This window comes from Miscanthus floridulus, chromosome 5, assembly GCF_019320115.1.
Source record: "Miscanthus floridulus cultivar M001 chromosome 5, ASM1932011v1, whole genome shotgun sequence".
Lineage (NCBI taxonomy): Eukaryota > Viridiplantae > Streptophyta > Magnoliopsida > Poales > Poaceae > Miscanthus > Miscanthus floridulus.
In genome coordinates this window covers 117114071-117258249 of record NC_089584.1, presented here as the reverse complement: position 1 = coordinate 117258249, position 144179 = coordinate 117114071, and the positions used below count along the sequence as shown (strand labels likewise).

The following is a 144179-nucleotide window of genomic DNA, read 5'->3' as shown; positions in this document are numbered from 1 at the left end:
CCTAAATGCATATGCAATGAGTTAGAGCATCTATTGGCACTTTGATAACCACATTTTGATACGAGTTTCACCCCTCTTAATAGTATGGCTATCGATCCTAAAAGTGATCACACTCTCTAAGTGTCTCGATCACTAAACCAAAAAATCTACTATCAATTTCACCTTTGCCTTGAGATTTTTGTCTTTCTTTCTTCTTTTCCAAGTCCAAGCATATGATCATCACCATGCCATCACCATCATCATCATGTCATGATCTTCATTTGCTTCACCACTTGGAATGTGCCACCTATCTCATAATCACTTTGATAAACCAGGTTAGCACTTAGGGTTTCATCAATTCACCAAAACCAAACTGGAGCTTTCAGTCAGGCCAGGCTTGGCCGCCACTGCTCCGTGCCGAGTGTACGTAATGCCAAGTCACACACAAGATTGCACTCTACCTTCTCTCTCACATTGCCTTGCCTTGTAGCACACGTTCATAGTCGCTCACCTCACCTACCCCACTCTGGCTCATACCGCCCCCTGCCGCATCGTGATGCCACGCTGCCACATCCACATGACCACACAGGAACTCCTAAAGGCTCCACTCGAGCATTAAACATGCAACCCCTACCCTCACTCATGAGGTTGTGTCCTCATGCTGCCATGCCTAGTCGTGTCTTAGTCGGTCCATGTTAAGTCGAGGTCGCTGTCCATAACGTAGCAGCGGTAGCACACCATTCCTTCCTTTCAAATTCACCAGCTCAGGCATCGTAACGCAATTCCCCGCACCAGTGGGTGGCATGGGTAGTCAACTACGCACCCTGTTCTCCTCAAGCCTGGCCGATCAATACCAATAGGCAATTTGGCGTTTTGCTCGCCACTGGCCGTGGATGCCACCGAATCGATAGGTTGGGAGGTAAGGCATGTAGGAGTGGTAACAGTTCGATTGCTCGTAACCTTGCACTCGCCTTGACTCCCTCTATCCGGTGCTCACACTATTTTGGCAAGGGGACTCATCAGCGATGTGGTGATGCGTCGATGTCCATCGCAAAGCGCCGTCGCCCCACTCGATCGCACATGGCCAGACCTCCAATGTGCTTCCCAACTTCAACCGTCAGTAGTGCGTACACCACGGTGAGCTACGGATGCTTCTCTACCATCTCTGCCTTGCCGTGAGGGCATAAGCTCATCGAAATAGTCGCGCCACCGTCGTGGATAGCGCTCACCGCTGCAGCTTGCGCCAGCGTGTCTTCGAGTTCCTAATCGTCGCCCACCCTTGCGTGTTTAGCTGTAGATGGTGGTTGGTCCCTTACTTCCGTCGTAGCGAGCCTAGTTTGCTCGGCGTAACCGCCGTTGCTGCTGGTGTGCTGCACTGCCACGCACGGGTACATCGAGGACCGCCCTGTTGCAAAGGCAATACATTCCAAGGTCTTTAATGTAAAGCATGAGTCTATGGTAATAGTGTTCCGTTGCTCCGTGTGATTATCCAAAAACCCAAGCCCTCTTTTGCAAAACGTGAGCGCGCGTGGGTGCCCTAGCCTTGGGTCGTGCTAGGCCGCCGCGACGCGCGCGTAGCTACACTGCGCTGGGCTGCCGGGTTGAAATGGTCTCCACCGGCCGTTTTCCTTTTCTATGCATTTTCTAATTTAGTTTTTATGGTAAACTTGTAAATTCAATATAAAATTATATACTTAACCAAAAATTGTGAAACTAATTTTGTTGGGTTCCTAAAATTATGATCTATCTGCTAGTATATTTTGTTCACATAGTTTTATAACATTTTTAAAAGTGATATAATTAATTTGAGATGCTTAATATTGTTAAGATATAAACTTGAAGGAATTTTTGTGATAAATTGGTGATAGTGTTGGCTTTAAATTTTCATAGTAAATCCCTAACATTATTAGGTGCTCACTGTAATTTTTGTAGCTCCATAATAATTAGTTTGCTAAGGTAACTAAATGAGCTCTAGTTCAAAAATATATGTTTAATCAATAAAATGCCAAAACACCTTAAGAATTTAGGACTCAAACACTTGTTGGGAAACAAAGTCTTACTTGATGAAGTGGATATGTAGACTAGTATGTTAGTCATTAAAGCTAGCTCGTTAGCTTGTAGAGTGTAATCGTATATTTAAGAGTTATAGTTACCGTTGATTAATTGTGTCTCTACATGGCATCCACGTATATCATAATAGGAACAATAATGGATCTTGGAGTTGACCGAGGTGGTAGAAAAGATTATGCCTTGATGATCGTGTCACCATGATGAAATGCTAACTTTTGGTTATATCTTACCTAGGCAAGCCCCGGTGCATAACCTCTATTATTCTGCACTTTATCTTATGCTTGTGCATTAAGTTTTAAGGAGTTGAATGAAAACCACTTGCATAAATATATCCTTATTCTATGCGTACTACTAGTATGTTAGAATCGTGTAGATTGCTATGTTATAGGATCTGGTAGAAGTCGAGCGATTACCTGTCACTCGCGAGAGATAGGAAATATATTATTGTTGTTATTATATTACTATCACATGGAATTTATATGAATGGTAATTGGAGACCTGACAGAATGGTACTTTGGATCTAGACTTGGTTATGCATTCGAGCGAGACTCAGATTGCACTTGTTTCGCCTATGTCGATTGAGGACCGTCCATTGCTGTGGATGGTAGTCAGGTCATAGACTTCTTATCATGAGCACATACTTGCTTATGGGAGCGAGAAGGCTCGTTGCCCTCTTGTCGTAGGTTCTGGCTCTTTCTAGACCGACTAATTAGAGGCAGGGATGGTGGAGGTCTAAGCACCACACTAAGTCTAGGATTCAGGAGTGGGGGCTTGAAGTCCAAGTTTGGACGGAGACCTGGACCCCTTGATAGGAGAGTGGTGGGTTGGTCTTGCTTGTGCCTAAGGTATAAGCGGGGCATATGTTTCGAGGTACCCAGCTGGGATACATTGGTTCACGAACCACCATGTGATACGATATGACTTGGCTATGGTCTAGCACCGTAGTAAGAACTGGAATATGAAAGATGGTACTGATTGCTTACCACCTGCTTATAAGTGGCATAGGTGCTTACATATAATGGTTAGTTAATGAACTAATGACGACTACTAATGAAATTGAATATAAGGATGCACGTTTAGTAATGCTTCCACAGATGCAATAACCCACAAGCTAGATAGCCTTGCATATCCTTGGAGTCTTTTATTTTCCTCTTATCGGGTAAGTCTTGCTGAGTACAATCGACTACTTAGAGTTTTATTCCCCTGTTGCAGGGGATCGGAGGATACTTAGAGCTGACTTTTGTGTGTGGAAACCTCCTGGTGGACTCAGAAAGGATTCCTTTCACGCTACGACCATAGTGTTTATTTATAACCCTTATGAAAGGTTTTTATAAAAAAAGATGTAAAATCTATTAGCATCTCTTATATATAAATATCCACTATGTTAATGCTCCACCATGTCCTTAAATTAATCCTGCTTTCTCTGTAACTCTGATAACATTGTTATATTTCACTGTTATAATAAATTGAGGTAATATTCTGGTACTGCAATAAAGTGATGCAAGAAATGACTTAAGAATATTGTAAGCTTTATTCTCTCATTTAGGATCCTGATGGAAAAATGTGGATTTTTGAGTTCTCCCTTGGGGTGTGCTCGACGAAACTGCGTAGTTTAGTGTCCTCTCTTGTGTACTTAGTGTCTAATGAAGGTCAAGTACTCCTAGGAGGCATTAGATTAGGTGGTTCTACCACACCGTCGTACGTCAGGAGTTCCAACACTGACCTGCTCATAGTGACTTTGACCTAGCTATGAACAATGCTTTCTTTGTAGGTCGAAAGTCTCGAGATCTGCGTCAGAACTTCCGACGTAGATCTGAATGGTTGGGTTTACACCTTGAGTATAAATAGCTCTCTCCTCCCTTCTAAGTGTTACTCAATCATTTAATGTAACTTAATCATGGTCAAAACAGCTCTCAAGCATTCAAGGCTCCCCTCTCCTCTCCTCTGCTCATAACTTCAATTTCTTCAAGGATTTGAGTGATAGGAGAGTGGATTGAGTGAGAAAATCACTTTGGCAAGCTTGAGTACTTGATTTCTTCGTTAAGTCGGTTGGATTTGCGTCTATTACTCTTGGGTTCTTGTAACCCTAGCTGGCTAGATGTCGCCCAATAGCTTCCATCTTGTGGAAGAGCCTTGGAAAGTTTGTATTACCCTCGATTTCTTAGTGGAAACCTCGAGTGACCTTTGTGCTTGCTTTGAGAGGGGCAAGGAGATGAAAGAGACTTTGACCTTTGTGGTCACCTCAACAATGAGGACGTAGGAGCTCCTTTGTGGGGTTACAGAACCTCAAAATAAATCATTGTGTCCCACATGCTTGTTGTTGTTGAGACTTATGCTATCACTTTTGTTTTGTTTGTCTCTCTCTTCCAAACTTCATTTTAGAGTTTGGACTCGATCTACGATTTGGAGGTATTTCGGCGTCAAGGGAGTGACCCAACATCTTCACCAAACCACTATGAAGTGGGGTTGTAAGATTATTTATCTGCTAAGTTAAATTTGACATTGCTTTTGTAGGCGTTAGAACTTCTAACAGTTTATGCCGAAACTTCTAACGACATCGAGAGTTTCGACCCAAACTGTCGGGACTTCCGACATTGACTGATAAATTTGAACTTAGCATTTACAGTTAATTTTGAGATATGCCTATTCACCCCCTCTCAGCATTGTTAGATCCTTTCAAGTTGATCCATGGGAAAAGCAGTGAGATGGGAGGTCAAATCATATGAGATACCATTGAATTCACTGATACCCATTTTGTTTTTAAAACTGTCCCACAAAATTTATGCCTTTTGATCATGATCAGTAATGAAAAGGTCACCATAAGAGAGAGCAGTTATGAAGTTCTTCTTATGAGATTGTGGAAGAAAGAGGTGTTCTCATCACCCACATGGACCCATCTAATAGTATTTCTTTGCTTCAAAAAAAGTTCTCCTAGATTCTAAGAGAGATGAAAGACGACTCTTGACAAGGCTTTTGAGATTTAATTCCAAGAGAGATAAAGCTCTATGATCTTCTAGTCCATCTAAGAGGAGCAAGACCCAATTGCAGTTGTGTATGAGCTTACTAAGATTGGATAGACTTTTGGCCCAAGCTTTAAGTCCAGCCCTTACCTATTTAAATTTGGCAGAAATGTTCCTAGCTGCATTGCCTTAAACAGGGGAGTTTTTTCTAATGTAGCTCAATAGTTTCCTTGAAGCTAGGGTGTTGTATCCAAAAATTCTCAAACCTAAAAAATTGACTTTGGAATGCAGTTGTCAATATGTATTACAAAGGGAATGTGATCTAAAATTGGCCTAGACAGTGTTTGAATCAAAGTGCTAGGATAGGACAGATTCCAAGAGTTAGAAGAAAAAACCCAGTCTAACTTGACAAGGAGGGGGTCAGGCTGCATGTTACTCCAGGTAAAATTTCTGCCATTGAAAGGGTGCTCAACAAGGTCCAAACCCAAAATATAGTCATTGAACATTTGCATTTCACCTAAGTTCCCTCCTGGCTTGTTTCTGTTCTCAGCAGACCTAATAAGATTGAAATCATTAGCTAGGAGCTAGGCATCATCTTCAAGGTTGGGTTCAATCAAATTATCAAGAGATCCAACCATAACCTCTTCCATTGAATCTTCCTCTGGAATTGTTCACTCTCAGTATTTAGGGAATGAGTAATGGGTATAGAAAGTTTAAAGTTTTTTCCAAGTCTTATATTCAACTTCCCCGTGTGGCTTTCTTGGATAAGTCTTTCAATTGATTGTCCTATTGTAGGATCTACTAGAAGATAAAGAAGGCCAAGAGGGGGGTGAATAGGCCTATAAAAATTCAACTTGAAATTCTGTTAGAACAGAGGGCGGCACTGCCGCTCTACGAAAAATACTCTAACACAGTTGAGATTTAACAGAGATGAACCTGACTCCACTAGCTATTTAATCCTGTAATATAGAATCAAGATCCAGTTTGAAGACTGGATACCACAGAAACTTCACACAAAGGTGAATCGAGCAACTAAACCCTAACAACAGCTAGCAATAATGTAAACAGCAAGTATAGTGAAGAAGAAGCACGCAAGACATAAGATTTATCCCATGGTTCAGCTCACCACTAAGATTTGCCTAAGTCCACATTGTTGAGGAAGCCACAAAAGGCTTGAGCTTACCACAAAGGCTTGCTTTACCCTCGTTCTCAAATCAAGAGAGTGAACTCTTAAAGTGAGGGGTGATTTCTTAGCTTTTAAGTGAGGTTACCAACCTCCCAAGGCTGCCACACGAGTTGGCAAGCACAAAGGCGACGCCTAGCCGGCTAGGAGCAAGCTCCAAGAGTAACAAACCCTAGAACCGCCGGCCAAACATGAACCAAATGCTCTTAGACTTTGGGAATCAGTGGATCTCCTCCCCAATCGAGTTTTGGAGCCTTTTCTCTCAAGTTTGATGGTTGGAATCAAGGGTTAGCTTGAGGGATGGAGGAGCAACAATGGAGGAGAGGGATGAGCTTTGGTTCTATCTGTTTTTCGAGCAGAGTGACTCAGTGAAGAAGATGACCATTGTAGGCTGGGCCTGAAGGGTATAAATACCCCCCCGAGCCCAATGGTCAGTTAAGGCGCAGCACTACCGCTCTTAACAGGGCGGCACTGCCGCCCTAGCCAAAACAGGTAGTATGATATGAAATTTGGCTGGCTATTTTGACTAGGTGGGAGGATGTAAATCTGTGAATTTGAGCATTTGATTCAACAGTTGACCAACTGTCCTAAAGTCCCTCTTGATAGTACGGCTTTTCCAAAACTCAAATTCAGAACATAAAAGAATTTAAACCTCCTTTGAGCTCGGTCTAGCCACCTTTTGTAATTACGACACCTGCAACCTGTATTTGATTCCCTGCTTGTCATCTCGATAAATCTCATTAGTCCTCTAATTTGGTGGTCATCAATGCCAAAACCCACAATAGGGCTTGATTGCACTTACAATCTCCCCCTTTTTGATAATTGATGATAACCCAATTAGAGCTTACAAATGATATGAAATCTAAACTGAGATTTTTCGAATCATGGGTGTAGGAGCCTCCCCCTAAACATGTGAATGGAGATTTGAATTCTCAATCTAGCATAATAGGCCATGATTCACATTTTAGGTGTGATGGGGAACCTCCCCATACATCCATGCCTGCCATGGGAACAAAGTGTCACAGGAATAAACATGATGCTTATGATAGTTTATATCAGTTCAGGCACCTAAGATTTTGGCTGATATAGCACAGGGCGGCACTGCCGGCCCCATAGGGCGGCACTGCCGTCCTGACCTTGTTAGTCAGATAGCAATCAGATTTCTATAGCAGATAATATGAATATAAAATAGTTTAAACTGAGAGTATGACAAGCTAAAACAATAACCATGAATACATGTTCATATCCGAAGCAAATTAGGTCACAAAGTAGCATAATTTCATAAAATAGAGTTTTGAACGACTCTCAAACTCACAACCTAACTACTCTCAATGGATCTGAACATCAAACGCAGCAGCAAAGAACATATGGCATCGAAAAAAACTATTGACCCCTCTAATTTTCTCCTCCTTTGGCATCAAATACCAAAAAGAGAAGAAAAAGAAGAGAAGTCACTCATCACTGTCGGAGTCGACGCGGGCACGTCTGGCAACATGGGTGTGCAAAGTGAAGCATGCTGAACGTCGTGGTGGTGCAGCCCTAACTGAAGTAGAAGGCCCTATCTGATCTGTCGAAGGACGCGGTCTCCTAGAGTATGTATGAAGCAAAGCTGCCTGTACCTATGGATCGGCCTCTATAGGGTGAATCTCTGCACCAAGGTCCTGCTGCAATGGAGACTCCTCAAAATGCTACCCCTGTGGGTATCCATAGTACTGACTAAATGGCTCATATGAGTGCTCATGCTGCTGATCATCCTGCTGCTCATCATGGTGCTCATGTGACTGATCCTGCTCCTCATCAGAAGAAGAAAGGTGAGGCAAGATAGGAAACCGAGGTGGTGATTACACTGGTGGAAGTGGTGGCAGCCCTACCATCTCCCTAGCATGCCTTACAGCTTCCCTGTTCTCCATTCTATCCTCATAAACAGTCTGTGAAGTATATGCACAATGAGCAAAGATTGCCTTCATCCATGCACTCATCTTTCCCCACTTTGATTTCTTCTTTTGTTCCCTAGCCCTGGACGGCTCAGGAATATCTCTCTGTGCAGCCCTAGAAGGGTGAAGACCTACTGCCCCACTACCTCCAAGTCCTCCAGAACTAGTGTGCTGAGTAGCTAAACCAAGTCCCCCTAAGTCACCATGGGTCTTCTTGATCTTGTAAATAGTATGCTCACAATCCTTAGGGAACCACATGCCTGTCACTCTCTCAATCATAAATATGAGGTAAGGAGCATAGGGCAAAGATCTCCTCCCATTATCCATGGCATATGCTAGTTCAGCCCAAATGAATCTTGGAACATTAAACTTTTCACTGCTGGGAAACCTAGACAACACATTAGTAATATAGCCATTCAAATCTGTTGCATTATCTTTAGGGTTGAGAGTGATCCTAAAGAGATTGTTCATAATGTAATAAAAGCTCTTAAGCTTTGTGCTTGACCAATCAGGAACTGCAAGATTTTGATCCTCCCACATGAAGCTTACTTCCATTGGCTCAAAACAATGCTCATTATGTATCCTCTCATATCCCCTGTGGATGTGACCAAAGCCAAGAATACGACAGAAGGTGACAAAATCAATGCGATAATGTCGCCCATCAATCATCCAATGAAGCTCATCCATTTCCCTATTCCAAAAGTAAGTGGCATGAAACTGAGCAAGAATCTCCCTGTTCCAATCATACCTAAAACTCATGATGTCTGTCATCTCAAAACGATCACAGGTCTTGATTGTTGTAGCAAACTCATGATCATTCCTGCTCTCCAAGTCACCAAAGTCAATGTACTGCATCTTGCTAATCTTGCCCTTTGACTTAGATAGAATGGCTGTAGTATAAAAATCAGATTGGAAAGCATTCCAAAATCTATAATCAATGCCATCGGATCTGTCAGAGGAGTATGGATCAATCACTCTAGCTTCACCTGTCTTCTTCCAACTCATGGAATAATCAACAACTCTATGACCATCACTGTTTTGTGGAGGTATGAGGTCGAACCTATCAGTGTTATCTCTCATGTAGCTGCTATCAAACTCTGAAAGATGTAAAGGAGAATCAGGCCACACACGAATGGTTCTTCCCATCCTCTGAATATTTTCCTCTTCAGCAAGGTCTTCATAAAGATTTCTGTCTCTGTGAGTATAGCTTGCCTGTCCCCTACCTCTCTTGACCTTTTGCTTGGTTGTCAGTACTTTCCTCTTTCCTTGGTCCATCTATGCAATTAAATAAGACTTGATAAGAAATTGTATAAGATAATGAGTTGGACACAGCTGCAAGCAGGTTTTAACAAGAAAAAGAATTTTGAAGATGAATCAGGAAGCTTTGCTGGATTTGGAATCAGCATGGTAGGGTGGCACTGCCGCCCTCAGTTGTTTCACTATTTCATCTTCAATTTTCTCATTCTGGCTAAATCCTATTTCCAACATTGTCTATTCATCATCACAATTTCAGAATCACAGTCGAAGCAAAGAATACATGAAACCCTAACCATGAATTTGAAAGATTGAGTATGAAAATTTTAGTAACAATTTTTTATAAATGAATCCAATCCAATCTAAACTTCATTGGATTTGTGAGATTGAGTACAGTAGTTAGAATCTGCTAGGGATGCCATTAATGGTCCCATGGGTGGCATTGCCGCTCTCCCCAAAATCATCCAACCGGTGAAATCCAAAATCAACTTGATTCAACCATCAAAAACCTTTCTAAACCCTTCATACCCCCCTAGAAACTGAAATTCATGACTAAAAGCTTCACATAGCATAGATCGAAAAGGGGTTAGGGTTTCACCTTGCTTCCAAACCATTGGAGTGGAGGGAGAAGAGAAGAAATGGCTCGGCCAAGAGCCTCCTGCAGTGACCAGTGAAGAATGGACCAGGCCGGCTGCAGGAGCGGCACTGCTAGGGTGGCAGGTCACGAAGAACGGCGGCGCCACGTGCTTGAGAGAGAGGAAGAGAGAAGCACGAGCGTCGACGTCGGCTGGGAGAGAAGGAGAGAGTTGGGTCGGGGGCTAGAGAAGGAATAAGTAGAAGAAAACAGGTCCCGCAACCCAGCCAAAATTGGCTGAAAACGGATTAGTTTCCAGAGAGCGGCACTGCCGGCCAGGATGGGCGGCACTGCCGCCCTGCCAATTTTACAGGGATTACGCTTAAACTTTATGACCTCCTTCACCTCAGATATGGATATATATTCTCTAAATATCATGACCAGTAAGCAATCAATAATACAGACAATGGTCATGACACTTAGTTGGCCTTTTGAAATGATTTTGAAACACAATATAATATCTTTTCAAATCATTTTCCTACTTCACTAGGCAGTCAAACAGAGATGTGCTATATTTCAAACCAAGTTACGAGAATCAAGTATATTTAGTTCACTACGCAAAGTGCAAAACCTTGACTCATCGAGAGGCTTAGCGAAGATATCGGCTAGTTGTTTTTTGGTACTCACATGATGAATTTCGATATCTCCTTTGGTTTTGTGGTCTCTCAAGAAATGATGTCGGATGTCTATATGTTTGGTTCTTGAGTGGCTTACGGGATTGTTTGCAAGCTTTATGGCACTTTCATTGTCACACAAGAGTGGGATTTTGGTAAATTGACATCCGTAATCACAAAAGGTTTGCCTCATCCAAAGTAGTTGAGCATAACATGCACCGGTTGCAACATACTTAGCCTCAGCAATGGAAAGGGCTACACAATTTTGCTTCTTAGAACTCCAAGACACTAGAGACCGTCCAAGGAATTGACATGTCCCCGAAGTGCTTTTTCTATCTACCTTGCAACCGGCATAATCAGAATCCAAATAGCCAAGTAGATTGAACTTGGAGCCCTTCGGATACCACAAGCCAAGGTTAGGAGTGTGTACTAAATATCTCAAGATTCTTTTAACAGCCATTAAATAGCACTCTTTCGGGTTAGCTTGAAATCTAGCACACATGCACACGCTAAGCATTATGTCCGGCCTAGATGCACATAAGTAAAGTAAAGAGCCGATCATGGAACGATATACCTTGATATCGATGGCTTTCCCTTCTTCATTTAGATCAAGATGTCCATTAGTTGGCATGGGAGTTTTGATAGGCTTAACATTCACCATGTCGAACTTATTGAGCATATCATGGGTGTATTTGGTTTGGCTAATGAACGTCCCTTCCTTCATTTGCTTGATTTAAAATCCAAGGAAGAATTTCAGCTCACTCATCATGGACATCTCAAATCTCTTAGTCATAGTCCTACTAAACTTATCACAATACACATGATTAGTACTACCAAATATTATGTCATCGACATATATTTGGCACACAAATATATCATTTCTAACTTTGTGAGTAAAGAGTGTAGGGTCAGCTTTGCCTATTTTAAAGCCTTGTTTGAGCAAGAATTCCTTAAGGCATTCATACCATGCTCTTGGTGCTTGCTTGAGCCCATAGAGCGCCTTTTGGAGTTTATAGACATGGTGAGGAAATTTGGGATCTTCAAACCCCGGTGGCTGCTCCACATACACCAACTCTTGTATTGGGCCATTGAGGAATGCACTCTTGACATCCATTTGGTACAGCTTGAAGTCATGACGGGCAGCAAAGGCTAGAAGCATTCGGATTGCCTCAAGTCTTGCCACCGGTGCATACATTTCTTCAAAGTCCAAACCCTCTACTTGAGTGAAGCCTTGAGCCACCAATCTTGCCTTATTCCTTGTCACCACGCCATTTTCATCTTGCTTGTTGCGGAAGACCCATTTCGTACCAATGACGTTGGTATTGGGCCTTTCCACTAATTTCCACACTTAATTTCTTTCAAAGTTGTTGAGCTCTTCTTGCATGGCCATGACCCAATCTGGATCTCCAAGTGCTTGTTCTACCTTGAGAGGTTCCAAAGAGGAAACAAACGAGTAATAATGACAAAAATTTGCTAAATGTGAATGAGTTGTTACCCCCTTTCGAATACTTCTAAGGATGTTGTCAACGGGGTGATCCCGTTGTATAGTTTGATGTAGCCTTGGGTGCTCAACACTTCTCTGTTCCTCTTCTGACCTTCCAGCCTCTTCTTGTTCAAAGATAGACTCCAGGTTGAGTCCTTGAGGTGGTGGAGTAGGAGTTGAGGGAACTACTATTGAGGTAGATGGGGCGGTACTACCGCCCTGCTGATGTTCAGCAGGTGAGTGCTGCCCTTGTCGATGGAGTACGTCAGCAGAAATTTGTGCAGCAGCAGCCTGGGGATCCTCATCATCAGTGGCTTGATCTTCTTATGGCCTAATATCGCCTATAGCCATTTGTTTGATTGCCTCACATGGTGGATCCTCCTTTCCTACAACACTTGAATCAACTTGCTCCACTTGGAGAGCCATTAGATTCATCAAATGTCATGTCTACCATGACTTCAACTCTACCAATGGTTTTGTTGAAGACACGATAGGCATGCTCATTTGATCCATAACCAAGAAGAATGCCTTCATCAACTTTAGGTGCAAATTTAGAGGTTTTGGGTCTTTTATTAAGTATAAAACATTTACACCCAAACACTCTAAAGTATGACACCTTAGGCTTGTTACCGGTTAGAAGCTCATATGAAGTCTTCTTGAGTTTCTTGTGTAAGTAGAGACGGTTGATGGCATGGCAAGCGGTATTGACAGCATCACTCCAAAAGAGGTCCGACGTCTTATATTCATCTAGCATTGTCCTTGCCATATCAAGAAGTGTATGGTTCTTCCTCTCTACCACACTGTTTTGTTGAGGGGTGTAAGGAGTTGAAAACTCATGCTTGATGCCCTCATCATCAAGAAACTCTTCAACTAGAGTGTTCTTGAATTCGGTCCCATTGTCACTTCTTATCTTCTTGATAGGAAGATCGAACTCCCTTTGTGCCCTTCTCATAAATATCTTGACTTTCTCTTGCACCTAGGACTTATCATAAACAAAGAACACCCAAGTGAACCGGGAATAATCATCAACAATAACTAAACCATATTTGTTACCCCCGATGCTTATGTAGGCAACCGGTCCAAAGAGATCCATGTGAATCAACTCCAGTGGTTGTGTGGTGGTCATGATGCTCTTTGGTGGGTGAGGTACACCTACTTGCTTTTCGGCTTGGCAAGCACTACAAATCCTGTCTTTCTCAAATTGAATATTGGTTAGTCCAAGAATGTGGTTGTCTTTTAGGAGTTTGGCCAAGTTCCTCATTCCAACATGAGCTAGTCGGCGATGCCATAGCCAACCCATGCTAGATTTTGCCACTAAACAGGTCTCAAGCTTAGCTTTTCCTTTGTTGAAATCAACTAGGTAAAGCTTGTTCTTGAGGTGACCCATAAAGACAATAGAGAAATCCTCCCTCTTAGAGACTTCCACACCCTTATCCGTGAAAAGATAATTGTAGCCCATCTCACATAATTAAGAAACAGACAGCAGATTGTATTTTAAGGAATCAACATGTAACATTTGTAATTGAATGATCAAGTGTAATAGCTACTTTACCAAGTCCAATCACACCCCCTTTTGAATTATCACCAAATATAATATTCTCATCTGAATTTGTAGTTGGGGAATATGATGAGAACATACTCCTTTCTTCGGTCATATGATTTGTACAGCCGCTGTCAAGCACCCAACTTGACCCACCGGAGGAGTATGCCTGCAAAACAAGTTTAGTTCATAGTTTTAGGTCCCCAAATATTCTTGGGGCCTTGCATGTTAGTCACAAGAACTTTAGGAACCTAAATGGAAGCATTATGATAAACATTTCGACCATTGCCAACAAACTTGGCAAACACCTCCCCTTTGCTGTTGTGCTGCAAAACAAAGTTAGAATCCAAACATTGAGAAGGTGTTTTTGTCTTAGTTTGATAAGTATATCTATTTGGAGTGACCCAGATAGATTTCTTTGGTTTCTGGACAACCTACTCTAGATGAGACACCTTCTTCTTGGGCTTGACATGAGCAGAGGAGGAGGTGGTGGTCTTCCCTTTTCTATGGGGAGCGGCACTGCCGCCCATAGGCCACGGTGCTGCTCTAGGCTGGCCTTGTGCCACCATCTGTGTAGACCTATCTGTATCTTCCTACCCTTTGCTCACAAACTGAACACACTCATATCCATTGATTACCTTTCTCCCATTGGTTTTACCTCCATGAGTGTGCCCAAGCCCATCTTTGATGCGTGGATTTCTTCCATCTTTGTATTGTGGCCTCTTTGGTTTTTCACCTTTGCCACCAGCAGGTTTCTTTCCTTCCATGCACCTTTTTCCTAACATAGCATTGAGCCTAGCAATCTCCTTTTTCATAACCTCCAAGTTTGCAAGGTTAGTGGAATGAACATTGAAGTCAAGATTATAGCATTTTCCACATCCTTGGCTAGTGGAGGGAATAGAAGTGTCATTTGTGTTGGAGGGATGTGAGGTGCTCTCGCATAGAGGGGTATATTGCTTCTCAAGTTTGTTGTGCTTTTCAAATAAGACACAATACTTGTCATTGAGTGCAATATTTGCCTTCTTTGTGAGAGCATGTTCTCTTTGTTCTTCGGCCAAGGCCTTGCTCAAAGAGTCCAACTCACTTCTCTCTAACTCAAGAGCTTCCTTGCAGCCAATATACATCTTTTCGGTTTCCTCAAGATAATCATCTCTATCAGCTAGCTCAGCTTTGATACTTTCTAATTCTTCCATTAGATTCATAATAAAGAGCTTGGTTTTAGAATCCAACTTCTTAGTCAATTTAGCATATTTCTCAACATCACTAGTATCATCATCACTAGAATCACTAAGTTCACTACTAGAGATATCACTAGGAGGTGGAAGAGATTTGGCTCTTCGTTTAACCTTCTCACCCTTTGCCATAAGACAACGTGAGTGGAGCGGTGGTCATCATCATTGGACATGTTGTTGAAGAGCCTTGGTGTAGAGGATGACTTTTGAATAGCCACAGTTGCAATCTTCACATCCTCTTCACTTGACTCCTTAGTTGAGTCCCACTCATGCCCAATGTGTGCCTCTCCCACTTGCTTGTATCCTTTTTTGTGTTCATGCTTGCCCTCATTGTTGTCCCTCTTGTATTTGTTTTCTTTCTTGTCATAGGGACACTTAGCAACGAAGTGCTCCATGTTGCCACAATTGTAGCAAGTCCTCTTCTTCTTGTTAGGAAACCTTCTTTGCACTATCTTATACCCATTCTTTTTCAACCCCTTGTGATAGCTTTTCATGAACAAAGCCATGTCATCAATCTTCATATAATCAGCCCCATCATCTTCATCTTCATCTTCACTTGAGGATGAACTTAGATCATCATTTTGTGGAGTTGACTTGATTTCCTTGGGTTTACTTGTTGATGCTTGCTTGCTGCCCTTTGCCTTGTTGGAGGCGCCTTGATTGCTTGATTTATTTGCCTTGAGAGCCACTTCTTGATTTTTATGCCTTCTAACTTGGCTTGCAACTCACCAAGTCTTCTCCTCTCATTTGCTTCTTCTCTTTGCATGTCAAATGTCAACAATCTTCCAAGCACATCATTTGGTGTGAAGTGCTCAAACTTCTTCTTATCTCTAATCAAGGTGGCTACGGTCTCATTTCTTGGTGAGTAAGCTTCCAACATGACCTTCACCACTTTGTGATCATCAAGCTCATCACATCCATAGCCTCTAATCTTGCCCACCAAGGTCATTAATCTATCAACCATCTCATGTGGCCCCTCTCCATCAACAATCACAAACCTATTGAGCTTGGCCATCAACAAATCAATCTTTGCCTTCCTTACTTTATCAACACCTTCATATGCTAGATGTAAAGTGTCCCAAATCTATTTTGCAACATTAACATTCATCACTCGGTTGTACTCATTTCCATCCAAGGCACTAAGAAGAATACTTGTGGCTTGGCCATTTAGATGGACAGCAGCTAGCTCTTCATTTGTTGGTGCTTCGGGATCTTCTAGTGGCTGCAATCCATTCACCACAATCTTCCAAAGACCGGGGTAAAGACCTACAAGATAAGCACTCATCAAGTGCTTCCACTTGGCAAAGTTTGTCCCATCAAAATGAGGCAACTTGCCCACGGGCACATTGACAAAAGATCTCTTGTTATGGTTAGACAAATAAGAATAGTTAAAGGATACGGCGGCATATTTGTTCTTGTTGTTGTTGTTGCCCTTGTCCTTGCTATCCTTCTTTTTGTCCTTACTCTTCACCTCCTTGATATCTTTTGAAGCATGGTATGACACATCATCATCTCCATCATCCGAGCTACTAGAGAGCTCACTAGATGATGCATCATACTCATTCTTCTCTTGCTCTTTAGCTCTTGCTGCCCTTCTCTTAGCTGTTGCCTCTCTTGTGATTCTTCTAGCTTCTTTTCTCTTCTTCTTATCTTTGAGCCACTGCTCTTCCTTCTTCTTTTCTTTAGCTTCTCTTGTTGCGATCTTGGTGGCTTTTCTTTCTTTTCTTACCTTTCTTCTTACAGCATCGGTGGTCTTTGGTTCTTTGATGGTGGCATCGCTTGCTGTGGACATGGACAGCTCACTGCTGCTGCCAACATCCTCAACGTGCACATCACTTGCGGCTTTTCTTTGAACCCTCTCCTTCTTCCATACTTCACGTGATAAAGCGTATACGAAGCAACCTTGCTCTGATACCACTTTTAGGATCTACTGGAAGATAAAGAAGGCCTAGAGGGGGGGTGAATAGGCCTGTAAAAATTCAACTTGAAACTCTGTTAGAACAGAGGGCGACACTGCCGGCCTTACAGGGCGGCACTGCCGCTCTACGAAAAATACTCTAACACAGTTGAGATTTAACAGAGATGAACCTGACCCCACTAGCTGCTTAATCCTGCAATATAGAGTCAAGATCCAGTTCAAAGACTGGATACCATAGAAACTTCACACAAAGGTGAATCGAGCAACTAAACCCTAACAACAGCTAGCAATAATGTAAACAACAAGTATAGTGAAGAAGAAGCACGCAAGACACAAGATTTATCCTGTGGTTCAACTCACCACTAAGGTTTGCCTAAGTCCACGTTGTTGAGGAAGCCACAAAAGGCTTGAGCTTGCCACAAAGGCTTGCTTTACCCTCGTTCTCAAATCAAGAGAGTGAACTCTTGAAGTGAGGGGTGATTTCTTAGCTTTCAAGTGAGGTTACCAACCTCCCAAGGCTGCCACATGAGTTGGCAAGCACAAGGGTGATGCCTAGCTGGCTAGGAGCAAGCTCCAAGAGTAACAAACCCTAGAACCGCCGGCCAAACGTGAACCAAATGCTCTTAGACTTTGGGAATCAGTGGATCTCCTCTCCAATCGAGTTTTGGAGCCTTTTCTCTCAAGTTTGATGGTTGGAATCAAGGGTTAGCTTGAGGGATGGAGGAGCAACAATGGAGGAGAGGGATGAGCTTTGGTTCTGTCTATTTTTCGAGCAGAGTGACTCAGTAAAGAAGATGACCGTTGTGGGCCGGGCCTGAAGGGTATAAATACCCCCCGAGCCCAACGATTAGTTAAGGGCGGCACTATCGCTCTTAACAGGGCGGCACTGCCGCCCTAGCCAAAACAGGTAGTATGATATGAAATTTGGCTGGCTATTTTGACTAGGTGGGAGGATGTAAATCTGTGAATTTGAGCATTTGATTCAGCAGTTGGCCAACTGTCCTAAAGTCTCTCTTGATAGTACGGCTTTTTCTAAACTCAAATTCAGAACATAAAAGAATTTAAACCTCCTTTGAGCTCGGTTTGGCCACCTTTTGTAATTACGACACCTGCAACCTATATTTGATTCCCTGCTTGTCATCTCGATAAATCTCATTAGTCCTCTAATTTGGTGGTCATCAATGCCAAAACCCACAATAGGGCTTGATTGCACTTACACCTATCAACAAGTCAAACTCCATAATATCAAAGATATAGATGCTTAGATGAACCTTAATTCCTTTTACCTGGATAGGGAGGACATATAAAATTCCCAAACTTAGGAGAATGTGTCCGGAAAGACTTTTCAATAACTTTGTTGTTGGGGTCAATGACATGTGTTTTAATAAATCAAGAGCAAAAGATGCAGACATGATATTAACACCCACAACAGGATTGTAAAGAGCATTAAAAAGAGCTTTATTAATTTGGCAATGAATGGATATAGAAGATGAATCTAAATGAATCATATCAGAGGAAAGCTCTGATTCTTCTAACCATTCATTGCTTATAATAGACATTAGCTCTTTAGGAGTCTTTTTAAGGAAAGCTTCTTCAAAAGAGTCTAAAGGTTCTTCATTGGACGATGATTTCCTAGATTTCCAGGGTCTCCTCATGGTATGGTAATTCGAGGTATTTCCATATTCATCGAAAAGTTCATCCTCGAATTCAAGCATGAAGCCCGAAATCGGAGTTTTCTCCTTTTCCGGTGATTCAGGATTTGGGATAGCTGAAGTTGGTGATAGGTTTGGTAAAGATTCGGATTTAGCTATATGGGATTCTTTTTCTATTGGCTTCTCTTCTACTTCTTCAGGAATGTTCTCTAAGATTTTTATAAGAATGCTTCTCCCCACATTGGCAGAGACATGCAAGAACGAGCCTCCTAAGGCTGTATTAAGAAGCTTTGAGGTTTTCCTATCAAGACCCATATAGAAGTGTTGAAGAAGAATAGGGTCTTGAATGGCAAGGTCAGGGCCAGTATTAATAAGAGTATTAAAGCGTTCCCATGCCGTGCCTAGAGGTTTTTTTTCTTTTGTTTAAAAGATAGAACCTCTGAGCGAAGTCTGACTACCCTAGAGATGGAAAAGAATTGCAAGCAAAAGGTAGAATACAGGGCTTTCTAATCTCCTTGTCTACTCCTTATGGTGAGATTATACCAACATTTAGCTTTTCCCATCAAAGAGAAGGGAAAAGTTTCCATCGTAAGGTTTCGTTTGACATGTTCGCAATGCGCAAGCATGCATAGGTCTGCTCAAACTCATTTAGGTAGGAATAGGGTTTTTTATCATCTTTGCCCAAAAAAGGGTTGATCCTGAACCATGTTGATTAACACACAGGCGCAGCTCATAGCCAGGTGTTAGGATAGGCTTTGAAGACTCTTTTGGCTATAGGCTTGCGCTCGTAGGTGCACCATATTAGTAGATAAAGGGTAGATTCTAGATCCATGATAAAAAGAAAAAGAAAAGATAAAAGAATAATGATACAAGGATAAGCTAGGTTTGAAGTTAACTCAGCAACCGTTTCCCCGACAACGGCGTCAGAAATGTTTGTTGGTATAAATTAATGCACACAGAATAATCCACAAGCGCACGGATATTATACCGATGTAGCACTTCACCAGAAGTACCCAGCTTTATATCGAATTCGAGGAAACGTGTGTGAGAATAATCAAATCTAACATATCTCAACTTCACAATCAAGGCTAAATAATAGGAGTGTAGAGGAGATTGTTAAGGTCTTCTAGTTCTAACTTCAGTAAGCTTTGTCTTCTATTGTTTAATTATGGGGATATTACTAGAGAAAACACAGACATAGTGTGTTTCCTATAGCAACAAAATTCTGCTAGGCCTACTAACGGGAGGTGGACTACAAAGAATTTAACGAGGCTATAAGAGTCACCCTCATGAGCTACCACCAATCTAAAAAATAGGGTACATCTACGAGTAAACAAGTCTAAGCACCACGCTTACACTACGAATACTACTTTAACCCAGGAGTTACAAGGATTAAAGTACTCAAAAGAGAGTCACAAACCTGAAGAACAATATAAACAAGATGTTTACTTGAATTAGAAGTCGATTAACAGAGAAATCTCAAAAGCAAGCTCAAGAAGAACTTGATTCCGCTAGGGTACAAGCCGTATAGAGAGCACCGATAGACCGAGACTCCTCCAAACTCTTTCCTCTCACTCTATCTCACTATCTTTAATACAAGACTAGATTTTATTAAAGACTAATCTTCTCTTGATTGCTAGCTCTAATCCTGGTAGACATATGGATTAGAGTTTCTGGCTTCTCAGCTCTCAGGATCAAATGAGACATGCCCTGGAAGGGGGTGCAGCCTGGTATATATAGTTCAGAGCGTCCCTTTGGATCAAACTGACTTAAAGAACGTCGAAGATGCAATCCCTAAGGCAGTGAAGAACCGACATAACAACGAGGCTGACAGGTAGGACCCACAGGGGCCGGGCGACCTCCAGGTGGGGCCGGGCGGCCTCACGTGTTAGAGACACATGTCCCGCTTCGGTGATTCACCTTCTGAAGTCTTCTAGAGTCTTTCCATGTCGATTACGCGGCGGAATTCCATAATTTCTTTTGACGAATATGTCCTCCTTGGCAATTTTCTGGTTTAAACCCCTAAGTCTACATTGGTGATTCATTTTAGCCATTTATACAAGTTATATTGATGGTTTATGATGAATGTTAACTACCATCAACAGCCACCCTGGCGGTCACCGCCTCCCCTCCCCGCCCCGCTCCACACTGGCCCCAACAGCCATGGCGGCGGCGGCCTCCCCGTCCCGCCCTGCATAGGCCCCGACGGCCAACGCCTCCCCGCCCTGCTCTAGCCTACCCGGCCCAACGGCCATGGCGCCTTGCCCCTGCAGCCAACGTCGCCCCGACGGCCATGGCGCCTCGCCTCTGCGGCCAATGTTGCCTCGGCTCCGCAGCCAACTTCACCCCAGCGGCTCACCTTGACCCGCGCCAGCCCACCGCGCTGACCTGTGATGCTACGAGCCTACGACGCCCATGGCTGCGAGACGAAGAGCGACAACATCCAACTGGGTTGGCTCGGTCCCCTCGATTTGGAGGGATGAGGCCAACCTGCATGTATGAGCATATTCCCTACTGGGTTGGACCTAGCTTTATCCAACCCTCAATCCAAACAGCAGATCATCTAGGACGGACCCGGGATATCCCACTCGAAGCCGCAAGCCAAACACACAGTGAGAGATTGGGTCCAACCCAACTGGTCTTTCTATCAAACACACGCTACTCTGAGACATGAGGTGGGTAGGAATCTATTACTTGATAGATATTTATATATATATTTTGCTCTCTCTATATAATAATAGATAGAATCGAATATAGAATAGTTGTAGATGAGATTGATAGATATAGTATAGATTTTATTTCCTTTTTTTTGCAAAAACGATTTTCTAATAAAATTTCAACCTATAAAATAAAAAATTCAAGTCCGACACGAGTAAATCCATGGGCCGTCGGGCCGTCGCAGCAAGCCGTATCCCAACTGTCCACAGCCCACTCGGCGCCTACATCATCTCGAGTCGCCTCTAGCTCGATCTCTCCTGCGGCCTGCCGCTCTCGTCGCTCGGTCTCTCCTTCCGAGTCGACCCCAATCCCCCATTCACAAACCCTAGGGAAGCCGGTAGGCAGGCACCGGCGGCCGACAAGCACAACGTCGCGACGGTGCAGCAAGCGTACGGCGGCGACCGTGCGGCTACCGCCGAGCGTGCGAACTCTGCAGCGCGCCAGCGGAAGCAGAGGAGGCGGGCAACATCCGGCGTCCCGGCCTCCCGGGGCTGAGCTCGAGCGCCGCGCGCACACGTCCACCAGACGGTGTGTACTAGCAGTGGTTGGGAATACCCAATCACCCAAATCCTGGTCTGGCACTGTTCCACTGATAGAATCAGCATGTCCGACGCTGAGCCACCTCCTGCAATGGAGGAGGCCATGCGGACAACCCCGGATGTTGTGCTAGGCGAGGGCTACAAGGATATTGAGGCTATTGAGGGTCAGAAGGATGGCGGAACTTGTTATGTTGAAGGTGGCAATGTTATAGTTGCAGATGAGCTCGTGGGGATTTCTGAAGACCCCAACCAACCCGATGTTGCTAAGGCTGACGAGCCAGAGGAGGGTGCTGATGTAGAGGGGCAAACAAATGGCATTAGTGCTGCTGTGGATCTTCTCACAGAGGTGGGTGCTGCTGTGTCATCCTCCACACTGGTGGATGATCTCATGGAGGTTGGCATGCAAACCAAGGAGGTTAGTGTTGCTGCGGATGATCTCATAGAGGTGGGTGGTGCCCTGGTATCATCCGCAGAGGATCGCACAGCGGTGGCTGCTTGCCTGGTTAATGATGACTGCAATATAGTTTTCACTGGAGGTGTGCATAGGTCGGATGACCAAACTGATCAGGAGTTTGGTGGTGACTCCCTTGACGCTGATGTGGTCGCTCCCTTGGTAAATGATGCACAAGATGACAGCGCGAGGATGTATATGAATGTTGCAGCTAATGATCACGTGCATGCTCAGGATCAGGAAAGCCCACATTTAGATGTGGCTACAGCTCTGTTAAATGAGGTGGAAACAGAGCTTGTGGAAGCTGGAGACCATGTTGTACAGGACTGCGCAAATGTGGATATGCAGATCCAAACTGGAGATGACAGCGAGGCAGAACGTGTTGGCGCTATTGCTGACACTGCCACAGATGAGGAGGGCAAGCACATGGGTGAAGTTACCACGACCAGAGATGATAGTGAGAAACATGATGGGGCAGTCGGTGTTGATGTGCCTGATGAGAGAATACAAATGAGTAGGGGTGGACTGTCTGGAGATGATAATGAGCAAAAGGAAGTTGCAACAGCTGATGAGGATCGTGTGGAAGAGGAAGGCATGCAGGTGGATGCAGTAAACATTACTGGAGACATGGTTGAGGAAGGCAGAATTGCTGTTGAATACATTGCAGGTGAAGCTGTAAATGACGAGGGTGGTATTGATGTCCCTGAAGAAAAGGCTGCTCATATAGACAAGGCTGGTAATGATATCCCTGAAGAAGAGGGTCTCCAAATGGGGGGAGCTGGCTTGATTGGCAATGATAATGGGCTGAAAGAGGTTGTGATAGCTGATCACGACGGAGTGGAAGAAAATGCCATACTGACGAAGGCAGCTGCCACAACTAATGATGATGATGAAGACAACAAAATTGTTGGTGAAGATGTTGCAGAAGCTGTCAATGACATAACTGGTGATGATGTCCCTGAAGAAGAGGCTGCGCATATGGATGATGACGATGACGATGATGACGATGAGCCTCCTCCTTTAGTGGCAAAGAGAGGTGGAGGGCGTCGTAAGAGAGGCCGTCCATCTTCCAAGGTACAGGCTGTGGTGAAACCATCTGTAAAGAGGAAGGATGAGGAGGAGGTCTGCTTCATTTGCTTTGATGGTGGTGATCTTGTGATTTGTGATCGTAGGTTTGTGCATCACATGGAGTTTCTTTATTTCTTTATTATTCCAAAATATGGAAGATCAAACATGTTACAGCTTTGGGTTGATCATGTCTTCATTTATATGTCCTCATTTCAGGGGCTGCCCTAAAGCTTACCATCCTTCTTGTGTTAATCGCGATGATGACTTCTTCAAGTCAAAGGGTCGGTGGAACTGTGGTATGTGCAATAATTTTGTCTGACCAACCCTCGCTGTCCTTACATACATTCTTGCATTTGAATCATGTGGGCATGCATGATTTCTTTAAGGTACATTTACAATGATCCTGTAATGTTGGTCGTCTCACAGTTTTCTTCTTACTGCCATAGCTAACTTAGGAAAATGAAATTAGTGAAACCTGTCTATTATGCTCTTCTCAATTTGTTTAACCTGTATGAAATATGGAATTTATAATTTTATAATGATCCTACAACATTGGTCATGATGTGATTTCCCTGTTCTTACTATCATATAGCTTACTTGAAAATGTTTTATTTGTTCGTAAACAGTGAGATTCATTAAATCTTTCTATATGCTCTTTTTTATTTGTTTAACTTGTATAAATTTTACACTGATCCCGCAACATTGGTCATCACACGATGTCCCTGTTCGTAGTATCATAGCTTGTATTTGAGAATGTTTTATTTGTTCCTTTTTTCCCGAACCGAGCTCGACCCCATTTCCATTAATCACAACAGATAGGGACAACAAACAGCTGCCACCCTTGTCTGGACCGATAGTCCACTTCAGTTGTCAGGCAGGAGAGGAATAGGTGCCCTGCAAAACATGGACTAAAAGCTAATGATACAACTGACTACCAAACCAACCAAGTTTAACGCTCGGCCGGTGCAACACACTCCCTCATACATCACAGGGCACACATCCATATGCAAAGTTCACAACATTTGTGACTTGGCAACTCCAGCTGATTGGAGCCACACCATTTTCAGGAAGCTTTCAATTATTGCCTTCACCCCTTCAAGGTGCGTCCTCCAGCTGCAGCATCGCCTGGCCCGAAGAAAGCTGATTCTGCCAGCAATCTTGTGGCGACATGTAGCATGATATTCACCCTCTCAACCATCATCTCCTGAATCTCTGCCAGATACAGACCTGTCCAGTATCGCATAAACGCACAAGCATAGCAAACGATTTCAGTAGGGTGTTTCACCAATTTACCATCAAAGCAAGCCTTGTTCCTTGTTTTCCAGATTGCGCAGCAAATTGCAGCAATCCCAAAAGCATGGAACTTGTTACCATTAGGTAACCATTTCTTAGCCCACTTTCAACATTGAGCTAAGTTTTTGGGTCTGTCATCAGCCTCAAGGCTTCGAGCCACAATTATTCACACCACTTTGTCCACTGGGCAAACAAAGAAGAGGTGAGAGATGCTTTCCTCCTGATCACAGAACTGATGACTTCTGTCTAGCACTAAGTGAAAAACCCTCTATCAGATTTGAACCGATTATGGCTTAACATGGCATTGCTCTACTACTGGGTTAAAAGGGCTTTTCATTCAATAATTAGCCACTTTCATTTACCATTGTGGGCCTACTGCATAATGTACAATTGTACATATTACATGTATATATTAATGTACATAATATAGAAGGGCGGGCCTGGTGCAAGCGGTAGAGTCTTACCGCCTGTGACCGGAAGGTCCCGGGTTCGAGTCGCGGTCTCCTCACATTGCACAGGCGAGGGTAAGGCTTGCCAATGACACCCTTCCCCAGACCCCGCACAGAGCGGGAGCTCTCTGCACTGGGTACGCCATTTTTTTTATTAATGTACATAATATATGTATATATTAAGATAGCAGAGGGGATTCGCCTTCCACTTCCTCTTGATCATATTATCCTTAGTTAGCACAGCATTGTTTTCCATTAGCCATAAGAAGATTTTGATTTTTGCTGGAATTTTTCCTTTCCAAATATATTTAAATGAGGGACCAGCATCATTAACAGTAAAACCATTGTTTAATGACTTGTCTGAGAACCTGTAATTCTTTTCCAGTTTCCAGCTTTAACGCATCTTCCCCTGCCTGGAACTGAAAATTTTGAAATGTCACTACATATCTGCTCCCACTGGATGACTAGAGCCTTAATTCCTTAAACAACCATATTCTAAACGTTAACTGCATGTTAAAATTCAAGGATTGAGCAACTGTGAGATCTTGTTGTCCACAGAACTGTTGTACTTGGGAATGTTTTATTTGTTCCTGAACATTGAGACTTGTGAAATCAGTCTTGATTTGTTTAACTTATATGGATTAGAAAGTATGTTATCTCTTGCTGTATATGAATTAGGAAGTATGTTTAGTTTTTGCGCTGGACACTCTTAGATGCTAGCTTACTTCTAAAACCTGATATTTTTCTGTTATTCTAGCTTCTGAAACAAGGACTCAGGGTTTATTTGATCCTATTTACTTTGCTGCCAGGGTGGCACATTTGTAGCAACTGTCAGAAACCTGCCCGCCATATGTGCTACACATGCACCTTTTCATTATGCAAGGCATGCATGAAGGATGCAAAGTTTAGCTGTATCAGAGAAAATAAGGGCTTTTGTGATACGTGCATGAACACTGTGATGTTGATAGAGAATAGAGAGGAGGCTGCGGACCCAATGGTATCCTTCTTCACCATTCTAATTTCCTCAGTCTAGTTATTTTCTTTATCATTATGTTTTTGTATTTCTTATTTATGGCACTGAGGTCACCGCTTTATTGTTTTATATGATTTTTCCATGCAAATGATTTAGACCAGGCATGCAAGGTGCTTCTTGGTTTTTGCCATGTTCTCCCAGTATCTGTTCTATAGAAGTGACCCAGTACAATTAAGTTTTTTTTCTCTCGAAGCGCAGGAAAACTGTGCATCTTTTATATTAGAGAGAAAAGGGAGGTAAAGTGTCTCATACAAAGCAGCCACTTTAAAGTCCTCTAGGAGGCCGAAGAAGGTTGCAAAACAAAAATACAATTAGGTCTAATTGCCCATAACAAAACAACACTGACCTCAGCAGGGGGCTCACAACCGGCCTGCTACCTAAACCAACCTCTCTACCCGACCATGGCCAGCTCCTGGAGGCTGGAGCTTTGTAGCTCCAGCCAAGCCTCCTCTCTGAAGAATTGAAGTGCTGATGACAAGGAAGGAGAGGCCCCATCAAAGATTCCTTCTGTTCAAAGTTCCACAATGCCCATGCCCCCTGCTACAATTAAGTTGTTGATCCATGCTTGAACTTTTTATTTGATTTGGTCAAATCTAATGGATCAATCCAACTTGTAGGCAATTCGCTGTGTAGTCAGAATTGTGTTTCGGAACTGATGCTAATTAGTTTTATAGTTTGCTACTCTTTAGTCACAAATAAGTGGTATTTTGGTCATCCATAGTGCCCCTAAAATGCAATATTGACTACTATTGCCTCCTGTATATATTTGTCTATATAAAATTCCGGTAGGGCAAATGTCTCCTTTGGGTGTCCAACCTAAAATGCCAGAATAGATAGCAAAAGTATGGAAGGCTTGACTGCATGCTTACGAGAGCATCACTTAGTTTTTCCTGGAGTAGACCAAGACAATGTTGGATGGTGTTCCATGCATTTATATCCATTGGCACTAAGTTATTATTGTTTTTTTTCCTATTCTGCACAATTAAGAGTTCCCCTTTATTTAAGTTTCTTACAGAATTTCTACATTCAAATGGGACCTTAAATATGTTCGGTGTGTGTTTTGGAAAGAAGAGACATGTATGCTGCAACTTGGAAACACTGCAACATAAAAAATGTGACTACAGGGGTGCAAGTGTGATACTGTGACTAGATCTTAGTTGAACACTACTTCAAGTTTTAAACTCTACCTGCTATCATACTCAATCATGCATAAATTACATAAAGAGTCGCAATTGATTAATAAGCCACAGAGAATGGTACCATGCATCATATGGTTACAGCTGTGGGTAGATAATCCTGGCATTTACCACAATTACTACTCAATCATTTATAGTTGGAAATGTTATTTTGGCAAACCAATAAACATTAGAGGCATGCAGTTTCACTGAGTTACAAAGCATTTACATGATGCACAAAGTACTACCCTGTTTCAAATTCTTATTAAACAACATCAGCTATTGTAGTGATTACGACTATTTTGGAAAACTTTCAGGTTGGTTATTGTATGTTCGACTTTGTTCTTTTTTCCTGTTCCTCTATCAATCTAGCTTATCGTTGGTGTGTATTACTCTCAATCTGTTGTAGTTCATGTGAAGGGAACCCTATTGATTTTACAGTAGGTTTTTTATACTTGTGGAATTTTGTCTTATGAAAATTTGTTTTAACAGGAGGTGGATTTTGATGACAAAAGCAGCTGGTGGTATTTGTTCAAGGACTATTGGTTACATTTGAAGACAAACTTGTCATTGACAGTTGAGGAAATATCAGCAGCCAAGTCTCAAAAGAGTGGAGAATTACCTGATACTAATGACGAAGAAGTTAATTCAGAGAGTTCATCAGGGCGTCATCTAGAAAACAATACACCAAAAAAGAGGGGAAGGAAGCGATCTAAACAAGCTGCCATCGAGGAGAGTTCTGAAGGAAAAGAGGGCAGTAGGAAATCTGCCAAACGAGGCCTGTCAGGCATTCATGATGCTCAGACTTCCTCAGGGAAAAAGGTTAGAAAATTGTCCAGGCGTTCTTTGAGCAGCCAGCATTCATCAAAAGACTCTGAAAGTGTTGGGACATCTACATCCTCAGCTGAAGAGGCCAACTGGGCTTCTAAGGAGCTCATAAACTTTGTATATCATGCGAGAAATGGTGATAAATCTGTGATCAGTCAGTATGACGTTCAACCCCTTTTACTTAACTATATCAAACGCAACAATCTGCGTGATCCTCGTCGGAAAAGCCATATAATTTGTGATTCTTTGCTCCAAAGTCTCTTCGCAAAAGAACGTGTTGGGCATTTTGAGATGCTTAAGCTTCTTGAATCACATTTTCCCACGAGTGAGGTTTCACCAATTGATGCTGATGAAAATCATGGTGGTGTAGTAGACCCTGATCCTAGTCAGGATGCTGATGGTAACAGTGAAGCTTCAGTTGTTATGAGTTCAGAAAAAAGAAGAAAATCACGTAAGTATGACCTGAGACGTCAGCCTAATCTTGATGACTATGCGGCAATAGATAACCATAACATTGGCTTAATGTACTTACGTCGCAACCTAATGGAAGAATTGATTGGTGATGTCGACACATTTGATGAGAAAGTTGTTGGATCATTTGTGAGAATAAGAATACCTGGTACAGGGCAAAGGCAAGACATTTATAGACTTGTACAAATTGTTGGTAAGGGTTGTTTTACTTCCTAATTTGTATTGTTTGTCTTAACTGCATCATACTAAATTTCCTTCTATTGTTTCCAGGGACGGGAAAATCTGCAGAAAAATATAAATTTGGGAAAAGGACTACTGATATAACGCTAGAGATACTAAACTTAGATAAGCGGGAGGCAGTAACTATTGACATAATCTCAAACCAGGAGTTCACTGAGGTATTTTTCTTCTCAGTTTGAACTTAATAATAGTTTTAGTAGTATTATACAGTTTACTAAAATCTAGTATAAGGCCGTCTTTCACTTTGAGTACTGTTAACTTTAACTGCTGTTGGAAGATCCTTGACCTTGCTACTTGACTTCATGGATACAAACATGCACTTGATCATTAAATTTGCTACTCTATTTCATTCAAATTTCATGCTTTTTCTGATTTGCAATTGTTTTTTCTTTTCTAGGAGGAGTGCAAACGCTTGCGTCAAAGCATAAAGTATGGGTTCATTCCAAGACTGACAGTGGTAAAGTTATCATTAACTTATTATGAGTGTTTCTTGCACATTTTTGTGTTATTTCTGCACTGTTTTCTTTTGTCTAACTATCTTATCCTCCAGGGAGAGGTTCAGGAGAAGGCAAGGGTTCTCCAAACTCTAAAAGTCAATGATGTAAGCAGCTCCTCCTAACAAACTATAAAAGTTTTTTGTGGCTAAGTAATTCTATTTTACTGACTTTACTGCCAATTACAAACTTTTCAGTGGATTGAAAGCGAAAAGATGCGACTTGGGCATCTTCGTGACCGTGCAAGTGATATGGGCCATAGAAAAGAATATCCTTTTTCATGCATTATTGTTTTCATCTATAAAGCAGCATTATACATTGTCAGTATAGTTAATTTCTACTGGTGCTTATGGTCAGTTAATCTGCTTCTGCCACTTCCGTCAGTAGGCTTTACACTTTTTTTTTCTCTGGAAGAAGCTTCTGTGAGGATTGTTCTTTCTTTTTATGTGAATTGGCTTGTATACCTTAATCAGTATTCACGCTTAGGGAATGTGTAGAGAAGCTGAAATTGCTAAGCACTCCTGAGGAGCGTGCTCGTAGGCTGAATGAAGAACCTGAAATACATGCTGACCCTGCGATGGATCCATATTATGAATCTCCGGAGGAACAGGAGCAGGAAATTGAAAGAAGTATTTTACTCCCTCCCATAGTATCATCTTCTGATATTATTATTACAACTCTGACATGAACTTCCATAATTTTTATTGTACAGGTAGCTTCAATAAGTCCAGAGGTTCTTTCTCGAGGAAAGATGATAATCTTGTGTCTCCAGGTAAAGGAGATGGTAGAAATGCTGTACAGCGAGATCCAAAAACTAACTGGGAATCTAATCGAAACACATGGGCTGAATCGAGTTCTCATATGGAATCACCCCTTTCACGGAGGTCCACATTTTCTTCTCAAGGTGAAAGTGCTGGTTATACAAGTAAATCAGAGAGCCCGAACATTGGTGCACAAACAGTTAAACTGGAAGGCATCACGCGCAGTGCTCCACAAGAGTCACCTGGTTCATCTGGGGCAAAAACTGCACCTGAATCAGCCATTAACGACTCTGAGAAGATCTGGCTGTACATGGATCCTTCTAATAAAATCCAAGGTCCTTTCTCAATCATACAGCTGCGGAAATGGAACAGCAATGGGTACTTCCCTCCTTGTTTGAAGATATGGAAAGCTAGTGAGAAGCAGGATGATTCCATTCTATTGACTGATGCTTTGGCAGGGAAGTTTGAGAAAGACCTTCCTCCATGGGAACCACCACATGTTAGTTTGTCTCAAATTAACAAAACCCCTCTTGAGCAAAGCACAATAGCTGGCGAACAAACTCCAAAATCAGTAGTTGCAAAGTCTTTCTCAAGTAGTGATCAAAGACATGATTATAGTTCAACAAACCTTGGAACAACCATGATACATTCGGGCACACAAGGTTATTATGGGACGCAAAATTCTCATGCAGCATACACAAGCCAACAATCTCTTACTGGAAGTTGGAATGCTACGTCTAGTCAGTTTGGGGTTGCAGTAAATCCTGTGACACCTACCCAGCCTGCCATGGGAAGCTATTCGGGACAAAATATTGTTGCTGCAGAAAATATGGGTCATTTAACTCCTGGAATGGCTCCTGCAACTGCAAATGCAGATTTGACCTCCCAGAACCAAATATTATCTTCTTCACCGCAAACGGATGACAGATTAGCTGATGGCATTGAATCCAAATCAGGAGAAGATGTTTCACATGGAAGAGTGAGCTCTTCAGCTGAAGGTAGGCCCTTATAAAAGGTTTTCCTGTTTCAGTGAAATCTGTTAATCGCCATTTAGATCCCCCGAGTTGTGCCCAGAACTGTGAAACTGGAACCAAATTTGTGGGATCTAAATTGGCCTGACTTGTTTAGATCGTAACTCCACTATTTTATGTTAATAGGTGGCGATGCATTTGAGATCTGGAAATTGTAGTACAGAAATGTTTGTATTTGATGTAAACATTTTTTTGTCCCTTGCAGCTATCGGACAACTGGGTGCACAGCTTGGACCAGCACAACTGAACACTCAGCAACTTGAAGGTATTAGCTCAATGCTTGCCTGCTGTTTGTGTCATGTTTGCTTTCCATTTTGCTTTTAGAAATCACGGATTCTGTTGTTTCCTTAACTTTGAATCACATCCAGTGATTTCAGTCTTATTCCTCTGCTCTTACTAAGATTTTTAAGTGTAAGCCAACCTAATGACATTATTGTTGTATCACCTGCAGACACAAGAAACCAGATGTCATCAACTGATCTCTCCAACTCAATGATGCCATCGCAGATGATGTCAACACCATCTGCTGCATCAGTACAGCCTTCATTGACAACCATTGCTGGCAGTGATAATCAAAGCAGTGGGTGGGCTGTACCTGCACAAGTGGCGAACACACCTGGCCAATCTCAGATAACTGGAAACATGACCTGGGGAAATACACCTCAGGGTGATGCAAGCTTAGGTTGGGGAATGATGGGACAGAGCAACATGAATATGCCTTGGGTAGCATCAGCTCAAGGTGCTTCAGGCTACAACATGGGTGTAGCCATGCCAACGCAGCCAAATGCAGTTCCAAACATGGGTTGGTTACCAAATCCAGGAAACACCAGCATGAACATGATCTGGGCTGCAACTCAAGGCCAGGGGACTCCAAATGCGGCTGCTATGATGGGAGGTCAGATGCAAGGAGTCGCAATGGCCCCTTGGGGCAGTGTTGCAGCAGGAAATGCAAATTCTTATCCTGCCTGGGGAAACCAACAAGCTGGAAACATGAACCAAAACGTCGGCTGGAGTGCTCCTGTGCATGGAAATCCGGGTCAGGCAAATAACAACATGAACTGGAATGCACCAAATGGTAATCCTAATTGGAATAATCAGCAGAGAGAGAATGGGGGCAGACACTCTGGACACCGTGGTGCTTTTAGTGCTGGCGACTCAGGCGGAAGGTCATGGAAGCAACACTCTGGTGGTGATGGGGGGTCAAGAGGACATAGAGTACCTGCAGGTCTACGTGGAGTCTGCTGGACATATCTTGAAAAAGGGAACTGCTGGAAAGTTGACTGCAGATACGACCATCCAACAAACACAGAGGGATATCCATCCAGGCCTGATCGGCATTATGAGAGGCGATATGATAATCAAAATGAGAGAAATGGTCGACAGTTTGATAGGCAGCCTTCGGATAATGAAAGGCAGCATGATAGGCCTGATGACATGCATGGTGGCAGGGATGACGATAGGCATGATGACAGGCAGGCTCATAGGTCTCAGTCAAGAGAGCCGCGTTAGAACTGGTTTCTGTTTCTTACCTTCGTTTTGTTGTATGTGCAGTAGCGAACTAGCATAGTAGCTTCCGTGCATGTTTTGAACTTTATGCCCTGTAGCGAGCTGCATGCATATGCAAATCATCGTGTACAACATTGGTAGTTTAATGCTGTGTGCATCCTAGTTCCGAATTTAATAATTTACTTGAATAAATCGTGTTGTCTGATTTCTGATGTATAGCAGGGGCTACACACCCAGGTTCTCTATGGTGGAGACTATCGAGTGTTTTTTATAAGCTTCAAGATTGTGAGTGAAGGTGTTTTTAGAAATCCTAAGAAATCCTAATTACTAATGCTCGATCCATGTTCTTCGTTGGCAATGATGCCATTAAGGCATTGAGCTTCGGTGGTCAGATAAGAGTTCATTTTTTTTTGGCGATGTTGTGGGTTCTGTGTATCGACCCAGCTTGTTTACCTGCTAAGCATGAGCATCTCAAAATTTCCACGAATCCCTGCGGGGATCCTGGCCCAATGGCCCAATTCATGGGTGGAAACTGGAAACAGGCCTGTGGTTTATCCCAGCCCGCGTTCCTTTTTGTTTTAAAAGCATAGCTCTCTTCGCCAACTCGGAACACCAGAGTCCAGACTCGCGTTGTTTCTTTCTCATGGCTCGGCTCGCCACGCTGAGGAAACCTGCATCGAGCCAGGCAAACACAGCCAGACGTTGTAGCTTTGTGCCGCGGTGGGCCGCCGCCGGGCCGCGCTGCCTTGCGCTCGAGCGAACCGCACCGGGCTGCCCCCGGCCTCTCTTCTTACTTTTTTCCATCCACTTCATAGTCTTCATGTGAGCAAAATGCTGAGCCATATTCTTATGAGCTACTAGAGCTATAGTATGAGCTATCTGAGGTGTTCAAGTTACTTAACTACTCTTGGCTTAAATGGTGGCCAAAGCTGCCAACCTAGCCACTTGGAGCTGTTATGAGAAGAAGGTAAATACTGTATCCAGGTTTATCGTGGCCACATTATCCACGCGGTAAGTCGTGTCAGGTGCGGCGGAAACGGACAAGGGGGGTGTTTAGTTACCCCAAACTCCTGAATTTGGCACTATGCAAAAAGAAGATTCCCCGTCACATCAAACTTACGGTACATACATGGAGTACTAAATGTTGACGAAATCAAAAACTAATTGCACAGTTTGATTGTACTTTGCGAGACGAACGTTTTGAGCCTAATTAGTCAATGTTTGGACAACTATTACCAAATACAAACGAAACACTACAGTGCGCTACAGGAATCGGGCGTCGCCGAATCCGGCGAACTAAACGTGGCCCAAGATAAATAACTTACTTACGTGAGACCCCTCCGTACTTAATTACCTGGAACGCTAGAACGAACGGTGATCCCAATAATGGGACCTGAATTTTACCGGCCGGCTTCCACGTGACCGCGCCTCACAAAATCCACCTGCTTCGTCAGGCGCATGTGTTCTCACGCAGACGTAAGAGACAACAGCAATCTACCGTGTGTCTCGTGTCCATCGGTCCATGCATGCACCGGCGCGCGCGGTAGCTATTGCGTTTCAGGGCTCCTTTCTGCAACGTAAAGCTCCAGCTCGTGCTGTTGTTACGTGGAGTCACCAAAAGTGGTGTCACGTAATAATCAGATAAGTACTTAAGTGCCTGCGTGTAATGGCTGTTTAACTTTTTTTTTTACTCTACTAGATAGAAACGTATATTTAACGTTTTCCTTGTGAAATTGGCAGTATTCGATCGAGGTTGCTGTTCAGTTGACGCTTATTCATTCCTGCAGGATTTGTGATCATCAGGAAGATGTTTATTCCTGCAGGATTTGTGATCAGGAAGATGTTTATTCCTGCAGGTTTTGAAAAAAAAAAACATCAAACTGCCGGTGCTTGGATTCCAATTATCCCGGTTTTCAAGTTCAAATTCTAGTTCAGCCAGTTGGCGTGTTTTACTGGCGGAGGGCCGAGCGAGGAGGACGGCGTGGTGGCTCAGTGGCTCCCGCTTTATTTACTCCTTAAGAATCGTTCGCTTCAGCTGACACCCCCCCTCCCCTCCTCCCGTCTCGTCTCTCCGCGCTCCAGCTGCACGCCAATTAAACCCTACTCCCTCCCTGCCTCTCTCTCTCTCTCTCTGTGCGTCATTTCCGTTTCCGTCTCTCCCTCTCCTCGCCCACACGTCCAAAACCGAAGGGAGCAAACGAACAAAACCCGGCCGAGTAACGCAGGAGACGCGGACTTTGCGCGCTGTACGACGCGTAGTGTGCAGCGCTGCGGCGGCAGGCGGACAGAGAGCAAGCAGCCGGGACCGGGATAGGATGGAGGCGGCAGCGGCGGCAGCCGAGTACGGGTACTACGGCGGAGGCGCGGGCCCACGCGAGAGGAAGACCGCGGGGTGCGGGGACCACTTCGTCGTGGACGACCTCCTCGCGCTACCGTACGACGACGAGGAGGAAGGGGTCGGCGAGGCGGGGGCAGGCGACGGCGGCGAGGCCCCGCCGTGCCTGCAGCCTGTCGACGCCCACGGAGTCGTAGGCCTCGTCAAGGAGGAGCGCGGCCTCGCCGGCAATTTCTCGGCCGACTCGTCCACCGTCACGGCCCAGGACAGCTGCAGCAACTCCTTCTCTGGGCTAGCCGACGGCGACTTCCCGGGGGAATTCTGCGAGCCGGTAACTTGTGTCTTTCGTATATAGTTTTATTTATACTGTCAATTTGTTTGAATTCATTTGGGAAATTTAGCCTGTTAGTGTCATCTTCTAATTCTTCAACAGCTCAACGGAAAATTGAGAAGAAATAATGGGGACGCACTGGTGGCGGATTTTGTTGTAATTTTGTAGGAGTGCGGTTACAAGATTTCATTTTTAATCGTCCGGAAGGAAAAAAAGGAAACCAACATTTGGATTCCTGTTAAAATTGATGGTCCTTCAGAATTTTGGTCCTTCAGAATCCGTAACTCCATAAAATTGACATAAATAACAGTACCAAAAGTAGAAAACTTCAAGCACACCAGTCCAAACCAAACTGAGAATTATGCAAAGTTTAGCCTGCAATTTTTCCTGTATGTCCAGTGAAGGGAAGGAAACATACAGAACTCGCGGTCGCTAAAACTTTTTGCTGTGAATTCCGCAGTACGATCAACTGGCGGAGCTGGAATGGCTATCCAACTACATGGGCGAGGGCGAGGAAACTTTCGCCGCGGAGGACCTCGAGAAGCTGAAGCTCATTTCCGGCGGGTTCTCCCCGGCTCTGCCACCAGCTCCCGTGGCCCCTGCGGCCGCAGCTTCAGCCGCCGCCGCCGCCTCTGCGGCACAGCCCGGTATGTTCCTCCCGGAGGCGCCGGTTCCCGCAAAGGCCCGTAGCAAGCGCTCCCGCGCGGCTCCGGGCAACTGGTCGTCACGGTTGCTCGTGCTCCCGCCGACCCCGGCCTCACCACCGTCCCCGGCGTCCATGGCCGCCATCTCGCCGGCGGAGTCCGGCATCTCGGCGCCGCAGACGTTCCCCGCCAAGAAGCCGTCGAAGAAGAAAGACGCGGCGCCAGCAGCGCCGCCCTCGAGCGTGTCCGCGGCAGCACAGCCCGGGCCCGGCGGCGGCGGCTCGTCGGCCGCGTCGGCAGAAGGGCGGCGTTGCCTGCACTGCGAGACGGACAGGACGCCGCAGTGGAGGACCGGTCCCATGGGCCCCAAGACGCTGTGCAACGCGTGCGGGGTGCGGTACAAGTCGGGCCGGCTGGTGCCGGAGTACCGGCCCGCGGCGAGCCCCACCTTCGTGATGTCCAAGCACTCCAACTCGCACCGTAAGGTGCTGGAGTTGCGCCGCCAGAAGGAGGTGGTGCAGCAGCCGCACCCGCATGTGATCGGCGGCGGCGGTGGTCCTGTAGGCGGGCTGATGCGCATGCAGAGCGCGATGCTGTTCGACGGGCCGTCGGCGCCCCCAATCGTCGCCGCCGGCGACGACCTTTTGATCCACCACCACTTAGGGACAGCAGACTACCGGCAGCTCATCTAGATGAGTCTACTAGCTTGTGCTAGAGTTGATCAATTAGCCCAGTAATAATTAATGCATCAGCTAAAATCCAAGAACCCTCCTCCTTAAAAATATGAAAGAACTACTAATCTTGCCTTAGGAGTTCTTTTTCCTCTCCATTTTGCTTATTAGTTCGTGTGCTTCTGTTCGGCTCTTCGAAATTTTCGTGGCAATTTTCTTGATTTTGTCATCCTGTTTTCTTTTTTTCTTCTTTTTGCCAGCCTCTCCTAACCTGCTTAGAACTCTATGAGAGAGAGTTTCCCTAACCCTTTTCTTCCTTTGTTTCTTAGCATTCTGTAATTTTAGGGCTACTACATATATCTTCCACAGTAGCTCTCATTCTGCTTCCGGAACATGATCGAAAACAAGACTGGAAATTTTGCCCTTTTCATTTTCCTTTTCTTCTAAGACTACCATCATCGCATACGTTGATGCTGTGGTGCTCATCAGTATCTACTTCTCGTTCCTGCTATATACACTGTGTCGATTAACCCAAAGACGATGGTACATGTCATGTCACAGATGTTGTGTGCGCAACCAACCAAGGCCGTGCATGCCGGAGGCGAGCGAGCGTGCCAAACCCGCCACAGCCCGGGGGCGCACGTGATCATTAGAATCTTGCGTGAAAGAGATGTCCCCTCAATGTAACAAGAAAGCAAACAAATGCAATGGTGGGGCTGGTGGTCGTCGAGTATAGTGGATCCAATCGGCATGTGATAAACATATAAATCTCTGTTCGTTCCTCGCTGTAAATCTGCATGCCGCCCCCCCGGCCGGCTCGCTTTTAATTTGCGACTGCATCTGCATGCATGCTGCTGTAGTGCTGTGGCTGCGCTCACCGCCGCGCCGCCCCCCACCAAGCCACCACTGCAACGCTGAACCTGAAGCAGGGAGAGAGAGAAGGAAGAAACCTTTTTCGTTTCACCTTGCCGCCACCTTGGCATTACGCTGCGCTCTGGCTACGTAGACCAGCAGCAGAGAGTGGGCGCAGAACAAGGCGGCGGCAGGGACAGGCTACCACCGTAGGCGAGCCACGTCTGCATGCGACGAGTCTTGAAGTAACCGACGATCGGCTGTGGATGCAAATGCAATGCATGCTGCACTACCTCATCTACTCATGCATGAACATGCAGGCAACGACGGTACGGTTGTATTAGAAGTACTAGGAGGAGTAATTTGGTAACAGTAGCATAGCTTAGCCATTACAGCATCGAGTAGAGTAAGTTCATTTACGCAAGGTGGTGGTGGTGGTGGTGGCGGTGGTGGCGGCGGCAGCAGCTTGGATTGTCGCGGGCACTGTGATGCGCATGTGGGCTCTCACTACCAGGTGACAAGTGGAGGAGTATAAAAACCGGGATCGCCGATCGCGGGCAGGCAGCGCCGCGGCAGGGCGCCCGGTGATGGAGGGCGCTCACATGGGAAACCGTCGCTCCCCTGCTGCATGTACTCCTATGAATTATGATGGTGTGTGCATGACTGAATGGTAACAAGGCCGGCAGCCCAGCATACGCACGCAGCATGTTCCGTCCGTCCCGTCCGCATGGGTACAATACAACAAGGATACCGAGACGATCCATCGAGCACCGTCAAAGTAAGCTAGCTAGGACGACGACGACGCACACGCGCCACCACCAACCATTGATCATGCATGCATCGATCTGCTGGCTAGCTTAGTCCGGTCACTACCTGCACACGCACGTACTGGTTGTTGGTCAATGCCACGACCTCTCCATTATACTATGCCCGTGCGATCGATCAGCCAGATCGAGGTGATGAGCGAGATTGGCTAGAGTGAGCACTGAGGAGCTCGATCGATCGGCGGATTTGGAGCTAGCGTGCACGCAGATGCTACGCGCGCGCGCGCCTGGATTTGTTGCGAGTTACTCCGTAATTATTAAAGCCGGGGCGGGCAGGGCATGGCACGGCGCGGCCGAGTGGGGGGCGCTGGCATCGCTCACATTGTCACATGCGCGCTCACGTACGGTCGCGGCGGGCTTTTCTTCGGGGTAACGTGCGTGCGCGGAGGGCGGAGGCCAGGCCGCTCTGTCCCTGTGCGCGCCTTCAGTCGCCGGCGCGGCCGGTGGAGATTGAGGGAGGGGGTGCCGGAGAGGGCGCGCGCGCGGGTCACGTCTCCGGGGGCACGTGCAGGCACGTGCGCAGGCGTGAGCACGCCCACCACCCGCGGGGGGCGGCTTTCTTTTGGGCGTGGGGGCCGCGGACCGCGGGCCGGTGGGCAGGCAGGGAGGCGTGCAGGGCGCAGATGCCCCGGCCCGGCCGGCCGTGTGCCCCGCCACGCCAGGCAAAAGAGCCCCACGAGCTGTGCTGTGGCCTGTGGCGTCGATCGCCACCTGCCGGCTGCCTTATCCTTGAGCGAGTGGTACGTGCGTTGATGCCGTGCCGCCCAGCCCGGCCTACCTCTACCTGCCCTGCTCACTGAACGTGGCCTCTGGAATCTGGCTTGGCCTGGAGATATTTTCTCCGGTGTCTTGTTTTCGTGCCATGATTTCATCGAGGCCCTCGATCTACTAGTGGTACACTGGTCGTACTGCTACACCACCCACTACTACCGTGTTCATCTGTTTCCCGGCAGCAGGGTTCGAAAAATCCGAACCTGAAACGAGAACCCGAGCCCACGTCGATCGGTGACAACTGCCAATCGAACTCGAATCCTCCAGCACAGTGACCTGATTGCCCAAGGATTCAACTTTCACTGTACGTACAAGCATTGCGCTGTACAAAGTTGGACTTGTATGAACCACCTGATGACCGACAGAGTGACAGGTTTGTGATCAGCCTGCATGTAGTATTTGCTGTTACTAGTAGAATTTAAAATCCTGCTGAAACTCTCCACGTAAGCAAAGATGCGTCGGTGGTCAGTAAGTACATATACAAGCATTCTGCAGCGAGGAAGCTCTGCCGTGCGTTCCTTTTCGTCAACACGACATCTCGCGGTAGACGCTGAAACTCTGCCATAGCAGAGGGGAATCGAAAATTACAGTAAGAAACACACTTGCTTTCGCTTTGCTGGAGGAAAGTTTTGCCTCTCGAGTAGGAGTAGGAGTACTTGCACTGGTTGGGTGCGGGTTTGCCCAGCTCCAACTCCATCTCCCTCCAACCAAGCATTTGACAGACCCTTTCCGTCGCCATACGATTCAGGCGTCTAGTCTGAATGTATAGGCAAACGGAGCTCATTCTTGCTTTGCTTCGCCTGGCACAATACGCCATGAATGTTGTACCCTGAAACATCTGGGTAGAGTGATTATGCAGTTGCGCGTCGGTCCATTCAGTAGATTGCAAAGGAAGGCTTAAACATATGGGATGAAAGTTCAGAGGTTGTTTTAATTAAGGCAGAGTAGTACCAGTATTTCCTTCTCTGTGTTTTTCCCCCGGCAGACAACTTTGGCTTCTTCTTCCTGTTGGTTTTCTTTAAAAAAAATCAGACCACCTGCAGTTTCATTTCATCACACAAATATGTGTTGCATAAAAGAACAAGGTGGAGTTTGAGTAGAAAATTGATCTATTCCTAAGTTATAAGTCTAACTTTGATATTCCTAAAATTGATCACACTAACTAGTTTATTGAACGCTTAAACATCCCCGTCAAGAAGAACAAAGCGGCCCACTTAGTCCATGTAGTTGGGCCTAATACATTCGAAGCGCTCCCTGTTGCTTTTTCCCCATGTGACTACAGGAAGTGTTGAATACGCTAGGGACATGCCCCCGCTCCACCCCCCCCCCCCCCCCCCCCCCCCCCCCCCCTCTCTCTCTCTCTCTGCTCTCTCATGCGCATTACCATTAGATTGGAGATGCACATCAATATTTGTGCACAAGAGGAGGGATACATTAAACTATTATCTTCCCCTTGCAGATTACGTATCTCAATGAAGATTCAATGGTCATGTGCATAGAGCAGATATATATGTCCTAAAAGAGCAAAAAAATTTACTTTGCTGGATACATTAGACCACGTATGTACTATGCAGGCCTTGGGTCATTTCCTCAAAAAAAATGTAGGCCTTGGGTCTCATAACAAGCCGGCTGGACAATCTTGGTCAGGCCTTGGAGGCTTGGAAGTAGGTGTGGGCTGAAGCTGCTTCAATTCTTGGGCTTGAAACATGACAACGTTACCATCTGCCAAAAGTTGTTAAGGGGTTGTTTGGTTCAGCCACAATTTACTACAACTAACTTTAAGTAAGTGTGATACACCATAAAAAGTGTGCCTAAAAGATTTGGGGCCATACTATGCCATGACTAAGGAGTTTAGCTATCAACCAAACATTTGTCAACTTCGTCAAACTTGTCTCATAAGGTGAAATGTGGCAAAGTGTACCTATCAACCAAATAACCTCTTAAGTTTGCGAGTCAAGAAAACACATATTGTACTCTATAAACAAAAAGACGATGGTTATATGAGAATTATTATAAAGAAGAGTGCATAGTGAAATTTGGATATTTTTCCTTGCTTGATTCCAGCCAGTTTGTGTCGAATCACAATGTGCCATGTAAACAAGTCTTATTTTACCAGAACCGATTGAAAAGTAACAAACCTCTTAGAGCGCTATTCACAAGTTCCGAGTTATGAACCCTTAGAGCGCCATTCATCTTGGAACTAGAATGATGCTCTGCCCCGTACGTTGTTGTCAAGATCACGGGTGACATTGGATGGATAGATATGATTTAAAATGGAAATCTAATAGTCTATAACTATATATTTATGTGTCACATTAGTATAATTAGTTTAACTAGATAAATAGATGAATTATCATAAATGATGTTAGTGGATGATGTTGCAAGTTAAAAACATGTTAACAGGTGATGTGGCTTGAGGGCGTGGATAGAGTGCTTGAAGAGATAGTTTTTTTTTTGAAAAACTTGAAGAGATAGTTTATCATAATTGCATATTTGCATGCAGATTCATAATTACATGCTGGTGGATCTTTTATAAGAGTATATATTATAGATATAGATAGCGGATGAGACGTAACTCTATCATCGATTGAATTTATTTATATTATAGATTATAGATGGCTCTATCTTGAACGGTAGTAGGACACAATGGTTTCGATCAGAAGAAGCTAATGGATAAAAATACTGCAAGCTTAATAAACTAGGTGCGGGATACCAAGACAATATATTATATAGCAGTTGGTCACAAAAGCATTTGCCCTCGGTTCAAGAAAGTCACTTGTAAGTGAGAACAATTGGCATGGCTATGAGTAAAGATCAAAGGAAATATTCTATTTTGACATGCTAAGACTGAATATTCCCTGCACGTTTCGGGATTGTAAATAATGTAAGAAATGAGGAGTCTTCGTTACAATTTTTTATTTTTGTCACAATACAAAATATAACACAATTAGCATTAATCAGTTTTTATAAACAGTTGCTGCAACACAAAAGTACACGTGAGAGAAATAATGATCTATTTTCAGGAGTCTAGGCATGCATGCTAGAGTAGTAAGATAGGACAGACGTCAGGTCAAACACTCCCATGTTCTCCGAAGCGAAAGCAGCTGCACATAGAAAATGGTCTCCATGCATGACCTGACATGTTAACTAAAAGTTTGGCGATCTTTGATCAAGTGATAAATGAGCTAGGATCAAACCATCCTGCTCTATCAATCTAGAATCGGAGTCCTAACATAAATAGGTTGTAGAAAGACAGATTAATTAAGTAATTAAGTGTCCTGTAATCATGTATATAATTGATTGATCGTGACACTATCACAGAAAAAATAAAATGATTAACCTGCAACTGTACCTGATCCACTACAACAACGGAGCAATCTGTACACCATGCGTTCTCACCAGAAGATTGAACAGTAAAGTTGTCGCTCATGCTGGTGTATTCGTTGGTGGAACACAAGGAGGTTGAAATGTGTGAATCGATTGATTGGAGGAGAGCAACATGTTGGTTCTATGTGCAAAGCTCCAAGGGACGAAGCGCCGGCAGATGTGTGCATGGGTTGCGACTACTGAAATGTGGGGGAAACATGGTGACGATCGGAGCAGGGAATCGATCATCAACGCGCAACAAAACTGAAGGCTACCAACTGGGTTGGATGGACTGGGGCAGCGGTCATGACTAATGAGGAGTCGAGATTTGCTGCTGCCAGCCAGAGGAAGAGGATCGAAGAGTGTCTCATGAGGAGTCGAGATTTGCTGCTGCCAGCCAGAGGAAGAGGATCGAAGAGTGTAAGGAGAGCATCTCTCATCTACCGCCTCACTGTATTCTATCACGTCATCTACATATAGCTTAATTATTAGTAGTCAGTTTTCGAAGAGGAAGAGAGGAAGTCATCCGAAACAAATGCGAAGTGAATCATTGATGTTAGAAGAGGTTGAGAGAATGCTAGCAGTATGTACGTGCATGGTCATCCACTACTGAAACCATTTGTGAGTGGGCACTGTCGACTAAATATCGTCACCGAGGGGTATACCCACGATGGTAGATTGATTGATAGAGATGCACGTGATCAGGAACTAGATGGTAACAGAGACATAAGACACAAGATTTATACAAGTTTAGGCCGTCAAGATGACGTAAAACCCTACGTCTTGTGCTCTGTTGGTTTGTATCAATGAGATAACCGTAGACTAAACCCAGGATTTGTATCTGGGTCTGGATGACCATGGCGACCAAGGGACCGCTGTCCCTCCTTTTTACTCTGGAGGGGTAGAGTTCCAAGGAAAGTATCCTAGTCGGCTATATGGTAGGTATTATATTTGGATTACAACATCTATAAGAGTCCTAATAAATCATATATTCTAGATGTCTTGCGGTGCACGTCGACCAGCGCCGTACGCCGCACGTCTTGATCTTGTGGGCTGGACCACTCCTGATGGTGCGGCCCATGTCTTGCGCCCTGGGTACCTGGAGTTATATCTCCGGGCACTTGCATGGAGGAATAAATGGATGGACATGATTAAAATTGTGCTTAAGATCAAACGGTCTTAGTCTTAGAGGTGACGTGGCTGGAGGGAATGATGACGTGGAGCGTGGAGCGCTGTGGATTGAGAAAAATTGTTAGTGGGGTTTTGTTTTATAGACTATAGATGGCTCTATCTTGGACCGCAGTAGGACACAATGGTTTCGATCAGAAGAAGCTAATGGATAAAAATACTGCAAGCATAATAAATTTGATATATAATCTTGCTGACGTAACAAAAAATTGCAAGTACTAGCCAAGTCTAGAAAAAACTGAGGTGTCTCGTTTCCTAGACTAAATGATCTGGTGGTATTGGAGATGATCTTGAATGTTCTTACATATCTCTCGCCAATACAATTGAAATGCCATGTAAAATTTCTAATTTGTAGTCTAAATGAGAACGATCTGGTGGTATTGGAGATGATCTTGAATGTTCTTACATATCTCTCGCCAATACAATTGAAATGCCATGTAATAAAATGTCTAATTTGTAGTCTAAATGAGAGAATTACTAGGTAAATTCTCCGGGCGTTGCTGGGGGAATGTAAAAGTCATTTGAATTGAGTTAGGAGAAATAGGATGTAAGAAATCGCGATGGTGTATAAATAAATACAAGTATATATGTGATATAAGTAGAGAATAGATTTATAAATTTTTGCCAGGGGTGTAACTAAAGACAAAAAACTATATGAACATGAATTGAATGTTGGATCATGGGGGATATATTTGTACCATGACCACTAATTGATTTAATTATACTTACACGAAAATTATTATACATTAAAAGGGTTGCATCAGTAGTCCACCGTGAATGAACTAAATAAAAGGCACCACTCTAATCTTCAATCTTTAACTTCATCAAAGAAAACACGGTCACATGGAAGGAGAATAGGAGATTATAGAGAGAATTCTTTATTTGGCACTGAAACAAATCGCTCTTTCGTATTTGGTACTGAAAATTTTGAACTTCCTTATCTAGCATCAACTTAAAAATTCCTTCCGTATATGACACTTCCGTCCATTTCAGGCAGTAACGGTGTCAAGTGCCACCTAAAATGACATATATGCCCTTATATGTAACAGGAACATATAGTGCCAGATAGGAAAAGAATAAATGGACATAATGTCAAATAAGGAAAGCACAAATATGATAAATATACTTGATGCACAAGCTTCACAAATCTGACCACATTGTCAGCATATCTACATAGAGAATCACATTACAGTTCACATGTCCAGGTTATGCATACATTACTAGGTTCATAAACATAAACACATGAAGGTTCATACATAGAGGGTCTAAGTTCACATTACAGTTCATAGAGCATATGCCTTACACATTGCCAAGCACATCTACATAGAGAATCACAAGCTCAACCTTCTCTTGCTTCTTGTGCTATTTGTAGTACAGTAGTACATCTACATAGAGAATCACAAGCACATCTACATAGAGAATCACAAGCTCAACCCACAAATTCAGGCACGGTTACTTTCCCACCTTTCAATTTGACTAATATCCAGATGGAGTACAGTAGTTGTAGTTCAATGCAGCATATGTTAAATTAGGCAATAAGCTAGCAAGTTTGTTATAGGCCAATCACTGCAGTGTTAGATTCTGAGAGACTCTCACGGGCACGTGTGCAGCAAGGTGTGATGTGTATCTTGCTGCCAGAGGAGGACACTAGAGTTTTTTTCCCCTCGAACAGGCTCAAGAATTGCATATCATTTCATTAATAATAGGTGGAAAAAGAACCCGCTTACACGCAGGAAGACATTGGAATTTTACAGTACCTTTTCAAACATTATTTAACAAAACCTGAAACAGAGCTATGGTTCCGAATGGCACTACATGTTCTTCAACGAAAGGGCTGCAGCCCTGTACCAAGCAGCAGCAGCCATGGCCCCAGGATCAGGAGCCGATGCCAGCTTGTCAGCAGCAATGGAAAGTATCACTAGAGGTTTTACCAGTGACATATTTAATTTGGACTTGAAATATCAAATACTGGTAACTGGTTCATAGTAATGTTTGTAGCTATTCAGTTATTTCCTATAACTAAAAATGAAGGGCAACCAAATTTTTAGAAAGCAAAGCTGGTTCAGGGTACCCCATTTTTCCTAAGTTGCTCTGAGTTGTGAACAAGCTGGTTCAATAATATTATATATTCTGTTGCTCCTAAAAAGTAGTGCCAGTACAAGCCTTGAGGTTAATAGTGCATATGTTGCTATTGTGATCAAATTTCAGGTGCCCCAAGTAGTTTTTCTTCAGACTTGCACTCTCACGTCAGGCTTGCTGCTTGCTGGAGGGCTTCTGTTTAGCTAGGTAAACACTCCAGTATTCTCTGGAAATACTTCATTCTTGAGATGGTTTTGATATGTTTGATAAAAATCCATGAATAACTTGAGTTAGCTGTTGTAAATGTGACACTAACTGTAGAACTGGCTACAAGCAGTTATGTGTCCTCCTTTTTTTGAGAACAGAACTTGGACTTATTAGTGTTTGGATCAGTGTCATAGTATTATGTGACACTAACTGTAGAACTGAGCTTGCTGTTAGACTCGTAGTGTTTGGATCAGTGTCATAGTATTATGTGAAACACTCTTAAGGTTGCAACGTGTGAAAGACCGCAACCGCAGCACTACATAGTTTTAAACAGGCAGCTGCAGGAAGAACAAGCTTAAGGTATCGAGAACCATTCCCCCCAATAGTCCACAAAATGCCCACCGGGCCACATAACTGGTTAAGGAATCCAGATAAAGTGAACAATAGCTTAAATTGAAGCCTATCCATGATTTGAAATTGGGCAAAGAGCTAATCTATCCCTCTACCTACCGAGCTCCTCAATTTCCCCAACCTCTGTTTCCTCAAATCAGTCAAACAACCATCTAGTCTAGCAATCGATTAGCGCAAGAAAAACACCACGCCACAGAAATCCGAGCAGAGGTTCCATCCAGTGCTCACCTACGTACGAAATTGATGAAAGGAAGAGCCGCCGTACTCACTCTTCGGTGGCAGCGGAGCCTTCTCCACGACGGGCTCCGGCATCGCAAGCCGCGTGGTGGTGACAGCGGCCGCCTCCCGCGCCGTTGGACGAGTCCGCGCCACTGGGACTGCTGCTTGGGGAGGCCGCCACACCCAGTCCGCCGCGCGGTCTGGCCGGTGCTCCGGTGGGCGAGCTCGCCCCGCCGCGTCTGCCACGCCGCGGCCTGCACCCCGCGCCGTCGGGCGAGGCCGCCGCGCCGCGCCGCGAGCTGCCGCCAAAGCCACCGGGTGAGGCCGCCCCCCCGCGCACCACGCGCCGCGAGATGGGGCCAGCACCGGGCGGCGAGCCTGCCCCGCCGCCACGTTCCTCGCTGGACCCACGCCTCGATCTGCGACCATGGGGCGAGCTTGCCTGACTATGGGGCGCCTCGAGCTGGGGGACCCGCCCTGCGAGTTCCTAGACACCGGCGGCCGCCGCCTCCTTTTCCCCATCCTCATCTCCTCCGGCCTCCATTCTCTCTAGGGTTTCGGTTTGAGAGGTGTCTCTTGTTTCTCTTTCAGAACAGAGGAGCGACGGGAGAGACCGAGAGAGGAGCGACGGGGAGAAGGGGAGACGGACGGACACACGAGACCGAGGGCATTTTGGTACTTCTAATGAAAAGCTGACATGGTCTTGCTGGTCAACTGACGGAGGGACGCCTGAAATGGACGGAAGTGCCATATACGGAAGGAATTTTTAAGTTGATGTTAGATAAGGAAGTTCAAAATTTTCAATACCAAATACGGAAGAACGATTTGTTTCAGTGCCAAATAAAGAATTCTCTCGAGATTATATATTGTGAGCTAATACACAGCACAGAGATGAGCGGGCTGCATGGGGTGGGCGGCGCGGGGAGGATGCAGGCAAGAAGGGCAGCAGTGGCGGCCTGCAGGAGTGCTGCACGCATCAGCCGGCAGGCGCGGGAGGTTAGACACGAAGTGCAGTAGCAAGCACATCTCTGAGTTGGAGCACCTCGCCGTGCCTCCGTCGTGGCCATCTCTGAGCAGCAAGCACGGGCAAGGACGGGCCGCGGCACTGCGCGCGGGCGTCACCGCACGGAGGTGGATGGGCCGTGTCGGGCTGCTCCTCCATGGCCGCACGGTGGTGAATTCCCGGCGACCTCCGCCCTCCGCACCAGCACTGACCGCGGCATGTGCGCGGGGGCGAGGAGCTGGGCGCACATCCAGAGGACACCGGTGCAGGACGATTGCGGATGCCACAGGAGAGAACCAACTGAAGCTATCAAAATCTGAATCGAATTGGGAGAGGACTCGTCCTTACCTGGGGTTATGTATACACGGTCAGTTGACAGATGAGGAGTGATGGCAGGGAAGACGTAGGGGCGCGTGCAACATTAAGGTTTTGGATGCTTTGGAATGGAATGGAACGTGACTTAGTTTAATTTTACTTCAATTCACTCCAACACATGTAAATTGAGATGAATACATACGTATCTAAACAAGGCTTAAGTGGACATGACTTGATTGCTGCAATGCATGTTCGCTTCGTGTTCTCAAGGAACAGAGGAGGCTGATGGCTGTTGGCCTCGTGCAGGCCTGCTAGCCTTTGCGTGAGTGGGATGAGAATAAGATGGTGGTGGCGACGCCTGTGCTTGTGAATGCTTCAGATGTGCTTGGAGGATGGTTGAGGTGACATGGCTTAAGGAAATTAGTGGGGGCCTTCGTGATGATGTGGCTTCACAAAATCATAGAGAAATATGGTAGTGGGTTTTGCTTTATAAGAATATAGGATATAAGATGACCATCAAAACTATCTAGCTAAGGAATCTAGATGTTCGATTTTAGTAAAACAAATGATCTAGTTTTGATTGGATAGTTTGGTTCAATTTTACTACACCGTAGCCATCCTTGTGACTAACCAATGTACATTATCCACTGCAAAACACATGTTAGTCCACAAGCATTTTGCTTATCAATCACTAAAACCCAAATCACCAGATTGGAATCTAGATGCATTATCTTGTTGATATGAATTATGATAGCATCTAATTCGCTAATCTCCTTATTTTTAATTTAGTATTAGTATATAGTTATTCAACTGAGATGGAGTGGGAAAAAATGATTGTTTATTTTATGAAGTGGGCCACTTTCTTTGAATATGTATGTGCATATGATTCGTCCAAATCCTGACTCTGTCCTTTCCTAATGTAAATTAGATCCGATGCAATAATATGCAAGTTTTGCTAATACATGCAATAATTTTACTTCTAAGAAATCACTTGGACTATCCTTGTAGAAACATATATGTCATAGTGCCTTAAACTTGAGCATAGTAGCAACCACTTATATAGCTGCAACACTTTCAAACTATAGATGCAATATATAAGGTGTGATAATCTCAGTGAGTCTCTGATAGCAACTTTAAAAATATACTCCTTCTGTTCTAAAATATAAGACATTTGACTTTTTAGATACATTAGTTTAACTATATAGCTAGACATAGTGTATATCTAAGTGCATAGCAAAATCTATGTATCTAGAAAGCCCAAAGCATTTTATAATTTGGAATAATGGACGAAGTGTTTAACAAGTAATTTAGTTTGAAGATTCTTTACTAGGGTAATAATTCCTAATTTGGTAGCCCAGTAATTAGAACTTATCATTAGTATAAATAAAATGTCTTAAAGCATATTTAAAATGGATAGCCAGAAAGGACAGAGAGTTTTGAAACAGATGACCTTGCCAGAACTATATTCAAAGAAACGGAATGGACTATTAAGCATCTTCCCCACTGTACTAATGGACATGGTATTACTGTTTATCGATGCTGAACTGGATTTCATATGGGCATATGGCGTGGTAAAAACTTTTGAATGAAAGTACCAAACCAACGGAAAACAAAACAACATGAAAAATCAGCAGTCAAACTAAATTTAAAAGGACAAAAAAATTTGCCGCAAAATCACGCCCACCGTGGGGCTCGAACCCACGACCACAAGGTTAAGAGCCTTGCGCTCTACCGACTGAGCTAGACGGGCAATGCTGGTAGCCAGATTTGTTAGATCATATTTGATCTGATTCTAACGACTGGTTGGTCCGCAGTCTTCAGACCCGTCGCCCCCGCCACGCTACCAACCATTGCGAGTTGCGGCACCTCACTTGGAACCCCACTGCCGTGGCCGAGAGATCTCACACCAGCCAATTTATCAAGCTCGCTCGCCGTCACACTGCGCCACCAGCGGGGATCCCGCCATGGCCTCCTGGCTCAAGGTTGCCGAAGGTACGAACCCCCCGACGGCCCGACCTCCCTCGCCCTATCTCGCCGCGCCACACAGATCCACCCCTCTCCGCCGGCGAAGATCTGCCGTCCTCCTCTCCATCCCACAACTCTCATGCTTTCCCCGCGCTGATTGCTCCGTGAGACTAGTATTGCCTCTAGCTGTGGTAGTGTGCTCTGTTTGTTCATTCTGCGCGCCTAATTGCACCTAACTGAAACCCATCACTGTTTCCGCCCGCTTGATTGCGCCGTGAGGAATTTGCAATATGGAATCTGAGCGTGGTGTTCCTTTTTTGTAATAGACTTGCTCGAAGTCGTCGACCGGAGGGCCAAGATCGTGGCAACAGAACTGTCGGATGAGCAGCCTACCTCTCAGCCTTTAGGTATCGTGCCTCCTCGGTTTATATACGTGCCCATTTAGCCATTTGGCAGGTAGTTTAATCTCTGCTTGTTGAATGCTTGTTTGTGAAGGACCAAACAACCAAGAAGTGCAAGCAAAGAAGGGAAAGCCGAGGGAGAAGGTCACTACTTAACAGCCTTCTTGAGCATAACTTGTTTCTTTACATACCACGCATGAGAGCCATTGTTCAAGCTTTGACATTAATTTCTTTTGCAGGGTCCATTGAAGCTCACTAATGCCGATGGTGGTAACAAGACATCTGCTCAGAAGGAAAGGAGGAGTAGGCAACCGCCGCGAGAGCGGATGAAGATTGAGAAGATCAGGCCTTCGCCGCCGGCAGATTCATCAAGTGTTGATACCAGTGCTAGTGAACCAGAAGTCGCTCCGATCGATGTTAAGGAAGTGGGTAATGAGGGTACGTTGGAGAAAGGAGAGAAAGCTACTGATGATCTTAAGACTGATGAGTCTGGGGCTGTTGTTAATACCACGGTTGAAGTTCAATTGATGGAGAAAAACTCTGACAATGCAGCTCCCACTGTGGATGGTGTTACACATTCCAATTCAGACATTGCTGTTGAAAGCTATTCTTCAGTTCCAGATGAAAAAAGTGAGTTGAGCAGTAGTAACCAGACTGCTGAGATTGGTCCAGTGATTAATTTGGAGGAGAGAAACTCTGCTGTGGCTATTATCCAGGACAGAAATGTGTCTGAATTGCCAAATACAGAGGTTGCTGGCAAACTGCAAGAATCAAAGAAAGAGAATGTTTCAGATTCACCAGTAAGCATAGAAGATCGACATGAACAGAAATCAGATTCAGTTTCTGTGAGAGAACAAGACCAACTTGATGAGGTACGCTGCTTTTTTTTTTCTTTGGTCGAAGACACAGGAGAGCTGCACATCATTTCATCAAGATGCAGAAAATTAGAAACTCAGTGAGCAAATTGTTCCTGATTGATATTTGAATATGTTCTCTTGTTCGTTTCTCATTCTTTTGTTGATCTTTTATAGGCTCAGGGATTGTTAAAAAGTGCTGTCAAGACTGGCCAATCAAAAGAAGCTAGGTTAGCTCGGGTAAGGATAAGCATAAGCTCAGTTGCCTCACTACTCGTACTCCATCTATGTGGGCTAATCTGTTTGTTTTCTTGTTTGTTTGTTTTCAACTTACCAATATGTTCTTTTGTCCATTTGTTTTCAACTTATGAATAGGTTTGTGCTGGACTTTCGTCCCGCCTCCAAGAGTATAAGTCTGAAAACGCACAGCTGGAGGAACTTCTTGTTCAAGAGGTCTAATTAGTTCACACACTTTACTGTGACTACAATTTTCTGTTTATCTCCACCAAACTGTATGCAGTTTCCCCCCCTAATACATTAATGTTATTCAACATGCCAGAGAGAGAAATCTACCTCGTATGAGGCTCATATAAAGCAACTACAGCAAGAACTATCAATGTCCAGGGTAGAAGGTTCAAGAGCCGAATCAAATATGGTTGATGCTTTGACTGCAAAAAATGCAGAGATTGAATCTCTTGTTAAATCATTGGACTCTTGGAAGAAAAGAGCAGCAGCTTCAGAAGAAAAGCTTGCTTCTTTAGAGGTTTCATTCATCTTATATTACTCTCTTTCTTCTATAAGCATACTATAACTAGTACCTAAGGCCTAAGGGAACTACGGTTTGTAGCTTATCACCCTACCATTAGTAGTATGTGCTTCTGTATACACTTTTAACACTTCATTTACTCTTGTCCTTAGTGATTTTATTAGTTTACATGTGCTAGTAAACAGCTTACCCTTTCAGGGTTTGATATTCTAGTGCTAAATGCACATTGTTTAATAAACAGCTTACTCTCTGTGTTTCTCAAGCATCAATATTTAGAGACCCTTCATCACAATCTTAGCAACCTTTCTCGCATTGTTCTGTTTAATGGACTGCTTGCTGTTGGAATTATAAGCCCAGCCTGATATGGGCTTTATCAGATGTCATTAGAAATTTTGGACTAGTTACCATTTTGTTACTATATGTTGCTACTTGCTGTGTCTACACTTTTGGGTATAGACCTGAACTGTTTGTTTCATTTTAAGCATTAACTGAGATCGTTTGTTCTGCGCATCAGCACAACACATGTAATTAGTTTTAACTTTTTTTTGGGTGGGGGGGGGGGGGGAGGGGGGGGGGGGGGGGGGAGGGGGAGTGTTGTGGTCTAAATACGCTTCTTCTTAAAATAATGCAACAATACTCAGCTCTCTTGTGCATTCAAGAAAAAAAAACCTTTAATGACTTACAATTAATAGTGTTTTAGTAGGTAGATATTACAACAACAACAAAGCCTTTAAGTCCCAAACAAGTTGGGGTAGGCTAAAGTTGAAACCTAGCAGAAGCAATCAAGGTTCATGCACGTGAATAGCTGTTTTTCAAGCACTCCTATCTAAGGCTTAAGTCTTTGGGTATATTCCATCCTTTGAAGTCTCATTTTATTGCCTCTACCCAAGTCAACTTCAGTCTTCCTCTGCCTCTCTTCACGTTACTATCCTGGCTACGCACCGGTGCCTCTGGAGGTCTCCGTTGGACATGTCCAAACCATCTCAACCGATGTTGGACAAGCTTTTCTTCAATTGGTGCTACCCCTAATCTATCACGTATATCATCGTTCCGAACTCGATCCCTTCTTGTATGACCGCAAATCCAACGCAAGCATACGCATTTCCGCGACACTTATCTGTTGAACATGTCGTCTTTTCGTTGGACAACTATTCTGCACCATACAATATAGTAGGTCTAATCGTCATCCTATAAAACTTGCCTTTTAGCTACTGTGGTACCCTTTTGTCACATAGGACACCAGATACTTGGCGTCACTTCATCCACCCTGCTTTGATTCTATGGCTAACATCTTCATCAATATCCCCGTCTCTCTGTAGCATTGATCCTAAATATCGAAAGATATCCTTCCTAGGCACTACTTGACCTTCCAAACTAATATCTTCCTCCTCCCGAGTAGTAGTGCCGAAGTCACATCTCATATACTCAGTTTTAGTTCTACTGAGTCTAAAACCTTTGGACTCCAAAGTCTCCCGCCATAACTCCAGTTTCTGATTCACTCCTGTCCGGCTTTCACCAACTAGCACTACATCGTCCGACGAAAAGCATATACCAAGGGATGTCCCCTTGTATGTCCCTTGTGACCTCATCCATCACAAGATACTTGATCCTAAAAAAAGATAAATATTCTAATATTAACCCTGTTGTCTATTGAACCAGGAAGATATGGATGGTCGCAAGAGGAACCGTGAACTTACTGAAACTAGGGTTATCCAGGTTAGTAAGGCAAATATGGTTTATGTCAGTTCCATGATGCAGATCAGATACATAACCTCCGAACATCGTTTAATTTAGGCTTTACGGGAGGAACTTGCTACCGCAGAGCGTAGGGCTGAAGAAGAGCGCATTTCTCATAATGCCACAAAGATGGTAATTTGTCAAAGTTCAGTCTATTCAGCACTTTATATTCTCCAGAGTTTCTTCTGTTATATTCTAGTCACTTGTTACAATACAGGCAGCTGTTGAGAGAGAAGTAGAACTAGAACATCGGGCTGTTGAGGCATCAAACGCTCTAGCTAGAATCCAGGTAATTTTACAAGGTATAACTATCATCATGCAAGGATTTTAAAGTCATGCAGCTAATTTTTTGGATGCAAACTGGAAACTAGCACATTGATGCTAAGCAAATGTTTAGTTCTTATTAAGCTCCCGTGTCATATTTGCGCACAATAAAACAATGAAAGCTCATCTATTACTGTCTGGTTCTTTTGGTCTTCAAGAACCATTACAGTCAAATAGGCTGGATGTATAATAACTTACCTGTCTTGTTATGGTTATTCTTCTAAGATAAAAGTTTCTTATGCATACTGTTAGTGGCGGATCTAGAAAATTATCACCGGGTGTGCACACTGCACACTGACCAAGGTAGTAGAACCGGGAATTCAAGAACTGCCATCAAAATTTTGGACATAAGTATGACCGTACATGACTATTGTACTTTTGATCGGTAACAATTTCATAACTTGAAAACCTCTTGTTAAAAGCATTGTTCAGAGTAGGAAAATTTTGCGCCTGTATAGAACTATAGATTGTCTGAAACTACTACTATTCACTTAAGGAGTTCAGGTCCAACCATGAGTCTACCAGTGGTCCAGCGTGAAATCATAATATTTGTCCTAACATCAAAACTTTAGTGGAGAGATGCTACCCAAAAGAATGAGAAAAAGCAAGCAATACATTAAAAGGTACCTATACAAAAAAGAAACTGGATTAGCAGAAGTTTGGGGTTTCATGTCATTGTAGAGCAAGAGCAGTTGTACTGCTGACTTCTGCATATGCATGGGCTTCAGGCTTCAGCAAGCTAGCTAGCCAACTACCTATTTCTTCAGTGTCTTGGCAGTCAGTTTCTTGTCGCCACTGGCTACCTAGGGACCATGGTAATTGGACACCATTGAGCTTCACATGTTTTAGCTGGATGCATACATAGTTACATACTCCCTAGTACCCAGTAATCTTCACGAATTTTTGGGTGTGCCAGGGCACACATTGTGGCCAACCTGGATCCACCCCTGCATACTTCCCTGTTCAGGGACTATTTTGTTTTATTTTTATATGCTGTATTTGTAAACTTCAGGTATGGTTATTTAAACAAGCAGCTGTGAGCATGAACTAATTCAACGCTTGGTCCACCATTGTTATTTAAACTTTTAATACATATTTTACTCATTTAGATTTCAGAGGTTTATACTCAAAATATCAACATAAGTACAATAACAACATAATCTCAACAGAAGTGATGTAACTGACCAACTTCGATGCTCCAAAATTATATTTGTTATACACATTCCGATTCCGCCTCCTATATAGGATGCAGATCTCAGCTTTAATGCTGCTAACTACTACCTCCATTCACAAATAAAGTGACATTTTGGACATGGAGTCATGATCTCCAAAACTCAACTTTGCCCGCTATTTTTTGTTATAATATATTTGCTACACATACTGTCGGGTTCATAAACCCAGGGGTCCCTCGGGGACCGGCTTCCGCGCCAAGGCTCGGCCCAAGAGTCTAAATACAACAGGCCGGAAGGACGGCCCAGTCGCCGACCAGAAGGTCTGGGCCAAAAGGAGCGACACCCGCTCATCGACCACTTCGGCCCACCTCTCCGATCGGAGCGCTCCCTTCGGTCTCCAGCCGCCTCCGGACGCCCTCTCCGATCGGAAGGCCTGGCCCAAAGCACTACTTACGACTCCGACCGGGGATCGCAGGAACCCTGCTCACCGCTCTTCTCCAACCGTCGCACTCAGAGCCGACTGAAGCCATCCGACCGGGGACGCCCGCTCGGTAGGAACCGGGAGACGTGCGGAGAAAAGCAAGGACAAAGTTCACAAGTCAAAACCACTATACCAGGGACCATACCCTGCACAGAACAGTACTCTGCAGGCACCCTGACACAAACAGTATTGTAGGCTGCCGACATCTCCCTCTACAGTATTGTAGGCGCCGGTAAAACTCCCATACGGTAAGGCCCCCCATGCCTCTGGGCATCGATAGCGTTATGAGCGTCCAGGATTTACCGTACCGGAGTGAACGTGGTGAGACTCCTCACATGCCTCTAGGCATCAAACAGTATTTACACGGTACCGACGTCTACCATCCCTAAAGAAGGCAGCACGACCTCCCACATGCATCTGACGTTCTACAGTAACATCAACAGTGTTGTAGGCGCCTACCATTAGTCTTGTACCCGCCGGTGTGGGCAACAAGGCTCGGTAGGCGTGGGCAACAAGGCTCGGTAGCATACGTACCATCACCCTTCTCACTTGTAAAGCCATCCCCTTTATCTATAAAAGAGGGATGCGCCCCCTCCAAAAAAGGAGGGCCCTTCTTGAAGATAACAAGGACCGATTTCAGTTGATCAGAGTTCCTTAGATCGATAGCTCACAACCACAGAACCGCCAGGTTCGGACCTCAAGCACCCGCTTGAACACTTAGCTCATAGCGAAGTTCCTGTCACTCTCGGCCCTTCCGACCGGAGCCGACCGAATCTCTTGTACACCCCTATCTTTCTCCTTCTCGTTTGTAACCCTCTTTGCAAACTTCGAGCACCTGGGCTCAGGAATAAAGTCACCGATCGACCCCGACTGGACGTAGGGCATGTTGCCTGAACCAGTATAAATCATGTGTCATTGAGTGCTAGGCCACCTCCGATCACAACGTACAATAAAACTATAAATATTCACTAGTTGGTCACTTTCTGTACCGACAGTTGGCGCCGTCCGTGGGGAAGACTGTACGTTCAACACTTTTTGGTCATCGGATGACCCATTTTTCCGCCACTCCACCGTGGCGGGCTCGGGCGACACGATTCGCTTCGGCTCGTTGGAGTTTCCCGCACTCTCGCCCGCCGGGATGTGGGTTCCACCTGTTTTCGAGCCATCCCAGGCCTTCCTCTTCGGAAGCCTGGCCTTCGTCGTCGACCGATTCGGCGTACTACACCTCCGCGAGGAGGCTCGCAACCCGGCACCCGTCGGAGGGACGTCCTCGATCGACTCCGGGACGCGCGACTTCGACGACGCGGCATCTGCGCTTCATTCCGAGCAAACTCTCTGCTTAAACCCCACTGTAAGTAATATACGTACTGTTATTCACTCTTTATTTACTATCTCCCACCGATCACCCGGAGGGAATGTACCGCCCACGCCACAAACACCGTACGATCGGTTCCCCTACGACCTCGCGTCCTCCACGGATGCATACGCTCGGGGGCTCCGAAGGATGCTGGCACCATCCCCCCTCACGTCCGAATTCGTGGGAATGGCAGGCTGCGTTCCTGCCGTTTCCCACAAACTCCCGGATGGCGAGGGCGAGAGCGACGGTTCCAGCATCGGTGACGTGGCACCCCGCCACCGTCCGTCCTGGGAGTGCGCTATGGCGGACGCTCCGGGACAGCCGCCGGTGGTTGTGGAGTCTGCGCAAACTCACACCCCTCCGGACCCGCGTGCGGGGGCCCTCGCGACTGCGCAAGCACACGCCGAGGAATTACGACAACGACGGCAGAACGCAGCCGCCGCCTGCGCCGGCGCAGTCGGTGCGAACACATTGCACCCCATGCGCATGGCCCGACGGGTGGCGCCCGGGGTTGCGCCCGTCAGGTCCAACACGATATCATGAACGAGGGGAGCGATCTCCCACAATTCGCCCGGGCCGCCCAGAACATCGCTACTGCGGCAATGCTTCTGCGCGGCGTTCCCGAGCCCTGTCGACCCCTAGGAGCGCGCAGTCTACCGGAACCTCCGGGTTCTGGTAGAAGCCGCCGCCGTCCAACAGGCGGAAAGCTCCGCGTCGCGACTCCGACCCGCGCCCTCTCTCCCCACCGGGGGAGCGGGGACGCGCCAGACAGGTCACTCCATCCGCTCGCCGCTACAACCGTCAAGCGCGGCTCGGGAAGCGGCAGTCGCGCCACGATCCAACCCGGCGCCCGCTCCACACCAACCGCCGGTACACGAGCGGCCCGATCCGCACCAGGACGCTCGTAGCATCGTCAGCAACCGCATCGGGCTCGGCACGATAGTGATCTCCACCGAACGGCAACAAGCCGACACGAATCTCGGCCGAACCGTCGAGGGGAGCGTGAAACGCGCCCCAGGCGTGGTCGCCGGCTTGACGACCGGAGCCCCAGCCCTGAGGGCTCGGGGCCACGGGCCTTCAGCCGGCGCATCCGGAGAGCGCCATTCCCGCAGCGTTTCCGACCGCCCGCCAACATCACCAAATACACCGGGGAGGACAAACCCAGGACATTTGGCTCGAAAGACTTCTAACTCGCCTGTCGGGCCGGAGGAGTGGATGATGACTATTTCATCATTCAATACCTTCCCATTTGCGTGGGGGAACATGTTCGGGCATGACTTGAATTCCTTCCGCACGACAGCATCCGCGACTAGGACGGACCTCAAGAGGGTCTTCGTCGGGAATTTCCAGGGGACGTACGTCTGCCCGGGAAACTCCTGAGACCTCAAGAGCTGTCAACAGGAGCCCAACGAGTCCTTGCGGGATTACATCCGTAGGTTCTCCCAACGATGCAACTCCCTCCCCGATGTCGTCGACGCAGGCGTCATCAGCGCGTTCCTCTTCGGGACGAACTGCGAGTCCTTGATCCACAAGTTTGGCTGCTTGAAACCTCGTACCACCCGCGACCCTGCTCGACATCGCCACCAACCACGCCTCTGGCAAGGCAGGCGGTCGGAGCGGTCTTCAGCGGAGGCCGGGACAAGGTCAAAGCCAAGCGCACGGACCTGGACGAAGGCCCCTCCACGCAGAGGTGCAAGAAAAACAAAAAAGATCGACGCCGGTTGGACAGCTCCGTGCTGGTCGCCGCGTCCGATCGCACGGCCAAGCAGCCCCAACAGGGACTGCCTGACCTACTTCAACAAACTCATGGACGGTCCATGCACCAACCACGCCTACCCCATCAAGCACCTCTACAAGGAATGCGAGCTCCTCAAACGCTTTCTCCGACAGGCCGGCGGGCCAATAGGAGAGAGACGGCAAAGAGGCGGCAGCCAAGAAGGGGGGCGCGGCAGGCAAGGACGGAGACGGCTTCCCCGAGCCTGAGGAGTGCATCATGATCTTCGGCGGATCTGACGCCATCTGGTCCAAGCGCCAGCACAAGATCCGCTATCGAGAGGCATGCGTCGCCGAGATGGTCCGTCCCCTCCTTCCTCAGCTGGTCGGAATCGCCGATCACCTTCGATCAGAGGGACCATCCCTCCCTACGTCGCGAGACCAGGACGACTACCCACTCATCGTCGACCCCATCGTCCGCAAGAAGCGCCTCACCAAGGTGCTGATGGACGGGGGCAGCGGCCTCAACATCCTATACATCGACACCTTCGATGCCATGCGCATCCCCCGGTCGGAGCTTCCGCCTAGGTAGGCTCCCCCTTCCACGGGGTGATCCCAGGAGCGCAGGCATACCCGCTCGGACAGATCGATCTGCCCGTCACGTTCGGCAGCCGGGCCAACTTCCGCTCAGGAGGTCCTCACCTTCGAGGTGGTGAACTTTCCTGGGGTCCTACCACGCCATCTTGGGGCGGCCATGCTACGCAAAATTCATGGCAATCCCCAACTACACCTACCTCAAGTTGAAGATGCCGGGACCAAACGGCGTCATCACCGTGAGTAGCGCCTTTTCGCACAGCCTTCGCGTGCGACCCTGAGCACTACGAGCTCGCCACGGCGGTCGTCAACTCGTCCGAACTCCCAGTGGCTCGAGGAATCGTTGGCTCCGGCAGTCCCAGACCGCAACAAACCAACTTCATCGACAGGCCTTCCTGCCCGCTCGAAGAAACCAAGGCTGTGGGGATTGACCCCACCGACCCAACCAAGACGGTTCGGATCGAGATCCAGCTCCCGGCCAAATAGGAATGCGAACTCGTCGACTTCCTGCGCGACAATCGCGATGTCTTCGCATGGCAGCCTTCTGACATGCCGGGGATACCGCGGGAGGTCGCCGAGCACACAGTACGCCTTATCCCGGGCTCAAAGCCCGCCAAGCAGCGCCTACGTCGCTTCGACGACGAGAGACGCAGGGCCATAGGCAAAGAGATCGCCAAACTCCTGGCAGCCGGATTCATCAGGGAGGTCTTCCACTCCGACTGGCTCGCCAATCCCGTCCTTGTCAGGAAAAAGACAGGAAAGTGGAGAATGTGCATTGATTATACTGGACTCAACAAAGCGTGTCCGAAGGATCACTTTCCTTTGCCGCGCATAGACCAGATAATCGACTCCACCTCGGGTTGCGAGATCCTCTCCTTTCTGGATGCCTACTCAGGCTACCACCAGATCGCGACGAAAGAATCCGATCAGCTCGCAAACTCGTTCATCACCCCGTATGGTTCGTACTGCTACGTGACCATGCCCTTCGGCTTGAAGAACACTGGCGCCACCTACCAAAGGTGCATGCAGCAATGCTTCGCCGACCAAATCGACCCGCCCGATCGGCCTGATCAGGCCGAATGGCCGAAACCAACAATCGCCGTCTATGTTGATGACATAGTGGTCAAAACGGCTTAAGCTTGCGACCTGATCGCGAACTTGGCCGCGACATTCGCAAACCTCCGAAGGTTCAACATCAAGCTGAACCCCGAAAAATGTGTTTTCGGGGTTCCGAAGGGGAAGCTGCTCGGATACATCGTATCCGAGCACGGCATCGAGGCCAACCCCGAAAAGATCACGACCATCTCCAACATGGGCCCCATACGCAACGTCAAAGGCGTACAAAGGCTCACCGGCTGTCTAGCTGCCCTGAGCCGCTTCATCTCCCGGCTCGACGAACGGGGGATGCCACTCTACAAGCTTCTCAAAAGGACGAACGCCTTCGTCTGGACTGAGGAAGCCCAACAGGCTCTCGAAAGCCTCAAAACGTCCCTAACGTTAGCCCCAATCCTCGTCGCTTCCGAACGGGGAGAACTTCTCCTTTACATCGCGGCAAGTAACCATGTGGTGAGTGCCGTCCTGGTTGTCGAAAGGGAGGAGCCGGGACACCAGCTCAAGATACAACAACCCGTATACTTCGTCGGAGAAGTACTTACCGACCCCAAGGTCCGGTACCCCTAGGTGCAGAAACTCCTATATGCCGTGCTAATGGCAACCAGGAAACTCCACTACTTCACCGACCACGAAGTTACGGTCGTCACTTCGTACCCGCTCGGAGACATCGTCCGCAACCGCGACGCAGCGGGACGAATCTCCAAGTGGGCACTTGAACTCATAGGCCATGACATCAGGTATACCCCCCGCACCGCTATTAAGTCTCAAGCTCTCGTGGACTTTGTCGCCGAATGGACGGAGGTCCAGCTACCGACCCCGGACGTCACCCACGAGTACTGGACAATGTACTTCGACGGGTCAGTAATGGCGCCCGGCTCGGGAGCTAGGGTGGTTCTGATCTCCCCGGACGGGAGTAGGCTCCGCTATGCCATCCACCTCCACTTTTCGGCTTCAAACAACGCCGCGGAATACGAGGCCCTTATCAATGGACTACGCATCGCCATTGAGCTCGGAGCTACGCGACTCTACGTTCGCGGCGACTCGGAACTAGTCGTTGATCAGGTCATGAAGGAGTCCTCCTGCAAAAGCCCTCTCATGACAGCATACTGCCAGGAGGTGCGCAAACTCGAGGACAAATTCCAGGGGATCGAGCTGCATCACGTCCCTCGAAGAGACAACGATGCCGCCGATTTCCTCGCAAAACTGGCCACCAGGCGGGATCCGTCCACGAGCTGTCCGCCCGCATCCTGGAAAGTCCGATCCAGGCACACCCTGACGCCCAGCCGGCGCCCGGGGTCTCCGACCCTGACGCCCGGTCGACGCTCGGGGGCTCCGATCCCAGCACCTCTATGACGACATCACCCGCGAACGTCGCCGTGCTGGCACTCGATCAAAACGACTGGAGAGTACCGTTACTCGCCTACCTCCTCGAGGAGGTTTTCCCGCCTGAAAGGACTGAAGCCCGACGGATCGCTCAACGCGCCAAGACCATCGTCGCGCTCGATGACGAGCTCTACAAACGGAGCCCATCAGGGATACTCATGAAGTGTATCCCCACCAACCAAGGGAGGTAGCTCCTCCTCGAGGTCCATGCCGGCATTTGCGGGCATCACGCGGCCCCAAGGTCGCTGGTCGGAAAAGCCTTCCGCCAAGGTTTGCCCACCGCGCTACGAGATGCGGAGGAGGTCGTCCGCAGGTGTGAGGGATGCCAGTTCTACGCTCGGCAAACCCATTTGTCGGCACAAGAGCTCCAAACCATCCCCATCACCTGGCCGTTCGTGATCTGGGGTCTCGACATGGTAGGACCCCTCAAAAAGGCCCCAGGCGGTTTCACTCACCTACTCGTAGCGGTCGACAAATTCACCAAGTGGATAGAGGCCAAACCCATCACCAACATCCGATCGGAGGAGGCAGTCAAATTCTTCCTCGACATCATCTACTGGTTCGGTGTTCCTAACTGTATCATCACTGACCACGGGACTAACTTCACCGGAAGAAAGTTCCTAGGCTTCAGCGACAGATACGGTATCAGGATCGACTGGGCTTCGGTCGGACATCCACGAACTAACGGTCAGGTCGAACGTGCCAATGGCATGGTCCTCCAAGGACTTAAGTCACGCATCTTCAACCGACTCAACAGGTACGCTGGGCGATGGGTTGCAGAGGTCCCAGCGATCCTCTGGAGCCTAAGAACGACCCCAAACCGATCCACGGGATTCACACCCTTCTTCCTGGCCTACGAAGCTGAGGCAGTGTTGCCCTCCGACATCGACCACGGCACACCAAGAGTGAAGGCTTTCAACCGTGACCGAGCCGCGGAGGCTCAACAAGACGCGGTCGACCTACTCGAAGAGGCCCGCGAAACGACCGTTATCCGCTCCGCTCGCTACCAACAAACCCTCCGCAGGTACCATGAAAGAAAGATCAGGGGAAGGATACTCGAAGTCGGCGATCTCGTACTTCGGAGGACCCAATCAACGAAGGAAAAACACAAGCTCTCTCCACCATGGGAAGGGCCCTATACGGTGATCGAAGTAATCCGACCGGGCACCTACCGACTGGAGGACAACAACGGCAATGCTCTCACCAACACTTGGAACATTGAACAGCTACGTCGTTTTTCCCCCTAAATTGGGTCTAACCACCTTTTTACTATCACATAATAAACAACTTTGTCCCCGAACGGAAACACATTCCATGTCTTTGATTACCCTACGTAACTCTGTTCTTACTCCCAACCGAACGAACCCCGCCTTTCCCTACGGATACGAGCAGCCGAGCCCCGCGGGCCACGCCCCGGACTCCCAAGGTTGCACCCTACGGGACAAACGGGCAGGTACGAGAGAGAAGGGATAAAAACGAAGATTATGCTAGGATATAAACAGAGAACAGATATCGTGGTTCTGTCACAAGGGCAGTACTGATGTATTCATTGATACAAAAAACTGTTCACACGGGGACTCACCCACAAACTTAACTTTTACATTTTCTACTACTGCAAATACTACTGCGACCGCAAGGGATCTGCTCAGTTCCGCTCCCTCGGCTTCGGCAAGCGCAACGGGTACCGCAAGGGCGTCGCACCCATAGATGCTCAGTAGAAGAACATGGAGCTCCTGACCTTCTCATGCAGTCAAGGCAGCTTCTGGGTAGGGGCGCAACCACCAAGGTATGGCCACCGTGACTGAAAGAAATATCATCAAACTTTATTAACTGACCAACCTAAGACACAGGTAGGAAGCAAAGGGATGCCCTATGCGGGTCGTGCCGACTCTGTCACGAACGACGAGCACGGGTCCCGGTCGGACATTTTCCGACTGAAGCTTTCCGAGCCCCGTCACTTCATTCGTCAAGGTAAACATTATCAAACCCTCTCTATTTCTTTAAATCATTTCATACATCCATACGCGCATCTCATTCCATACGCCCGTGCCTCCCGGACGATTCGGGCCTTGAACCGCCTGGGGGCTCGGGAACTAAGCATCGCACGTGCAGCGAAATGCATCACAACGCTCCGTGTTGCGTCACGAAGCGGCGGTTGGCTCATTCGACATGAGCAACCAACAGAGCCAGGGGAGAAAACCGTAGATGAGTCCCGTGCGGCCCTCGCCTGGTCTGGTAGACCAGGTCATCTCAACCTTCTCATTCGATCCTGAACCTCTCGCCAAGCCCATAGAATCTCCATCGATGGGAGGCCGTTAGGCCACCCGGGTCGGTCTCCGGAACGACCCAGGCATCTGCCGGGTTGCAGGTAAAGGAGTAGTGGAATGTCACAAGAGGGCTATGCCGACCCCGTCACGAACGACGGACCCGGATTCCACTTGATCATACCCGTTAGCGAACTCACCGAGCGACGTCGTTCGAGCCCGAGCGATCGGGACAGGCGACAAGACTCAACCCCTCCGGTTGTGAGGAACCAAGGATGGGGTAACGCACACAACTCACATCGACCCCTACGAAGGCCCAACAGGGCTCGGGGGCTCAAGACAAACGCCAGGGACTGGGACCCCGAACTCGCTAGGATCCACGACTCCAACTCGTCCGGTCCCACCGCACGCACCGACGCCAGGATCCGCGAGCACCGCCTCGTCCGATCTGCAAACTAACCAACTAACTACGCTTCCGACTGCGCTCCAAAAAACTAGGGACCGCGACTCCGAACTCGCGTCGACTCCAAACTCACGTCATCCGGCTACACTTCCGACTGCGCTCCAAAAAACCAGGGACCGCGACTCCGAACTCGCGTCGACTCCGAACTCACGTCATCCGGCTACACTTCCGACTGCGCTCCAAAAAAACAGGGACCGCGACTCCGAACTCGTGTCGACTCCGAACTCACGTCATCCGGCTACACTTCCGACTGCGCTCCAAAAAAATCCAGGGACCGCGACCCCGAACTCGCGTCATCAGGATCCACGAGCACCGCCTAGTCGCCTCGTCTGATCCCAAAAACTAACTACCTCGGCCACCCGGGCTGCGCCGAGGCCGGGATCCACGACTCCGACCCGTCCGGTCCCACGGCGCGCACCGACGCTAGGACCCACGGTCTCAGTCTCGTCCGACCCCTAAACTAATTATTTCAAAACCACGGCACGCACCGACGCCAGGGTTTGTCCGAACTAACTCCCTCACCCGATCCCACGGCGCGCATCGACGTCAGGATCAGTGAGCTCTCTCACGCCCGAACTAACTCCCTCACCCGATCCCACGGTGCGTATCGACGCCAGGATCAGTGAGCTCTCTCACGCTCGAACTAACTCCCTCACCCGATCCCACAGCGCGCATCGACGCCAGGATCAGTGAGCTCTCTCACGCCCGAACTAACTTCCTCGCCCGATCCCACGGCGCGCATCGACACCGGGATCAGTAAGTTCTGTCTCAATCCAATCTTCGCGCCTAAAAACGCCTCGGCTGCACAACGACGCCTTGGTTGACAAAATTCCGTCGACTAAAAACACCCTCCGGACGGTTCTGCCCGAACCACCTAGGGGCTCGGGGGCTACACCCGCGGGTGCGCTCGCGCACACCCGCCGACAAAACAGAAAGCCTCCCCTGATGACACAGAAAACCCCCCAGACGGTTCCACCCGAACCGCCCGGGGGCTCAGGGGCTACACCCGCGGGTGTGCTCGCGCGCACCCGTCGGCAAGACAAAAAATCCCCCGGACGATTCTACCCGAATCGCCCGTGGGCTCGGGGGCTCCTGTCGGGTTCATAAACCCGGGGTCCCTCGGGGACCGGCTTCCGCGCCAAGGCTCGGCCCAAGAGTCTAAATACAACAGGCCGGAAGGACGGCCCAGTCGCCGACCAGAAGGTCTGGGCCAAAAGGAGCGGCACCCGCTCATCGACCACTTCGGCCCACCTCTCCGATCGGAGCGCTCGCTTCAGTCTCCAGCCACCTCCGGACGCCCTCTCCGATCGGAAGGCCTGGCCCAAAGCGCTACTTCCGACTCCGACCCCGCGTCTCCGACCGGGGATCGCAGGAACCCTGCTCACCGCTCTTCTCCAACCGTCGCACTCAGAGCCGACTGGAGCCATCCGACCGGGGACGCCCGCTCGGAAGAAACCGGGAGACGTGCTGAGAAAAGCAAGGCAAGGCTCACAAGTCAAAACCACTGTACCAGGGACCATACCCTGCACGGAACAGTACTCTGCAGGCACCCTGACACAAACAGTATTGTAGGCGTCGACATCTCCCTCTACAGTATTGTAGGCGCCGCTAAAACTCCCATACGGTAAGGCCCCCCACGTGCCTCTGGGAATCGATAGCATTATGAGCGCCGGGATTTACCGTACCGGGTGAACGTGGTGAGACTCCTCACATGCCTCTAAGCATCAAACAATATTTGCAGGTACCGACGTCTACCATCCCTAAATAAGGCAGCACGACCCTCCACATGCATCTGACGTTCTACAGTAACATCAACAGTGTTGTAGGCGCCTACCATTATCTTGTACCCGCCGGTGTGGGCAACAAGGCTCGGTAGCATACGTACCCTCACCCTCTCACTTGTAAAGCCATCCCCTTTATCTATAAAAGGGGATGCGCCCCCTCCAAAAAAGGGGGGCCCTTCTTGAAGATAACAAGGACTGATTCCAGTTGATCAGAGTTCCTTAGATCGATAGCTCACAAGCACAGAACCACCAGGTTCGGACCTCAAGCACCCGCTTGAACACTTAGCTCATAGCGAAGTTCCTGTCACTCTCGGCCCTTCCGACCGGAGCCGACCGGACCTCTTGTACACCCCATGTTTCTCCTTCTCGTTTGTAACCTCACTGCAAACTTCGAGCACCTGGGCTCAGGAATAAAGTCACCGACCGACCCCGACTGGACGTAGGGCACGTTGCCTGAACCAGTATAAATCCCGTGTCATTGAGTGTTAGGCCACTTCCGATCACAACGTACAACAAAACTACAAATATTCACTAGTTGGTCACTTTATGTACCGACACATACCAAAGGTATACTGCTATGAAACTACTTTTCGATACATATCTACTCCTATCATTTTCAAACATCCAAACTCGAACTCATCAAAAGTACGTAATCTGTAATCAAAGTTTGAAACAATTAATAACTTCATAAAACCCCAAGACACCACTTTTTTTGTGACCAGAGGAAGTAATTGGTAACATATACTTTCTTAATATAACTGATGATACTCTAATGCTGATCTTAAGTGTTCCGATGTCATCCAGAGAGCTGCTGATCAAAGCTCATCAAGAGCTCTGGAATTGGAGCACAAGGTCGCTGTGCTTGAGGTACATTCCTTCCCACCTTGTGTTTTGCACACTAGGCTATGAGCTGGTTTGTTTATCCTATTTACCGTGAATATTCTGGTTATCCTAGGTTGAATGTGCTTCATTGCAACAAGAACTACAGGAGATGGAGGCTCGTAATCGCCGTACACAGAAAAAGCCTTCCGAAGAAGCTAATCAAGTTCTTCAGGTCAAAATTAAAACATCCTTTTGTCTTTGAGGACTCAACTTTGAGTTGTACTTCATGCCTTTGATGTGGAATGCACTTGTTGCACAAGGTGTCTTACTGGTCAGGGTTGTCCTAATGTGTGTGTATCTTTTACTGGTGTGGGAACAGATGCAGGCTTGGCAGGAAGAAGTTGAGCGTGCACGCCAAAGCCAACGAGAGGCAGAGGCAAAGATATCGTCCTTGGAGGTGACATTAATTTCATCACCCAACTAAAGATTCAGTATTTACTTCATATTTTTTGTTGTACTGCTGGATGTGCATGGTTTGATTTTTAAGTTATAGATAGGACTATCAAATTTTATTTTCATGATAACCTTTGTTAAGGGTATAGTTTTGTATTTACACATTACTGCTCCCTTATTTTCACAATGCAGGCTGAGTTACAGAAAATGAGAGTTGAAATGGCTGGAATGAGAAGAGATGCAGAACATTATTCTAGACAGGTGAAATATTTGTTGCTAAGTTGTTGATGTTACTTTCCTTGACCCTAACCAAGTCATACAGATTTAGGTTGTTAAATATCCTACGGAGCACTTATTTCTGTGAATGTTTGAATGTTTCTTGTTTTTTATTAGGAGCATGTTGAGCTTGAGAAGAGATACCGTGAGCTAACTGACTTGCTGGTATGCAATCAACCTGCCCGTTTCTTCTGCGTCCTTGGCACTCTTAACATTGAGAGCTAATTTGATTCTGTATGGATCCTTCTTCCAGTACCACAAGCAAACACAATTGGAATCCATGGCCAGCGAAAAGGCCGCATTGGAGTTCCAACTGGAGAAATCATTGAAACAATTTCATGAAGTGCAGGTTGTTATTTTCTCATCATTCTGTTGCTGTTTGTCCTAACAAGTTTAACTGCAGATTTTCTTATCTTGCTGCCCTTTTGTTATGGCCTCCATTTGATAGATCGAAGCAGAAAGGAGTAAAGCTACTCGCAGATCAGCATCTTCGTGGGAGGAAGATACTGATATCAAGGCATTAGAGTACGTTAACTGTTTCGCACGTGAAAATTGTGTTTCTCATCATTCTTGGATTTCATGATAATTGATGGCATCCAGTCTTAAGTGTATCCATCTATTTGTAAACTCTAGTACATTCTTAGACAATTAAGTATGCATATTGTAGGCCTCTTCCTCTACATCATCGACACATGGCAACAGCAAATCAGCAGGTAGACATGACCAGTGCTAATCTGAAGATTTACACCCTTTTAAATTATAGGAAATGAATTGTCAAGATTAACCTTGTTTTCTATACATCTTTGTTCCAGTTACAAAAGGCTGCGAAGCTTTTAGATACAGGAGCTGTGCGTGCAACAAGATTTTTGTGGCGACATCCCGTTGCACGAGTCAGCCTGCTATTCTATCTGGCATGAACCGCGTAACTTCAATTTCCTCTATGTTAGCCCCTTTTAAAAAAAAAATCAAATTAAGACTTCTTTCTGACTATAAATCTGTTTTGGCCACACCAGGTGTTCGTGCATTTGTTCTTGATGCACTTGTTACACCGCCTTCAGGTACTCAACCATGCTATCACATATGCTCATGCTAGGTGGGCTAGATTCATGTGCATATGAACCTTCAACTGAATTTTGTTGTTCAATTTGTTTGAATGCTACAGGACTTCGCATCCAGAGAAGGATCAGCCATGGGGGATCTGGCCAGGGCAAACCTGCCATAGCCCATAGTCTCTGCGCCCTTCTTATATCTTGTTGATTCAGGCATTCCCCACTGATTCTAGCTCCACACACCTTGAATGCCCTATTAACCCTCCTATTTTCTTTTTCCCCTATTATTTTCTTCATCTTCCCCATCTTTTGTAAAGTATAGTAGCATTCGTTGTTTGGCCATGGGCTATATAATCCATTCTTTTACACTCATTGATGAGTCAGACCGAGTATGTACCAGCTTGTATGCACACCTTGGCATAATATACCACACAACACAACCCAATTGAGCCAGTTCCTGTACTCTCGAGTCTCGAGTAAACTGTCGGGCACTTGAAATCTAGAGGGATCTTTCTTTTATTAATACTAGCCACTGTTGTCCGCGCTTCGCTACGGGTGATGTGCTTGATTTATGAGATTTGAAGTGTTTCAAGTAGAGAGAGTACAATCAAGTGGCAAATGCCTTAGCCTCTTCAGCGAGACGTAAACATTGACAAGCGCCTGCGTGTGCTCTGTCCTTCCATCAAGCCGTTTGTAATTTGTGATGGCTAGCTAATAAAGCTTCCCTCTTTGTTCGGGGAAAAAATCTCATAAGATACTGTTAAGCAAAAGGACAGATGATTTCCACCACTAAAAATCAGAAATAGACTGCGTAAACATCCAAGACTCGACCAAAATCACTGAAAAGTTTGGGTGCTAGAACCAAGAGGGCTCTTGGTTACGTTATCAGTCTGCCATGGACTAGACTTTAAGCCCAATTAAAAAATGGGGCCATACAGCTAGATCTGGCCCATTGGGCCTGTAGGGCTCGTGTCTTAGCGATGCAACGAGAGTGGAAGATTGGTCGCTTCTTCTCCTAACCTCGCAGGCTTCGCAAGGCGGCCACACGCCGATACCTCCACCACCACCTGCTCCGTCGCCTCCCCCGTCGTCCACGCCACCATGCTGCCACCGGCCGCGCGCCTCGTGGCCCGCCGCCTCCTCGGCCTCGCCTCCGCATCTGCGTCGGAAGCAACCGGCCGTCGGCTAGCTTCGTCTCCGGTTAGTCCTCTTCTCTGCCCAACCCCTACCCTCACCATTTCCCCAAACTAATCGTCTGATCTCCTCTGCGGAAAATTTTCCTTCCAGATCGCCGCCGCAGGCTACTCCGCCGCCGCCTCTAGGGGCTCCGTCTCCAGCACCAGGGCCTTCTCCACGGCTCTTAACTACGTGAGCACTCCTCAGATCCGTTCCCCCGCGTTTGCCTGATCTGGTTGGTGGTTGATAGCTCAGCTGAGTTGACGTTTTCTATTGTTGTTGCAGCACCTTGATTCGCCGGAGAACAAGCCGGACATGAAATGGGAGTTCTCGGATGCGAATACGAAGAAGGTACCGAGTTACTGACTACCCTTGCCTTTGTTTGTCATTCGCCTACACCTCTACTCAATAGGGTAAATTGGCTAGGTTTGGATTGATCATGTCAGATGTTGTTCATAACTGTGCTTGGATCCTCAGTGTCTCAGATATGGTAGCGAGGATAGTGTATTAGTGTTTCCAGTGGGATGGTGGTGTTAGTGGATTGGCCGGCTCACTTGGATGTTGAAGTTTTCAGTTTGAGCTGATTGCTTGTTTATGAGAGGGAGATATCCTTGTAATGTGACACTTCACCAATGAGCTCATGTAATATGGCGATGGGCTTAATGCTAGACCTTGTTGACCTAATAACATGCTTGGTAAATGCAGCTATATGTTCAATTAGGACCACAGAGAACTTATACACCATCCAATTTTACACTTAAATTTATACGGCTTCCAATTTATACGGTGGAGCATATATTTCTTTCTCGAACACGCAGGAGAGTTGTGTATCATTTCATTAAAAGGAAAAGAAAGAGTCGTACATAGACCCAAACACACACACATGCACCTCCTAAAAACTTGATAAACTGATCACCTGGAAATTTTAAAAGAAATGACCGGACCAAAACCAACAGCCCCTAAGAGACCCCCCTGGCAGTGAGGAGGGAGAGGCCCTTCGCTCCTGCCAAACACCATAACTCGGCTTCTTCCTTTGCAAGGAGTAGCGCTGTGTACAGTCTGGAGGTGGCTCCACTGAAAAAACAATCATTTCTATGCCTCCAAATGGTCCATGCACCAAGCGGATGAGGGTGTTCGACTCTTTCCTTCTGCCACCATCTACAGTAGCTTCTGCTTTCATCCACCAGTCCTCCCAGGAGAGTTTTGTTGCTTGTGGGGTGAGAATAGAGAGTCCAACACGATGCAAAAGAGAATACCAAAACTATCTTGCAAACACACAGCCAATGAGAAGGTGTTGAATGTCCTCATCTTCTTGGTCACACAATGGGCATTCGCTTGGATGGAGAAGGCCGTGCCGGACCAACCTGTCTGTTGTCCGGCTGTGATTATGAGCAACCATCCACAAAAAGAACCGACACTTTGGAGGGACCCATGTTTTCCAAATACGTTCGTAAGGCCCAAAGCTAACAGCACCCTGAAAAAGAGCATCATAGGCTGACTTTGTTGTGTATTCTGCTGACGCTATAAAGCGCCAAACTATTTGAATCGATGCTTCTGGTCAGCCTCAAATTGTTTGTCGCTGCTTGAATGGGAACCTAAAATCTAGAAATTGGTAAAGACAGGATACCTATTTTTATTTTGGCTTCATAACTCACCCGAAGTCGTCAGTGAACCTCAAATTGGCAAAGCGTACAGTACAGTCAGTCTTGGCTAATGAGAATCTGTATGGCCCATATGCATTCAGAGTTTATAATAGACAGTTAGCTAATCGAATGCTGCATAGTGGATGCATCCATCATCAGATACCAGTGCAATTTAAGGTCTTTGATTTTATTTTATCAGGTTGGTTGCTGAGAACACTAAAACAACGATATTGTTTGTTGCACGAGTAAAAGAAATGTTCTTTAGTATAACTCAGCTTGTAAAACAGAGAAAGATTCTAAGTAATAAGAAGGTTGTGAATTTTAGAAACAAAGAAAATAATTATCAAGAAAGGAAAAAGAAATTAGCTTCTCCCGTCATGCGAAGCGACCTGTTGCAAGTTGCTATCCCTTCCTGATGATAAGAACACCTACCTTTTTATTACCTGTGCAGTTGTGCTTCTCTATGAGTTGCTTTTTAGTTGTCTTTCTTAGCTCTACTTGTCATAGCCAGATAGGCTTCAAGCATGCTTTCTCATGGTATGATTACTTTTTTCAGTGATCTGACAGAACTTCCATTTGGCTCTATGTCCACCTGTTGAACTTTATAAAGACAAGGTAACAATTATTACTTTGCCATCACCACAATGTACCTCCACTATCAACCCTCAAATTTGTTTGCAATTTCTGTTTATTTCTATATCTCAGGGTTTTCTGCTTTGGGTTAGCAAGTAGGAACCGCTTACTTTTGAATCAAATTTGGTTTGTACCTCAACCATCAAAATTTAGTCCCTAAATTGTCGTATAGCCTGCAATGTAGTATTATCTTATCTACAATAATTCAGTAGGACAGGAGACATGAAGCCTAGAACTGAATTTTCATGTTGCATCTTATGGTTTATTCTGAATTTTGATTGCTGCAAACTTGCCTAAATGTAGAATCCTAAAATGGTCAAAACTGTTTGCATTGTGAAAACATGCTTTAGCAGGGTACAGTTCATATATTAACAGATCAATTAGTGGTTGTAGATATTTAACAATTTGATCTCTGAATGTCAGCTCAAGCAGAGCGCTCAGTTTCAGTGTGCGTCTCAAGTACAAGGCTATAGAAATTGTGGAAAACCTACCATGTTGCAAGCAAGCTTCGCCGATGTTTTTGAAAATCAACATCTCATGACAAATGTATCTAGAAAATTGCTTAGGTGTTGTACATGAGAATATGTTAATTTCCACTTTATCTGTCAAACATTTTGAAAAAGGGGAATTTGTGAACTGCCAGTTGAATATACAAGAACAAGAGTGAGCTGGCAAACAAGAGCGCACAGCCTATATCGGCGCAGTGGCTCCCCAGCACGGTGGTGTGCTGGCGCCCTATCTCTCTACCCCGAAGGCGAGGTAGCCACGACCGGTGGCGGTGGTTCCGCACGGAGGTAAGAACCGACTGCTGTGGTTGCATACTGAAGCTAGGGCTAGTGACGGCGTGACACATGGAGGCAACGCTAATCGGTGGCTGTTGTGCAGGGAGGCTCAAAGGGGAAGGCCACGCCTATGACCCCATCAGTGCTCGCCACCCCCTGTAGGTGCTCATGTAAGTTTCTGGTTCCTCTTGCTTGGAATTTTACAAAAACGCTAGCTAAATAGACTGTTTTCGCACCCCATGTTAGTAGGTGTTGGGTGAATTTTGGTGCTGCGCGTGTTTGTATTTACCATTCCAATAGGTGTTTATGGTAGGGCTTCAATTGGCAGCGCCAGACGCGATCACAATTACAGTCAACAAATAGATCGATTGGACCTAACACCACACGCACAACTAATTCTCATTGGACATAACACAAGAATGGATAGTGGGTGTAACATACAAAGAACTATTTCTCACCAAAAAGGAAACCACAAATCCAAGGGATGGTCCCTCTCAAAACAATTGTTCATTGCCTAGGAAGCTAAAAAATACTTCTTGTTGTTCCCACGATGGTCATCAGTTAGGGTAGCTGCCTCAACGTCGGCGGTGGCACCAGCACCATTAGTACCTGGCACTGTCGCCACCACAGGTGGTGCCGGTAGCGCTCCTGGTACTGCACGACACACGAGGGGTGCGAGGAACAGAGCACACCTTCGGCCGTAGTCTGCAGCGATCACCCTGATGGTGGCTATGGTGAGGTGGATGCGAAGGTGGTCAGGGATGGCAGGGCGCTGGACGGCCAGGAAGTTGAACTTGCGTTGTCTGGGGAGGCACTCACCATAGAAGCATAACATGGTGGCATCATAGGCCAGGGCCACCTCAAGGGCATGCCGAAACCTGCCGATCTACAGCCTGAGTCGGGTGTGTGGGATGCGGATCTCTGTAGCCCAGCTTCCCCAACTCCGCTCTCGCACGCCCGTCCAGCCTAGGGCCTTCTGTGGGCGACGATGAGTGGACATTGTTGGCACCGTAGCCGGATGCCCTCCGTAGTACCGCTGGGAACGTCCTCTCCTCACTGGTGCCACGTTGCTGGTTGGCGTGGCTGCTGCGGGCATAGCTCATCTCCTGCAACGTGCAAGAAACTTGAGCGAGGGCAGAGCGGTGGTGTTGAGTGGAGATGAATGGGATAGAGGGTGTGTTTTTAAACGCGCGGCCAGAGATATACCGATGTGCTGGTACCTGACTGGTCAATAAGTGAAGTACGAAGTTAAAAAATGGAGGCGACCATATTTTGATGTTTTGTAAGCACCGACTCGAACCTGAACTTACTGGTGTGGTTGTGCTAGATTCTCTTCTCAGGTAGTAAATGCATACACGTACCATTTCAGAATTCTATAGGCTATTTTACTTGCTGGCCAAGCGTAGTTTTCTGGGTTTGTTCTTGTTCCCATGCTTGTTACCTCCCAGCCATTCAGACCTGCACCTCTTACACCATAGTGGTTATTAGCACACAAGGTTAGTGATGCTCTGATAAAGGTTTTAGGTGTGGGTGTACTGAGCGTGTTTCATTCAACGTCAAATTAGTTGTTCCGCTTTCTTGTACTTTTAAACATCTGATTAGAGCACCACTAAAATGAACTGCCATTGTCCAGGCTTCAATGTAGTTGGGCATATTACCAGATAATAGATCTGGATTAGGGAACGTTCCTGCTGTTCCAATATGGAATACATGCCATCACAAACACCCAACACATATATTTATCTCAAGGTGGCAAACAAGGCCATTGGACAGTACATATGCGAGAATACACACAACCAAAGGTACATTCATAGGTATTTAACAACGCACATGCTAGAATAGCATAGGAGACTAACACCGCTAAATAACATATTGGAGACCGGGACTCTAGGTGGATGGAATGAGCCATGGGCTTCTAGCTGCACATGTGCTGGTATTAGCGATGGAATATTCGCTGGATGGTACATAGCATTGTGCCATAGTACTAGGTTACAGCGTCCTCAAGAGACTGCTAGGATAGCATAGGGCTCTAGATGTAGTACCCCCAGACTTCCTAGAGAGCTCTGGTGATTGTGTCCCTGCTAGGGAGTGCATAAGCACAGGTTAGCGAGTCATTCGGAAGAAAACAGAAGAGTGTTTGGAAACCGGCGCAAACCAAGGAGCATGCATACCTTTAAAGACTCCCAGAAGGGATGTACATAGGGGTGTTCTCCAGCACAAGGCTGAATAGCTGTTCGACAAGCTGGACATACCGTGGGTCTGGTCTAGGAGAGGGCTCTGCTCCAATGGACGTAAGAGGAGTCGCTAACGAAAGGATATCACCATAGCTTGAACAGATGGAGCCGAGGCGGTCAAGAAGTTTTTATGAGACTTTAATAGGTTGTCCGTCTGTACGCGTAACATATCATACCTGGTCTGAACAAGCTAGGACCAGGACATGAAGTGGTTCAGTTGCTTGTACATTTCCTTAAAGGTAGGATAAGTTAGATCATTGATGCAAATATTCAGCCTCGCTATAAAATAGAAGATTGCTTGCTCAGAAACACTTTCTTGTGCCTTATATTCGGTCATGCAAGGGACGCTGTGGAAAGTCTGAACTTCTGGTAAGCCCTTGTTGCTCAGTTGGGAAGGAATCTCAATGCTGAGCCAGGCCATCGTTTTCTTGCTATCCACCTTAACTGCTCCCTCGGTGCGAATAACCATGCCTATCTTGGGAAGGATCTGTCTTAGCATGCTTGTGCGTGATATGTCTAGTAAAACCGGATCCTACAACAAAGTTAAGCAAATATGAAGAGTCAGAACATCTTCGCGTGTATAGATGGACCCAGGGAATTAAGCTACCACCTGAACTCATTTACGCACGCGAGCGGTCATAGCACAACTAATCACGGTGCACAAATAGCGGGGTAAGATAATACCATCATGCTTCATTCAAAGCCAACTAAATAAAGTAATACCTGGGCCATGGGGACATGGGCACCCAAGCCGCTCGATGGAAGCAGTGGCATGGGGACATGGGCACCCAAGCCACCCGATGGAAGTGGTGGCACGGGGACATGGGCACCCAAACCACCCGATGGAAGTGGTGGCACCAGGTCATGGGCATCCAAGCCATCCAATGGAAGTGGCAGCGCTGGTTCCTTGATGACGTTCTTACCCTTATCCATGTTGACGATGATGCTCTTACCCTTATCCATGTTCCTGCTAGATGAGTGGGAACCTACTTTGTGAGAAATATAGCATACACTGGTGCATACATAGGCCACATAACTTTTAGATTTAAAACAAAAGGAAATATAGTTATGACTTCATGTCTGTAGTTATATTTGTTCCAAATAAAAATTCACACTGGCACATGCTAAGCTATGAAAAGACGACCAAATAAGATAAAGTTGCTGAAAGTAGCATTAATGGTTTCACAATGTATATTCTTGTAATTTATCTACTTGACTACCGCCTGGCACATGGACCACAACAAGCGCTGTTTTGGTACCTATACCAGGAACCTATCGCAAGGAGAAATTTGGAAGGCTGAATCACCTACTGCTGACCTATGCCTGCTTGTAGACTGCCAGTGCAGTCCTAGACATGGAACGTGCCATATAAATAGAGAAGCATGCGCAGGTGTAGTATTGGCGGCGAACATGAACCCATGGGCAGGTGAACTACATGCACGACAAGGATGGGCTACTTGAGTAGATGTTGGTACTATTAACAGTAGGTGCCTTCAATGAGATGCACCTCAGGCATGCTACCAATCTGGCAGGGCATAACACCAATGCCGGATGCAGTGCATTGCTACGAACATGTTAGGCCTGAGTGGGTGCATGCGTGATTGCGATTACACGAGTGGTACCTTTTGTCCACTGGCAGGGCCACCTGAGGCCCTTCTAGGCGCCGCCTCCTACCCTACATAGGCTTCTAGGAGTCTATGTCAGTGTGTAGCAGATGCACCCCAGCTGTCCCATACCGTAGATAGGTTTGGGTGCCTACCCTAGATAGGTTTTTAGGAGTTTGTGTTGGTTTCACTATGTGCACGCGTGCACAGGGAACTACATTTTTGGCCGGCTACATGCATCCATCCACACGATGAGAAAACACACATTAGGTACCCCTTGTGTATTAGATCTCTCACCCTGCTGATGGTAGTGCGAATGCATGGCCATATTTCACTTACTTAGTTGCTCTATTACTTCCATTGACCGGCTCGTGTACTGACTTAATGGTCAATGGAAGCCTCGGCCACAAAAAATGGAAGTAGTTAATAGGAACCTATCTTGCAGGCCCACACTCATTCGGCATGGTGCCATGACCTGCACACACACAAAAGAAACATATCTAACAATACATTAACGTTGCTTGTCAGCCCTTGCATCAGAGTTTGATGGATGCAATATTTAGAAGCCATCATCATGGCTTGTCCATAGAGCTAAATGGGTAGAGTGGGTCAGGAATTGGGTTCACCAATTATGACCCAGTTCCATTGAAAGGCCATGCTTCCTCTTTCTTGGTCGGCGAGAGGAAGCCCCATATGCGCTCAATGTGTCCCTGTGGAGGTCTGTGGAGGGTCTGAGGACTAAAAAAAGATGCATCCAATGAAACGTATGAACAATTGATGGGACATGCATAAAAGGACAAAAAAATCAACTGCCCTTCCCAGGTAGGATAGTTACTACGGTAGGAGAAATTTACACCACATATGTCGTCTTCCCTTATATACAAATTTACTACCAGCTGCTCCTTTACACGTAGGCAAGCTACTATCAGCTACTGCATTCCTTTGCATGCAAAAAAATTACTATCAGCTACTCCCCTGCATGCAGGAAACTCACTGTCGGCGGCAGGAATTTACAGCGCATCTAATGCCTTGCATGAGGCAGACGAAACGCGAAACAGGAACACAGCATGCAGGCCATTGTGAGGAACAGGACAAGGTACGGTTAGGTAGCTCATAACTCCCCGCCTATGTCCACATCTATGGACAGACTAAATAATAAGATCTGGCATTAACTAAACATAGACAGTGATGAGACTGGTAAAGCGCAACCCCTACTCCATCATCCTGGTTTCTACAATCTCCATGGTTAAACTTTCCCGTTTTCTATTTTGTTCCCATTCACCAACCAGAGCATAGCCAAGAGGTACAATCCTCCTGTGGAGCAAACCACACAGACTTATGTTGATGATGATGCTCTTACCCTTATCCATGTTCCTACTAGATGAGTGGGAACCTACTTTGTGAGATATATAACATACACTAGTGCATACATAGGCCACATAGCTTTTAGATTTAAAACAAAAGCAAATATAGTTATGACTCCATGGTTGTAGGTATATTTGTTCCAAATAAAAATTCACACTAGCACATGCTAAGCTCTAAAAAGAAGACCAAATAAGATAAAGCTACTGAAAGTAACATTAATGGTTTGACAATGTATGTTCTTGTAATCTATCTACTCGACCACCGCCTGGCACATGGACCACATCAAGTGTTGTTTTCGTACCTATACCAGGAACCTATCGCAAGGAGAAATTTGGAAGGCTAAAGTACCTACTGCTGAGCTATGCCTGCTTGTAGACTACCAGTGCAGTCCTAGACATGAAACGTGCCATATAAATAGAGAAGCCTGCGCAGGTGTAGTATTGTCGGCTTACATGAACCCACAGGTAGGTGAACTACATGCACGACAAAGATGGGCTACTCGATTAGATGTTGGTACTATTAACAGTAGGTACCTTCAATGAGGTGCACCTCAGGCACGCCACCGTGTGTAGTAGGTGCACCTCAGCTGTCCCATACCACAAATAGGTTTGGGTGCCTACCCTAGATAGGTTTTTAGGGGTTTGTGTTGGTTTCACTATGCGCACGCGTGCACAGAGAACTACATTTTTGGCCAGCTACATGCATCCAACCACACCATGACAAAACACACATTAGGTACCCCTTGTGTATTAGACCTTGCACCCTGCTGATGGTAGTGCAGATGCATGATCATACTTTCACTTACTTAGTTGCTCTATTACTTCCATTGGCCAGATCGTGTACTAACCTAATGGTCAATGGTGGAAGCCTCGGCCACAAAAAACGACAGCAGCTAACAGGAACCTATCTTGTAGGCACACACTCATTCGATAAGGTGTCATGACCTGCACACACACACAAAGAAACATATATAACAATACATTAATGTAGCTTGTAAACCTTTGCATCAGAGTCTGATGGATGGGATATTTAGAAGCCATCATCACGGCCTGTCCATAGAGCTAAATGTGTAGAGTGGGTTAGGAATTGGGTTCACCAATTACGACCCAGTTCCATCGATAGGCCATGCTGCCTCTTTCTTGGTCGGCGAGAGGAAGCCCCATATGCGACTAATGTGTCTCTGTAGAGGGTCTCAGGACTACAAAAAAAGGCGCATCCAATGAAGTGTATGGACAATTGATGGGACATGCATAAAAGGACAATAAAAACCATCTGCCCTTCCCAGTTAGGATAGTTACTATGCTAGGAGAAATTTACACCACATGTATCTTCTTCCCTTATATACAAATTTACCATCAGCTACTCCTTTACACGTAGGAAAGGTACTACTAGCTACTGTATTCCTTTGCATGCAAAAAAACTAATATCAGCTACTAACCTGCATGTAGGGAATTTACTGTCGGCGGCAGGAATTTACAGCGCATCTAATGCCTTGCATGAGGCAGACGAAACAAGGAACAGGAGCACAACATGCAGGCGGCTGTGAGAAATAGGACAAGGTATGGTTAGGTAGGTCATAACTCCCCTCCTGTGTCCACATTTATGGCCAGACTAAATAATAAGATCTGGCATCAACTAAACATAGGTAGTGGTGAGAGCGGTAAAGCGCAACCATCATACGTACTAGACATCTCACTCTGATGCTTGGCAAATTTTGGCAGGGCTTTCATGCACAGGCCATCCAAATTCTGGGCAATTAGTCAATGCATACTGTTGAACGGAAGAAACATCAAAACAATCAGGTCAGCATTCATCACCCCTACTCCATCATCCCGATTTCCACAATCTCCATGGTGAAACTTTCCTATTTTCTATTTTTTTCCCATTCACCAACCAGAGCACAGCCAAGAGGTACAATCCTCATGTGGACCAAACCACACAAACTTATTACCACATAGGACTCAAGGTGCGAGTGCACGCATTGCATAGATAGTAGTGTAATGTACAAGGCGCTGGATACGTCTAGAAGGAAGACAATTAGACGGAACACTTTAATTAACTTGAAGCTAGTACACACGAAGCTAAAACAAATAGGGGGGCATACAGACTATTTCTTCGAGCTCAGTAACCGAAAACGGCTGGTGGCAATACAGTACCAAGCTACTCTGGCCGACAGGTAAAGGCCCTAGTTTACAACTGTACCTAAGACGACGACATAAAGATCCCTATCTACTAAACTGGCATAGTGAACTAATGGATACATGAGCCCAGGGATCTCCAAAGTCCAACACAAGTAAGGACTCGTAGGCCAAGTTCATACCACAACGGGACACTACCCACTACATGACACACCTAAAACTGAAACACTGACTATGGCACCAACATGGATCGCATAGAACAGCATCAGATTCATTGGATGAAGTTGTGTAGCCACAGGTGGTTGATGGTGGAGCCCAAGTGTAACACCCCTGGTGTTACGAGCTTGTTTAGCACCGCGATTTAGGCCTAAGAAAAATTTTCGAAACGAATTCTCTGGTTTTTAATTTAAAACGTACTTGAGGCGATAAGCGAATCTTGTGTGACTTAGTTTCGCGAACTCAAATGAACGTCCAAGTTAAATTACGCAGTGCGTAAAGATGTTCAGGAAAGTCGAACGATAATTCTGGCCGATCAATAGCGAACGGCTTGTTCTATTAGATTAAGCATGAAAAGCAACTTTTATGAATAAAAATAGAATCCATTAATAAATAGAACGATATACATATATATAGCTTTTGAATCAAATTTAAATTCGAGCTTTGCTGAAATTTTCACATTGCAAATAAACCGTTATATATATATATATGTGTATGTATGTATGTATATATATATACACGTTACGACCGACGGACGCACATGCCGATATAATGGCTCCAGTGAGAGCGATGTGGCAACGTCATCGATGATAGAATGGGATCCGGCTCTGAGCATCAACTTTGCGTTGTGAATTGCCATCTTTCCCCCATCCCTATTAACTTGATCAGCAATATTTGTACCGGGTAGGCTGCCTGCCTATTGGATTAGCATTTCTGCTTGTGCATGGAGCACGGTGCGCCTCTATGCCATTCCGCTCGGATGCTTTCCCCCTGGTCCGGTCCGGCCGGTCGGCCTTGGCCACGTCGTTCTCTGCTTCGTCTCGTAGCACGTGGAGCACGTGGCCCTGCTCCTGCCACGCCCTATCCACTCGCTGCCTATACTTGCACCGGCACCGGCCACGCTGTACCGTGCGTCCCTATCCCATGCCCTGTCCTTGACGTCGCCATGGCCCGCTGCCACTGCTTTCTCATCGGCTTGTGCCCCACTCTCTCTCTCTCTCCCGTCCCCTTTCTATAGCTGTGAGGTGGCATCTCAGCTCTAGTCCGGCCACCGCGCATAAGCTGTTTGACCACGCTGGGCTTGCATCTTCCTCGCGCTGGGTCATCAGCTCCTGCTTGCATTTCCCCACTGCGCTGCCTTGTGTCTGCAGCGTCGCCCTCCTTTCGTTCCCCCGCCGGTGCTGGACGTCCCCGCGAGCGAGCGCACCCACGCCCCTTTGCCGCGCTAGACCAGAGCCTGGGCGCTGCTCCTCCCGGGTGCCTGTAGCCGCCCATACCTGGAGCTCCGCCGGTCCACACACCTCCTCGTGCCTTCCCTGTAGCTCCGTAGTCGTAGCGCCCCGCCATGGCTACGCCTGCAGTCGCCCGTGTCGACGCTGTCGTGAGGCCGCGCCTCGCCAGCCATTGTCCACGCCACTGAGCCACGCCTTCCATTCGCCGTCGTCGCTGCGCCCTCGCCCACCCGTCGCCGGTCCTCTCCGCGTGAGCACGCCGGAGCCCCACGGCCGCTCGGGACCGTAGCACCATAGCGCGCGTGCTCTCAATCCGCGCGCGTCTCCCACCGAAGTGCCGCACCACCGCAGCCCCACGCCTCCTCCACACGCTGCTGCTCCATGGCGACTCGCCGCCGATGCCCTGCCTCCCGCGAGCGCTAGTTGTGGCTACGCAGCTCCCGCCGCCGCCACGCGGGACCGAGCCTCTAGCGCCACCGCACACACGTCGCCATAGCCCCACGCGTCGTCTTACCGACCTCGCCTGGCCGGTGCTGCTGCTGCCGGCGTGCCCGCCTCTACGGCTCTCGTGGGCAGGCTGCCTGGGGACGACTTGGGCCTTGCCGTGGCCAGACGTGGACGCGTGGGCTCCCCGTGCAGCTCGCCGGCGAGTGGACCGCCGCTGTCGTGCCTTCCCGGCACCCCCCGCGCCGCCGTCGGCCGGCTCCTCTATCTGTGCTCTATATCAAAAGAAGAAGAAGGGTAAGAATCCAAGATGGAAATTTATACAGGGCCCTTACTATAAATACGTGACTCATTTGAATAGTACTCGTGGATCTCGGAGCGATTAGGGAAAATGCAGGGGCCGTTTAGCAAATTGTCGTCGCCACCTACCGCCTGGCTAGGCCGCTGCTGGCGCTTGGGCCGCGCGCTGTGCGCCTGGGCCGCCAGCGCGGTTAACGCCGTTGCCGGGCCGCTGGTCGTGCGCCCGCCTGGGCCACCGCCCGCTCGCCGCTGGACCTGGCTGAACAGGCCGTTGGGCCGGCTGATGGCCGTTGGCCTTTTTATTTCTAAAATGATTAGCTAATTTAGCTCGGGAACAAATTTGTAAAATCAATATAAAATTATGTAGCTGTCCAAAAATAGTGAAACCAGTTTTGTTGAGTTTCTAAAATCATGATCTATCTAATAGTGTATTTTGTTCACATAGCTTGATAATATTCTTGGAAGCTATATAATTAAATTGAGATACTTAATATCGTTAAGACATAAACTTGTAGGAGTTTCTACGATAAATTGGTAATAGTGTTGGATCCGAAATGTCTACAGTAGGTTCCTAGCAGTATTAGGTACTCACTGTAATTTTTGTAGCTCCAGAATAATTAGTGTGCTAGATAGATAATGAGGCTCTATTTTGAATAATGATTAAATCGATAGAATGAAATAAAGAAACATGTTAGTTTATATAACTAAAATTATTGTTGGGAAATAACGCCTTATCTGACAACGTGTATATATAGCCTAAGTACGGTCATCGTTAGAACTAGCCCGTTAACTCGAGAGGCGTACGTCGTATTTTATGAGTCATGATTGCAGTTGATTAATTACATCTTTGCATTGCATCGCATTGCATATCATATAGGTACGATGATGGATCGACAGATCAATTGAAGGATGGTTGGGAATCCAAAGATGGTGTAATGGTATTCTCTCCAGGAGATGATGCAATGGGCTTGTTATTCAGCTGATGGTGGATGATCTGAAGATGCAGATACTAACTTTTTAATATATCTTACCCAGGTAAGCCCCGGTGCATAACCCCTACTTTTCTATAGTTTAAATTATATTTGTGCATTAAATTTTAAGGTGTTGGTTGAAACCCACTTGCATATATATATATATATATATCTTTATCCTATGAGTCTTAATAGTATGACAGGATCGTGTAGAATGCTATGCTACAGGACTCCGGTAGAAGTCAAGTGATTGTCTGTCACTCGCGAGAGATAGGAAATATATTACTGTATTATTATCACTTGGAAAATATAAATAGTGGAAAGGAAAAATGGTGACCGGGCAGAAATATGGTTTGGGTATTGGTGGGTGTAAGAGGTTGTGTCGCCGTGGACTCGTGGCATAGCTTGGTTACACTATTTTCCCTATCTGGTCGGTTAAGGACCAATCGTTGCATAAGACTCTAGGCAGGTCACAGACTTATTATCCTGAGCACATACTTGTGTATGGGCGCTTGGAAGACTTGTTGCTCCCTTATCGCGGATCCGGCCCTTTCCGAACCGACTGTAAGGGTTTTATTTTGGTAGAGGAGGTCCTTGCACCGCACTGAGTCCAAGACTCAGGGGCGGGGGCTTGGAGTCCCAGTTTGGATGGGGACCTAGACACCCAGGACATGAGAGTGATGGGTTGGTCCTGCTTGTGCCTTGGGTACAAGCGGGGTGTGTGTTTTCGGGGTACCCAGCTGGGGGCATTGATTCGTGAATCGCCGGGCGATCCGGTACGGCTTGTCTACGGTTTAGCATCGTAGTAAGAACTAAAGAATGAAAGAAGGAAAAAGGAAATCTGATTGCTTACCACCTGCTTGAAAGTAGCACAGGTGCTTACATAGAATGGTTAGTTAATGAACCAATGCGGCTCTTAATAAAAATCGAATATAAGGACGCATGCTTAGTAATGCTTCCAGCAAATGCAATAAACCCACAAGCCAGTTAGCCTTGCATATCCTTGAAGTCTTTTCTTTTCTCCTATTGGGTAAGTCTTGCTAAGTACAATTGAGTACTCAGGGTTTTATTCCCCCTGTTGCAGGTGACAGGTGGATGCTAGAGCTGACCCTTGTGTGTGGATACCTCCTGGTGGGCTCAGCGGGGATTCCTTTACGCTGCGATCGTAGTTGTTATTTATAACCCTCACCAAATGCTTTTATGAATAAAAGTTTCATAATCTGTTGTCGTAGTTTATATATCAATACTTCATCATGTCATGATTAGCTATTTATTTTCGCTGTAATTCTGATCACATGTTTATATTCCGCTGTTAATTTAAAGTGTTCATAATTCTGATAATATGATTACATTCCGCTATTATAATAATAAATGTTATACTCTGATGTATAGTTAAAGTGATGTAAGAAATGGTTAAGAAGGATGTAAGCTTTATTCTCTCATTTGTGATCCTGATGGCGAAAATGTGGATTTTTGGGTTCTCCCCTAGGGTGTGCCCGACGGAACCGAGTAATTTAGTGTTCTCCTTCGAGTGCTTCGTGTCTAATGGAAGACAAGCACTCCTATGAGGCATTAGATTAGGCGGTTCTACCACACCAAGGATGTAGGCCTACTCATCGCTGCAAATTAGAAATACTTTGTCACCTAACTGATGGAACCAAACAATAAAATAGAATAAGAATGAATAAGCTACCTTGCTCTGGCTTTCTTTGCAGGGAATAGATCCCTACGAGCAGACCTTGGTCTCTTACCTAGAATAGTTCTGCAAAAAAAACTATATAAGCAAATCACCCATTCATGGTCCGTACTTCACCCGGGAAGGTGACCATAGCCACACTTAACGTTCAATGTTGGAACCTAATGTAATACCTTTTAAACTAATTTCGAGGGGTGTGAAGAGTGCACTACATGGGTATGGCAAATGATTTAGATTACTTAGTACACAAAGGTACATACCCATGCTCCTCATGGACATCAGAGGGTACCTCCTTCCCCGTGTTGGATGAGGTTTTGGTATTAGCCACTACGGCAAGGGCAGGAGGAGGGGTCGAGCCACCATCTACATTGTTAGGAACCTCAGGAATGACAAGAACATGTGCCTGGTCATCTTTTCTAGAGGCAACACTTGATGTCCCAATCTTGTTCATAGCTTTAGGATCCCTAGGATCATGCGGTGAACGTTCGGTAGGACCACGAGCCTCAGCAGCCATTGGATCGGGGAACACCCTCCTAGCTTGGAAGTAGAGCTGCCCAGTCCTAAAGGTTTGCTCACTAATAACCACCTGGAAGACATACTTTTGACCAACAAGGCCACGATGAAAGGTCCTAATGGCTAGAGGGGGGGTGAATAGCCTAATAAAATTTCTACAATAACACTTAACAAAATGGTTAGACAATTATGAAGCGAAGCAAGTGTTGCGCTAGCCTACTCAAAATGCAAGCCACCTACCATAATTCTAGTTTAGATAGTGTCGATTCACACAAGAGCTATGACACTACCTTATGTTGGTGTGCTCTCAAAGGCTAACTAAAGAGCCACACCAACCAAGCAAGCAAGCTCTCACAACTAGCTACACTAAAGAGCTTGTCAACTAGTTTGCGGTAAAGTAAAGAGAGTGATCAAGAAGGTTATACCACCGTGTTGATGAAGAAACCAATCAATCACAAGGATGAATAACAATGAAGACCAATCACCTCGGAATCAATGATGAACACAATGATTTTTTTACCGAGGTTCACTTGCTTGCCGAAAAGCTACTCCTCGTTGTGGCGATTCACTCACTTGGAGGTTCACGCGCTAATTGGCTTCACATGCCAAACCCTCAATAGGGTGCCGCACAACCAACACAAGATGAGGATCACACAAGCCACGAGCAATCCACTAGAGTACCTTTTGGCACTCCGCCGGAGAAAGGTCAAGAACCCCTCACAATCACCACGATCGGAGCCAGAGACAATCACCACCCTCCGCTCAATGATCCTCACTGCTCCAAGCCGTCTAGGTGGCGGCAACCACCAAGAGTAACAAGCGAAATCCACAGCGAAACACAAACACCAAGTGCCTCTAGATGCAATCACTCAAGCAATGCACTTGGATTCACTCCCAATCTCAATATGATGATGAATCAATGATGGAGATGAGTGGGAGGACTTTGGCTAAGCTCACAAGGTTGCTATGTCAATGAAAATGGCCAAAGATGTGAGCTATAGCCGGCCATGGGGCTTAAATAGAAGCCCCCACGAAATAGAGCCGTTGTACCCCTTCACTGGGCACACTACGCTCTGACCAGACGCTTCGGTCCAACTGACCAGACCCTGGACTCAGCGTCCGGTCCACTGATGGACACCATGTGTCACTAGCTTCAAACGTTGTTCGTCAGAATTCAACAGCTACGAAGCTGACCGGACGCTGAAGCCCCAGCGTCCGATCGAGTACAGTAAGGGTCCAAATCTGTTTTTCCTCGACCAAACGCGTCCGGTCCACCTCGACCGGACATAGCCCAGTGTCTGGTGGTAAACCCTAGCCACTGTACCGCCAAGTCAGCGCGACCGGACGCAGGTAGTCAGCGTTCGGTGCATTTGGATCCAGTGTCTGGTCACTTGACCGAAGCTGGCATCTCCTCCGTTCTCTTCACCCTTGCTCAAATGTGCCAATCACCAAGTGTATCACCTTGTGCACATGTGTTAGCATATTTTCACAAACATTTTCAAGGGTGTTAACACTCCACTAGATCCTAAATGCATATGCAAAGAGTTAGAGCATCTAGTGGCACTATGATAACCGCATTCTGATACGAGTTTCACCCCACTTAATAGTACGACTATCAAACCTAAATGTGATCACACTCTCTAAGTGTCTTGATCACCAAAACAAAATAGCTCCTACAAATTATACCTTTGCCTTGAGCTTTTTGTTTTTCTCTTTCTTCTTTTCAAGTTTAAGCCCTTGATCATTGCCATGCCATCACCATTGTCATGTTATGATCTTCATTAGCTTCTCCACTTGAAGTGTGCTACCTATCTCATGATCACTTGATAAACTAGGTTAGCACTTAGGGTTTCATCAATTCACCAAAACCAAACTAGAGCTTTCAATCTTCCCCTTTTTGGTACTTGATGACAACCCTTATACAAAGATATGAATTGAAATTTAATTGAATCCATGTTGCTTGCCCAAGCATATTTACCATGTGTAAAAGGATATGGACAAGTTTCATGAACCCCAAATGGTAGCAATTGCTCCCCCTACATATGTGCTAAGAGTTTGGATTATAGCTTGCACATATGCTTAGATAGGAAATATAGGAGTCAATGTCTACCACATGATGCTAAGGTATAAAAGATGGACCTTTGAAGCGTGATACCAATCGGAGTGCACCAATATACTGTCCTTAGCACCATGGTTAGTTCTATATCACTTGGAAACATACTTTGAAAAGATACCACTTGTAAAGGCTTACTTGGAAATGAAAATTATCTTGTGATTTCATTTCATCATTCAATCTTACAACTAACATTCATCACACAAGCATAGATGTGTAAATTTAATACTTGTGCCATGCAAGCAAACATATGAAATGCACATATACATACACCATACAAGTTCATGAGCTTGCTCCCCCTACTTGTGTGCTCAAATTTTAATTGATTCATTTCCTTTGTCATATCTCTCCCCCTATGTCAAGTTCTCCCCCTTTGTTGTCTTTTCACTATCTTAGTACACTAATATCATCTTAGTACACTAGTATCTTCGTTTTTCTCCCCATGTTCTAATATCTTTGTTTCCCATGTACTAATATCTTTGTTTCTCTCCCCCTTTGTCATCAATGACCACAAAGGTTCTAAATATAGATAGTATTACTTGTAGGGTCGAGATTATCAATGTCAATCAATGGGGTGAGGATAATTTTTCCCAAATTTGGTCTAGTCTAGATCATTTACCAAAGATATTTAACTCGGTTTGATCCAAGGACAAGCTTCTTCACACCTCCAAATAAGGGTTATCTTGTACCATGTTGAGTTAAACACTTATAGCTCATATTCTAGATTAAACACTAGGTTTATAAGCCCATAAACATGTCATATGCTATCACTAGATCATGTCAAGCATAGAAGCAATAGTGATACCATATAGACATCAAAATCATTTGATTTTCATGAATGAGCCTAATAAAATAGAACCACTTGAAAGGTCCTAATAAGATTGAAAATATGACTAGATGCACTAAACATGTCCTTAGCAAGGATGTATGTCATGCCAATCAACTTTTACCTTGGAGTGCTCAAAGGAGAGGCATGTCATAAAAGTGGGGGGTGCATCAACACATATTTAAGAAATCCAATATGTTCAACTCATTCCTTAGCTTGCAAAACCTTTTCTCATCCAATGGCTTGGTGAATATGTCGGCAAGTTGATCTTCGGTGCCTATACTCTCAATGCAAATGTCCCCTTTTTGTTGGTGATCTCTTATGAAATGGTGGCGGACATCAATGTGCTTTGTTCTTGCATGTTGAACCGGATTGTTGGTTAACTTGATTGCACTCTCATTGTCACATAGCAATGGCACTTTCTTGAACTTAATTCTAAAGTCATTCAAAGTGGCCTTCATCCAAAGTACTTGTGCACAACAACTACCGGTGGATATGTATTCGGCTTCGGCGGTTGATAATGCAACACTATTTTGCTTCTTTGATGACCATGAAACAAGTGATCTTCCCAACAATTGACATGTGCCCGAGGTGCTCTTCCTTTCAACCTTGCATCCCGCATAGTCCGAGTCGGAGTAACCAACTAGCTCAAACTTTGCTCCTTTGGGATACCACAACCCAACATTTGGTGTATGCTTCAAGTACCTCAATATTCTCTTTGTAGCCTTCAAATGACTTTCTCTTGGTGAGGCTTGAAATCTTGCACACATGCATACACTAAACATGACATCCGGCCTTGATGTGGTCACATAGAGTAGGCTTCCAATCATGGATCGATACAACTTTTGATCCACCATATTTCCACTTGCATCACTATCCAAGTTGCCATTGGTTCCCATTGGTGTGCTAATGACTTTGCTATCAATCATGCCAAACTTCTTGATCATGTCCTTGATGTACTTGCCTTGACTCACAAATGTACCATTCTTCAATTGCTTGATTTGAAGACCAAGGAAGTAACTCAATTCTCCAATCATGGACATCTCAAACTCATTAGCCATCATCTTCCCAAACTTATCACAAAATTCTTGATTTGTTGATCCAAATATGATATCATCAACATAGATTTGTAATACAAATAGATCTTTTCCAATCTTCTTGATGAAAAGAGTGGTGTCAACCTTGCCCATTGTGAACCCTTTAGAGAGGAGGAAGTCCCTCAATCTCTCATACCATGCTCTAGGTGCTTGCTTCAAGCCATACAATGCCTTCTTCAACTTGTATACATGGTTGGGCTTCTTATCATCTTCAAAACCGGGAGGTTGCTCAACATATACTTCTTCATTGATGTAGCCATTGAGAAATGCACTCTTAACATCCATTTGATAGAGCTTGATGTTGTGGGCACAAGCATAGGCTAGCAAGATTCTAATTGCTTCCAATCTAGCAACTGGAGCATATGTTTCTCCAAAGTCAAGACCTTCAACTTGTGTATAGCCTTGTGCTACCAATCTTGCTTTGTTCCTTACTACTATCCCATCTTGATCTTGCTTGTTTCTAAAGACCCATTTGGTTCCAATCACATTGTGTCTCTTTGGTCTTTCTACCAATTCCCATACTTGATTTCTTGTGAAGTTGTTCAATTCTTCATGCATAGCATTCACCCAATCAACATCCTTCAAAGCTTCATCTATCTTCTTTGGTTCAATGGATGACACAAATGAGAAGTGTTCACAAAATGATGCCAATCTTGATCTTGTTTGTACACCTCTTGAAATATCTCCAATTATAGTGTCCAAAGGATGATCTCTTGCAATATTGGTTGGTTGGAGGATTGGAACTTGATTGCTTGTACTTGCTTGATCATTGGATTGAGATGATGTACTAGCCACTTGATCTTGTTCATTGTCATGAGAGCCACTTGCACTAACTTGATTTGTATCATCTTGCACATTTGTGTTGGAGAGCACATGCACTTGATCATCTTCATCATCATTCACTTGCCTAGGCCTCAATTCACCAATATCCATGTTCTTCATGGCATTTGAAAGTTGAATGCCTCTAACATCTTCCAAGTTCTCATTCTCTACTTGTGAACCCTTGGTTTCATCAAATTCAACATCATGAACTTCCTCAAGAGTACCACTATCCAAATTCCATACTCTATATGCTTTGCTTGTAGTGGAATATCCAAGTAAGAATCCTTCATCACATTTCTTATCAAACTTGCCCAATCTAGTGCCTTTCTTCAAGATATAGCATTTGCAACCAAAGACCCGAAAATATGCAATGTTGGGCTTTCTACCATTCAAGAGCTCATATGGTGTCTTCTCTTTCAATCGGTGACAATAGAGGCGGTTGCTACAATAGCAAGCCGTGTTGATAGCTTCGACCCAAAAGGATTGACTCACATTGTACTCACTAAGCATAGACCTTGCCATATCAATAAGTGTTCTATTCTTCCTCTCAACAATGCCATTTGATTGTGGGGTGTATTTGGCTGAGAATTGATGTCTAATTCCAAATTCATCACATAACTCATCAATTCTAGTATTCTTGAACTCACTACCATTGTCACTTCTAACTCTCTTGATGGTTGTTTCAAACTCATTGTGAATGCCTCTGACAAATGATTTGAATGTTGCAAATACATCACTTTTGTCCACTAGAAAGAATACCCATGTGTATCTAGTGTAGTCATCTACTATCACAAATCCATATTTGTTACCACCGATACTAGTGTATTGTGTTGGCCCAAACAAATCCATGTGCAATAACTCAAATGCTTTACTAGTGCTCATCATGCTTTTCTTAGGATGGGTGTTTCCAACTTGTTTGTCGGCTTGACAAGAGCTACAAAGCTTATCATTTTCAAACACAACATCTTTCAAGCCTTTAACTAAGTCATGCTTAACCAATCTATTCAATTATTTCATTCCAACATGACCAAGCCTTCTATGCCATAACCAACCCATGCTAGACTTAGTGAACAAGCATGTAGATAATTTAGCTTCACTAGCATTGAAATCAACCAAGTATAGATTCTCATATCTAAAACCTTTGAAGATCAAGTTAGAGCCATCTACACTTATGATCTCTACATCATCTATCCCAAATATGCATTTGAAGCCAAGATTACACAATTGAGCCACGGATAGCAAATTGAAGTTCAAGCTCTCTACTAGCAACACATTGGATATGCTTAAGTCATTGGATATTACAATCTTACCAAACCCTTTGACCTTGCCTTTGCCATTGTCACCAAATGTGATACTATCATAACCATCATTGCCATTGGTGTTGATTGAGTTGAACATTCTTGCATCACCGGTCATGTGTTGAGTGCACCCACTATCAAGAACCCAATGCCTTCCTCCGGCTTTGTAATTGACCTACAAAAGAAGATCAATTCCTTTTAGGTACCCAAACTTGCTTGGGTCCTTGAAGGTTAGTAACCAAGCTCTTTGGCACCCAAATGGCTTTCTTCTTTGAGCCCATCCATGGTTTGCCAATGAACTTAGCCTTCATACCATTTGTACCCTTAACAAGCATATAGCATGAATCAAGCTTTATGAAGGATACATTAGCATTTTTTTCTCTTGTTGTTGCATTCTTGCTCTTTATGACCAACTTGCTTGCAACTAGTCAAAACCGACCATTGTTCTTCACAAAACTAGTCTTGTGAGGAGCAAAAGCCGCCTTACCTTTCTTGGGGGTATAGCCCAATCCCTCTTTGTAGAGAGAAGCTCTTTGGCTACCCAAGCACATAAGCAAACGGTCCTCTGAAGGATCGAGATGACGACTAGAGGGGGGTGAATAGTCCTTTTTAAAACTTAATCGCGTTGGCTAACCGAAACAAGTGCGGAATTAAAACTATCGGTCTAGCCAAGACTATACCCCACTATATATGTTCACTAGCACCTTGCAAAGATAACAATTATGCAACAAAGGTGCCGGGCTAGTTAGAGCTCTCCTAAACAATTTTAAGAGCAAGGTTACACAAACCTATGCCACTAGTATGTTAAGCAACAAGAGAGCTCCTACACATGCTAGTAAGCAAAAGCACAAAGCTAACGATGCTCACTAGCAATGCTCAATAACAAGGCAACCAATGCCTAATTAGAGAGCGCAAATACTTAGCTACACAAACTAAGCAATGTGACTAACAAGGTTACTAAAACCAAATTAGCCACACAAGGGAGCTACTTCTATGCTACACAAGCAAGAAGGTAATTAGCAAGCTACACAAGCTATCTAATTACAAGAGCAACTACACAAGCTTAATATATATGAAAGTAAACGCAAGCTTGTGTAATGGGGATGCAAACCAACGGGAAGAACAAGGTTGACACGATGATTTTTCTCCCGAGGTTCACGTGTTTGCCAACACGCTAGTCCCCGTTGTGTCGACCGCTCACTTGGTGGTTCGGCGGCTAATTAGCATCACCCGCTAAGCCCGCACGTCGGGCGCCGCAAGAACCTACCCCTTGAGTGAGGGTAGCTCAATGACACGCTTTACTAGAGTTGCTCTTCGCGGCTCCCGCGGGGCGAGCACAATGCCCCTCACAAGCACTTCTCCGGAGCGCCGCACAAGCTTCTTGCGCGCTTCGACGGAGACCACCACCAAGCCATCTAGGAGGTGGCAACCTCCAAGAGTAACAAGCACCACCGGCTTGCAACTCGATCACCTAGTGCCACTCGATGCAACCTCATGATGCAATCGCACTAGAATCGCTCACTCACACAATCGAATGATCACTATCAAGTATATGTGTGATGGAGGGCTCCCAAGCACTCACAAGCATGGACACTAAGTCCCTTGAGGTGCTCAGCACCAGCCATGGCCGAGGGCCACTTCTATTTATAGCCCCAAGGGCTAAACTAGCCGTTACCCCTTCACTGGGCAACGGTCGGGCCGACCGGACGCTCCGGTCGAGTTGACCGGACGCTGGACCTTAGCGTCCGGTCGCCCGCAGACGGCCACGTGTCCCGATTCCAACGGTCACTTGACCTGACCGGACGCAGCAGCTTCAACTGACCGGACGCTGGACCCTCAGCGTCCGGTCGTTTCCAGTAAGCTCCCGAGCATGACCGGACGCGTCCGGTCGAACGCGATCGGACATAGCACCAGCGTCCGGTCACTCTCCAGCTACTGCTACACTCCACGTCAGCGTGACCGGACGCAGGCAGTCAGCGTCCGGTGCATTCAGATCCAGCGTCCGGTTAGTTGACCGACGCCAGCATCTTCGTGACTAACTCGTTCTCACTTCTAACTTCTTCATCCTTGCTCCAATGAGCTAACCACCAAGAATTTGCATCCGGCGCAATAGAAAATAGGCATTCCATTTTCCCGAAAGCGCCGAATACCACCTCCTTTGTAAATGTGCCAACACCACCAAGTGTACACCACCATGTGTATGTGTGTTAGCATTTTCACAATCATTTCCCAAAGGATGTTAGCCACTCAACTTGCCACGCCACTCGATCCTAGCGACAATGCAAAGTTAGATCACTTGAGTGGCACTAGATGACCGATATGCAAACAAGTTTGCTCCTCTTGATAGTACGGCCATCTATCCTAAACTCGGTCATAAACTTCTCTACACACCTATGACCGGTGAAATGAAATGCCCTAGGTTATACCTTTGCCTTGCGCATTCCATTCCATCTCCTTCAATGTCGATGCAACACATGCACCAATACGATCAACAATGATATGATCCACTTCATATCATCATGTGATCATATTGGTTCATCGATCTTGACTTTACTTGCTCTTCACCGTTGCCATCGTCCATCGGCGCCAAGTCTTGCTCAAGCTTCACCGCCACGCGGTCCATCACTCCAAAGCCTTCGACTTGCCCTTCACGCTTGCAACCGGTCCATCAAGCCAAGTCATGTCTTGATCTTCTCCACCTTGATCACATGACTCAATGTCATGTCTCATGTGCAATAAGCTCCTTCATCATCACATGTGTGAGCTTTGCAACATCTCCAAGCCATTTTCACCTTCATGACATATGTTGCTCACACACATGTACCTGTGGACTAATCACCTGTGTATCTCACATAAACACAATTAGTCCACCTAGGTTGTCACTCAATTACCAAAACCAACAAGGACCTTTCATCCTCACCACCATAAGCCTTAGCTAAGGTGTGAGTGAGCTTAGTGACCTCCTTCTTGAGGTTCTCATTCTCAACCACTAGTGAGGCATCACAAGTGAGACCATCACTACTAGATGAGGTAGAAGTGGAAGTGCTACAAGAAGGGTTAGTAGTAGCAACAATGATAGGCATAGATAGTGATGTATCAATTAAATCACAAGTTACACCTACATCACAAGTTTCAACATGCTTCTTTTTATCTTGTTCATTAAGCAAAGTGGAATGAGCTTTTTTAAGCTTTTTGTGAGCCTTGCCAAGCTTCCCATGGGCTTCCTCTAGCTTCTCATGAGTTGCTTTGAGCTCATCAAGGGCTTGCTTAAGGGCTTTTACCTCCTTATTCAAACTCTTGCATTCCCTTCTCTTAATGTCAAAGTGTTCTTTAGCATCTTCTAGCATGTCAAATAATTTATCCTTAGTAGGTTCATCATCATCACTATCACTATCATTTTCATTTTCACGTTCATTATCATTAACATGTTCTTCATCACTTTTATCATCACAAGATTGTACCTTAGTGGCCTTAGCCATGAAGCATGATGAAGATTCGAAGAGAGAAGGCTTCTCATTTATAGCAATGCTTGCAAGAACCTTCTTCTTGGTGGTCTTGTGATCATCACTATCATCATCATCATCACTTGAGGAAGCATCACTATCCTAAGTGACTACATATGAACCACCCTTCTTCTTCTTGAAAGCCATCTTGTCCTTCTTCTCTTTCTTTTCCTTCTTGTCCTTCTTCTTGTTCTTCTTGTTATCATCATCATTGTCGCTATTGTATGGACATTGAGCAACAAGATGATCTTTGCTTCCACACTTGAAGCACCTTCTTGACTCTTATTTGTTCTTGGATGAAGACTTCTTTCTTCTAGCACGGTAGCCCTTCTTCACCATGAATTTGCCAAATCATTTGACAAATAGAGCCATCTTCTCATCATCATCATCATCATCATCATCCCATGATTCATCTTCTTCACTTGATGTTTCTTGCTTTGCTTTGCCCTTGGATGATGTGGCTTTGAATGCCACACTCTTCTTCTTCTCATCCTTCTTCTCATCTTTCTTCTCCTTTTCTTCCTTTTCATCATCATCTCTATATGTATCATCGGTCATGATGTCTCCCAACACTTAGTTTGGTGTCATGGTGTCCAAACCACTCCTTACTAGAATAGTGACCAATGTACCAAATCTTGAAGGTAAGCATCTCAAGAACTTGTGGGAGAAGTCCTTGTCCTTTACTTCTTCTCCAAGTGCTTTGAGATCATTGACAAGCACTTGAAGCCTATGAAACATCTCCGGCACACTCTCATCCTCCTTCATCTTGAAGCTTGCAAACTTCTCTTTGAGAATGTATGCCTTTGCACCCTTCACGGCTTGAGTGCCCTCAAATGATTCTTCCAACTTCTTCCAAGCCTCATGAGCCATCTCAATATTCTTGATTTGCTCAAATGTTCTCTCATCAATTGCATCATGAATAGCACTTAGAGCAATGTCATTGTTTTGGAGAAGCACTTCTTCGGCCATGGTGGAATTCTCCAGATCACCAATCTCAATTTTGGTTTCTACCACCTTCCACACCTTTCTATTGATTAACTTGATGTGTGTGGTCATCTTTAACTTCCAATAAGGATAATTTGAGCCATCAAATTGGGGTGGCTTCTTGGTGTTGTTGATTTGAGCCATTTTAACACCGAAGGTTGTTAAGCCACAATTAACGATGACCTCGGCTCTGATACCAATTGAAAGGTCCTAATGGCTAGAGGGGGGGTGAATAGCCTAATAAAATTTCTACAACAACGTTTAACAAAATGGTTAGACAATTATGAAGCGAAGCAAGTGTTGCGCTAGCCTACTTAGAATGCAAGCCACCTACCACAATTCTAGTTTAGATAGTGTCGATTCACACAAGAGCTATGACACTACCTTATGTTGGTGTGCTCTCAAAGGCTAACTAAAGAGCCACACCAACCAACCAACCAAGCTCTCACAACTAGCTACACTAAAGAGCTTGTCAACTAGTTTGCGGTAAAGTAAAGAGAGTGATCAAGAAGGTTATACTGCCGTGTTGATGAAGAAACCAATCAATCACAAGGATGAATAACAATGAAGACCAATCACCTCGGAATCAATGATGAACACAATGATTTTTTTACCGAGGTTCACTTGCTTGCCGGCAAGCTACTCCTCGCTGTGGCGATTCACTCACTTGGAGGTTCACGCACTAATTGGCTTCACACGCCAAACCCTTAATAGGGTGCCGCACAACCAACACAAGATGAGGATCACACAAGCCACGAGCAATCCACTAGAGTACCTTTTGGCGCTCCGCCGGGGAAAGGTCAAGAACCCCTCACAATCACCACGATCAGAGCCAGAGACAATCACCACCCTCCGCTCAATGATCCTCGCTGCTCCAAGCCATCTAGGTGGCGGCAACCACCAAGAGTAACAAGCGAAATCCATAGCGAAACATGAACACCAAGTGCCTCTAGATGCAATCACTCAAGCAATGCACTTAGATTCACTCCCAATCTCAATATGATGATGAATCAATGATGGAGATGAGTGGGAGGACTTTGGCTAAGCTCACAAGGTTGCTATGTCAATGAAAATGGCCAAAGATGTGAGCTATAGCCGGCCATGGGGCTTAAATAGAAGCCCCCACGAAATAGAGCCGTTGTACCCCTTCACTAGGCACACTGCGCTCTGATCGGACGCTCCAGTCCAATTGACCGGACCCTGGACTCAACATCCGGTCCACTGATGGATGCCATGTGTCACTAGCTTCAAACGTTGTTCGTCAGAATTCAACAGCTACGAAGCTGACCGGACGCTCCGGCAAAACTGACCGGACGCTGAAGCCCCAGCGTCCGGTCGAGTACAGTAAGGGTCCAAATCTGTTTTTCCTCGACCGGACGCGTTTGGTCCACCTCGACCGGACATAGCCCAGCGTCCGGTGGTAAACCCTAGCCACTGTATCGCCAAGTCAGTGCGACCGGACGCAGGCAGTTAGTGTCCGGTGCATTTGGATCCAGCGTCCGGTCACTTGACCGATGCTGGCATATCCTCTGTTCTCTTAACCCTTGCTCAAATGTGCCAATCACCAAGTGTATCACCTTGTGCACATGTGTTAGCATATTTTCACAAACATTTTCAAGGGTGTTAACACTCCACTAGATCCTAAATGCATATGCAAAGAGTTAGAGCATCTAGTGGCACTTTGATAACCGCATTCCGATACGAGTTTCACCCCTCTTAATAGTATGGCTATCAAACCTAAATGTGATCACACTCTCTAAGTGTCTTGATCACCAAAACAAAATAGCTCCTATAAATTATACCTTTGCCTTGAGCTTTTTGTTTTTCTCTTTCTTCTTTTCAAGTTTAAGCCCTTGATCATTGCCATGCCATCACCATTGTCATGTTATGATCTTCATTAGCTTCTCCACTTAAAGTGTGCTACCTATCTCATGATCACTTGATAAACTAGGTTAGCACTTAGGGTTTCATCAATTCACCAAAACCAAACTAGAGCTTTCACATGAAGGGGTGCAGGTAGCAAAATCTGATTGGGTGAGCTTTCTTCAACAAGCTCAGCGGCAGTTCGCCGAACAACCTGTTCAGCTACTCCTCCAAAGAGAAATATTTTCACACGGCCAGTGGTATCCTCGATGATCACACTTAGCTTATAGCTTGGGTGGGAAAGAAGAAGACATGTCAGGAACAAGCTAGCTACCTTTGTCTGCTAAGGAGGGATAGTAGCGTTTAAAGCAAGGATTACCTGGGAATAACCATTGGTTTACCCTTATCGCAGTTAGTGCATTCAAAGCCATCTAAAGTAGCCTTCAGCCCCGCTTGCATGTATTGCAACCTTTATACCACCAACCATTGGAAACGTCTATTTCTCTTATGACTGTGTTGCAGGTGAAACGAACACCGTACATGGAAGGGCAGACCAAATTTCAGCAACATGACCTGAGTAGTGCATATAGGTAATTGCTATGAAGGAGGCAATACATTGCTGTCACGGGGATCCAATGCTAGGAGCTCGGCCATAGTTTTCCTGTTGGCGCCTGCTTCATCAACAACACCTACCACTGCATCATCATCGCCAGGTAGGAACACAACTTTAGAGCCTCTTCCCTGTAAACTAAGGACAAGGACAACAACCATTTACACAACCTGCAAATCGGTAAAGGCTGAACAATAGGGGAATCGTATTACCCAACACAAAAAGTGTTCATTTCTGGAAGGTCAATGTTCATGTACCATTTAGTGCCATCACCGCTCGCACATGTGACATGTTGTGGCACCTACGTTGGCAGTGGGCTGGATAGGTTATATCAGGAACTGGGCGTAATGCAGAGGATACATGGAAATGATACGATAAATAGCATGCACCTAAGTACTGCTTCACTTGCACCCCAGCAAAAACCATCACAATGGGTTCATCTTTATCAATGGTTTCAATAAGGATCTAGTCTTCAAATGAGGTTGCATGCTCACCCCACAACTTAATTTGTAAGAGACGATCGCTGCAAGCGTAGTCACAATAAGTTTATGCTAACCAAAATACTCATAAACTACCATGGAAGCAACCTTAGATCATGTAGCTCCACCACCCTCCGCACGCACACACCATTTAGCCCACTAGATCGCACCATAGGATGTATGACTGTAAGTTGTCCGATAACATCTGTTGGGAATGCAAACACCATGTCACATGTGAAGTAAATCACGAAAAATAGGAAAAGGGTACCTGAGTAGGCAAGGCAAGGGCAGTGCATACCTACTAGGCCATGTCTGATCCTCTGTCTATGGGTTAATTCCTCAAAGTCCACAAAATTGAAAATATAGAGGGGAAGCTAGGTGGCCAGCTCTGTAGGTATCTCCTCTACGATAGTCCACGATGTAAAATAGATTGTTTTTGGGTTCGGTACAGGGCTATACTTCCTTGCTTGCCTGCTAACTTGGAATTTTTTAATCATATAGGAGCTGCCTTCAACTAAAGAATCAGCAAATTTGCTAACGTCTTTATGCCCGATGCAAGCGGTAATACCCACGCCCTGATGTAGAGAGTCTTAGATTGCACGGCCACAGTTAAGGGGAAATAGCATATATCTGCATGTAGCAAGGGACATACCTCTTCATCAACCAGAACAAGTTCCATGACAGTTACACCCTTCCACTTAGGAGTCGAAGATAGTTTCCACATCCTAGCAACTCTAACCTTGATGGTCCAATTGTGCCTTGTTGGATTAATCTATGATACCAAGGTGTACTCCATCTGGTGGCGGCCCATCACCAAAAGAAAAAGAAGTGTATCAAATAGAGCACTATAATGCAGGTAAGATATGAGACCATAGCCTGCAAAGGTGCGGGCCCAACATATATAGGGAAAACAATTTACCAGAGCGTCCAAAGGACTTCTTTGTAAACAACGTTTTTAGTAAGGTTAGAGGCTAGGTCTGTGTCGTCGTCAATCAAAACACGTAGTCCATCTCTAGATGTAACACGTGATATAGCAACATACAACTGGCCATGAGAAAAAACTAGGCGCGGTAGGTATAGGCCAACGCTATGCAAAGTTTGTCCTTGGCTCTTATTTATAGTCATTGCATAGCACAATCTTACTAGAAATTGGCGTCTGCTAAGAACAAATGGCCATTTAGTGCTTGACACGTGCAACGAAAGTCTAGGAAGGAGAACTTTGTCGCCAATGTGAGAGCCAGTTATTATCTGAGCTTCCAACACGCGGTCACCTAACTAGGTTATTATAAGATGTGTACCATTGCAAAGGCCAGCACTCTGGTTTAAATTGTGCAGCAACATTACGGGCAAGCCAACCTTAAGCATAAGTTTATGAGAAGGAATGCCCTTGAACTATAGGGAGTTTAGGAATTCAACAGGGTAAAGTAGGTCTACGTTACCATGGTCCTTGGAGGTTTCAACCAAAGAATCAAAACTAAGGTATACCTTTTCATGTCCTAGGATTAAAGAAAGGACGTGGTTATTAATCTCATTGATGGTATCATTTTTTGGAGCAATGATAGCCCGTTCCCTTAGGTAGTTTGGGTCTGAGTAGAATGTGTCTAAGTTGGGATAGGTAGATCTTATGATATTATCAATAGGAGAGCCAAGTTTTGGAACTAAGATGTCATGAGGTATCTCAACTAGCTCAGAGTCTCCATCATCAGTATGATTACTACCAGCAGTAGTGCCATCCCCAATACTCAACACCCAATCATTAAATGCTCTCACCTGATCAGTTGGCAAACCACTATGAGACATCCCAAGTAAGTGCATATTGATTGTTAGCTTTAGAATCTTAACATGTTTCCACAGATAAGAGTTAGTTATGGACGCATCAATGGTGTCTAACCTGTTGCCGCCCTCGACCACAGGCAACACTTGGTAGAAATCTCCACCGAGCACCACGGTCTTACCACCAAACAAGCTATTAAAACACGAAGAGTCTGTCTCCCCAAGAATGTCACGCATGCTATGATCTAAAGATTCAAAGCAATGTTGATGGGTCATAGGCGCCTCATCCCATATGATCAAAGAGCTATGCGCTATTAAGTCAGCAAGAAAAGTTCCCCTCTTAATATTGCACACGGACGACTCGTCAATAACTATAGGAATTTTAAACCGGGAATACGTAGTACAGCCTCTAGGTAGTAATAGGGAAGCAACTCTAGATGAGGCCACAGCGAGGACGATAAGCCTCTCGGATTGCAGGCGCAAAATAATTGCATTCCAAAGGAATGTCTTGCCGGTGCCACCGCATCCATACACAAAAAAACACTGGCCTGACTTCCCATAGACGGACTGTGTGACAACATCATAAACATTTTTTTGTTCAAGGTTCAGCTGACCAACGAGGGTACCATGGATTCGCACGAGGTCCTCACAGTCATAGGCTAGTTCCTCAGCTAGAAGCCTATTTGTAACTTTACTACGCATGGTTCGATCAGGCTCTGGTAAACCATAATTAGTCATTAAACCACCATTTTTGACAAACAAGCTATCCAGTTCAAGCAAAACATAGTTTTTTAGGTGATCCTCTGGAACATTATAGGTAGGCAGTTGCACCATCCTTTTTATGTTGTAAAGTATATCGTCAGTAAAATATTCATAGAATTCATTGAAGAGGGAGGATGCGTCATAGACAGAGCAAAAAGGACTATAGTAACAAGAAGTTGCTGCATCTGAGCAGCTGATCCCCACATAGATGCTTCCCTAAGGGCCTCACGCCACTCACTATCATCGCCAAGAAGACCCATAAACTGGCACGCATCCTTAAATGTTGGATATAGGACACCACTAATCATTCGGAGGTCTGCGTACGAAGTAGCACCCTTGGCAATGTTGAGGAGCATACGAAGGTAATACAACTCACCACAACTAGGATTGATATATATAGCCCTACCAATTTTTGTAGGCCCCTTGCGTGGGTGCCATTCCTTGTACCTTTTATTCCACACCCACTTTGTTGGGAATTCTATATACGTTAACTCTCGATTGCATGGGAACTTCCTATTAGCAGAAAACCATTTAGTGAGGGTTGTCTGCATGTAACGATGGTCATGTACAATAGCAGACAAGGGTTGGTTAGCTGGGTACACAACGTTATTCATGACAGGAAGGTGCACAGCCAGCCTTTCCACCGCAGGGGTCCTATAGTGAATATCAAATTCAAACAAGCGCTAGCTTCATACAAAGATACATAGCGGCAATCGATGTACTCACGGACCTCATCCACATCCTCAGGCTGCCTCTGGGAATCTAATGGCTGGGCACTAAGGCAGCTACTACCAACCTCAACCTGCAAATTGTCCCCAGTAACGTCAGGTGCACACGTTTCAATGACAGCCCTAGCACGATCTGGCCCTTTTATAATATATTTAAATAGGTACTTTATAAGATGTGTTTTATTACACCATTCAGCATTTATATGTGCTCTAAATCTTTTTAACAATGTCGTATTGTATGGGACAACCCATTCGTTATCAAGTTTAACACCATATCGCTCGAAAAAAGTGCCTTGTGTCAGGACGGCGCCTATACTGCACAAAGCCATCCTCACCAACAATTGTGTTTGGTTCAGTGCCCTTTGGGAAGAACTTGGAGCACTTGTTGTTTTTCATGCACGGGCAATTCTGATTCAGCTAACCACAAGGGCCATGCACCATGAATTCATCGACAAGACTATAACCTAGTGGGTCAGATGACCTATCCGGTATCTCTGCATATATTATTGAGTCAATAAAAGAAGGATGAGGGTCTTTAGTGTTACCTTCAAGCCAAACCAGAATATGAACGTGGGGTAGGCCACGCTTTTGGAACTCGATGGTGTAGAGTACTAAAATAGGAAATGGTGGTACCAGGATTAGAAAGATGGCAGACAATCAAATAAGTCATTCCATGGGCACTATTAGCATGTATGTCCCTAACTAGATGTCAAGGAATAACATATGGGACCACACTTAGACAAATCAGCTACCCAAATGGTTTGCCCTGGTAAATCCATTGTGTAGTAAGCAACCACTACATGCCTAGTGAAGCCTATTTTCCAAATAATAAACATAGTGATGGAGGGTGGGAATTGCTAGCTATACTTGCATGTGCCTTCCCAAAATAAGTTCCTTTCTTCAACCCAGAAACAAGCTTGGCCACCTTTAGCTTGAAGACTCGACTAACTATATTAGGTATAGTGTCAGGCCTTTGCCCTGGAACAAATGTAAGGGCATCAGCTATTTCCTGCCACTTTGGATTACATTTAAAAGTAATAAACATATCTGGAGGCCCATATGATCGGCAGATGGCCATTGCATCCTGGTAATTCTGAACCATATACCGTTTGCTCCCTGTAAAGCTAGCAGGCAAAATAACCTTCTTACCAACGCCACTGCCATCAACATCACCCTTGCGAAGTGCATCCTCGAGGCCCTTGTACACCTCTGACCTCAGGTTCTTATTATTTCTAACTATAAACCTAAGCCTATTCTCCTCCACGGATGCGAAGGCGTCAACAATATATTGCTGGTATAATCGATCACCACGTATCAATGTGGTTGCCTCACATCTACGTTGCTGTAATCTATAAGCATAGTACTCAAGCATTGTGACCTCACCTCTAGCTCCAACCCTTAAGGGCGCTGACCTTTTGTACCTAATTCCTATTTTGAAGCCCTGGTCCCCATAAGGGAACAAAACAGGATACTATAATGCCATATAGTTTGCATGTAGGTTGCTAATTCATTTAAGGCCAACACCCCTAGCCTGAATGATTATATTCGGGCTCTTTTTTCCTCAGAAAAGTCCCCCGACTATCAAAGCAGCTATCTCAGACCCTGCTGGCGCACTATATCGGGGCACGTTCTTGGACCTAGCATGTAATAGCCTAAGGCGTAACGGCTGACATCGGCTCTGTACCAGTAAGTCCCTAGCTGCCCTAAATGATTTTACCAGTGCATTTGATTCATCAAACATTCATACCAAGCCTTCAACTATCTGTTTGTCAACCTGGCTACCATCGTTAGACTCCCTATGCCTATCAAAAATTGCTATTTGATTTTGAACTTCATTTTCAGTGTAAAAATATAGAGCTATGCATAAACTAGGGACGCACCCTCATCCGGCAGCAAAGATCCAATTCTATGGTGGACCTAACCATTAATCTTAAACACGTATGGACCAGGCCCCTTGTTTACACCTATGTCAATCTTAGCACCAAGTGATGTGAAAGCAAACATAGAATTGTACGGCCGAATAGATTTAATAAAATATTTGGAAAGAACACCACCATTTGGATTCAACAGCCCATCTAGGAATGGAGGAGGGTCTTTTTGGAAAGGCAAACTGACCTTGCCTCCCTTGCAGCAGAGATGGAAACAAATAGTGGATGCATCACCTAGATATGACCTTTTCACACGCTCTTGGTACCAAAACTGCGCACCATAGTGCTGGCACTCATGTGCTGGAGGCCTGTAATATGAAGTTTTAGTGGAAAGGCAATCTGCACAAGGCACAAGCCATCAGACAACCCAGGAATCTATTTTATCACCACCTAGTGCATATGTCTGTAGGGTAATCATAGATTTGTAGGCCATATATTGGCACCTGCTTTTTGCTGAGGCCCACCACAATTTCATGCGTATGGAATCAAAACTTGCACGTTAACATAAGGGGAAAGCAACGCAACACCTACACGCACACACCTATACAAACGAGAAGGTACACAACTAACCTTTTTTCTTTAGCTGTCTTTTAGAGCTCGGACATTACTGCCTTTCACATGTTGTCCCCTCAACTATAGCTAGAGGCGGAGTGCAGGGAAGACAACCAGAGCGAGGAATGTCTAATTAGGGCTGGGACCAGCGTAAATGAAAGGGGAACGGTAAACAATCAAACACTTGGAACTGAAGCTGCACTCTCCCCACGCTGCCTCTTCCTTGGCCGGCTAGAGGAAGCTCCTTCCATGTGCCATCAATGTGTGCCTGTACACGTCGTTCGGAGCACCACAAAAATTACATAATGATGAGACGAAGGTTAGGAGAGGAGAGGACCGACGCAAATAAAAGGAAAAGAAAATAAGAGAACAGGAAGCCAGATGTATAGCAGCAAGGGCACGAGCAAGGCTGTAGGCGCCACTTCTGAGGATCGAGATCATGCGCTAAACACATATAGGCACAGTGGAACAATTTGGTCGGACATGATCAGAACACGTGTATATGCACAAAGTGTGCCTGTTACGTTCATATGCACATGCTAACTAAGTGATGTCAAATTCAAAGCTTTGTCTAGCCACTCGCTACATTCATAGTTAGGCGTTAATTTTACAGAATCTTTCATTACGATAGGTTCACCGCACAGACCTACTGTGTCGTGCTTCCTAGGCAGTCTATGCTGGTTACGCCATTATCCATGCCTGAGAAATACCACAGTATCTATGCTAGTGGTTTTAGTGTAACTAAAGGGACCGTGACGCCTAAGAGGGGGGGTGAATTAGGCAACTTAAAATTCTAACTCTAAACTATGGCCTCTTTTTCTAACCCTAGCAAAACCTATGCAATAGATAAGCTATCTAGATGTGCAACTATGATTTTGCTAGTTGAAAGGTCCTTGTTTGGTTTTGGTAATTGAGTGACAACTTAGGTGGACTAATTGTGTTTATGTGAGATACACAGGTGATTAGTCCATAGGTACATGTGTGTGAGCAACATATGCCATGGAGGTGAAAATGGCTTGGAGATGTTGGAAAGCTCACACATGTGATGATGAAGGAGCTTAAATGCACATGAGACATGACATTGAGTCATGTGATCAAGGTGGAGAAGATCAAGACAAGACTTGGCTTGATGGACCAGTTGCAAGCGTGAAGGGCAAGTCGAAGGCTTTGGAGTGATGGACCGCGTGGCGGTGAAGCTTGAGCAAGACTTGGCGCCAATGGACGATGGCAACGGTGAAGAGCAAGTGAAGTCAAGATCGATGAACCAATATGATCATGTGATGATATGAAGTGGATCATATCATTGTTGATCGTGTTGGTGCATGTGTTGCATCGACATTGAAGGAGATGGAATGGAATGCGCAAGGCAAAGGTATAACCTAGGGCATTTCATTTCACCGGTCATAGGTGTGTAAAGAAGTTCATGACCGGGTTTAGGATAGATGGCCGTACTATCAAGAGGGGCAAACTTGTTTGCATATTGGTCATCTAGTGCCACTCGAGTGATCTAACTTTGCATTATCGCTAGGATTGAGTGGCGTGGCAAGTTGAGTGGCTAACATCCTTTGGGAAATGATTGTGAAAATGCTAACACATATACACAAGATGGTGTACACTTGGTGGTGTTGGCACATTTACAAAGGAGGTGGTGATTGCAGGGTTGAGATGGGTTTCGGGAAAATGGAATGCCTATTTTCTATTGCGCCGGATGCAAATTCTTGGTGGTTAGCACATTAGAGCAAGGGTGAAGAAGTTAGAAGTGAAAACGAGCTGATCGCGAAGACGCTGGCGTCAGTTAACTGACCGGACGCTGGGTCTGAATGCACCGGACGCTGGCTGGCTGCGTCTGGTCAGGCTGACGTACGATGACGCAGAAGCTGGAGTGTGACCAGACGCTGGCTGCGTCCGATCAAGTGTGACCGGACGCGTCCGGTCGAGGTCGGTACCTTACTGGAAACAACCGGACGCTGGGGGTTTAGCGTCCGATCAGTTGTAGCTGCTGCGTCTGGTCAAGTCAAGTGACCATTGGAACCAGGACACGTGGCCGTCTGCGGGCGACCGGATGCTGAGGTCCAGCGTCCGGTCAACACGACCGGAGCGTCCGGTCGGCCCGACCGTTGCCCAGTGAAGGGGTAACGGCTAGTTTAGCCCTTGGGGCTATAAATAGAAGTGGCCTTCAGCCATGGCTGGTGTGGAGCACCTTGGGGGACTTTGTGTCCATGCTTGAGAGTGCTTGGGAGCCCTCCATCTCACACATACTTGATAGTGATCATCCGATTGTGTGAGTGAGTGATTCTAGTGCGGTTGCATCATGAGGTTGCATCGAGTGGCACTAGGTGATCGAGTTGCAAGCCAGTGGTGCTTGTTACTCTTGGAGGTTGCCACCTCCTAGACGGCTTGGTGGTGGTCTCCGTCGAAGCCCGCAAGAAGCTTGTGTGGCGCTCCGGAGAAGTGCTTGTGAGGGGCATTGTGCTCGCCCCGTGGGAGCCACGAAGAGCAACTCTAGTAAAGCGTGTCATTAAGCTACCCTCACTTCCGGGGTAGGTTCTTGCGGTGCCTGACGTGCGGGCTTGGCGGGTGATGCCAATTAGCCGTCGAACCACCAAGTGAGCGGTCGACACAACGGGGACTAGCGTGTTGGCAAACACGTGAACCTCGGGAGAAAAATCATCGTGTCAACCTTATTCTTCCCGTTGGTTAGCATCCCCGTTACACAAGCTTGCAATTACTTTTATACATATTAAGCTTGTGTAGTTGCTCTTGTAATTAGATAGCTTGTGTAGCTTGCTAATTACCTTCTTGCTTGTGTAGCATAGAAGTAGCTCCCTTGCGTGGCTAATTTGGTTTTAGTAACCTTGTTAGTCACATTGCTTAGTTTGTGTAGCTAAGTATTTGCGCTCTCTAATTAGGCATTGGTTGCCTTGTTATTGAGCATTGCTAGTGAGCTTAGTTAGCTTTGTGCTTTTGCTTACTAGCATGTGTAGGAGCTCCCTTGTTGCTTAAAGTACTAGTGGCATAGGTTTGTGTAACCTTGCTCCTAGAATTGTTTAGGAGAGCTCTAGCTAGCCCGGCACCTTAAGTTGCATATTTAGTATCTTTGCAAGGTGCTAGTGAACATATATAGAGGGGTGTAGTCTTGGCTAGATCGATAGTTTTAATTCCGCACTTGTTTCGGTTAGCCAACGTGATTAAGTTTCAAAAAGGACTATTCACCTCCCCTCTAGTCGCCATCTCGACCCTTCACTAGTGTGTTGCTATCTCTACCACAAACGTAGTAAAGTGATCAATGTAAATGCGGAAGCTAAAGAGTAAGGTAGAGATATGCAAACTCCCGTCGACGATTCCGGTATTTTTACCGAGGTATCGAGAAGCACGCAAGCTTCCCCCTAGTCCTCGTTGGAGCCCCTCGCAAGGATCCCTCACAAGGGCCAAGCTCCCGGTCGGGTACCTCCGTGGATAGCCTTGGGCCTTCCCCACGCGCAAGTGGGTCTCCGATGTGCCTCTTGGCAAGCCTCTCCTGTATGCTCCCCGCCGTCTTCACTATCAAGCTTTCGGCCGAAGCGCCGCGGGCCTTGTTCCCTCCGGTACACGGTGGCGGCCACACCACAAACGCGGTTGGTGTGATCTCACAAGACTTCAAGCCCTTCCGATGTACAACACTTGTGCTCGCAAGCACGGGGTGGCAAGAGGTATGCAAACCTCACTAAACACTAGGGATAAACCTAGAGCAAGCGCATAAGCGGTGGTCTAATCAACCTAAGCACTTCGCAAAGCACTTATGCTAATCACCTAATAAAACACTAAGCACTATGCATGTGGAGATCACTAAAATGGTGTATCAACACCCTTGGTATGTTTCCTCAGTTCCACACACTTCAAATGGCCGGTTGCGGGTTGTATTTATAAGCCCCACTGAGAAAGTAGCCGTTGGGGTATAACTCCTGCGACACTGCTACTAACCGAATGCTGAATCGTCCTGACCGGATGCGTCCGGTCGTCCCGACCGTTGAGCCGGCAATGTACTGATCGGACGCTGGCCAGCGTCCGGTCGCCTGCCACCGGACGCGTCTGGTCGCAGATGTGCCGCTCTCAAACCTTACTGTAATTGATCGGACGCTCATGTTCTGCGTCCGGTCGGTTGCCGCCAGCGTCCAGTCCAGTGTCTGGTCGCCTGTCTACCGAGCCACTCGCCTAGTGTCCGGTCGCCTATCCAGTGTCCGGTCCTGCATTCGGTCACCACAGTGAGCTCATTTCTTCACGATCTTGCATACGGCTTGGTTCCAATCTTCATGCTTGGACTTTGTTTGTTCTCTTGGGTCTTTTCTTGTGCTCCTAAGGTCTTCCTTGAGGTGTTAGATCATTGGATCATCACGTCGCCTTCGTCCAAGTTACGTCTTGCACCCTATTGAACTACAAAACAAACACTTGCAAATTCATTAGTCCAATTTGGTTGTGTTGGTCATCAAACACCAAAATCCAAAGTAAATGGGCCAAGGGTCCATTTTCCTTACAATCTCCCCCTTTTTGGTGATTGATGCCAACACGACCAAGGCAAGCAAATAATAAAAATTTGGAAGTTAAAAACTACCTACTTGCTAGGATGCAATGCAAAAGGGCAAGTTTATTTGATACTTAAAGATACCAATTAAAACTTTTACTTAAAAGCTTGTCTTGTCCTTGCAAATGTCCCCATGTGATATTATGGATTAAAGCCTAGCTTTCTAAAAAAAATTCTCCCATTACTTAGACTAATCCATAATTCACTTTCCTCCCTTTCTCGGACTCCTCCCTTTCTCGGACCATTACCACTTGTAGACATCAACTTGATGCTTGCCTTTGGTCCTTCAAATTCTCCCCCTTTGTCATCAAACACCGAAAAGGAAGACATTAGTAGCACAAAGGAGGGTCAAATTTCATGATCCTTTGTATAAGAGTGAAATGGATCACAAAATTTGACTCTCACATTATATAGACTAAGCTCCCCCTAAATATATGCATACATATGGTAGAAAGCAAAGCATATGTATAGTTAGCAATTTAATGTACAAGAGAGTTTAATCTATATAATGCATGGAGAAAGCATATAAATATGAAATGAAATCAACATGATTATGCCAATTGAAGAATGATGCTTAACTCTGGGGTCTCCAATTTCCTTACAATGAGACTATTACCCATGTGATAGGTTTGAAAAATTGATATTATTTGAAAAAGTGTTAGTCTCAAAGCATCCAAGTTGTAGAATAGGTTCCCCCTAAATTTGTGCACACAAGTGTTGAATACTTGTAAAATTTGTGCACATTGATTTAAAGTATCAAAATACCACTTGAAAGATGGTATTTGGGAGAGATTATCTACAATTTGGACTTTGGCACATATTAGATAAAAAATTGTAAAACAAGCTATGTGCCGTGCTCCTAAACAATTTTAAACCATGTAGGTTTGCTCTGAGGGTTGATAAAGAAAACGAGCAAGCCTACCATATGATATACCTATAGAATGCATGACAAAAGATTAAGCATGTAAATGCAAACATAGGCATGGAAGATAACTAGATGCTTTAAGAGTCTATCAATTGAAAAACAATACCAATTGAAATGAATACTAATTGAAAGTAATGACATCTAGTTACCTAACATGGGAAGGGGAATTTGGGTCCATAGTATTCACTAACCTACTTGGCAATTACTTTGTCCATCATGATGCACCCCATGAAATGCACCCATACTCTACCAAGTCTCCAAATTCCCCGACGTCCGATGGACTTCTCACTTCCCTTTTGGGATCCAAACCTTCTTGGTGCTCTTCATATTTGAAATGATTTCCTTTGGCACCCAAAAGTGTTTGACCCCATTGTTGGCTTGCTTGTTCACCTTGATGGCCACCACCTTGTCATTTTTCTTCTTCTTCAAAAGATAAGGCGTGGAGGCCTTCTTGTCCACCATGTTGGTGTAGGTGTTGGAGAACTTGCTTGTTTGCTTTTTCTCCTCCTTCTTTGCTCCTCCCCCATTCTTCACCTTGCACTTATAGGACTTGTGGCCTTCCTTGTGGCACACATAGCAAACCACGGTTTGTCCTTCATCAAGCTTCTTCACTCCCTTGACGGTGTTATCTTGATGAAGTTGAGCTTGCTTCGCCTTGCCTTTTACTTGAGTCAAGTCCTTTGTGAGGCGAGCTACTTCTTGCTTAAGTTCCTCATTTTCCTTTGCAACCTCTTATGTGCATGTATCTACAATAACTTTCTCAACACAAACTTGGTTGCACAAAGGTGAGTCTAAACATAAATCATTGCAAGAAGTAGAGGCATCCCTTTTAATGATAGAACTTTTCTTTTTAGGTGCCTTGGTGGGGGTATTTTTGACGGCTTCAAGATTAGCAACTTTATTAGTTAGCTCATCACAATGTTTGCACATGATTTCCAATTTAGCAAGCAAACTTTGATAATCATTTTGTGAGCTAGCTAACTTTTCTTTTAATTTTTCATTTTTCTTTTCAAGTTGCTTATCATTGATTGTGCATTTATTTGTTGTTGCACTAGCCTCAAGTTGCTCAATTTTAGTAGATAGTTCAACATTGAGATTTGCAAAGTTTTCATATTGTTCAAGCAAATTCTTGTATGCTTCTTGTGAACTACCTAGCTCTTCTTTTAAATTTTTGAGCTTCTTTTGTTGACTAGTGCAAACTTTAGCATATTTATGATTTTGTTGCACAATTGTATTATAAGAAGGCAAATCATCATCACTATCGCTCTCACTAGAGGATGAACTTTCATTACCTCGTGCCATAAGGCACACACGAGAAGAGCTTGATGATGAGTGCTTGCGCCCTCGCCTCTTGTGATGATCTTCTTCACTTGATGAATCATCCCATGACCTTATTGATGTGAGGGCTTTGTTCTTGCACGCCTTCTTCTTTGCCGTGGGTGTGGGCTTGTTTGGACAAACTTCCACAAAGTGCCCCAACTCGCCGCATCCATAGCATCCTCTCTTTCTTTGCTCGTTTCTTTGATTAGTGAAAATGAGGTCTTGAATTTGGATGGGCACACCCTTGACATTGAGCCTTATGATCATCTTCTCCACCTTTTTTATAAGTTTGATGGATTCTTCATCAAGGTCGGAGGTGGAGGAGGAAGATTGATCATCATCACTTGATTCTTGTTCATCATCATCATCCTCATCTTCTTCTTCTTCACTTGAGGAGCTTGAGCTTGAGCTTGACTCAACTTTCTTGCCCTTCAACTTTTTCTTCTCGCTACAAGCGAGAGCTTTGCCTTTGCTTGATGAAGATGCTTCTCCTTGACCCATCTTACGTGACATTTCAAATGCCACTAGCTTGCCAATGACAATGCTCGGGGTCATGGTGCTCAAGTTCTCCATGTTGTGAAGAATGGTGATGATGCTTGCATATTTCTTTTGTGGTAGAACGGAGATGATCTTTCTCACAATGTCCGCATCATCTAGCTTTAATAATCCTATTGAATGGAGCTCATTGATAATTAGATTCAATCAAGAATACATATCACGAACAAGCTCATCATCATTCATAGCAAAGGAATCATAATTTTGCTTAGCTAGACAATGTTTTTGCTCACGGACATTACTTGTGCCGTCATAGAGCTCTTGAAGTTTTAACCAAATTTCATGTGCCGTATTTAAGGTGAACACTTGGTTAAACACATCCATGCTAAATGATTCAAACAAGCAATTCTTAGCTCTAGCATTAAAATGCATTTCTTTTTCGTCACTCTTTGTGGGCTTTTCGGGATTCTTAATGGGTTTCATCCCGTCACGAGTGACTCTCCATACACCTAAATCAACCGCCTCAAGGTGGCAAGCCATTCTAGCCTTATAGTAGAGGAAGTTAGTGCCATAAAATTGAGGAGGCCTAGCGGTATCCATCCCAACCACTCTATAATAGCGTCGGCTCAACGGTGGTTAAGCCAAAGGTCCAAATATGAGCCAACTGGCTCTGATACCAATTGAAGGGACCGTGACGCCTAAGAGGGGGGGTGAATTAGGCAACTTAAAATTCTAACTCTAAACTATGGCCTCTTTTTCTAACCCTAGCAAAACCTATGCAATAGATAAGCTATCTAGATGTGCAACTATGATTTTGCTAGTGTGTTGCTATCTCTACCACAAACGTAGTAAAGTGATCAATGTAAATGCAGAAGCTAAAGAGTAAGGTAGAGATATGCAAACTCCCATCGACGATTCCGGTATTTTTACCGAGGTATCGAGAAGCGCGCAAGCTTCCCCCTAGTCCTCGTTGGAGCCCCTCGCAAGGAATCCCTCACAAGGGCCAAGCTCCCGGTCGGGTACCTCTGTGGATAGCCTCGGGCCTTCCCCACGCACAAGTGGGTCTTCGATGTGCCTCTTGGCAAGCCTCTCCTCTATGCTCCCCTCCGTCTTCACTATCAAGCTTCCGGCCGAAGCGCCACGGGCCTTGTTCCCTCTGGTACATGGTGGCGGCCACACCACAAACGCGGTTGGTGTGATCTCGCAAGACTTTAAGCCCCTCAGATGTACAACACTTGTGCTCGCAAGCACGGGGTGGCAAGAGGTATGCAAACCTCACTAAACACTAGGCATAAACCTAGAGCAAGCGCATAAGTGGTGGTCCAATCAACCTAAGCACTTCGCAAAGCACTTATGCTAATCACCTAATAAAACACTAAGCACTATGCATGTGGAGATCACTAAAATGGTGTATCAACACCCTTGGTATGTTTCCTCAGTTCCACACACTTCAAATGGCCGGTTGGGGGTTGTATTTATAAGTCCCACTGAGAAAGTAGCCATTGGGGTCGAACTCCTGCGAAACTGCTACTGACTGGATGCTGAATCATCCTGACCGGACACGTCCGGTCGTCCCGACCGTTGAGCCGGCAATGTACTGATCGGACGCTGGCCAGCGTCCGGTCGCCTGCCACCGGACGCATCTGGTCGCAGATGTGCCGCTCTCGAACCTTACTGTAATTGATCAGACGCTCATGTCCTACGTCCGGTCGGTTGCCGCCAGCGTCCGGTCCAGTGTCCGGTCGCCTGTCTGCCGAGCCACTCACCCAGTGTCCGATCGCCTGTCCAGCGTCCGGTCCTGCATTCGGTCACCACAGTGAGCTCATTTCTTCACGATCTTGCGTATGGCTTGGTTCCAATCTTCATGCTTGGACTTTGCTTGTTCTCTTAGGTCTTTTCTTGTGCTCCTAAGGTCTTGCTTGAGGTGTTAGATCTTTGGATCATCACGTCGCCTTCGTCCAAGTTACGTCTTGCACCCTATTGAACTACAAAACAAACACTTGCAAATTCATTAGTCCAATTTGGTTGTGTTGGTCATCAAACACCAAAATCCAAAGTAAATGGGCCAAGGGTCCATTTTCCTTATAGTAACAAAGGCCAGGAACAACAACACAAGCTACTACAGGGGTGAATTATATGAACTACAAGGCGGGCACTTACAATCAATGGCAGGAAGCGATGAAGCACCGGGCGGCAGACCACATGCTTATATAGGCAAGAGCTGGAGGCTTGGATGAGGCATGGGCGCCTCTACCACCAGCAGGTGCAAGGACCTCATTAATGGGAGTGGGGTCCAACCTAAATAAGGTGCGCATGCACGCTTGGATGCCTATGCAGTGCATTGGTACGAACATGTTAGGGCCCTGTGGGGGTATGGCCCCCAAGACATGGGCTGCGCCCCTAGGGGTGGCCCGGCCCACAAAGTTAAGGCATGCACGGCGCTGCTCGGCGTGCACCACAAGACATTGTATAGTACCAAATAGGCTACTTTACTTGTAACCCTACCTCCTCCAGAGTATATAAGGAGAGGTAGAGGTCCCCTAGCGGATAGGATCTATCAGATCGGATCTACATACATATCAATACAATACACCAAAGACACAGCACATAGGGTATTATGTCAATCACATGGCCCGAACCTGTCTAAATCACTGTCTCTGCGCCTTGTGTCACCATCCGGTTCCTGATTACACGCACCCCCACCGACAAATCTATCATCGCGGGATACCCCGTGGACTGCTGAGCATCTTCTATCGACAGTTGGCGCGCCAGGTAGGGGTGTGCGCTTGATCCATGGCGAGCCAGATGGACCTCAAATCAACAGCACGTTCTCATCATCAATCTCGTGAAGATCCATGCTGGTCCACGACGACGATTCATCACTGGCTATGTCAGCCCCCACGACAGCAGATCCAATCTCGGAACCACCTTCGAGGTCGCCTTCACCAACAACTCACCGCCCGCCAGGTGCTCGCTGTCAACGCTGACCAGATAACGCCATACGCCGCTGACTAGACATTCTATCTAAAGCTAAGTCACGCTTTAATATTTTCCTAAATATTCTCCAATCTCCGTATATCGCCATAATGTTTCTCTGAACTATTTTCTCCATATTTGCTCTCCAAATGATTTTCTGAACCCCCGAACACTCGCGTTGATGCTCGGATGCCTCTAGAGACAGCCCTGTCTCCGGCTCCTCCCTACACGTGCTACGGGCTCCACGCTCTGTGTTATGGGTGGTCGGCAGTGGCTCCTTCGTCACGCCTGTTCCTCCTACACGTGCATAGGCTCCACGCTTGACGTTATGGACTATGGGCTAGCTAGGGCTGGAGACTCAGCTACATACTAACTATTAGGGCGGTTTATATTAAACATAAATATATTTTCACGCCAACTGATCGCTGAACTGCATACGCCGTTTCATCACCATTGCTAATTTTTCTCCGGAGTTCATATATTTTTACATCATGTACTACCCATTCTACATATTTGTATTGCAGGATCATCGTCCAGGTGATCGGACCACCTAGTGCTCGGACTTCTCCACCGATCAACTGGTCGGACCGCTTGGTTCATGGACTCCATTGCCGACCAGTTGATCGGACTGTTCGCCGGTCATTTCTACTCAATGTTCACTTCACCAACGACCAGTCAACCAGACTGTTCGTCGCTCGTGCTTCATCACCAGCGACGCCGGTTACTCCTCGGCCCTCGGATTCTTCATGCTCGAGGACTAAGTGGGCACACTTCACCTCATGGACATCGTCAGCTACGTCAGTGCTCAGACCTCACCGCCTACGTCGGGCACTCCTCGGTGCTCGAACCTCACCGCCTATGCCAAGGACTCCTCGGTGCTCGAACATCGCCTCCTACGTCGGGGACTCCTCGGTGCTCGAACATCGCCGCCTACGCCAGGGACTCCTCGGTGCTCGAACCTCGCCGCCTATGCCAGGGACTCCTCGCTCCTCGGTGCTCGGTCATCGCCAGCGACGCCGGGGACTCCTTGCTCCTCGGTGCTCGGACATCACCAGCGACGCCGGGGACTCCTCACTCCTTAGTGCTCTATCATCGCCAGCGACACCGGGGACTCCTCAGTGCTCCCTTGGTGGTCGGATCTTGCTATGTCTCATCAGTGTGCTATCAAGCTGCTCCATGTTGTTCGGATCATGGTGCTGATCTTGGGCAGCACGTCTGGGGTCTTGATACGCGCATGTCAGACGACGCCGACAAGCTTTCAGACTTCTTTGACCTTGCTACAAGATTCATTCTTCATCTTCCAGTAGGCTCGGGGACTAAGTGGACACACTTCACCTTGTGGTGAATGTGCTTGTTCTCATCTCGAGGCTATGCCCAGGGACTGGCTGCCTGCTCGGCTAGTTTTCTACTTTCTGACCCTGGCACCACGTGACTACGTCACCTACTGTCAGGCTCAGGGACTAGCTGTGGGGGTATGGCCCCCAAGACATGGGCTGCGCCCCCAGGGGTGGCCCGGCCCACAAGGTTAAGACGTGCACAGCACTACTCGACGTGCACCGCAAGACATTGTATAGTACCAAATAGGCTACTTTACTTGTAACCCTACCTCCTCTAGAGTATATAAGGAGAGGTAGGGGTCCCCTAGTGGATAGGATCTATCAGATCGGATCTACATACAGATCAATACAATACACCAAAGACACAGGATGTAGGGTATTACATCGATCAAACGGCCCGAACCTGTCTAAATCGCTGTCTCTGCGCCTTGTGTCATCATCTAGTTCCTGATTATGTGCACCCCCACTGACAAATCTACCATTGCGGGATACCCCTCGGTGGACTGTCGAGCATCTTCTGTCGACATGCCCAGTGGGTGCATGCGTGACTGCGATTACACGAGTTGTACCTTTTGTCCATTGGTAGGGTCACTTGAGGGCCCTTCTAGGTGCCGCCTCCTACCCTACATAGGCTTTTAGGAGTCTAGGTCAGTGTGTAGTAGGTGCACCTCAGCTGTCTCATATCGTAGATAGGTTTGGGTGCCTACCCTAGATAGGTTTTTAGGAGTTTGTGTTGGTTTCACTATGTGCACGTGTGCATAGAGAACTACATTTTTGGCCGTCTACATGCATCCATCCACACCATGACAAAACACACATTAGGTACCCCTTGTGTATTAGACCTTCCACCCTGCTGATGGTAGCGCAGACGCAGGAACAGGAAGATGTCCACAGTTCTGAAGCAAAACTACAGCCGTAGCCGCACACATCATTTTCTGCCTTTTTTTAGACAACCATTCGAAAAGTCAAACTTGTTCGTCCCTGCTGAATTCCACTGGAGAAACAAGCCTCTGTTGTGGCCACTATTGATTGGCAAGTGGTGAAGCTTGTATTTTTATTGCTTATTAGGCACAAGGGTGATCTATACGGACTCAACAACAAATTATGTGTTAGTCATGGCACCGTCGCCCAGTTTTACTGTAAACCATCACAGGAGATAGCCAAATTTGTCCAGTGAAATATCCTTTTCTGATTACTTTGATTTGAAGCTAGTTAATTATGATAGCATCTACTGATTTTTGCTATCTTCATTCCCACCCGCAGATGTCTAAAAGGGCCTGAGAAGGAGCTACTTCAGCTTGTAGCATTTGGGGAACTACGTGCACTATTTCCAGGTGTCCAGATTCACATTGAGCTTGTGGGACCAGAAGTTCCCCAGTCTAGGTAAGCCACACAAGCAGGTTTTCATTTTGGTCCTATACTCCTATGATATAGGAGAAGCTTAGTGTGCAATTTGGTGTTTCCTTTTATTTGTCTAACATCCATAGTTTGGTATTTGCCTTACAATTTGATCACAATAACTTTCCCATTTTATATCTCTGAACTAAAATATTTTTTTAAAAGTAATATGTATGTTGATAAGCGTAGTGTTTTTTACCAAACACGCAGTAGATCTGTTTATCATTATATTAAGAAGGGAAAGGGGAAGAACCCTTACAAACCACACACCCACATTCCCACAAAATGTTCTTCATCTCATCTTCTTACTTGTTTGTTGTGTGCTTCATTCAACAAGATCTACATTTTAAATTAGCTACTATATGCTCCTCAGTGATATATTGGTTTGAGTTTATGTTCTTTTCCCTGGTTCTGTAACTGGTATGGGACCTGTTCACAGGGATGGTGAGGTTGTAAACATTTCCAGATATGCATGTTGTTCTGATGAGAGCTGCTATTGTAAATCTTCTATTGGTTCCAAAGACTTGAGCTGCACTGCAGCGACACTCAAACTGTGGAAAGGCTTCTATCATGAGAGATGCAGCGATATAATGAAGGTTCTCTCTACAACTACCACTATTTTCTGAAATTATGTGAAGTTACCCATCATACTATAGACCCAAGCATGCCATTGACTATAAAGTTTAGAAGCAATGATAACACTGACAAGCTTTCACATGCATCGCCCATAGTTCTGTATTGGCTGGTGCTGTGCATAGTTTTAGATCCAGTTAATTCTAGAAGTACTAAGTTACTTGCGGGTTTTTTCTTCTGTTGTATCCTGTATGTTCAGCTCTCCAATAATCACTGGAATGTGTAGAACTCATCTCCTAGCAGGTCTATTTCTGATTTTTCTTCTAATTTACAAACTAAAGTAAGAAAAGAAAAGAGCACCGCTCACCCATGAGCTTGCCGCCGCTGCTTGCTGATCCCACCAGAGCTACAGCTGGCCTATGCGCTGAACCATAGACCCAGTGGCAGAGCGTAGTAGAGGCGAAGCTGGGCTTCAGGCCCCCTTGCCTGGCGTTGTCACAATCACATCTGCTACTTCTGTAGACGACTATAAGCAATAGGACAAGGTACGGTTAGGTAGGTCATAACTCCCCTCATGTGTCCACATTTATGGCACAGTACAGGATGCCCAATATACCACTCGGGTAGGTCATGAATCCCTTCCTGAGTCCACATTTATGGGACAATACATGTTGTCTAGTATACCACTGTCATTTATGGTGCAGTCTAGTTTGTCCAATATAGCAATGCCACCCAAGTCCATTAAGTAGCCATTCTCGAGACTGCAATGCGCAGATAGTTCATGCATCCTATGAATCGAGTCCCCTTATTGGAGTTTAGAACAAACATTGCGCAGCATGCTAGGTGCTGAGCGCATGGTAGCGTTGGTTGGCAACTTGTTTTGCCAGCCATGCCCACTGCACCATAGAGCCTGTAACTACATCTGCCTGGATTGCCAAGGACTACATCAAGAAGCTTTGTGCCTACACCACCGAGTAGACCATGTATCCCGCCGAACCCTATAGGTTCTAGGATTCGCCCTTTATAGACAACCCTAAGCCTTTCTTTATGGCCATCCCTATGTAGCTCATGTTTAATTGAATAACCGCCTAACTCATTGTGCAGGTGCTAAAGAAAGCAACGAGAGACATGGTATGTGTACGAGATGTGTCGAGTCTTATTGACATATCGGTGGTGCAACAGTGCGTCTGTAACGGGTACAAAGTGGTTTACCTCAAGAAATGGTCTGGTAATAAAGGCTCCGTGTTTAGGCCCAAGCCTCGGTACCTCATGATGTCTGCATATGTTGGCTGCAGATGGAGACTCAAGAGCGCATACAGGTTTTGCTCCATTGAGTGCAAACACATAGGTTCCTGTTTCTTTTCTTTTCAAAAACAGTCATGGTCTTAAGCTTGGTGATCATTTCTTTGAGGCATTGTTATGTAGGAAGGGACTGTAACTCACACGGCACAGGACGCTGGGCTGCCTAAGAGCCCATTCAAGTTGGAGGATGGTGTTGAATCTAGCCGCTCACTCAATAAGGTCGCAGCGCTTTCGAGGACATCACGCAAGGGGTGCCCGATACGCGCGCCATTTTATTGAGGCATACGTAGTGGGGGAGGAGCGTATAGATGAGAGCCAGTATGGAGAACATACTATTGTAATCAGATACGTCACTGCATGTCTATCGACGTTTGTAATATATGGATGCGGCAACTTAGATCTTGTTTTAGGTAGGGACCGGGCTACTGCATCGCACGGGCCACTTGTGCGCATGCACCACTGGTATGCTATCCATATGTTTAGCTTTTCAGCACGCAAATGATGTGTGGGCAAGAACTAATTTTGTTTCTAAGAATGGAAGCAAGGCTCGCATAATAGGTGTTTACATGTGTTGGTAGTACTATGTATTTTGGCCATGCGTGGGCAACATCTATGATTTTCTGGATACGACGACACAACGAGGGCGCGGGCGTGCGGCAACAGCCATCGGTCGACTTGCCAGGCAGGGTAGGGCCCAACCTACTAGGGGTGCAAGCATGCGGCTTTCGCCTCGAGGTGGCCACCGGCAGGTGGTAGGGGGCAGTGGCGTGGCTGGCCCGGGGCCTGGGCCGGCAGACAGGCAACCGGCTTGGGTGCTGAGCTGGGGCCGACTGGCGCTTGGGCGCAGGAACCAGCAGCCGGGTGCTGGGCAAGCAGCGGATGAGCAGAGGAGGGTGTCAAACTTAATCAAGTTCCCTAACTGAGACCGTGATGTCATGAAATATCACCTATAGAAGCCCTAATCAACTACGATCATACGATCGAAATCTGGCTTAGCTGAAGCTTTGCAAGTAGAGTCATTCTTCTTCTAACCAAACCATCTTAGCCATCGGCTAGACCAAGTCTCTTTCTCATGATGAGTGAGTTATCACCTGCAGACATTGTTGGCCTAAATAGTTAATTAGCCCATTTACACATGATTTAAATGTTGCATGTCGTTTCTATTTAGAACACACATGTTTATCCCGTTCAAACAGCTATTTCGCTCGATTAAGTGTCCATTTGGCCTAATGGTTAAAAGGGAAGTGGTCAACTGTTTATCGTTTAACATTTAGGATAACACCAGCACCAGAGTGCTTATCTAGTGCTTGCACCTAGTCTGTCGAGTATGTGATTCCCACGTGCTTACATATAGTCAATCCTAGTAGTTACCGACCCCTACCTAGATCTAGTTATCCTCCTCCATCATGGTCTCAGCGTCGACCTTGTAATACTGCACGAACCAGTCGACGAAATGGCCGAGGGCAACCTCGAGCGAGGTGGCAGGGCGGTAGCCGAAGTCACGCGCGGTGTGGCTGACATTTGCGTGCGTGAACGGCACGTCGCCGTTGGTCGGCATCGTGACGACGCGCCTGTGCACCTTCTTGCCAAGGAGCTTCTCGAGGATGGCGACCATGCGGATGACGGCCACCGGCGAGGTGTTGCCGAGGCTGTACACATGGAGCGGCGCGGGCCTACGCTTCTTACTGGACTTGGAGCCCGTGCTCTTGCCGACCGTGTCGAGCGTGCTGAGGCAGACCCTGACGACGTCGTTGGTGTATGTGAAGTCGCAGCGTGCGTCGGCATCGTCGGCGGTGAGGAATAGCGTGATGGGCTCGCCGGCGACGATGCTACTGGCGAATGAGAAGTAGGCCATGTCGGGGCGTCCCCATGGCCCGTACACGGTGAAGAATCGCACGCCGGTGATGGAGAGCCCGTAGATGTGGCTGCACGCATGCGCGACGGCCTCGCCGGCCTTCTTGGTGGCCGCCTACAGCGACGCGGGGCGGTCCGTGCAGTGGTCCTCGACGTGCCTTGCCGTGGCCTCGAAGAGCGCGACGAGGCCCGTGACGTTGGAGGACACGTACACCTGCGGCGCCTGCATCGCGTGGCGCACGGCCGCCTAGGCCGTGAGGCGCAACACGTGCGTGAACAGCACCGCGGACAGGAGCCGCTCCAGCAGCGCAGCGTCGTTGATGTCAGTGTCCAGCACCACCACGCCGCGGGACACCAGCAGACGCTGCCGCGCGCGCTTCAGGGACGGGTCGTAGTAGGCGTCGAAGTTGTCGAGGCCGAGCACGCCGTTGCCGCGAGCGCGGAGCGCCAGCGAGCAGTGCGCGCCCACAGAGCGCCAGCGAGCAGAGCACGGACAGCGGCTCGTCCTGCCGCGGCTTCGCGCTGCGCCGCACCTCATGCTCCCACGCCGCGCCCCACCCCGTACAACGACGATGTCCCCGAGGCTAGCAGACTCCAGTGCGAGCGCCGAGAGCACGGTGAGGAGGAAGAGGAGGCACGGACCCCAGGCGCGCTCATGCTGGTAGGGGAGGGGTAGCGGTCTTGCCGTCGGGAGATGGAGGGGTAGGGGAGGGGGAGGCGTGCGGGGGAGGGGTGCCCGCCGACGCCGGAGAGACGACCGGCGGCTGCGGTGGTGACAGGGTCGTGGAGCTCGTCGGGGCTAGGGTTGCAGGGGGAAGGAGGGAGGAGGAGAGGAGGGGGAGGCCGATGGGGGAGGGATCGGTACCGGCGGCGAGGTGGAGCTCATCTGGCTAGGGTTGGAGGTAGAGCTCGTCTGGCTAGGGTTGGAGGTGGCGGGGTCGCGTGCCTGCGCGACTGAGAAATAGAGATGGGGATGGGATGAGAACTGGAGATGGGGACGGGATGGGGCCAGGGTGCTGCATGAGCGCACCTACACACACAAATCAACAAGTGATGCATGCATGCAAAGCAAGTAAGGCCCCAGCAACATGCATGCGCGCGTACTCGGATGCGTACCGACCACCATGCTAATTAGACACTGACTATGCATGTCGAGAATCCACCGTTCCCTGCTACGCGCCACCGTCCATTTGTGTGCCGCGTACAATCAGCAGGAAGCCGTACTTTATTGAATGTGTCCACTTGCTTCATCTGTCCACTGCCGAATGTACGGAAAAGACCGGTTGTGATGCGTTTTATTTGAGCCGTGGAATTTTCTATCTAACGCACCAAATAAACACAACTTACGTGGACACCCTGAGAGGCCCCTTCCTATCTTTAATTATTCCTGTTTTGACCGCAGAGAATTCACACAAGGTCTCACGGTCCCTGTTGGAAGACCTGTCTTCGGAACTGGGAGTTCTGGCAAGTACAATATGCTGTAGCAGTTCATCGTTTTGCAAGGGCTCGTTTGGTGCACACAGTGCTCCAATCGGCTTGACGCAGGCAAATCACGAACGCCACTCGGTTTGGTAGAGCGGGCGTTGGGCACGCGTCCCTTCCGGCTGGTCCGGGACACCGGGACTGCGCACCGGCACGCCGGCACCGCGTCGGGTAGCTGGGCCGATGGTGAATCATTACAGCTTGGATTGGCACTTTGGCAGGCAGGCATGAGCGGAGGGGGGGGATTTGGACTGCTTCGCAGGAATCATTACAGCACGGGAGCCCGTCAACCATCGGTACTTCGGTAGAGTAGAAGCGGGCCGTTTCCTGCACTTGCACTGCCCTTTTCATCCCGCCCAAGCGCGAAGCCCGGGAGGCGGAAGCCCATCCGTCCGAGCCATCGTTGTGGTGGCGCTGGCGGGCGACCCTTCGGCGCGAAGCCAGTGATTTTTCAATTTGCCGACGAGGCGGAAACGATACGTCGCGCGGCTCCCCGCCGCTGCGTCATCAGTAGTCCAAAATTTCGGAGCTCCAGCAGACCCCGCTCGGGGAAACACCGAAACAGGCGGTATAGTATAGGGGAAGTTTGATGGAATCTGCTGTGCGTACACCAGAGTTTACCACAGGTAGTGATTTCTCAACATTTCCTGCTTTATTAATTTTGGACCAAAAATTACAGGTACTAATTTCACAACATTTCCTGATTTATTAATTTTGGACCAAAAAAATTCAGTTCTAGCACTGCTTTGTTTGAGCTTTGCATGCTTATCTTGGCAAAAGGGTGATATCTCTTTTTAGGAAGATGTATAATGTCGTGAGTTGTTACTGTATGTCTTTGAAGCTGAGCTGTGACTACATGTTCGAAAATTAGAATATTGCTATGCACGTCATTCCATATCGATCTTGCCTTTTCATTGTTTTATGCATAACAGGTTGTATTAGTTTTTTTTTACATTACTTGTATGCAAACATCTTTTGTGCACTTAATCGGCCTGTTCGTTGGTTGGTTTCTGGGCTGGTTTGGGCTGGCTGGTGCTAATTTATTGTGAGATGAAAACACTGTTGGCTGGCTGGTTTGGGCTGGCTGAAACCAACCAGCGAACAGGCTGAATAGCTTTTGTGTCTCTTTGTCATTCATGATACCAACTTGATGCATGGGTTCACATGCAGTACTAGAGTTGGGCGTACTGTCCAATGTAGTGTAATCACAAATCCTACCCGAAGATGACATGGAACACACACATTGGATCTATATTGAAATAAAATAATATTATGGTCATTTACGACTTCTACATCTATTTTCTTGCCAATGTCCTTCTACACCTGTATATTGTCTATGTAGTGGGAGCGCCTATTATCATGCTTCATGAACCTTCTTTGGTTGATATAGCAAACCTCTAACCGCTATCACTGGTGAGGAAAAACGTTGACATATCCTATTCATGTTTCGTTCCTTGACTGCAACATCAATTGGAAGAGGCTAGCCTTGTTGGTATCAAACCTTCCTTGTCCAATCGCCATGGATGTCATGTATGTGTGAAAATGGTACAGATATTTGCTGATCGTATTTGAGATTGAATTCGTTTGGAGGAGTTAAGATTTGTCCATATTCGAGTCCGGATATTTAACATCCGATACCATATTCATATCCAAAATACTCAAATCGCATATTTATGATGTCGATATCCAATCGTATCCTATCCGACATGGTTAACATTATCCGTTTTGAATCCGAATCCGGACAGAAATATGAAAACAAATGTAATATGAGTGATATCCGTTCGTATCCTGTACGTTTTCATCCCTCATGCCATGTGATGGATGGCAAGAACAAGAGGTGCGTAGAAGTTTTGGTGTAGCCTCTGACGTCCCCGAAGCAAAACAAAGGTCACTCCATCACGCCGTCGCTTCCCACGAGCTCCGTGTTTGCGCACACGGACTGATGCCACTGCCAGGCGACGATTACACACACAACGGTGGCAAATCCTTTCCCCTTCCCGCAGGCCGCAACGAACTGCCTCATAACTCTCTCGCATCTCCAGCAGCCAGTGTTACATCAGCACCACCGCCGCCTGCCCCGCAACCTTCCCCATTCCCACTCCCCATCACATCGCGTCTGCTCTGCCCCACACCAACCCGAACCCTAGCTAGCGTCCTGGTCCGCGGTGCCAGCCACCGCGCGCCGCCGCTTGGGTCTCCCCTCCTCAGCTCCTTCCTGAGATCGGTGGTGGAATCTCAGGAGGAGGCGGAGCAGTAAGCTGAGGCGGGGCCATGGGGCTCCGTGGTTGAGGATGCCTGTGCTGCGTAGCGCCGCGCGAAGGGCCCGAGAGGCGCAGGGGAGTCCGGCGGCGGCTGAGGACAAAGCACCGGCGGCGGCGGCAGCAGCAGCAGCACCGGCACCGGCACCACCGCCGGCGGAGAAGAGGCGGAGGGTGACGAGGGCGGAGGAGAGGGAGCGGGAGGAGATCAGACCCGTGGAGGTCGTCGCGGGGGAAGGCGGCGACGACGAGGGGGAGCGTGGGATGGACGACGCGGACAGCGCCGACAAGCTAGCCGATGACGAGGGCAGCCCCCCTGTCCCTGACACGGTGAGCTGTTCGTACGATGTTTAATTGTGCCTGCTGCGCTTCGATTGTGTTGAGCTCTCTGAGATGATTCCGAGAGATGAAATTTTGGTGCCGCTGTCTATTGTATGCTTTGCCTGCGCAAAGGCGTTACCTTCTAGTTTGCTTCTGATCATTCCACTTCCAAATGATTTTGGTTTAATCTTTGCCTGCTTGTTCTATAAATACAGGTCCAGGTGGGTAGTTCACCAAAGTATAGAGTCGAGAAGAAGCTCGGGAAAGGTGGTTTTGGCCAAGTATATGTTGGCCACCGCATGTTAGCTACTGGTCCAGGTGCTGTTGAGGTAATAGAGGATTTTCTTTAGTACCAGTCGACATGGAAAACTGGAATTGTGGTTTGTATTAGCACTGGAGAGTAAGCCGTGTTCCTTTCTATCTTAGGTGGCACTGAAGTTTGAGCATAGGACCAGTAAAGGATGTCACTATGGCCCTCCTTATGAGTGGGCAGTTTACAAGTAAGTCAATCTATGATCTTATGATTTGGGTATGAGAAGGTGTAAGTCTTTCGGAGATCATTCAACTCATGGGTAGCTGATCGGTTTTCATGGTTATTGCACGTTTAGCGCTGTCGGTGGCATTCATGGGGTTCCCCGAGTCCACTACAAAGGACGCCAAGGGGATTACTTTGTTATGGTATAACACTTTGTTTGGATTGTTGAAGTATTAGCTTCATTATTTCTGATCGTTTTTAGATACTAGTTAACTTGGTCTTAAAAATTCAGGTTATGGATATGCTCGGACCCAGTCTTTGGGATGTCTGGAATAATAACTCTCACACGTGAGTCATAGTTTTGAGTCGACACTTGATATTGACTTTTAGTTTACCATTAACGTCATTCCTTTGCTAGCAGAATGTCACCTGAGATGGTTGCTTGTATTGCTATTGAATCAATCTCCATACTTGAGAAAATGCATTCAAAAGGGTCAGTTAACACCACTGATTATTCTTTCCTTGTAACTCCTTATTCTCTATGTATTTCTTTCATCCGCTGACAAAATTTCTAAAAAAAAAAAATTGGGATTTCAGGTATGTTCATGGCGATGTCAAACCAGAGAATTTCTTGCTAGGGACTCCTGGGACACCTGAAGAAAAGAAACTCTTCCTTGTTGATCTTGGTTTAGGTAAGTTAATTTACTTTTTTATCGCTCAACCGGCAGCATCTACGATTATTTGAATGTCTGTTCTGTATGTAGACAACAGATTAGGCGTGTAAATAATTTTGTATTCTTGGATCTTCTGATGGCAGCTACGAAGTGGAAGGATAGTGCAACAGGGCAACACGTTGAATATGATCAGCGACCAGATGTTTTCAGGTAACCAGATGAAGCTTTTATGATAGGCATCACTTGCATTACCCCTAGCACATAAATGATGACGTTGATTATCCTGTCACATTTCCTGTCCATTTGCTGTTTCCCAGTAATCCTTAATCCAGCCATTACGCCAGAAATTACCACTGCTGTAAACAGTTTTCACTTTTCAGCCAACCATTATTGTCTTCCATTTATTCTCTCCCTGTGCTTGCGAGCTTGCTTGTTTCCTTAGCCTTATAGAATCAGTACAGAATTTTACTCTTTTTCAACATCTTGCTGCATTGAACTCACCTATTCTAGTCACTACTGGTGAAATGGTCCTGATTGGCATGCGTGGTAGTAGCCATTCTTTCACTAGACATGGAATCAGTCTTTTAGTCTCTGTTGAGATGGTACACTCAACATATTGTCACAGTAGCTAGTAAACCTGTGGTGCTTATGCTTCTCATAGTTGAATCAACTGAAGGAGGTACTAGTCTTACTGTTATGTTACATTGTTAATGCTGCTGTTTCAGGGGAACAGTTCGCTATGCTAGTGTTCATGCACATCTTGGGAGAATAGGTAGCAGGAGGGATGATTTAGAATCTCTAGCATACACGCTAGTCTTTCTTCTACGGGGACGTCTACCTTGGCAAGGTTATCAGGTAAAATGTGGATCCTCCAGCCAATTTTATTGATTTGAGTGATGTATTTCTGTACTTGATGTTTATTTTGCATCTACAGGGTGAAAACAAAGGCTTCCTTGTCTGCAAGAAGAAAATGGCTACCTCTCCAGAATCTCTCTGTTGCTTTTGCCCACAACCCTTCAAAGAGTTTGTAGAGTATGTGGTCAATTTGAAGTTTGACGAAGAACCCAACTATGCAAAATGTGTATCGCTTTTTGATAGTGTAGTAGGTCCAAATCCAGATGTCAGACCAATTAACACTGATGGTGCTCAGAAGGTATGTTCATATTTTGCATCTGTCATTTAAAAACAACATTATTTTGGTTTTGTCTAATCTCCCTTGCATCTTCTCTAAAGCTTATACATCAAGTTGGTCAAAAGAGAGGCCGCTTATTGATAGAGGAAGAGGCAGATGAACAACCAAAGAAGAAGATCAGGATGGGAATGCCTGCAACACAGTGGATAAGTGTCTATAATGGCAGACGGCCAATGAAACAAAGGTACACTCTTATAAGACCTGAAGTTTAGTTAATTGCTATCATATCATGTCTCTTTGTGGCTGGGCCAAAGTAATTCAACAAATTCACTGGGTACTGCAGGTACCACTACAATGTTGCAGATTCAAGGCTTTTACAGCACATTGAAAAAGGGAATGACGATGGACTGTTTATCAGTTGCATAACATCTTGTTCCAATCTCTGGGCTATAATCATGGATGCTGGAACTGGTTTCACTTCCCAAGTTTATGAGCTTACACCACATTTCCTTCACAAAGTGAGTGATCTGCACCTTGGTTCATTCTATGTAATTTTTACAAAATAATCACTTTGTCAAGTAAAGTTACTAAGCAAGCTATTCTCTTCTCTACATTGCCAAATCTAATGGTGGTTTATTTCCATGTGAAGGAATGGATAATGGAGCAATGGGAGAGGAACTACTATATAACTGCGCTTGCTGGGGCAAACAATGGCAGCTCGGTGGTAGTGATGTCTAAAGGTAAAGCAGCTAAAGCTTGCAGTTGTCTTAGTATATGAATATTCTTGTGACTATAGTTATATCTATCCAGGCACAGCCTACACACAACAGTCCTACAAGGTTAGTGATACTTTCCCCTACAAATGGATAAACAAGAAATGGCGAGATGGTTTCTATGTAACTTCCATGGCAACTGCTGGAAGTAGATGGGCTGTTGTCATGTCTCGTAATGCTGGGTTTTCTGATCAGGTAGCGTTTTTTTCCACTTCATCAGTCCCTTCTCAGCATTTATTTTTACACTTAGGCTAAGTGCGATATATTTCTTATTGAGCTATTGCCGTTTACTTTCCAGGTTGTTGAACTGGATTTCTTGTATCCCAGTGAGGGAATTCATAAAAGGTGGGACAGTGGTTACCGGATAACCGCAACTGCTGCAACTTGGGATCAGGCTGCTTTTGTTTTAAGTGTACCAAGGAGGCGACCTACAGATGAAACCCAAGAGACACTGAGGACAACTGCTTTCCCTAGTCAACATGTGAAGGTTAACAAGCCTGCAGTACCTCATTCAGTATCTTATCGCAACTGACCGCTGGTTCTGACAAAATGCACTCTTGTTTCATTGCAGGACAAATGGTCTAAGAATCTCTACCTAGCATCAGTATGCTATGGTCGTACTGTATCCTAGGAATCTTTTCATGTGGAATCCTGTCAGCACCATCTTTTGATGTAGCTAGTTCACTGTAGCAGCTCCTATGTGCGGGCGAGTTCTGAATGTGGCTCAGTGTTACTGGTACCCTGAGTCTTTTGTTGTGAAGGCATCTGCTATCGTTCTTGATTATAGACTAGCATGTATAGTAGTAAATGCTTTGTAGTTTGTATTAATCGTTAATTTAGTGGACATTAGCAGTGTGAGGCTTTGCCAGATGTGTACACCTGATCAGTATAACCGAACTCCAGCCTAGTGTCAGGGCCTCAGAAGGTCCCTGCCTGACTGTTAATCTATTATCATGAGGTATAGTTAGCATGTTCTCTTTTTGTTGTGCTGGACGATTGCATCTTTCTAATCACTCGTACTATGATTGCGTCCAGGTAAAACTAGTGTGGTTTCACACCCTGGTAAGAGTAGTCAGTTTAACTCTTGTATGTTTTTGGGTGGGGTTGAGACTTTGGAATTACATACAGGAAGCTGGGTCTTCATGCACTATTACTAAGTCTTCATGCACTAATACTGAAAAAAAGGGATCTTAAAACCCTGGATTGCAGCTCCGTAGTTTATATGAATAGATGAATCATTGAACCTGTTTAAAGTACCATCTGATACTGCAGCTGTTGAATTTGTATTCACATCAGATTTTCATACTTGTGTCTCAGCAGATTCAGGTTCATAGTATGTAGAGGTAGATACTGTGTTAGGAGCACTTTACTTCCGATAACTGAGACAAAATTTGGGTTTTGTTCATTCTGATGTTTAGGCTGATTAACAGTGGCAAATGTGTTGCATACTTGCATACTCAGCAAAGGGAAACAGGCCCTGCAGTTGCTGTATTGCTGAACATTACCAAATAGCATACGAGCATGACAGGAAGACATGGTAAACAAGCACAAGGCAAGCTGCTACCATGATCTGCAGATTCAACGGGATGACCTTCATGTTGTCCATGTTCAGAGCCTCCTTTGCTGCGCCTGCTGAAGAGCAGGAAAGGAAGAATTCTGCTGAGATGGCATCGCTGCTGTCTCCTTGGAGATCATTATTGCTGTAAGCTGGTTTGCCGGACACGCTTTTGTAGAGCCCGCACTGCATCCATGGAAACGAAACAGGTCAGTAGCGAGGCCTTAATCATGAACAATGATGTCAGTGATGGCAAATTGGCAATGTGCCCCTGGCTTCCCATTTCAGTCCGATTATTGTTCGCAGGCCTGGAGTGCGGACACATTTTGCTGGCCTTCTTTTTAGCTGCGCAGGATGGTTTCAGTCTTCCTAATTGCTGTTGCAATTTCGAGTTTGATGGCAAGATGCATTTATCACCTGTAGTTGGTCCCCGACGGTGACCACGAGGGCGCCGTCAAGGGGCGAGAACCTGGACCAGCCTCGCCGCGAGAAGACGTGGAACGCCGCCGCGCCGGGGCAGAGGTGGAGGGCGAGAGCGCGCGAGCACCGCGAGCTCTGTACCAGCATCCGCAGGACGTCATCTTGGCTGATCGGACCGGACGCGCTGCTGCCGCTGCGTCGGTGCTTGCGGATGCGGAGGAGCGAGCCGTTCGCTTCAGCTTTAGCCAACGGTTCAGATGCACTGGCCTGCTGCAAGGCGTGCAGGAGCTTGGTTGAAGCTTGCTCAAGCTGAGTAAACAAATCATCTGCTTTGTTCCTGTGACCCAGCAAAATCCAAAGGCGTGGTGCCTTGTGAATTCGCGATGGCTGAGTTTCTCTATTGACATGGAAAGTTCATACCTGAATTGGTTGGGACCATTTCGCAACGGCTGAGTTCCCGCCATTTCTTGGTCTCCTTCGCCCCGCAGCCACCACAGCTCATCCTCATCTCCTACTCCAATTCTCTCCATCTCCTGCGCCGGCGATCCCTCCGACCTTGCAGCACACGCAACGCTGCCGATAGCAAACTGGCGTCGACCCCGTGGCCGACCACCTGGAAGCAGCCAAACGCGACGGCCGCCGACCTCAGTGCCTCCACCGCGGACCCTCCTCCCTCCACCGACGACAGTGAGTCCAACAGGCGCATGTCGACGACAGGCGGTGCCCAGGCGGCCGCTTTCTTGTTTCTCCGAGGGCCGGGCCTCTCCGGCAGCCGCAGCACTGGGACCCTGGCGGAGCAGCGCAGGAACTTGCCGATATCGTCGTCATCCTGACACTCGCCGTACCCGGACGACCCCGAGCTGCTGCCACTCAGAACGCCGGTGACCGGGGACGGCGGTGGCGCCCGGAACGCCGGTGACCGGGGCCTCTGAAGGTAGGTGACAAAGGGCGCAGTAGACATGAGTGGTTCTGCTTGGATTATTAGCTCATGGTGCTCTACTGCTCTAGTAGGTCATGGTCATATATAGACACGGCTGAACTTTGAATACAAGAGGAACCAAATTCTACCAGTTTCTAGTGAATTTGATTTGAGTTCGCCAGTGTAATCGTAGGGACACGAGCGTGTGGTGGTAGCCAAGGACGGATCAAAATGGGCATGAAGTGGGGCTCCAAGCTTGTTTGGCTAGCTTTCTTTGTGTGGTAAAGAGGGACAAGGGAAGGCAGTCGGCAGATGACAGCTCGAAAGAGGGGAGGGGGTGGCAATGGCATGATGCAACATCATTGTGCCAGGGGCTGATCCAACTGTATCTGTGTACCATCCGTCAGAATATCGTTATGTTCTGCGTTCTGTTAAAGATGTTGTTGGAACACTAAAGCGCTTTTGTTTTCGTTGAGCTGCTTTGGTTGGTTCAGTTTTGCGCCATTATGTACGAGCATTTTACTTCTTTATCTTAATTTATTACCATGGAATTATTATAATATCTTGGTTGCGGCCCTGTGGGCTTGTGGTAGTGGCGGTGGCCGGTACGTCTCACATGATCTTAAAATATGTATATAAACCTTGCTCTTAATTAAGAGTTAGTTTTTTTCTCTCTTCTATTAAAATATATAAAAAAAATGCTTAGAGCTAGCTCATGAGTCAAACACAGTGCAAGCAGAAGAACAGTAGCATCAGCATTGTCACTTTCTAGGTATTTTGCTTGAAGTACATTGTTTTTTTAGCTTACGTACCACAAATTAAACACAGCCGTGTGCCTGTGCGCGGAAGATTCGCTACAAGGGGCGGTCACTAGCACAGCATTGCCATTTTCTAGATACTTTGGTTAAGTAGTTTACTTTTTTACTTGCATATCAGAGCGGGGATAGCTCAGTTGGGAGAGCGTCAGACTGAAGATCTGAAGGTCGCGTGTTCGATCCACGCTCACCGCATTTATTTTTTAACTTTCTGTTTTGCACAGTTCAGTTCAGCTTATATTTTTCTGTTTTGCACAGTTCAGTTCAGCTTATATTTTTTAATTTTTTTTGTTTGCACTCAGTTCATTGTTTTTTTAAAGGCAGATCAGTTCATTGTTTGCACAGTTCAGTGTTTTTGCTTGCATAGTTCAGTTCAGCTTTTTATTGTTTTTGTTTGCACAGTTCATTGTACGCTCACCATATTTTTTTGGTTTTTAATTTTTTTTGTTTGCACAATTAAATTCAGCTTTTTATTTTTTTTGTTTGCATAGTTCAGTGTACGCTCACTGCAATTTATTTTTTGTTTGCAAAGTTCAGTTCTTGGCAGTTTTTTACTTTTTTTGTGCCGTGTGCGCCTTACACCAATACACCGTCTCTCGCGTTTTATGGCACGAGATCCTTCATTTGGTTCTTTGACGTCGCCGAAGAGCTCTTATACTTTTTGTTTCTCGCCTGAAACAGAATAGGATCCTAGCACCGCGGCAAAGGCCAAAATGAGATTCGGCAGACAGGGTCTAGGCCTGGGCCTCAGCAGAGCCGCCTAAACTCAAAACGCAACGGCGCTCTCGCGCCTGCTGCACATGCAACAACATTTCCCATCAAACGTCCAGCCTATAGTCGGCTGCTCATCAGCATTACTTAACAGACCGTTGACAAGTGAACCCGTTACAGTGACATACCCTTACATCGCACCACCCGTTGTGTTTCAGCACAATCTCCGAGTCGGTTTACATACGTGTAGCATCAGCCATCAACATGGCAGACCTCAGATGCTGGAATCTTTATTTCTCTACCGCCTCTTAGGGGGTTTCACTGAAGATCCTCCTCCTGTCGCCTGGCTTCCTGTAGAAGTCGTGCGACCTGTAAACGAATACGAGTGTTCATCAGTATCATAGGATCGTATCATGCCCAGGGATGCTCGCAAATTGTAAAAGCATCGATCAGCTACTGCACAATTTGATTTAATACCAGTGAAGTGAATAAGTGAAACCAGGCAGCAATGCCTACTTCTATGTAGCATGCAAGTGGTTCACGTTTCTAATGTACCTGGCGGTTTCAGAGCAGACTCCCTTGGTTTTGGCTTGGGGTTTGCAGGCTGCCCATTCTTTGTGAGGAACAGCCTGGCTATCCTTGATGGGGCCTTCTGCCTGTAATTGTAGAGCATAGCTTAAACAGCACGATTCGTTACTGAAAGGGTAAAAAAAAAGGTAGATTGTTTACTGCTGACACATATGTAGCGAAAGAATTATGGGAAGCCCAGCAGATTTTAACTAGTATGTGATATTGAAGTAAAAAAAAAAAAAAGATGATGGTAAGGGATAAGAGATGTGGAAAGTTGAGATGTTAGCAACATACATCCGTTCTGTTGTCGCCTCTGAAGCACCACCTACAGAACACTCAGTTCCTGCTACTGAGCAGCCATCATCAGACATGTTATCTTCACATTCGGCTTCACCTGATCCACCAGCCCCTACATTAGAGGGTGAAGTGCGTCCATTACTGATTCCATTCACCACAGAATGATTTTGAGGGTATAATGAAACTTGTCACTAGAACATAAATCCCTTACCTGATAGTCGTCGAATCTGTAGGCTATTGTCATTTCTATTTATTGGTGAACTTGGAGATTTGGCTTTGTCCTTCAAGAGTTGATCGATTTCCATATCTTTCCGTGATATTGTGTCTTTCAGATATGAAACCTGGACAAAAAAACAATTGACTTTTGAAACCAAGATAACCATAGGACGCTGAAGCTATATGCTCCAGTTATAGTAACAACTGCCAGTATCAGCTAACATTATTAACAGTAATATACTTCCCGTGGAATTTAGTATCAATATGCTGAAGCATAAGTATGCACCCTATAAGGTTGAACAAACATGTCCTTCATTTTCTTCGGTTTAACAGTTAATTCGAGTTGAATTAGTGATATCGAAGAAACCTTCCCCCTTTAAACTAATCAAGTGAAGTTTGTACAAAGTTAGCTTCCTAGTGAAGTTTGTACAGAAACAGAAATTTTCTGAATATATATGAGACAGTTGCAAAAACCTGTTCTAGCAGCTCTTTTATATCTTTACCCTCTTTGTTACTTCTTGCAACACCTAATTCAACTCCAGAAACTCTTTCAGCAAACTTCAAAGTGCTTATAGTTTCTGAATATGATCCAGTATCCGGATTAATTTGAACAAACATTAGTGTCTTTGCTTGTCCACCTGCATGAAAACATAAGAGAATTATCATAAGTAATATATCCGCATATATAAACTAACAACTACTTTATGCCCTTTTTTTTTAAGAACAACTATATGTTACCTAAAGAGCTCTGTAGAACTTGAGTCAGCTTGCTGTTTCGATAAGGAACATGGGAGTTTTTCTGTGCTAAAGCAAAAATCACATCACCAAGAGCAGAGAGAGATTTGTTAATATACTGTGCTTCTTTTAATCTATCTCCAATTGCTTCAGATCGCTCAACTCTTTCACTCCCAGCAAGATCAATCAGATGTAGACATCCTCTGGAAGTAGATCCATTTTTCAAATCCACCCCTCTAACATGCACAGTTAGAATGCTGCATGCAACAAAAGCTTTCAGAACATTATGTCACAAGAATTTTATGGGTATTTACCCTTAGATTGTTTGATCTAAAAAAGGTACGCAAATAGTAGATCCAACTATTCTAAAAAGATATGTACCGAGATTAAGATTTGTTTATCTAAGATTATGTACTATTTACCCTTAGAGATTATATAATAAACAGAGAATGACAATTATGATTTTGTTATCATTTTTTAGAATATAATAAACAGCCTGTGACCGGAAGGTCCTGGGTTTGAGTCGCGGTCTCCTCACATTGCACAGGCGAGGGTAAGGCTTGCCACTAACACCCTTCCCCAGACCCCGCACAGAGCGGGAGCTCTCTGCACTGGGTACGCCCTTTTTTTTAGAATAATATTACCATTGTGCTTTATCTTACTATCAAAGCATGAAATCTAATGAACCTACTAAAATTCAATATTGTGTAAGAGAAGTCAATTCTAGCAACATTGGTTATGGTACATACCTGTGAGATCGACTGCTCCTTTCATTCAGAGCTGTTGATCCAACTGCTCTATTTGTTTGTCCAATTTCCATCAACTCTAGTACATCCAATGTTGATTTGACAGGATGTAAACTTGCATCAGGGACAACAAGTCCGTTAGGCTGAGATGTGCTCCAAATTCCAAGTGTTTCTTTTTGTCAAGAACAACATTTTTTTCCTGTGCATGTCTAATAGTATGCGAGTACTAAAAATGTAATAATGAGAGAGATTCTAATAGAAAGTAAGCATTTGGGTAAAGGATATCTTTTTTGTGCAATATCATTTGAAAGAAGATCCCGCACTTGTTCGTTGTAAATCTCAACCATCTGCACCCCCACCTCATATGAGAAAGCATTTCTTCTACTTAGAGAGATGTCGAACAAGTCATTTAAAGCTCGATAGTTAACACCCCAATCGTCTTTTGATGTGCCTGGCCCACTCTAAGAAAAAACAAAATGTCAGTCACCAGTTAGTAATATCCTCAAGACTATTATCAATTCAACTTTGTTTGAGCCCAGCACTCTTACCATTGTGTAAGTTTTTCCTGAACCAGTTTGACCATAGGCAAAAATGCACACATTAAACCCATCAAGAACTGATCTGATCAGAGGCTGGATATCAGAGAATACTTCAGCTGGAAATTAGGTAAGAAAACTTGGTGAGTAATATTCAATTATACAACTTTTAAATTTTAGATTGCACCATTAACATACTTAAGATATACCTTGAGAAGCATGTGTATTAAACACTTTGTTAAACTTGAACATTCGACACGCATCCTTCCCTTGCTTGAAGGGATTTGTGATGAGAATCTCACCATTTTCACCAATATAATCAATAACGGTTGTTTTTCCATCTTGACCAGGAAGAAATGGTCTGACACGACAATAGACTCTGATATTGCCTGAAAACAAACATTAGAGTGGAAAGGATAATGTTAGATAGCCATAAAATGTGCTCAAAGTGTAAGTTTATCATTGCAGGAACATACCCTTTAGTTCCTGTACCTCATTAAATAGCTTCTGATTTTCAGCAAGAACCTTATGGTAATTGTCAGCAGCATCAACCAAGCCTTTCAAATCATGTCCTAACCAAGTTTGACAAGTTAAGAGCAAGATAAACAAAGTTTCAGTAAACATACATATACAATAAAGCCGCAACAGAAATCACGAGAACCCACATACCAATGTTAGATATTTCATCCCTCCATTTCATTTGAAGGGCAAACATTTCCTGCTTAATGGACTGAGATGATATCCTTATGTCCTAACATAGTTAAATATTTAAAAACTGAGAGGTTAGAACATAAACAAACTAAAAGAAAACAAAAAAAATGATATAGGAAGATGACAGAACCTTAATGGACATTTTTTGATTATCCATAAAACTCTGGAAAATGTTTGCCTTTCTGCTCCAAAGTTGAGATTTCAGTTGGGAAGCAGATTCAATTTCTTCAACTTTCTTTTTTGATTGCATCAAAAGAAACTCAGCCTCCTTAAGTCTCATAGCCAAGTGTTCCTCCATCTGCCTGGCTTCTGTTTCCTTTCTTTCACGGTACTGTTCATGCATCCTACTCAAGATCTGTATTTCTTGCTGAAGGGAAGCAATTGTATTTTCTGCATTCTCTTTTTCTTGCATCAGCCGAACCATGTCTTGTTCACCTAGTTTTCTTTTCTCATCAAGTTTTGATTTTTCTACCTACATGAACAAAACAAACAAATTTATGATATGTTCATTCTAACTACAAGCACTAAATGTAGTGCAACAACTCATAAGTGATCCTAGCATTATAAGGTCCGAACATCATACAACCAATATCTGATTCATATTTTTATGAGTACTGATTCAAGCAAGTAACATGATTAGAAACAGAAAAATAGATGAGGATATTTTGAATACCTCAACTAGCTCAAGTCGATTTACTGTCATCTGAAGAAAGAATTACATGTGTCAATATCAAGAGGCAGAAGATATTCCTGTGAGAATTTTCAGATCATGAACAAATTGTATAGTTACCTCATTTTCTTCATTTGTGCCATTTACTAATGTCTCGAGTGCTTTAATTTTTGAACGGTACTTGTCTTCCCGAGTCTTGATGATGCTATTTTGCTGTGAAAACAAATAATGTGTTACAGGAGTTGAATTTCTATGACAATAAATAGCGAATACCACACTTACATTTCTTATGTGATCCGCTTGAATAGCAATTCGATGCTCAATCTCTTGAACAACATTCCTTAGCAAGTAAACAACACGCTGAGACAAGAACAGGCCGACATTACTCATCAATAACAAATAATAAATAACCAATAGCATTCCGGGCAATCTATTTATTGAAAAACACTGAAAATAGACTTACATGTGGTATTTCTCCTCTTTTCCTCTCAATGCTCTCATCTAGAATGCCATTAACAACTCTAAGAAGTGATTGAGTAGGGGCATTCTGAGAAAAGATTGTAATTAATAAAGGGGCACAGACAAGGGGAAAAAATGTGCAATGATATGATGTGATGCTGAAGATGTTACATCTAGACTTCTTGGATGCATCATCTCTGAAACTTTGGCAGGAGGAAGATCAGTGTAGGAGCCTCGCTTAAGTTGGAAAGCATCATGGACCTTTTGTCCTGCAAAGTAAGGTGAGCATGCTGGATTGTTATGGGCTTATGGCTTATTTTGTTCTGTTGATTTCAGAACCATGTTGATTTATTGTAATAAAGACCGGGCTGTGTGCATAGTCATGTTGTAGAGACCGGAATTAACATTCCATTATATCTTACAAAAAGGGTGAGTGTGACAATAGATTAACACAGAAAAGCACCTAAGTCAAGAAACAAGATCTGAACAGGTAATGTTACTTGGATATTGAAGATAAACAAGTTAAAGGCACTATGAATATGAAACCTTGGCAACATATAGAAGTCCAAACAAGTTAAAGGCACTACGAATACGAAACCATGGCAACATATAGAATTCATTTGCTCTGAAGTAAAAAATGCCTGATTGTATGAATTTTGGAAAATATTTTTTATCACTTTATATACGTAAACTTCAAGAATAAATGGGATATGCCACTGGAAACCAATTATAAATGGAAGCTTAGTTGATTAAACTCTAACTTAGTATCCAATGCCACAAATGATTATGCTAAAGAAACAACAACATGAGCATACCAGAATGAAGAATACTTCTTTGTTGAGACTTAGGATCCCAGTGGCCTTTCCATCTTTCCTCCCCAGATCTTTTCCCCGGTGTCATAACCGAAATTATAGGATCATCAGATTCTTCAAGTTCCAGTTTCCTTCGAAGGGGTGTTTTAGCAGCATTGTTTGTAATGTTTTGACCCAATCCTGTAGTCACATTATCCTTTAGAGCCAAGAGACACTCCACCACAGAAGACACTGACCCCTGTAATCATCAAACGGATTAGGGTTAACAAAAATAAGGATGAACAGAACCACAGATTCAGTTGACAATTGTGAAGCAAGTCTGAATCGTAACGTAGGAGGTACAATACATCAGCACCGTCCCTATGGCCAACAACAATGTTGTTGGCCATAGGGACGGTGCTGATGTATTGTACCTCCTATGGCCAATAAAAAAAATCTAACTATGAATTCTATTCCCTCTCTCTGAGAAATGGCACAGACTTTAAGAGGGAACTCTGAGTCCATGCCATAGGGTGTGAAGCTCTTACGGACTTACAGAATTCTACAGCAGAGTTGTAAGATCTAAGAACACTTTGAGTTCACTATTCCTTACAGTTGGACACTTTTCAACCTTTCCAACTGCAACTAAAAGGTTATTGCTGATTTCCAGTCAATCATAGTCGAGCTTTGAGGGACAACTCATATATAGGCACAATTGTGAATAGATCTTCATACTGACATAGACCCATCATTGCTATGCAGTGCCTACATCAGGTCATTATTGCCAGTATTAAGGACTGACACCAACTATGCTAACCATTATTAACATACACCTTGGAAAGGAGATGAGAACAACCATTTAGTTGGAATGAAACATACTAGCAATCGCTACATATACCAGACAAATCTTCACATGACAGGAGTAACCTCACCTCCTCCAGATCCTTGACACTGAAGCCTGGCAGACCCATTTCCGCAACGAAATAGAGGAATTTCTTCACATTTGACCTCTGATCCGATGCATTACCACCCCACATTTCCTGTAAACAAAGCCTCATGTTTAGATCAGCAAGAGTAGCTGCACCATTAGTTCAGCCTCCCTGAGCTGAGTGAGCTCACCTCCTGAATGCCGGGCATGAGTTTCTCTGCAATGTAGCATAGTGCCGTGCCATCAATGAGGTACTCCCGCAGCTCCTCGTCTGAAGAATCCAAAGGCAAGTCGAACTCTGGCAGCAACCCACCAAACCAATCTATCACCTCAGCTCTCCGGTTGGCTAGGAATGGTTTATCGCCCAAAGAAGCAAAAATCGTTAGAAATGCACAATAAATAACTTCGGGGCCTCGAATTCAAATTTAAATCCCCAAAACAGCTATTATTACAAAAACGGCATTTTGCCTACACAAAAATCTGGCAGACCAATGTTTAAGGAAAATTGCTGCATCCCCATTTCAGAAAAGGGGGAAATTGCTACAACGCACTGCATTGCAAATACCCACCAGACTTTCCAAATACTGGCAAATTCAACCCGTGAAGCGCCAAACCTGGAGCGTAACAAGAGCTGAGTCAACCCCAGCCTACCATTTTTGCCAAATATTCACATGATGAATACATACTAAACGCACGGAGCTTTCAAAGATCCAAACTTTGAGCTCCAGGACTTGAATTAAGGCGTTAAACCATTCCCCACAAGAAAAAAGAAAGAGAAGGGGATGGCTCAGATCGACGACCATCTCACCTGCATGGAACTCGTGCTCGCCGTCCACGCTCCCCATGCCTCACCGCCGGGGCTTGAGCATGCACAGGACCGAAATGCTAGCCGATCTGGGCCCAGATCGAGCCCTCCGCGGGGCAGCTCGGGCCCGCCCGATTCGAGAGGCTTCAAGGCAATGCGGGAGGCGGATCGACGTGAGCTCGAGGGCTTTTGGCCTGGATTTTCTTGGCCTCTCCTTAACCCTCCTCTCGTCCTCCTCGTGCCGGGCGGAGTTCTGCGCAGCGCTCAGGCTCAAGCAGCTTTCCCTGCAGTGCTGTGACTTCTCCGCTTCACTGGGTTTCCTAGTTAGTTGGGTTTTGATTTTTGGTTTTGCTTGCAAGTTAAGCAGGTTGTTCGTTTGGGTATGGCTTGATCCTAAGGGCTCGTTTGGCACGGCTCCTGTCGGCTCCGACTCTGCTACTGTAGCACGGAGCCGGAGTAGCTCGAAATCGTGGCTTCATCGGCTCCGGCTCTTCCAGTTCAGCTACAGTGTTACACGCGGAGGAGCTGGAGGAGCTGCGCCAAGGAGGGTCTAAATTTTCAATTAAAATAGTATTTTTCTCCCACATAAATTAATTAATAGTGCTTGTTCGCGAACCAGCGACCAGCAACAACAAGCCAACCGAACATGCCACCGGTCAGTGCAGTACCATGCCGTCCCTCACTCCCTCCCAGTATCCCACCTTAAAGCTCGCGTGAATTTACCGTTAACGCGAGTAACTATCGCCTAGTTCGCTTGTCAGCACTTTTTTTTTTTACGAACCGTATTTTTTTTCTCACAATACATTTATTAATAGTACTTTTTCATGGTTTTATTAGCAAAGCAGCCTTGTACAGTACATGTGTCTCTGTTAAACCAGATTTTTGAACGTCGTGTGCTGAGCTCGTGTTGGCAGATAGGGGCGCTGTTTTCACAAATTGCGCAGTCATTTCAATACTTTTATAGCTCTATTGGTCCTGTTCGGCTTATCCTGTATTCGTTTTGTTTGGTTTTTTTTAGCTGAAACAATATTTTTCTCTCACAATAATTCAGCTAGAACAATGTTTTCAGCCAGTTTCAGACCAGCGAACGGAGCCATTGCGAGGATGTACGGCAATGATTAGATTTACATCTTCGTAACCTTTCAGTCGAGGCCTTATTTAAACCAGAACCTAAAGTTTTAGGGTATCACATCGGGTGTTATATAGAGATGTCGTATAAGATGTTCGGATACTAATAAAAAAATAAATTACAGAATCCGTCAGTAATCCACTAGACGAATTTATTAAACCTAATTAATCTGTTATTAGTCATGTGTTACTATAGCACCACGTTGTCAAATCATGGACTAATTAGGCTTAAAAAATCCATCTCGCAAATTAGTCGCAAACTATGTAATTAGTTATTTTTTAGTCTATATTTAATACTCCATGCATGTGTCAAACATTTGATGAGATAGAGAGTAAACTTTAGAGAAGGAACTAAATGAGACCTAACACTAATTTATTTCTTCACCTTACACCTTTTTTTAGACGGTCCACCTAAAGCTATAACAGCATAGCTTGAAATAGCAATATGATTGAGTGATTTAAAAGTAACAACATAGCTGACTCAATAGGCAAAGGAGTGATATAGAAGACTATCTCCAACATGAGACTTATGTAACAGAACCGACCAATTATACGAAATTAAGTAATAAAATCATCCGCCAGAGCAGACGATTTAGCAAACTTAAGCCCGTATAACCCGGTAGTCCGTGAAATCACGAAGGATTTCGAACCAACTTCCATTCCAGCCAAGATCGTAATAAGTTTAGCGGTCACCGTCACATATTACATAAAAGTTCGCAATCTCAGATACATCAGAGTTTCAACATAGTTATTACAAAACAAGTTCGAATAAAAGTAGCGGAAGCCATTTGTTCAAACCACACATACACTCACGCGGAGTTCAAATATAGTGCCAGCAAATGATCATCTCCAACAAAAGCATCAGACGAGACGTAAGGAATGACCATGCCCATGGTCCTAAGCATCACCCATCGCAGGATAAAGGCAGTTGATACAGTAGCCGTAATACATCTGCCCATCTGCAACAAGTGGGAATAAAACCCTGAGTACGAGAAGGTACTCAGCTAGACTTACCCGACATAACCGAAAATAAGTGACACCAAGGATTATGAAGGGCTTTATAGTAGGGTAGCTGACTCATTTGCAAAAGAAGCATTTTTAGCCATTCAAGAACCTTCCTAAAAGCATTATTGTCAATTTAATTATTATTAACCTGTCGACTAGATTTGCACCTATACTAGAGCAAATATGATTAAGCAGATAATGATAACCAATGATCATTAAACAACTTCCATAATGTCATATTCATTATAACTGTCCAAGTGTTCCATAAACATTTACTACGATGAAGTCACTCAAGTCAAGTGCTCACTATCCAGGAGCGATGGCGATTCGAATCGATTCCTAACCAGCTGGTGATTTATTCCTTACACAAACCTTACTCACCCGCTAAAGTGAGATATTAATCACCGAGTCAACTATCCAGGAATCTCAAGTTTGCTAGGAACCACATGTACCCGGGGGCCGACCGACTGCACTTTGGTCTTATCATCTCGCCCCCGTGTCCTACCACACCTGCTCCGGCACAGTGCGCTGCGGGCAATCTACTCGGCCCGAATAATCTCCCAGCTTCGTGGTCGGAAGGTACTTTATCCGGCCAGCTAAATGTAAGGCATGCGTTCAACATGACTCGAGGCCCAACAACGGTCGGTCCTTAATCGACACAGACGGAAACACTACAGTCCAAAACTCTGCAAGTCTCCGTCCAGTCTCAACTTCATTTAACACTTAGTTATACCATGACTTCATAGTCATCCAAGCAGATCTAGGTAACCACCTATAGCTCGCAGGTGACAGGAAATCACCCGACTTCTACCGGTCTAAGCCAGCTAAGCATTGACTCGACTGCGGATACCCGGGTAACAAGGATATAGTATAACAATGGTAAACAAGGTATAATGCAGCAACGGTTGCAAACAACTCCTGAACGTAATGCATCAATTAAAGTAAAGCATTTAATTAAATAATTGCAAACCGGGAGGAAATGCTCCGGGGCTTGCCTCTCTCGAAGGAGCTCGGACGGTGATCAGGGCACTCTGGAAGTTCCTCAACGTCCTCCTCGTCGGCTTCGGGCACTTCCTGCGGCTGCACCTCGAACTGCTCATCGGGCTCCTCGGGTATGACGACTGGATTCTCGGTTTGCGATCCTGTATGATGCAATGTGCGTAAGTGCTTATGCAATCAGTGCATAGGATGGGATGAATACAATGGATATGTTTGAATGCAAGGTAGTCAACATCATCCAAGAAAATATACTACAAGCACATGTCATCTACTGCATTCTCTTCTACTACTAATATGTTAAGTCAACACATTTTATTAAATGCTTCAA

At 45.7% G+C, this 144179-nt stretch overlaps 5 protein-coding genes, 2 non-coding genes and 3 pseudogenes across 9 annotated transcripts; 5 read left to right on the top strand and 5 right to left on the bottom strand.

Moving 5' to 3' along the window:
• Positions 1-21412: 21412 nt before the first annotated feature.
• Positions 21413-32756, top strand: LOC136450572 (zinc finger CCCH domain-containing protein 44-like). 2 transcript variants are annotated; one of them, XM_066451068.1, is made up of 12 exons: positions 21413-23333; positions 23446-23525; positions 25781-25968; positions 27672-28671; positions 28749-28876; positions 29116-29175; positions 29269-29319; positions 29410-29480; positions 29693-29841; positions 29925-30971; positions 31210-31269; positions 31456-32756. In XM_066451068.1, the coding sequence occupies exons 1-12, from the start codon at positions 21775-21777 to the stop codon at positions 32511-32513; spliced, it is 5451 nt and encodes a 1816-aa protein (XP_066307165.1). In that variant the 5' UTR covers positions 21413-21774; the 3' UTR covers positions 32514-32756. The 2 variants fall into 2 exon arrangements, with proteins under 2 accessions (XP_066307165.1, XP_066307164.1); XM_066451067.1 differs by having other exon boundaries at positions 29116-29319.
• A 1807-nt stretch (positions 32757-34563) lies between these two features.
• LOC136453217 (GATA transcription factor 12-like) lies at positions 34564-37001 on the top strand. Its single transcript, XM_066453805.1, has 2 exons — positions 34564-35176; positions 35637-37001. The coding sequence occupies exons 1-2, from the start codon at positions 34826-34828 to the stop codon at positions 36510-36512; spliced, it is 1227 nt and encodes a 408-aa protein (XP_066309902.1). The 5' UTR covers positions 34564-34825; the 3' UTR covers positions 36513-37001.
• A 12402-nt stretch (positions 37002-49403) lies between these two features.
• TRNAK-CUU (transfer RNA lysine (anticodon CUU)) lies at positions 49404-49476 on the bottom strand. The gene has a single exon. It is a non-coding gene; the product is annotated as a tRNA-Lys (tRNA).
• Positions 49477-49567: 91 nt separating this feature from the next.
• LOC136450570 (golgin-84-like) lies at positions 49568-69150 on the top strand. 2 transcript variants are annotated; one of them, XR_010758381.1, is made up of 21 exons: positions 49568-49718; positions 50018-50098; positions 50187-50236; positions 50332-50964; positions 51124-51186; positions 51322-51399; positions 51506-51709; positions 53372-53428; positions 53507-53581; positions 53667-53738; positions 66902-66964; positions 67053-67151; positions 67299-67376; positions 67565-67633; positions 67766-67813; positions 67902-67997; positions 68097-68173; positions 68316-68361; positions 68461-68570; positions 68662-68706; positions 68811-69150. XR_010758381.1 is itself a non-coding variant. In XM_066451066.1 (21 exons), exons 1-21 carry the CDS (start codon positions 49691-49693, stop codon positions 68868-68870), a joined length of 2121 nt encoding a protein of 706 aa, XP_066307163.1. In that variant the 5' UTR covers positions 49568-49690; the 3' UTR covers positions 68871-69150. The 2 variants fall into 2 exon arrangements, 1 of the variants encoding a protein (XP_066307163.1); XM_066451066.1 differs by having other exon boundaries at positions 68461-68559.
• Positions 69151-85124: 15974 nt separating this feature from the next.
• LOC136455196 (replication protein A 70 kDa DNA-binding subunit D-like) lies at positions 85125-100035 on the bottom strand (annotated as a pseudogene).
• A 21218-nt stretch (positions 100036-121253) lies between these two features.
• Positions 121254-122377, bottom strand: LOC136455195 (UDP-glucuronate 4-epimerase 6-like; annotated as a pseudogene).
• A 2813-nt stretch (positions 122378-125190) lies between these two features.
• LOC136450568 (casein kinase 1-like protein HD16) lies at positions 125191-129816 on the top strand. Its single transcript, XM_066451065.1, has 16 exons — positions 125191-125790; positions 125997-126110; positions 126208-126281; positions 126390-126459; positions 126549-126604; positions 126678-126749; positions 126854-126948; positions 127074-127140; positions 127656-127785; positions 127865-128083; positions 128164-128306; positions 128406-128580; positions 128712-128802; positions 128873-129030; positions 129134-129322; positions 129407-129816. Exons 1-16 carry the CDS (start codon positions 125494-125496, stop codon positions 129464-129466), a joined length of 2010 nt encoding a protein of 669 aa, XP_066307162.1. The 5' UTR covers positions 125191-125493; the 3' UTR covers positions 129467-129816.
• A 341-nt stretch (positions 129817-130157) lies between these two features.
• On the bottom strand, positions 130158-131771 carry LOC136450569 (flavanone 3-dioxygenase 2-like; annotated as a pseudogene).
• Positions 131772-132666: 895 nt separating this feature from the next.
• On the top strand, positions 132667-132739 carry TRNAF-GAA (transfer RNA phenylalanine (anticodon GAA)). Its single transcript has one exon. It is a non-coding gene; the product is annotated as a tRNA-Phe (tRNA).
• Positions 132740-133341: 602 nt separating this feature from the next.
• LOC136450567 (kinesin-like protein KIN-14C) lies at positions 133342-141056 on the bottom strand. The gene is made up of 22 exons (XM_066451064.1): positions 140723-141056; positions 140106-140260; positions 139919-140026; positions 139011-139245; positions 138367-138464; positions 138200-138283; positions 138019-138096; positions 137857-137949; positions 137740-137769; positions 137197-137538; positions 137025-137106; positions 136832-136927; positions 136565-136744; positions 136368-136474; positions 136105-136280; positions 135823-135987; positions 135077-135330; positions 134813-134976; positions 134334-134463; positions 134120-134234; positions 133811-133911; positions 133342-133624 (listed from the first exon to the last, which is right to left on the bottom strand). The coding sequence occupies exons 1-22, from the start codon at positions 140757-140759 to the stop codon at positions 133554-133556; spliced, it is 2901 nt and encodes a 966-aa protein (XP_066307161.1). The 5' UTR covers positions 140760-141056; the 3' UTR covers positions 133342-133553.
• Between the last annotated feature and the right edge of the window lie 3123 nt (positions 141057-144179).

Bases quoted from the DNA above. Each gene is read 5' to 3' on its own strand.
- LOC136450572 (XM_066451067.1), top strand. From the start codon at position 21,775: ATGTCCGACGCTGAGCCACCTCCTGCAATGGAGGAGGCCATGCGGACA. The intron at 23,334-23,445 runs GTTTGTGCATCA...TCCTCATTTCAG, and splicing joins CTTGTGATTTGTGATCGTAG to GGGCTGCCCTAAAGCTTACC. The intron at 28,672-28,748 runs GTAAGGGTTGTT...TATTGTTTCCAG, and splicing joins TAGACTTGTACAAATTGTTG to GGACGGGAAAATCTGCAGAA.
- LOC136453217 (XM_066453805.1), top strand. From the start codon at position 34,826: ATGGAGGCGGCAGCGGCGGCAGCCGAGTACGGGTACTACGGCGGAGGC. The intron at 35,177-35,636 runs GTAACTTGTGTC...TGAATTCCGCAG, and splicing joins CGGGGGAATTCTGCGAGCCG to TACGATCAACTGGCGGAGCT.
- LOC136450570 (XM_066451066.1), top strand. From the start codon at position 49,691: ATGGCCTCCTGGCTCAAGGTTGCCGAAG. The intron at 53,429-53,506 runs GTTAGTAAGGCA...CGTTTAATTTAG, and splicing joins CTGAAACTAGGGTTATCCAG to GCTTTACGGGAGGAACTTGC. The intron at 68,174-68,315 runs GTACGTTAACTG...TGCATATTGTAG, and splicing joins ACTGATATCAAGGCATTAGA to GCCTCTTCCTCTACATCATC.
- LOC136450568 (XM_066451065.1), top strand. From the start codon at position 125,494: ATGCCTGTGCTGCGTAGCGCCGCGCGAAGGGCCCGAGAGGCGCAGGGG. The intron at 125,791-125,996 runs GTGAGCTGTTCG...CTATAAATACAG, and splicing joins GCCCCCCTGTCCCTGACACG to GTCCAGGTGGGTAGTTCACC. The intron at 127,786-127,864 runs GTAAAATGTGGA...TTGCATCTACAG, and splicing joins TACCTTGGCAAGGTTATCAG to GGTGAAAACAAAGGCTTCCT.
- LOC136450567 (XM_066451064.1), bottom strand. From the start codon at position 140,759: ATGGGGAGCGTGGACGGCGAGCACGAGTTCCATGCAG. The intron at 140,261-140,722 runs GTGAGATGGTCG...AACCATTCCTAG, and splicing joins CGAGCACGAGTTCCATGCAG to CCAACCGGAGAGCTGAGGTG. The intron at 135,331-135,822 runs GTATGTACCATA...TGTTGCATGCAG, and splicing joins AGGAGCAGTCGATCTCACAG to CATTCTAACTGTGCATGTTA.